The following is a 144179-nucleotide window of genomic DNA, read 5'->3' on the forward strand; positions in this document are numbered from 1 at the left end:
AAGTTTGAAAAACAGGGAAAAACATTTGCAAACCCAGGAATAACTCAGTGAGCCTGACATCCCATTGACTGACCGTAAGAAACATACACACATACATGCTCTACTGAGTCATAAGTAGCTAACATTTCCCCCTCCCTGAAAAAGGCTTATTTATGCATCCCATCACAAATAGCGTAGGATAATATACATATCTCAAAAGTGCAGAACTTGTTCCACTAATTTTATCACATGGCCAAAATGAGTAAAGTGACGTGTACCTTCTCTACGGGCAAATGGGGAAGAAGAGAAAGGTGGGATTGAGCTTCTTCTTCCGAACTCACCAATCCAGTAACAACTTGCCCTCTGATGGGGTTGGAAAGACTTTTTGAGTGTTAGTGTTTTAGGTTGGATTCCCAAGAACTGGAGCCTGAGAAGTCTTTTCATATGTATCATTTAAAGGAGAAAGCTCTCAGGAGAAATTAGTAAGGAAGTAGGGGAATCCATTATATCCAGTATAGGGAAAGATTTGTGTAAGATTTTGGTTTCAGGTAACGTGTAGCAGCTGTATTCTAAGATGAAATCCACTGGGACTTCTGAACTTTAGAAGCTGATTTAATCTCTCAGAGGCTCACTGTTGAATACTGTAAGGAGTTAATAGAACCTGTAAGATTATCAGAGCATCAGCCAAACACCTAAAATATTATTAGAAGAATCTATTGAGCTAGTACCAGATAAGTTATTTCAAGCAAACTGAATGAACTTATTTGTCAGTAAGAACTACATTACCATATTGAAGACCATAGCAGAGACATACAGGAGTCTGAGGGAACAGGAGCAGATGGAGGAATTTTTGGTTTTCGGGTAATCAGAATGCCACTCACTATTTCTAGTTGCCTGAAAGACATGGCTTATTAATAAAAACACAAATAAGAAAACCAATCTGTCAAGAAGTTTTTTCGGCTCTATGTTTTGCCATATTTGCTGGGCCAAAGCTGTATATACACATGGACACATCTCTTAGAAAGTGCTATATAAGATACAGCTGTCTTAGAAAGTATAAATATTTGCAGTCATGGTAGTCCCAGTCCCTGGGACAGTTACTGAAGTAAGGTACTTTCTTTGCTTCCAGAGTATTCAAAATATTTTAATTTCTACTTTGTTCTAGAACTTGTTTCTTACATCACATGTTAGATCAAAGTGGGCTCTGTCAGGACAGCCTGTACCTCAGTGGTAAGAAGGGAAAACCTGAGGAGTTAAGAGTCAAGGCACCACAACACCTGCTTTATCTCTTACTCTGGATTAATTATATCATCTTCATCTTTTATTTTTTTTTATTTTTTATTTATTTATTTTTTAAATTTTATTTTATTTTTTAAATTTTTTTTAAATTTTATTTTTAAACTTTACATAATTGTATTAGTTTTGCCAAATATCAAAATGAATCCACCACAGGTATACATGTGTTCCCCATCCTGAACCCTCCTCCCTCCTCCCTCCCCATACCATCCCTCTGGGGCGTCCCAGTGCACCAGCCCCAAGCATCCAGTATCATGCATCGAACCTGGACTGGCAACTCGTTTCATACATGATATTTTACATGTTTCAATGCCATTCTCCCAAGTCTTCCCACCCTCTCCCTCTCCCACAGAGTCCATAAGACTGTTCTATACATCAGTGTCTCTTTTGCTGTCTCGTACACAGGGTTATTGTTACCATCTTTCTAAATTCCATATATATGCGTTAGTATACTGTATTGGTGTTTTTCTTTCTGGCTTACTTCACTCTGTATAATATTTTTAAACTTTACAATATTGTATTGGTTTTGCCAAATATCAAAATGAATCTGCCACAGGTATACACGTGTTCCCCATCCTGAACCCTCCTCCCTCCTCCCTCCCCGTACCATCCCTCTGGGTTGTCCCAGTGCACCAGACCCAAGCATCCAGTATCGTGCATCGAACCTGGACTGGCAACTCGTTTCATACATGATATTATACATGCTCCAATGCCATTCACCCAAATCATCCCACCCTCTCCCTCTCCCACAGAGTCTAAAAGACTGTTCTATACATCAGTGTCTCTTTTGCTGTCTCGTATACAGGGTTATTGTTACCATCTTTCTAAATTCCATATATATGCGTTAGTATACTGTATTGGTGTTTTTCTTTCTGGCTTACTTCACTCTGTATAATAGGCTCCAGTTTCATCCACCTCATTAGAACTGATTCAAATGTATTCTTTTTAATTATATTTCCCTCTTTTTTTGATGATAAGACATGAGCATTTTTTTTTAATTCAATTCAAGATTTTAGGAGAATATATTTCAAAAGACAGTATGTTCCAAGCAATTTATTGTTTTAGTTTTTTAATTACAATTTTAAGATTGTAACTGCTGCTAAGTCACTTCAGTTGTGTCCGACTCTATGCGACCCCAGTAGATGGCAGCCCACCAGGCTCCCCCGTCCCTGGGATTTTCCAGGCAAGAACACTGGAGTGGGTTGCCATTTCTTTCTCCAAAGATTGTAACTATTTTATATCAAAATTGAGATGATAGCATAATTATTTCACAGTGAAGTATCCTTGTCTTTTTCTTTTGTTTATTAATAAAGCATTCTTAGGGTAAAGAGTCAATGTATTAATTTGGGGATTATTAATATCTTCACAATATTGAGACTTCCAATATTTGAACTAAAACTATTTTAAAATTTATTTAGATTTTATTTATTTCAATAATTTTTATGACTTTAGATTTTAGCATATTTTCAACTTCACAGCAAAACTGAGAGGAAGGTAGAGATTTTCAATTTACCCCCACTCCACTCATACATAGCCTTCTACATTATCAATATCCCCCTCCAAAGTAGTTATATATGTGTTACAACTGATGAACCTACAATGACACGTCATCAACAACCAAATCCACAGTTTACCTTAGGGTTTACTCTTGGCATTGTACATTCTATGGATTCGGACAAATGTAATGACATATATCCATTTTTTAAAATTTGTTTATTTTAATTGGAGGCTAATTACATTACAATACTGTGGTGGTTTTTTGCCATACATTGACATGAATCCGCCACAGGTGTACATGTGTCCCCCCCATCCCGAACCCCCTTCCAACCTCCCCATCCCATCCCTCTGGGTTGTCCCAGTGCACCGGGTTTGAGTGCCCTGTTTCATGCATCAAACTTGGACTGGTCATCTGTTTCGCATATGGTGATATACATGTTTCAGTCCTATTCTCTCAAATCATCCCACCCTTGCCTTCTCCCACAGAGTCCAAAAGTCTGTTCTTTACATCTGTGTCTCTTCTGCTGTCTTGCTTATAGGGTCATTGTTAGCATTTTTCTAAATTCCATATATATGTGTTAATATACAGTATTGGTATTTTTCTTTCTGACCTACTTCACTCTGTATAATAGGCTCCAGTTTTATCCACCTTATTAGAACTGTACAGAGTAATTTCACTGCCCATTGATCGTGGCCCTAGCCCAGCCAATCACTTGTCTTTATACTGTCTCCACAGCTTTGACTTTTCCTGAATGTTATACAGTTGGAATCAAAGAATGTAGTCTTTCCAGTTTGGCTTTGTTCACTTTGTAATATGCATTCACGGTTTCTTCATGTCTTCTCATGTATTTTAGTATTGAATTTTAGTATTGAATAATATCCAATTTATTTTTATTTTTAGTGTTTTTAGTATTGAATATTATTTCATTTTTTGGATGTACCACAATTCATTCATTCAGTCAAGAGGGATATCTTGATTACTTCCAAATTTCAGGAATTATTCATAAAGCTGCTATATCCGTCCATCGTCCATGTGCAGGTTTTTGTGTGGGTATAAGCATTTAACTCCTTTGAGTAAACACCAAGAAGCATGGGTATTTGATTGTGGTAAGAGGATTTTTAGTTTTGTAAGAAATATCAAATTGTCTTCCAAAGTGACATCCCATTTTACATTCCCACCAGCAATGAACAAGAATACCTGGTGTGCCACATTTTAACCAGTACTGGTTTTGTCAGTATTCTAGACTTTGCTAATTCTAAAGGGGGTGCAGTGGTTTCTTAGTTTTAGGTTGCATTTCCCTGATGACATATGATGCATAAAACTTTATTATATGCTTATTTTCTATCCATATATCTTCTTTACAAGGTGTCAAAGTATTTGGCCAATTTTTAAATTCATTTTTTATTGCTGCGATAGAGGGGTTCTTTTTTGATCACACCAATTGACACATAGGGCCTTAGTTTCCCAGTCAGGAATCAAACCTGCATCTCCTGTACTAGAACTGTGGAGTGTTAACTATTGAACCACCACGGAAGTCCTACAGGGCTTCCTTTTATTTTGGATAACAGCACTTTATCTGATGTATCTTTTGCAAATATTTTGTCCCAGTCAGTGACTTGTATTCTCATTCTCTTGACCTTGCTCACAGAGCAGAAATTTTTAATTTCAGTCAAGTCTGGTTTTTCAATTATTTCTCACATTAACCCTATCTTTGATGCATTAAAAGTCATAGCAATATCTAAGGTCTTCTAGATTTTCTCCTGTGCTAACTTCCAGGACTTTTATAGTTTGCAATCTATACTTAGTTCTGTGTCCCATTTTGAGTTATTTTTTTGTGAAGGATATAAGGTCTGGGTTTAGATTCTTTTTTTTCACATGTGGATGTACAGTTGTTCCAGGGCCATTTGTTGAAAGGACTGTATTTGCTCCATCCTATTACCTTTGCTCCTTTGAAAAGATCAATTTCTATAGATATGAAGGTCCATTTCTGGGCCTTTTGTTCTATTACACTGATTAATTTCCCTATTCTTTCACCAGTACCACACTGTCTTGATTGCTGTAGCTTTATACTAAGTCTTGCAGTCAGGTAGTGATGGTTCTCCAACTTTGTTCTTCAGTATTGTGTTTGTTATTCTAGGTCTTTTGCCTTTCTATGCCAACTTGAGAATCATTTTGTCAATATCTACAAAATAACCTTTTGGATTTTTGATTGGAATTGCACTGAATCTTTTTATCAAGTTGGGAAGTACTGACATTTTGATAACATTGAGTCTTTCTATCAGTGAACAAGGAAAGTCACTAAATTTATTTACTTCTTTGACTGTGCTCATGAGTTTTACCATTTTTATCATATAGTTCTTGTACACATTTTGTTAGATTTCTTGTTGCTCTTCAGTTGCTAACTCATGTCTGACTCTTTATGACTCCCATGTATGACTCCCATATATGAGACTGTATGACAGGCTCCTCTGTCCTTCACTGTCTCCAAGAGTCTGCTCAAATTCATGTCCATTGAGTCAATGATGCTATCTAACCATATCATCCTCTGCCTCCCACTTCTCTTTTTGCCTTCAAACATTCCCAGCATCAGAGTCTTTTCCAGTGAGTTGGGTCTTTGCATCATGTGGCCAAAGCATTGGAGCTTCAGTTTCAGTCATTCCAATGAATATTCAGGGTTGATTTCCTTTAGGAATGACTGGTTTGATCTCCTTGCTGTCCAAGGGACTCTCAAGAGTCTTCTCCAGCACCACAATTTGAAAGTATCAATTCTTTGTATCAATTCAGCCTTCTTTATGGTTCAACACTCACATCCATACATGACTACTGGAAAAACCATAGCCTTGACTATATGGACCTTAGTTTGCAACATGATATCTCTGCTTTTTAATATGCAGTCTAGGTTTGTCATAGCTTTTCTTCCAAGGAGCAAGCATCTTTTACTTTCAGGACTATAGTTCACTGTCCACAGTGATTTTGGAGACCAAGAAAAGAAAATCTGTCACTGCTTCCACTTTTTCCAATTTATTTCTCATGAAGTGACGGGACCAGATGCCGTGATCTTAGTTTCTTTAACGCTGAGTTTTAAGCTAACTTTTTCACTTTCCTCTTTCACTCTCATCAAGAGGCTCTTAAGTTCCTTTGCACTTTCTGCCATTAGAATGGTATCATCTGCATATCTAAAGTTTGCATATCTTGATTCCAGTTTGTAATTCATTCAACCTGGCATTTCAAATGATGTACTCTATATATAATCTGAATAAGCAAAGTGACAGTGTACCGCCTTGTCGTACTCCTTTCCCAATTTTGAACCAGTCAGTTGTTCCATGTCTGGTTTTAACTGTTGCTTCTTGACCTGCATACATGTTACTCAGGAGACAGATAAGGTGGTCTGGTACGTCAATCTCCGTAAGAATTTTCCACAGTTTGTGTGATCCACACAGTCAAAGGCTTTAGCATAATCAATGAAGCAGAGATAGATGTATTTCTGGAACTCCCTTGCTTTCTCTATGATCCAATAAATGAGGACAATTTGATCTCTGGTTCCTCTGTCTTTTCTAAACCCATCTTGTACATCTAGACGTTCTCGGTTCATGTACTGCTGAAGGCAAGCTTGAAGGATTTTGAGCATAACTTAACTAGCATGAGAAATGAGTGCAATCATACAATAGTTTGAATATTCTTTGGCACTGCCCCTCTTTGGGATTGGAATGAAAACTAGCCTCTTCCAGTCCTGTGGCCACTGCTAAATTTTACAAATTTGCTGGCATATTGAGTGCAGTACTTAATAGTGTCATTTTTTAGGATTTTAAATAACTCAGCTGGAATTCCATCATCTTTACTAGTTTTCTTCATAGTAATGGACTCATCTCACATGCTAGTAAAGTAATGCTTAAAATTCTCCAAGCCAGGCTTCAGCAATATGTGAACCATGAACTTCCAGATGTTCAAGCTGGTTTTAGAAAAGGCAGAAGTTCCCTGGAGTCAGGGTTTGGACTTAAGCCTCCTACTTCCAGTTATCTGTCTTATTTTTACAGTAGTTTCAAAACTTCTCCTTCTATACAGCACCATTGATAAAACATCTACTTTAAAGATGAAAAGTTGCTCTACTGTGAGGGTCACTCAGAGAGGTTCACAGCGTTACATGGAGAAGAGAAGAGGGAGGAGGGAGTTAGAGGTGACCCAAATGAGATGAGGTGGAATCAATAGTGGAGAGAGTGGGCTAGCCAGTAGTCACTTCCTTATGTACACTCCACAACTGGACCACTCAGAGATGTTCACGGAGTTATACAGAGAAGAGAAGAAGGAGGCAGGAGACAGAGGTGGCCAGAAGGATAAAAGGGGGAAATGAAAAGGAGGGAGACAGATCCAGCCAGTAATCAGTTCCCTAAGTGTTCTCCACCGTCTGGAACACACAGAAATTCACAGAGTTGGGTAGAGTAGAGAGGGGTTAGGGAGGAGATATAGGCGACCTGGTGGAGAAAATGGAGAGTCCAAAGGGAGAGAGAGCAGTCAAGCCAGTAATCTCGCTCCCTAGTGAAAAATGGGTCCTGAAGATTGGGTTCTTAAAGGTACAAAATTGGTAACAAATACATAGAAGCAAAAATTAAAAATCTAGAGTAGAGTTTGGAATTTCAAAAATACAATGTTAATGAAAAGAGGAAGGAAAAGAAAGGGAGAAAAAACGAACAAAGAAAAACAAACAAGGTCGTGAAAATTATAAAGAAACTACAGGTACAAAATTGATAACTAATACCAAAAAGCAAAAATTAAAAATCTAGAGTAGAGTTTGGAATTTCAAAAATACAATGTTAAAAAAAAAGAAGAAGAAAAATAAAGAGAGAAAACAAACCAACCAACAAAAACAATGTCGCAAAAATTATAAAGAAAATACAGGTACAAAATTGATATCAAATACCAAAAAGCATAAATTAAAAATCTTGAGTAGAGTTTGGAATTGCAGATATACGATGTTATATAAAAGAAGAAGAGAAAGAAACAGAGGGGAAAAAAAAGAAAAAAAGTCACAAAAATTATAAAAAAAAAAAACTATATGTACAAAATTGATAACATATACCAAAAGGCTAAAATTAAAAATCTAGAGTAGAGTTTAGAATTTCAAAAATACGATGTTAAAGAAAAGAAGAAGGAAAAGAAAGAGAGAAAAAACGAACAAAGAAAAACAAACAAGGTCACGAAAATTCTAAAGAATCTACAGGTACAAAATTGATAACTAATACCAAAAAGCAAAAACTAAAAATCTAGAGTAGAGTTTGGAATTTCAAAAATACAATGTTAAAAAAAAGAAGAAGAAAAATAAAGAGAGAAAACAAACAAACCAACAAAAACAATGTCGCAAAAATTATAAAGAAAATACAGGTACAAAATTGATATCAAATACCAAAAAGCATAAATTAAAAATCTTGAGTAGAGTTTGGAATTGCAATATACGATGTTATATAAAAGAAGAAGAGAAAGAAACAGAGGAAAAAAAAAGTCACAGAAATTATAAAAAAAACTATAGGTACAAAATTGATAACATATACCAAAAGGCTAAAATTAAAAATCTAGAGTAGAGTTTGGAATTTCAAAAATACAATGTTAAAGAAAAGAAGAAAAAGAAAAAAACCAAAACACGGTCAAAAAATTATAAAATATATATATGAAGTTTGCTGAAGAAGAAAAAAAAATAGGGCCTTTTTTTTTTTTTGCAAAGTAATAGGTTATAAAAGTGAAAATTAAAGGACAATAGAGGACTTAAAATTTTTTTTTAAAAAATTAAAAAAAAAAAAAGAAAGAACGATTGATCGTAAAAATAGTAAAAATATATCTAGGTCTTTCTCTGGTTTTGTTGTGTGTATTATGGGTTCAGTTCATTTTTGGCTAGTTCCTTGGTCTGACTTATATTTCTCAAGATCTATAGGCCCCTTCCTGACTCCAAGGAACATTAATTGATAGGAGCTCATCAAACGCCTCCATACCGACACTGAAACCAAGCACCACACAAGGGCCAACAAGTTCCAGGGCAAGACATACCAAGCAAATTCTCCAGCAACAAAGGAACACAGCCCTGAGCGCCAAGATACACGCTGCCCAAAGTCACCCCAAAACCATAGACATCTCATAACTCATTACTGGACATTTCATTACACTCCAGAGAGAAGAAATACAGCTCCATCCACCAGAACATCGACACAAGCTTCCCTAACCAGGAAACCTTGACAAGCCACCTGTACAAACCCACACACAGCGAGGAAACGCCAGAATAAACAGAACTCCACAAACTGCCAGAATACAGAAAGGACACCCCAAACTCAGCAATTTAAACAAGATGAAGAGACAGAGGAATACCCAGCAGATAAAGGAACGGGATAAATGCCCACCAAACCAAAATAAAGAGGAAGAGATAGGGAATCTACTTGATAAAGAATTCCGAATAATGATAGTGAAATTGATCCAAAATCTTGAAATTACGATGGAATCACAGATAAATAGCCTGGAGGCAAGGATTGAGAAGATGCAAGAAAGGTTTAACAAGGACTTAGAAGAAATAAAAAAGAGTCAATATATAATGAATAATGCAATAAGTGAAATTAAAAACACTCTGGAGGCAACAAATAGTAGAATAACAGAGGCAGAAGATAGGATTAGTGAATTAGAAGATAGAATGGTAGAAATAAATGAATCAGAGAGGATAAAAGAAAAACGAATTAAAAGATATGAGAGCAATCTCAGAGACCTCCAGGACAATATTAAATGCTACAACATTTGAATCATAGGGGTCCCAGAAGGAGAAGACAAAAAGAAAGACCATGAGAAAATACTTGAGGAGATAATAGTTGAAAACTTCCCTAAAATGGGGAAGGAAATAATCACCCAAGTCCAAGAAACCCAGAGAGTCCCAAACAGGATAAACCCAAGGCAAAACACCCCAAGACACATATTAATCAAATTAACAAAGATCAAACACAAAGAACAAATATTAAAAGCAGCAAGGGAAAAACAACAAATAACACACAAGGGAATACCCATAAGGATAACAGCTGATCTTTCAATAGAAACTCTTCAAGCCAGGAGGGAGTGGCAAGACATACTTAAAATGATGAAAGAAAATAACCTACAGCCCAGATTATTGTACCCAGCAAGGATCTCATTCAAGTATGAAGGAGAAATCAAAAGCTTTTCAGACAAGCAAAAGCTGAGAGAATTCTGCACCACCAAACCAGCTCTCCAACAAATACTAAAGGATATTCTCTAGACAGGAAACACAAAAACGGTGTATAAATTCGAACCCAAAACAATAAAGTAAATGGCAACGGGATCATACTTATCAGTAATTACCTTAAACGTAAATGGGTTGAATGCCCCAACCAAAAGACAAAGACTGGCTGAATGGATACAAAAACAAGACCCCTACATATGTTGTCTACGAGACCCACCTCAAAACAGGGGACACATACAGACTGAAAGTGAAGGGCTGGAAAAAGATTTTCCATGCAAATAGGGACCAAAAGAAAGCAGGAGTAGCAATACTCATATCAGATAAAATAGACTTTAAAACAAAGGCTGTGAAAAGAGACAAAGAAGGTCACTACATAATGATCAAAGGATCAATCCAAGAAGAAGATATAACAATTATAAATATATATGCACCCAACACGGGAGCACCGCAGTATGTAAGACAAACACTAACAAGTATGAAAGGAGAAATTAACAATAATGCAATAATAGAGGGAGACTTTAATACCCCACTCACACCTATGGATAGATCAACTAAACAGAAAATTAACAAGGAAACATAAACTTTAAACGATACAATAGACCAGTTAGACCTAATTGATATCTATAGGACATTTCATCCCAAAACAATGAATTTCACCTTCTTCTCAAGCGCACATGGAACCTTCTCCAGGATAGATCACATCCTGGGCCATAAAGCTAGCCTTGGTAAATTCAAAAAAATAGAAATCATTCCAAGCATCTTTTCTGACCAAAATGCAGTAAGATTAGATCTCAATTACAGGAGAAAAACTATTAAAGATTCCAACATATGGAGGCTGAACAACACGCTGCTGAATAACCAACAAATCACAGAAGAAATCAAAAAAGAAATCAAAATTTGCATAGAAATGAATGAAAATGAAAACACAACAACCCAAAACCTGTGGGACACGGTAAAAGCAGTCCTCAGGGGAAAAGTTCATAGCAATACAGGCACACCTCAAGAAACGAGAAAAAAGTCAAATAAATAACCTAACTCTACACCTAAAGCAACTAGAAAAGGAAGAAATGAAGAACCCCAGGGTTAGTAGAAGGAAAGAAACCTTAAAACTTAGAGCAGAAATAAATGCAAAAGAAATAAAAGAGATCATAGCAAAAATCAACAAAACCAAAAGCTGGTTTTTTGAAAGGATAAATAAAATTGACAAACCATTAGCCAGACTCATCAAGAAACAAAGGGAGAAAAATCAAATCAATAAAATTAGAAATGAAAATGGAGAGATCACAACAGACAACACAGAAATACAAAAGATCATAAGAGAGTACTATCAACAATTATATGCCAATAAAATGGACAATGTGGAAGAAATGGACAAATTCTTAGAAAAGTACAACTTTCCAAAACTCGACCAGGAAGAAATAGAAAATCTTAACAGACCCATCACAAGCACGTAAATTGAAACTGTAATCAAAAATCTTCCAGCAAACAAAAGCCCAGGTCCAGATGGCTTCACAGCTGAATTCTACCAAAAATTTAGAGAAGAGCTAACACCTATCCTGCTCAAACTCTTCCAGAAAATTGCAGAGGATGGTAAACTTCCAAACTCATTCTATGAGGCCACCATCACCCTAATACCAAAACCTGACAAAGATCACACACAAAAAGAAAACTACAGGCCAATATCACTGATGAACATAGATGCAAAAGTCCTAAACAAAATTCTAGCAATCAGAATCCAACAACACATTAAAAAGATCATACACCAGGACCAAGTGGGCTTTATCCCAGGGATGCAAGGATTCTTCAATATCTGCAAATCAATCAATGTAATACACCACATTAACAAATTGAAAAATAAAAACCATATGATTAGCTCAATAGATGCAGAGAAAGCCTTTGACAAAATTCAACATCCATTTATGATAAAAACTCTCCAGGAAGCAAGAATAAAAGGAACATACCTCAACATAATAAGAGCTATATATGACAAACCCACAGCAAACATTATCCTCAATGGTGAAAAATTGAAAGCATTTCCTCTAAAGTCAGGAACAAGACAAGGGTGCCCACTTTCACCATTACTATTCAACATAGTTTTGGAAGGTTTGGCCACAGCAATCAGAGCAGAAAAAGAAATAAAAGGAATCCAAATTGGAAAAGAAGAAGTAAAGCTCTCACTATTTGCAGATGACATGATCCTCTACATAGAAAACCCTAAAGACTCCACCAGAAAACTACTAGAACTAATCAATGACTATAGTAAAGTTGCAGGATATAAAATCAACACACAGAAATCCCTTGCATTCCTATACACTAATAATGAGAAAACAGAAAGAGAAATTAAGGAAACAATTCCGTTCACCATTGCAACGGAAAGAATAAAATACTTAGGAATATATCTACCTAAAGAAACTAAAGACCTATATATAGAAAACTATAAAACACTGGTGAAAGAAATCAAAGAGTACACTAATAGATGGAGAAAGATACCATGTTCATGGATCGGAAGAATCAATATAGTGAAAATGAGTATACTACCCAAAGCAATTTATAGATTCAATGCAATCCCTATCAAGCTACCAACAGTATTCTTCACAGAGCTAGAACAAATAATTTCACAATTTGTATGGAAACACAAAAAACCTCGAATAGCCAAAGCGATCTTGAGAAAGAAGAATGGAACTGGAGGAATCAACCTACCAGATTTCAGGCTCTACTACAAAGCCACAGTTATCAAGACAGTATGGTACTGGCACAAAGACAAATATAGATCAATGGAACAAAATATAAAGCCCAGAGATAAATCCACACACATATGGATACCTTATCTTTGACAAAGGAGGCAAGAATATACAATGGCTTAAAGACAATCTCTTTAACAAGTGGTGAACCTCACTTTTGATACCTGTATCAACTACCATTCTTTGTTTGTAAGCAACTAATCCAATAGAAAATATAATTACAGAAAGTACCTGTGAGCCTCATAGACTTACTGGAAGCAGCACTTCAGTGATTGAGAGTATGGACTTGACTCAAACTGCATGGGTTAAGATTCCAGCTCCACCATTTCCTTGCTCTGAATTTCTGGACAGTATATAAACATCCTGAGTCTCATTTCCTCACCAGTAAAGAAAAGCTAACAATAAATGCATCTCCTTAAGTATGATAATAAAAATTAGATAACAGATAATAAAAGTTAGGTGTCCGACTTTTTGCAACCCTATGGACTGTGGCCCACCAGGCTCCTCTGTTCACAGGATTTTCCCAGCAAGGATACTTGAGTGGATTGCCATTTCCTCCTCCAGGAAATCTTCCTGACCCAGGGATAGAACCCATGTCTCCTGTGTATCCTGCATTGCAGGCTGATTCGTTACTGCTGAGCCACCGGGGAAGCTCCACTGAGCAAGAATATTATTAACAGCTTTCTATTGCTGCCATAAAACACATGACCACAAACTCAAATGACACAAATATATTTTATGATAAGCTTTTTAGGTCAGAAATATGGGTGGGCTCAACTGATTTTTTGATGTGGGTCACACAAGGCCAAAATCAAGTCAGCAGGCCTTACCTGGAGGGTTGGAAGAGACACCAGGTTGTTGGCAGAATTCAGTTCATGAATTCCATGGACTGAAGTTCCTATTTCTTTCCTGGTTTTGGCTGGGAGTTGTTTTCAGCTTTAGGAATCACCCACAGTCTCTAGCTCACAGACCCATGCCAGCAATGGTGGTTTGAGTCTTTGTGATATCTGCTGCTGCTGCTGCTGCATCACTTCAGTCGTGTCCGAATCTGTGCGACTCCATAGACGGCAGCCCACCAGGCTCCCCTGTCCCTGGGATTCTCCAGGCAAGAACACTGGAGTGGGTTGCTATTTCCTTCTCCAATGCATGAAAGTGAAAAGTGAAAGTGAATTCGCTCAGTCCTGCCCGACTCCTAGCGACCTCATGGACTGCGGCCCACCAGGCTCCTCTGTCCATGGGATTTTCCAGGCAAAAGTACTGGAGTGGGTTGCCATTGCCTTCTCTGTTGTGCTGTCTATATTACCTTAAAAGACCTATCCTTTCTGCCTCATCATAACTGCCTACAGCTGGAGAAGGTTCTCTGCGTTCAAGGATTCATGTGATTAGGTTGAGCCCACCTGAATAACATATGATACCCAAGGCCTTTTAAGGTCTATAACCTTGTTCATCTGTCCAGTCCTTTTTGCCACATAATGCATTCACAAGCTGCAGGGATTATGAAATCATCTTCGAGGGGCCAGTCTGTCTATCCCAGGTACTTAGTGCACTTTGTGACATGAGTTAATAAATGTAACAAACTGGCTAATATTACCATATCTATTAAAAACATGACCTCAGGAAGGACAAGTGCCAGGGGAACAGGGTTTCACAGTCTCTTTAGGCCCTATAGTCAGATTTTCTTCTGAATGATGGGTGTGTTGTTGTTGTTTGTTCCTTCTCAATATTTGAATTTTCTACAGAAAGATTCTAAGTAACATCACTTGGGTTTTTCTTTCACTCCTTGCCTGAATGCACTGTCAGAAGAAAAGGGTAGAATAGTTGGTCTATCCTGGGTTATAGGATCATCTCACTCTGTAGATGTATAAATTTGAGAAAATCAGTTTTCCAAGGGATGTGGAGTGTAATTATTCAAAGATACATGAAGGAGGAATAACACGAGCAACAAATGTTCACAAAATATGAATATTAAATCAACATTTTAACAAAATAATCCTGTAAAAAAGAGAATTATCTGATTCATTTCTCCTTTGCCAAATAAGACTAAACCTGAATCATCCCAAGAGTTTTCTATCCTTTTCAGAAGCATTTCCAAGGAAATAATTGTTTTATGTTCCCTGTAATATCTGGCAGCCTGGACAATCAAGAAACTCTCCATTGTTTGATCATGTAGCACAGTAGTTCAACTCTTTCACAATCATTTTATGTATACTACAAAAGAGAATCAAAGTATTTTCTAAACACTCTTCCCATAGCTGCCTTCACCTCCTTGTTCTGCAGGCTATAGATGAGAGGATTCAGCATGGGAGTGATCACACTGTACTGCAAGGAGAAGATCATCTCCAGGGCAGAACCTGAGGTTGGCAACAGATAGCTGAGGAAACCTGAGCCATAAAACAAGATCACAGTAGTGAGGTGGGAGGAGCAGGTAGAGAAGGCCTTACTTCTGCCCGAAGTGGAGCTGATGCTTAGGACAGTGGAGACAATGCGGGCATAGGAAGAAGCAATCATCACAAAGGTTCCAAAAAAATGCAAGACAGAAGAGCAGAGCAGGAGCGTGAAATTGGTGGAGGTATCAGAGCAAGACAGAGGGAAGAGAGAAGACAGCTCGCAGCTGAAGTGGGGAATAGTTTGGTCCTCACAGTAGTCTAAATTGACCGCCAGGAGGATGTTGATGAGAGCGTCCACAAAGGCCAGGCCCCAGGAGCTCCACACCAGCCCAACACAGAGCTGGTTGCTCATCACCTGGCCGTAAAGCAGAGGGGAGCTGATGGCTACGTAGCGGTCATAGGCCATCACAGCCAGCAGACAGGCCTCAGTGCCCCCGGTGGTAAACACAAAGAAGGCCTGAGCCAGGCAGCTCTCTACACAGATGGTTTTGCTTTCAGAAAGTAGATTTTCCAGCATCTTGGGGACTGTGACGGATGAATGGCAGAGATCCAGAAAGGAGAGCTGTCTCAAAAAGAAGTACATGGGTGTGTGGAGGTGAAAATCAGCCCTAATCATCAGCAGCATCAAGAAATTTCCCATCAGAGTGAGGAGGTAAATCAGAAGGAACAGCACAAAGAGTACAGCCTGAATATGTGGGTCAACAGATAGTCCAAGGAGAATGAACTCATTGATAGCAGTATGGTTTTTCATTATCATATAGAGAAGTGTTCTTTCTGGAAAACAAAAAAAGAATATCCACATCAAAAGTCCTTTAATGCTTCTCAGTTACCCCAGCACCTAGATCTTACTCTGCATAAATGTTTTCTTCATTACTGTCCCACAATCCATATTCAGATACTTAAAAGCTCACTTCCTGGTCATTATCATACCATAAATGTTTTAAATCAGCCACATTACTATTTTTTTATTAAAATCTTTTTCTGAACTAGAGTACTTTTATATGGCTCATAGTGATACATTTGAAAAGGAAAGTCTACTGACATTAGAGGAGGATGAAGAAAAATTTCAAGAGTGAATTACTTGAGAAACAGAGCATTAAATCTAGGTGAAAAGGACTTAGGTAGAAGCAGGGGCGCTTTGTCTATTCTGTATCTGGGAGGGAAGGTCATAAGTGGAGGAAGTTAAGGGAATTCTTCTTTCTCAAGATAGCTTTGGCTATTCGAGGTTTTTTCGATTGCTTCCGTTTGTTTTCAATAAAGTATAAATGAATTCATTGGTTATACATGTGCATGTCTGTGAGCATGCCCATAGGCACACAAGAAATTATAAAGATAATAATGAAATTAACTGTTCAGTCATGAAGTATAGGTGAAAGTGAAGTTTAAGAAACCATTAGACGGTAGGAGGACAATGTGATAAGGGAATTTAGAGACTGAATATGAAATTATATTGCTTTGGATTTTTCTTGTTTTAAATCTCTCATTTTACTTAGTGGCATCATTTATCATTTAATTTTTTAAAATTTTAATTTATTTATTTTAATTGGAGGCTAATTACTTTACAATATTGCATTGGTTTTGCTATACATCATTTAATTTTAAAATATATTAATACAATTACAGAAAATTTTTTATTTTTTTCGCTTTGTTTTGTTTGTGCATTTGTTTTTTTTTTAATTTAATTTTATTTTTTAACTTTACATATTGTATTGGTTTTGCCATATAAAGATTATCATGCCCAGTGATATTTTAGGTGGGTTTTTGTAGGCAGTGCTATGACTACAATGAGTCATGAGAAGCTGTTTCCCAGTAACAGAACAATGCTCTGGATAGATACACCATTCTCATCCTAAAACCAATATATCCAAAAATATATATAGTCACCACATGTATCTAAGTCATTTTGGCAAGTTTTAAGGTTCCACATGGTTAGTTAAACTCTATTCTCACACTTTAAATAAGACTTGTGCATGTATCCCTTTGATATTCTATATATGGGGGTCATAATATAGAAGTGCTGAGTCTCAATGTAACTATTCAGTACTCTGAACTCAATCTTGAGACCCATCTTGGCCTTTGATGTTCTAATTAAACACTAGCTCACTTAGTTCACCATTTCTGAAGACTCAGAAACCTATCCTTCTGTCCATTCGTTGACTAAATAGCTGAGTTTCCCAGCCCACCTGAGGAACAATACCCACTTACCTGAATTCTCAGTTAGTGGTACACTGGTGTGTACCAGATCCAGTAAGTGATAAAACTGTTTAGCTTGTGAAGTCAACATTGAGAATACTGCTGTGGGGAAGAAATAGAAAATCGTATTGAAAGTTAACACTTATGATGGAAATTCAACACTAATAATGTAAAGTGACAAAATGTGGACCATATCTGGACATCTGTTGACAGTAATTTGGCCTCGGGATAAGGGAGATAATTTCTTAAATTCTTCTTCTTTCACTCTGTGTACAGCAACATTGTGCATGGGGGCTCCCAGTGCTCATTCTGAAATCAACCCAGAGCAAAGCAACTTGGAAGGGAACGCAAGTAAGTGTTCACAGTAGCCAGGGATAAGGCTTTCTCTTCCTCTTGGTTACCAACAAACACAGTTCAACTAACTAGATCCAGAGATTCCATGAATTATAGAAAGAAACTCAACTTTGCCTCAAGGCAATACCTTACACAGAAATTATCACTGTGATAAAAGTTAATGCTAGGGGTTTGATTTCATAGCAAGTTTTTTCTTTCAGGTTATTTTGAGATTCTCAGAGCAATCTTTTAAAAATATAATTAAGGAGTGATGTTTGCAAGATGGTGGGCTGGGAGGTCCCAGTCTTCATCCTCTCCAGAGAAGCACTAATTTAGCAACAATCTATGGATTAAAAATACCTTTATGAAAGATTTAGAGTCAAGTAAGAGACTATAGCACACTGGTGGAACACAGAAATGAGAAAAGACATAATTGAAAGGATAGGAAAAAAGTTTTACGTTACCTATGTCACCCCTTTCACAACTCAGCACAGAAGAGCGTGGAAAAAACCCACCTTTGGTCTGAGTTCTTCTATGGGGGAAAGAGAGAACAAGCACACTAGCAGATGCCAGCAGCAGGTGTACTTGCCATGGACCCCAGCACCAAGCCTGCTCATTAATGGTTCCAGAAACCAGGCCCACCTGCAACCCCCTAGAGCAGGTCTGCCTATGAACCTTGGCATCAGGCCTACCCACCTATAGACCTTAGGACTTGGCAAGCCCATGTGCAACCCTGGCACCAAGCCTGCCTGCTAGTGAACCCCAGCATAAGGCTGGCACACATACCTCACCAGCTCCTGCTCACGGTCCCCACCAACCAGCCCATACAGATCTCAGGCAAAATTAATTGGTAAAGAACTTTCTTTGCTGAAGCCAGACTATAAAGACTCAAAGAAGTGACTCCTCCTTGAAAGGTACATACACTAATGCAAGGTTACAAGGATCAAGAGGAATCAGGCAAACATAACACCAACAAAAGAACAAAAGTAAAACTCCAGTACCTGACCCTTTGTTAGAATTCAAAATAATTCTAAGAATTCAAAATAATTGTCTTAAAGGAACTCAGTGAACTGTAAGAGAACACAGATAACTGAACAAAATCAGGAAAGGAATACATGAGCAAAATAAGAAGTTCAGTAAAGAGACAGAAACTGTAAAAAAGGACCAACCAAATATTTTTGAACTGTAGAATACAATGACTGAACTGCAAATTAAATAAAGACCTTCAACAGCAGACTTGACCAAGTAGAAAAAAGTAATCTGTAAACTTGAATATAAATCAATTTATATTATCCAATCATCTGGGGTTCAGGATGGGGAACACGCGTATACCTGTGGTGGATTCATGTTGATGTATGGCAAAACCAATACAATATTGTAAAGTAATTAACATCCAATTAAAATAAATAAATTTATATAAAAAATAAATTATCCAGTCAGAGGAATAAAAAGAAAAAATAAAAACCAGTGAAAAAAGTCTATGGCACATATGAGACTCCATCAAGAAAATCAATATATACATCAATGGTGTCCCAGAAGGAGAAGAGAAAGAAAAATAGGCAGAAATGTTACTTAAAGAAATACATGTTGAAAACACCCAAATCTGAGGAAGGAAATGGACATCCAGATTCATGATGCACAACAAATTTCAAACAGGTTGAATACAAAGAGGTCTACACAGACACATTATAATCAAATGTCAAAAGTCAAAGAAAGAGAGAATTTTGAAAGCAGCAGGAGAAAATCAACTCATCACATAAAAGGGAATCCTCATAGGACTATCAGGGGGTACTTTTAGCAGAAACTTAGCAGGACAAGAAGACTTACATTCATAGTTTAAAGTACTGAAAGAAAAAAATCTGCTAACCAATAATTCTATACATCTCAAAACTGTCCTTTAAAAATTAGATAAAGACTTTCCCAGACAAATGAAAATAGGAAAAATTCATCTCCACTAGAACTGCCTTACAAGAAGCACTAAAGGAAGTTCTTCAAGTTGAAACAAAGGGATGATAAACATATAAAAGCATATTAAAGTATAAATCTCACTGATAAGGTAAATATATAGACAAATACAGAATACTGTAATATTATAATGGAAAGTAAAATATAAAGTGTTACTTGCTCAGTCAAGGCTGACTCTTTGCAACTCCATGGACTGTAACCCACCGGGCTCCTCTGTCCATAGAATTCTCCAGGCAAGAATACTGGAGTGGGTTGTTATTCCCTTCTTTGGGGGATCTTCCTGATCCAGGGATCAAACCATGGCCTCCTGCATTACGGGTAGATTCTTTACCATATGAGCCACCAGGGAAACCCCTAGTGGTACACAAATTATTTTTAACTTCAGTATAAGATTTTACTTAATTTTATAGTTATATATACTTAATCTTATAAGATCTTAACAGTATAAGATCAAAGCACTAGGAGTAATGTACATGATAACCACTAAATTTTTTAAAAGGATACACAATGTAAAAAGTAAATTCTGACATCAATAACATACATTTTTGGGTGCAAGAAGTAAAAGTTTTTATATGTGATTGAAATTAAATTGTTATCAGCTTTAAATAAATTTTTATAACTAAGAGAAATTTTATGCAAACTTCAAGGCAACCACAAAGAAAAAGACCTAGAGTCAATTTCAAAATGATAAAGAGAAAAGAATCAAAGTATATCATTACCCCAGAAAACCCCACCAAATCTTTGTGGAAGACAGCAAGAAAGAAAGAGGAACAAAAAAGCCACAAAAGTGGCAGAAAACAATTAACACAGCTGCAATAATTAGTCCTTTTGTGTGACTGTGTTCAGTTGTGTCCAACACTTTGTGACCCTGTGGACAGCAGCCCTCCAGGCTCCTCTGTCCATGGAATTTTCCAGGCAAGAATACTGGAGTGGACTGCCATTTCCTACTCCAGGGGATCTTCCCAACCCAAGGATCGAGCCCACATCTCTTGCATCTCCTGCTCTGGCTTCTTTACCACCAGTGCCACCTGGGAAGCCCTTATCTATCAATAATTACTTTAAATGTAAATGGAGTAAATGTTCTAATCAAAAGATGGAGTGTCTGCATGAATTTTTTTAAAAATATGAAACTGTATTTACATGAGATTCACTTTAACTTAAAGGGCACACATAGGCTGAAAGTAAAGGGATCGAAAAAAAGGTTTTCCAAACAAATGGCAATCAAAAGCAAGCAGGAGTGCTATACTTACAATTAAAAACTAGTCTTTAAGAAAAAAACTGTCAAAAGAGGTAAAGAAGGTCATTACATGAAAAAATACATTACATAATGTACCAGAGAGTCATAAAAATTATAAATACATATGCACTAAACATCAGTGTGTGTGTGCACACACACACACATATAAAGCAAAAATTGATAGATCTGAAGGGAATAACAGACAGCAATACAATAACAGTACAATACAATAACAGTACAGGCTTTAGTAGTCCATTTTCAATAATGGATAGACCACCTATACAAAAAATAAATAAGGATATAGACTTAGGAAGCATTACAGGCCAAACAAACCTAACAGATATATACATAATATTTGATACAAAAGTAGTAGTATATGGAACACACATATGGAACATTATGCAAAACAGACCATATATTAGACAATAAAATATGTCTTAACAAATTTGAGAGGACTGAAATCATATCAATTACTTTTCAATCACAATGGTATGAAAGTAGAAATCAATAACAAAAGTAAAATAGGAAAAAAAATACATGGAAATTAAAGAATGCACTCTTGACAATCAAAGAAGAAATTAAAAGAGAAATTGAAAAACATCAATATAAACAAAAACAAAGACATAACATACCAAAGTTTATAGGACATAACAAAAGTGGTACTCAGAAGGAAGTTTATAGTGATAAATAGCAAACCACCTAACTTTACACTTCAAGGAATTAAAAATAAGAACAAACTAAGCCCAATGTTGGGCTTCCCTGGTGGCTCAGATAGTAAACAATCTGCCTGGAACACAGGAGACCTGTATATTTGATCCTTGGGTCGAGAAGATCCCTTGGAGAAGGGAATGGCTACCCACTCCAGTATTCTTGCCTGGAGAATTCCATGGATAGAGGAGCCTGGCAGCCTACAGTCCACGGGGTTGCAAAAAGTCAGATACAACTTAGTGACTGAACAACAATAAGCCCAGTGTTAGCAGAGGAAGGAAATAATAAAAGAGTAGAGCTGAGATAAATGAAATAGAGAATAGAAAACAAGATACAAATCAGCAAAACTAAGAACTTTTTTCTTAAAAATGTAAAATTGACAACCCTTAGCTAGACCAGGCAAGAAAAGAAAGAGAAAATTAAAATAAATAAATAAATAGAATCATAAGTAAAACAGGAGAATTACAACTGACACCAGAGAAATACAGTCATAAGAAGCTATATTAACAATTACATGCCAATGAAGTACATTATCTAGAAGAAATATATAAATTTCCAGAAACATATAACAACCCAGCAAGACTGAATCAGGAAGAAATAGCAAGTCTGAAGTGGGGCCAATAACAAGTTAGGAGATTGCAACAGCAATTCAAAGCCTCCCCACAAAGAAAAGCCCGGGTCAGATGGCTTCATTGGCAAATTCTACCCAATACCAGCTAATTAATTAGAAAAATTAATACTAATCCTTCTTAAATTCTTTCAAATAATAGAAGAGGGAACACTTTAAAATTTATTTTATAAGTCCACTGTTACCCTGATTCCAAAATCAAAAAATGATACTACAAGAGAACTATAGGCCAAGATCCCTGATGAACATGGACATAAATATCCTCAATAAAATATTAGCAAATTGAATTCAACAGTTCATTAAAAGGATTATACATCACAGTCAGGTGGAATTTATTCCTGGGATGCATGGATAGCTCAGTGTATACCAAACAATTAATCTGATATGCTGCATTAATAGAATGAAGGATAAAAACCACATGATAATTTCAACAGATGCAGAAAAAGCACTTGATAAAATTCAACATCATTTATGTTAAAAATTCTCAACAAAGTATCAAGGGAACATGCCTCAATATAATAAAGACCACATATGACAAACCCACAGCTAACATCACACTCAGTGGTAAAAAACTGAAAGCTATCCCTCTACAATCCCATGCAAAGATGCCACTCTTGCCAGTCTTACTTAACACAGCATTAGAAATACTAACTAGAACAGTTAGGGAAGAAAAAGAAATAAAAGGCATCCAAACCAGAAAGGAAGGATTTACATTGTCTCTGTTGTCATGGTTTAGAAGGTAAAGAATCTGCCTGCAATGCAGGAGACCCAGGTTTGATCCCTGGGTTGGATAGATTCCCCTGGAGAAGGTGATAGCCACCCACTTCAGTATTTTTGCCTGGAGAATTCCATGGACAGAGGAGCCTGGCAACCTACAGTCCATGGGGTTGTAGAGTCACACGCAACTGAACAACTAATACTTTTCACTATTGTTAGAAAACACAATGTTACATACAGAAAACCCTGAGTACAACAAAAAACTGTTAGAATTAATAAATGAATTAAATTAGTAAAGTTGTAGGATATGAAATCAATATAGAAAAACATACTGCTATACACTAACAACAAACTAGCTGGAAAAGAAATTGAGAACACAATCCCATTTATAATAGCATTAAAAATAATAAAATACCTAGAAAAAATTTAACCATGGAGATGAAAGACCTTTATGGTGAAAACTATGACTTTGGTGGAAAAAACTGAAGAACACGCAAACAAACAGAAAGACATCACATCTTCACAGATTGGAAGAAATGATATTTTTTAAAAAGTCCATGCTAATCAAAGTGACCTAAGATTCAGTGCAATCCCTTTCAAAATACCAGTGGCATTTTCACAGCAACAGAACAAACAATCCAAAAATCCATATAGAACGATAAATATGCTAAATAGCTGAAGTAATTTTGAGCAAGAACAAAGCTGAATGCATCACACGTCCCCATTTCAAAATATATTACAAAGTTATAATAATAAAAACAGTAAGATACTGGTAGAAAAAAATAAACATATACACCAATAGGACAGAATAGAAAGCCCAGAAGTAAACCCATGCACGCAAAGTCAATTAATCTCCAAAAAGAGTGCCAAGAGTACACAATGGGGAAAAGATAGTCTCTCCAATAAATGGTATTGGGAAAACTAGATATCTATATGAAAAACAATGAAATTGAATCCTTATACACAAAAATTAACTCAAAATGGATTAAAAGCTTAAATGTAACACCTGCAACTATAATACTAGTAGAAGAAAGCCTTGGGGAAATCTTCTTCATATTCATCTTGTCAATGTTTTCCTGAATATGACATTGAAAGCACAGAAAATTACAACAAAAATAGACTAAGAGGGACCATGTCAAACTAAAAGGCTCTGCATGGGAAAGAAAACAATCAACAAAATGAAAAGGCAACCTAAGAATTAGGAGAAAATATTTGTAAACTACCGATCTGTTAAAGGGTTAATATCCAACATATATAGGGAACTTTTCCAACTTATTAGGAAATCATCATCTGATTAAAAACTGACAAAAGCTTTGAAAAGACGTTTTTCTTAAGAAGACATACAAATGACCAATAAGTACATGAAAAGATGCTCAACATCACTACCCATCAGTGAAATGCAAATCAAAAGCACAAAGACATATCACAACACACCAGTCAGGATGGCTATTATAAAAATATAAATAAATAAATAATTGTTGGTGAAGATGTGGAAAAAAGGGGGACCCTGGTTTGTTGTTGATAGGAATGTAAATTGCTAGTCACTTAGGAAAGTAATATAGAAGTTCATCAAAAAAATAAAAATACAACTACCATACAACAGTCATTTGGATATATTTCCAAAGGAACTGACACCGAGATCTTTGAGACATCTGCACTCCCATTTTCACTGCAATGTTATTCACAGTACCCAAAACAATAGCAATCTAATTGTTCATCAACAGATTAATGGATAAAGAAAATGTCATAAATACATAAAAAACATTATTCATCCTTAAAAAAGGAAATCTTGCCATTTGCAACAACATGGATGAATCTGAAGGACTACATGTTAAGTGAAATAAACCAGGAACAGAAGTAAAAATACTACATAATACCACTTATATGAGGAATCTAAAATAGCTAAACTCATAGAAACAGAGAGTAGAATGGGATTGCCAGAGTCTGGGAGGAAGGAGAACAGGTAGGTATTAGTCAAAGGGTCCAAAGTTAATTATACAACATTAATAAGTTCTAAAAGTCTCCTGTATAGCATAGTGTCTACAGTTAATAATGCTGTTGTATACTTAAAAACTAGTTAAAGAGGTTAGATCTTAAATGTTGCTATCACAAACAAAAAAATCACAATAATAATAAAAAGGGTGGGAGGAAACTTTTGATGGCGATGGATATCTATTTATCTTCCAACTCATCAAGTCATACATGTTAAATACATGGAGCATTTTCTTTACCAATCACATCTCAATAAAGTGCTTTTAAAATTATTTTAAAACTTCCATTTTTTTTTACCATGGCAGAAATATCACCATTATTGAGTTTTTAAAAATCTATTTCAAATTTAAAATAAACATCTTTGGGAACATAATGAAACAGGTTTGTTTCTGGATACTAACACCATTATGTGAAGAAATGAGTTGGCTCCTGCCTGAAGAAAAAGTTCCCTAAGAAGAATTCATTTCAGAATTAGACAAAGGGTATCAAGCATAATAAACATTCCATAAGTGTTGTCCAGAATGTAATAGTGAAGATGAATGAATGAATGAATGACACTGCTTTTGGAAGACAAGTCAGTCTATATAACCAAGATTCAGGTTTTTAAATGGTCTGTATTAGCTTGAAGTCCTTTACTTTATTGGGCCTTTCCTAGTGGCTCAGGTGGTAAAGAATCTACCTGCAATACAGGAGACCTGGGTTCAGTCCCTCAGTTCAGTTCAGTCGCTCAGTCACGTCTGACTCTTTGAGACCCCATGGACTGCAGCACACCAGGCCTCTCTGTTCATCACCAACTCCCAGAGTTTACCCAAACTCATGTCCATTGAGTTGGTGATGCCATCCAACCATCTCATCCTCTGTCATCCCCTTCTCCTCCGACCTTCAATCTTTCCCAGCATCAGGGTCTTTTCCAAAGAGTCAACTCTTTGCATGAGGTGGCCAAAGTATTGGAGTTTCCACTTCAACATCAGTCCTTCCAATGAACATTCAGACTGATTTCCTTTAGGATAGACTGGTTGGATCTCCTTGCAGTCCAAGGGACTCTCAAGAGTCTTCTCCAACACCACAGTTCAAAAGCATCAATTCTTTGGCACTCAGCTTTCTTTATAGTCCAACTCTTACATCCGTACATGACTACTGGGAAAACCATAGCCTTGACTAGATGGACCTTTGTTGGCAAAGTAATGTTTCTGCTTTTTAATATGCTGTCTATGTTGGTCATAACTTTTCTTCCAAGGAGTAAGCATCTTTTAATTTCATGGCTGCAGTCACCATCTGCAGTGATTTTGGAGCCCCAAAAAATAAAGTCTGACACTGTTTCCACTGTTTCCCCATCTATTTCCCATGAAGTGATGGGACCAGATGCCATGATCTTATTTTTCTAAATGTTGAGCTTTAAGCCAACTTTTTTACTCTCCTCTTGCACTTTCATCAAGAGGCTCTTTAGTTCTTCACTTTCTGCCATAAGGGTGGTGTCATCTGCATATCTGAGGTTACTGATATTTCTCCCAGCAATCTTGATTCCAGCCTGCAATTCTTCCAGCCCAGCATTTCTCATGATGTACTCTGCATATAAGTTAAATAAGCAGAGTGACAATATACAGCCTTGACATACTCCTTTTCCTATTTGGAACCAGTCTGTTGTTCCATGTCTAGTTCTAACTGTTGCTTCCTGACCTGCATACAGATTTCTCAAGAGGCTGGTCAGGTGGTCTGGTATTTCTATCTCTCTCAGAATTTTCCACAGTTTGTTGTGATCCACACAGTCAAAGGCTTTGGCATAGTCAATAAAGCAGAAATATATGTTTTTCTGGAACTCTCTTGCTTTAGTTTGGGACAATCTCCTGGAGAAGGGAATGGCCTCCCACTCCAATATTCTTGCCTGGAGAACTCTATGGACAGAAGGGCCTGGCAGGCTACATTTCAAGGGATTGCAAAGAATTGGACAAGACTGAGAAAACAACACTTTCACTTTATAAAGGGCACTTGGGAACACGTGTACACCTGTGGCAGATCATGTTGATGTATGGCAAAACCAATACAATATTGTAAAGTAATTAGCTTCTAATTAAAATAAATAAATATAAATTAAAAAATAATAATAAATAAAAAATAAAGGGCACTTGGTATTAGGGGGAAAATATAAAGTGAGAGGCGCCACAGACAACCATCACCTACTTTTATAATGTGTCCTGATTTTGCCTCATGTCCTACTCCTTTGTCAATTAGACACCTCATATGTTCTGTGGTAGATAAAGGAAGTGTTTTGTTAGGTTTTATTCTTCAAATTGTTATTAAACAAACCTGGAAATCCATAGTATTACTACATAAACTAGACTACAATAAAATTACCTAGGATTTATATACAAATCATAATGATTTCCACTGTGCCATCAATTGACAAGATTTTGAACAGTACTCCCCATGAGTGAAAATGAGCTGTGTACATTACACAGAAACTGAGATTATCTTATAGAGTTTCCAGCTGTAGCTCAACAGGAAGAGCAACAGATGACCAAGCTTACTACCTCATACCCACGGTACCCTATAAGAGTCATATCTGAGAAGCATGGACCACACTGTGAGGCTGCCCATAAAGTAATACAGAAAGATCTATGCCATCACAGTTCTTTAGAGCTGAAACACTATCCTAGAGGACAAGGAAGTATGACTATGTTTCAAAAGGCTACTAATCTCATCCATTAAAACAGGAATCCAATGTTAGATGTTATTGAATTATTGTTAATCATCTCAGGTATGTCAATGGGATTGCAGTTATGTAGGAGAACATTCTTATTCTTAGGAGATGGAAGCTTAAGTATTCAGGAGTGAAGTGTTATGGTGTCACAAGTTACTTTCAAATGATTCAGCAGAACAAATTATATACATACATACATAGAGATGACAGATAAAGTACATGTAGTAAGATGTAATATGCTAGCAATTTGTGTATCCAGGTGAAAGTTATATTATCATATTACTCTTTCAACTTTCCTAAATGCCAAAAATTTTCAAAATTACAAATGCTTTTTTAAATTCTTGAATAAAAGCTCCCACAAATTTAACAGCTAAGTTTTACTTAAACAGATTTTTCTATGATGGAAGATCACACTTAAAACTAAATAATATTTCATAGAATTCCTGAATAAAAGTCCCCACACACTTAGTGGCTAAGTTTTACTTAAACAGATTTTCTACAATGGAAGATCAAGCTTAAATCCAAATAATATTTCATCAGATACAATAATGTATAGAAAACTGTTACAATGTATTTCCCTTGGTTACCAGGCCATTCTATTTGCAGTGTAAATCTGAGATAAAACATTGTTCTTGGTTAAAACACAATCCCTCTATACCTACCAAACACATTACAAATAAATTATGGATTCACAAACATAATTAAAACAACTGTTTTGTGCTTCTCTTTTTGTTTTTGTTAAGTGAAAATTTTGAGTTCTCACTTCTGTAAGAAACAAGAGTAAACAATATATACTTTTCCAACATATATAAAATTCACATTAGGTAAAGTGACCAAAATAGAAAAGCAACTGAGGAATTACACTACATATCCCTACAACTGAAACAACGGAGATCTAACATTACAGTAATGTGATATAAACTGGTTAGGGGAAAATCCAACCAGTTATTTACCCTGCTTATGTCAGCCAAGTATCTGGACCAGTTGCTTTAATATTTAGGTGTAATGAGTATCCAGACTGTGGTGCTGTATATGAATACAGAGTGGCAAGATTTTTCACTTATAAAACAAAACCTATCAAATATGTTTCTTGTTGCAATGTATGCATTTCTTAAAGATATTTTTATAGTGTTAGCTTTTAAGGAAATACTGACAACTCATAAAATCACATAGAATAAATCTATAACATCTGATATAAACTCTGTGATTTATTTTTTAATTGCCAAAAAATGTAACTCTCTAGAATTTAGGGTAGAGAGGAAAATTTAATTTAAAAATATTAGAGCTATGTGCTTGGTGTCCTAACCTGCTCACATGGTAATCTCAGTGACCTCAGGACTTGATAAAATACAGGCTTTATGCCCAAAGGAAGGGAGAAGCTGCACAGGCATGACATGTCTCCCTGGAGGCACACATATGTAAGGCCCTATCTTACCCTGCTATTTTCTACATAAGTGAGCTTTGAGAAAATATTTCATTTTTTAATTTTAAGGTACCCATATGCATATGGATATACTAATATTCACTTTGTAGTGTTGTAGGAATTTGATTTGATAATTTACATATAGCAAGAACTTTAACAAATTCAGTTTTCAATTTATTCTAAATGCTCAGTATTCCAAAGGAAAAGAAAAGAGATACATCTGAGAAGGTGACTATAAGGTCTTAAGTAACAGATTATAAGCTAGTCATCCTGGAGGAGGCAGCATTACAGGGACTGTAAAAAAAAAAAAAATAGAGTTTAGATGAGAGGAATCAGACATAAAATAAGTATCTTAGAAAACCATAAATAGAGGGAAGGATAGAGGAGAAGGAGTAGAAAGTAGTAGGTCAGGGAGTTGGTCATAAGCAACAAAAACATCAGAGAACTTAGGGAGAATGGTATTATGTTCTTGACTTGTATTCTGGACCTCAGAATTATTAACAGTAAGTAACATATCCTATTTCAGGTGATTCCCATTAGGAGAGGATGTATCACAACTTCTCAACTCTGTGAAGAAGTAGTCTTCAATCTAGAAAGTTGGATAAAAAAAAAGAAGTATGTTTACCCAGGCTCCAAAAGACCTGTAGATAAATCTTCAGAACTTTTTTCCAAATTCTGCTTGAGAATCATCTTGAAACATTCAAATTTTTGAGCAACTTCTTTCATCTTTCTTAATCCTGATCACACAATCATCTGTCCACTTAATTTCCTCTATAACTAATGTTTTTTGCTGTTAACATTATCCAAATGAAGTATAACCCATTAGAGGAAAGCAGGCAGGTTTAGACAGCCAAGGATTTGGAGAGTTAAATGGAGAGTGAGAGGAAGCTAGATAATTTTAGGCACTCCCTTGAGTAGCTCAAAAGTTTGGCTTTGGACTCATTAACTAAAAAGAACTCTTTAGAGCAACAGGGGACTTTATTATGTACTTTTTTTATGTACCATCTTTGGAAATTCTGAGTTGAAGCAATCACTTTGAACTATTAAATGACAAATACTGCTATTCTGATGAGAGTTCCAGGGGAACAGGGAAGGAGAAGAATTAGTTCCCTGCTTAGGAAGCCAGGATTTTCCCACAGGCCAAGTATAACATGGATAAACTCTCTGGGGTTTACCACAGAAGCTGAGAAATAACTGCATTTATCCCTCGTGATCATCTTCCCATGTGTATGTGCTACAGTTTGTAAATACAAGCAAGTTGAGAATCAGGATAGTCAAATGAGTAAAAGCAAGACAAACTTGCTTTTCATTAGTGTTTCATCATACAAGAAATTATGAAACAATCTCATGCCATATGATTAGACACTATACTCTCTAACCTAGATGTAATGATTTAGCAGGTATGCTCAGAGGCACTTTGTATACATATATGGGATCCATATTTATGATCCAGCTTGTTTTCATCATTTAATTGTACACTTTAGGGATCTTTTCACCCATACACACAATATCCAGCTTATTCTTTTTTATCCTGGCATGATATTCATAATTCAGATCTACCATAATTTTTTAACCATTCTCTTTTAATAAGAGTTACGAAGGAGTTATTCAAGCTGATTCCAAATTAGATATACTAGTATTATAATGAGCATTATTGCACATATTTCTTGGGTATGTATGCTAGCTATTTTGTAGTCTATAACATTATATTCTAATTGCAGTATCAATATCAGAGAGAAAAATTACTTAAAATCTGGTTTGATAGTTTATATAGTCTACCTCTCAGTTATATCAATTTACTAGTTGTGCGTCTGTCTCACCTCAATGTGAGGTATGGGCTCACCAAGACCCCAAATCAATGCTAATTTCATTTTTCTAACATGAAAGGAGGAATGTGAAAATACATAAGCTTAGAGCTCTGTCTGTGAAGTCATTTAGCCTCTCAAAGGAGACCTTCTCATCTTTGGACAAGAATAGGAAGTTGTGTAATGTCTATGGTTACAGCACAAAATTACTTAGAGAAAGCATGCAATCTAAAGCCAGTACATTTAAATCAGCACACTGACAGGAAAAATGTCAGAAAAATTTTTGTATTTTTGTAATAATAATTCATCTTTACAAAAAGAGTTGGTATAGATCAATGCAAATTGCAAAGGAAATTTCCAATGCGAATCAAACATTTTTTATTTGACACACTATTCCACTCAAACAAATCGCTATGTTAAAGTACAAAAAGAATCTGCCATTTACTTGAAATCTGACCTGCATTTAATGAATATTTCATGATTTGTCCATTCTTTACCATTCTTTTAATAAGTATTTGAATTATTCTAGTTTGTGGCTGGTATAAAGCTATAGATATTATTATAAAAATCTTTTATGTAGACATATGTACTCATTTTCCTTGTATGTTACTTGGATAGAATTGCTGGGCAATAGCATACCTATATATTTAGTTTTATTAGAAACTGGCAAACTGTTTTCCAAAGTGGTTGTAAAATTTTGCATGCTCAGCACCAGTATATGAGGGTTTCAGCTGCTTCACATTCTTGCAATATTTTGATCTGTTACTCTTTTTTAGTCTTTTTAAATTTTAGTAAATCAAATGCATGTGAAGTAGAAAATCATTGGGGTTTAATGGTGTTTGAAGTAAGGGATACTGAATAATATCCACTGAACTGAAAAGGAACTTTGAAACCATAAAATGAAGCAGTCAATTCCATAAACTGCAGTTATGAAGTTTATTGTGGGTAACTTACACAAAGGAAGTATTGGGCAGACAACAATCCAGAGCTATTCACAGCTATACTAGACAACCCAAAATGGGTATAAGGTGACTTAAAGGGACCAAAGCCAAAAATAGATTCTGACTACTAAGGGAGAAGCAAATACACACCTATGGAAACAGGGTTTTTTCCTCCCCCTGGGGGGGTCACATGATCATTATTCCTCATGGGCCATTAAACATCTGCATCAGCAAAAAAGCATTCTTCCAGTTTTCACATAAGATAAAGGTAAGGGCAAAAGTTCAGAGGAAAAGAACCAAGATGGTCAAGCAGCAGGACATGGAACTCACCACCCTCCACAAACACATCAAAAATACATCTACATGTGGACCAGTTTTCACTGAAAACTAACTGAAACTGGCAGGAAGACTTGTACAACCAAGGCTATAAGAAAGATCTGCAGAGAATCAGGTAGGAAGAGAAGAGAAGCCGTCAAGTTGATATGTGTTCCCCTATGAGGGGACTCAGGAAACGGGAGACTACTGTTTCAGACAGGCTGAAACCCGCATTGAGGAGGAAGTTGTTGGAACGTATTGGACACTCCCATCCTGGAGCCTGACACAGGGAAGATGAGTCCCCTTGGCTGGCTGGAGGGCTGGTGGGAGTAACTGGAAGGTCCTGGGAAACCTGGATTCCCTTTGTAAGGAGTCTCCATTTGTAAGGTACTGGCATAATCCTGAAGCAGGGTTGAGACAGTGGCTTGCAGACTGCTAGAGTGGCTGCCCAGTTTCCCATGATTGCCTGAATGCCCCGCTGCCTGAGTCAAGCAAATGCTCCAGACATTCCTTACTTTATGTCAGAGTTCCACACTGGAGCAGGGGCTGCTATGACTGAGAAAAGAGCTCAGCCATGAGGGGCAGAATTGACTCACAACCCCACTCTAGTGTTGTGGTCAGAAAATACACTTGATATGATTTCAGTTTTCTTAAAATACTGAGGTTTGTTTGTGGCATAGCACGTGATCTGTCTTAAACAATGTTCCATATGCACTTGAAAAAATGTTTATTATGCTGCTTTTGGATGGAATGTTATATATATACATGTATGTCTATTAAGTTCATAGGGTATAATGTATAATCTAAGGCCACCATTTCCTTATTGATTTTCTATCCAGATGATCTATCTAATGATGTAAATGGGGTGTTAATGAGTTTTAGCGAACTCCAGGTGATAGTTAGAAGCAGGGAAGCCTGGTGTGCTGCAGTCCATGGGGTCGCAAACAGTCATATGATTATGTGACTGAACAACAACAAAGGCAAGTGATTGAGCAATTAAGTTTTTGTACATAATTCTTATTTAAATTTTTTTCATGCCAAATTCCTAATATAACTATTTCTAAAAAAATATATATATATATATGTTTCTATCTAAATATTTCTTTTCATTAGGTTAATGAACTGCTAATTTTCATATGTGCTCTGAAATACACATAAAATTTGTTTCCTTGATTATAAGTATAATATATATTCATTTCTGCAATCTAGAAGAGAGTATAGGAAAGAAAATAAAAATAAGCCTATGTCCTACTATCCAGAGATAATTATTAACTCTGATATATTTCCCAGACTTTTTATCTATATACACATATGTCTGTACTTATTCATTGATAAATTCCTTCACTCATTATCTATTTTTATAAAGATAGGATCATATGAAATTTCACATTCTGCTTTTTTTTTTAACTTCACATTCTGTGCTCTCCCCCAGATCATTTAAATGTTCCTTGAAAACATAATTTTCATGGCTATTTAATACTTCATCATACTTTTGCCCTCACTAGATTGCTAATATCCTCAAAAGGTGAATTAACAAAATAAGTATACAAGTAAATATACAAGTTATAATTTATGTTACAAGAATTCTAAACATAATCACAAATAAACTGTTGGTTACCTTTCAAAAAAAAAAAAAGTCCCCTTCTATTCTTGTTTTACTGTCAATTTCTCTCCTATTGTTTTATGCATTTAGTTGGTCCTATGTTTACAAATTTCATACCTCTTTTTAGATTAATCCCTTTATCATTACACAATATTCTTCTTTGTCTCTTACAACAGTCTTTATCTTAAAGTCCATTTTATCTGATGTGAGTTTTCTTTTCATTTCCATTTGCTACCCTGGTTTTCTTTTCATTTCCATTTGCATGAAATACCTCTTTCCACACTCTCAGTTTTAGTCTCAGTGTGTCTTTATATCCGAAATGAGTGTCTTAATGGCAGCATATACATGGGTTTTTTTTTAATCCATTAAACCACTCTATTTTTTCACATGATTGATGGAATTTAATACACAAAACTTAAAACTTTTGTACCACAAAGTAAAGAGAAACTCATATCAAAAGGATAAACATCCCATTGGAAAAATTATTCACCACCTTTAATAACAAAGGGAAATCGATTCATATATAAATATGGAACATATTATATGGAACAATTGTTATTGCTTAGTCACTAAGTTGTGTCTGACTCTTTTTGAAACCCCATGGACTACAGCCCACCAGGCTCCCCTGTTCATGGGATTTCCCAAGCAAGAATACTGGAATGGGTTGCCATTTCCTTTTCCAGGGGATATTCCTGATCCAGGGATCCAACCTGTGTCTCCTGCATTGCAGGTGGATTCTTTACCACTGAACCACCAGGGAATGCTCCATTAAACCAATAATCTCAACCACTCCATGTCTTTTGATTGAAGAAATTATTCCATTTCCATTTAAAGTAATTATTGGTAAATATGTTCTTACTGCCATTTTGGTAATTGTTTCTTGTTTTCATAGTTCTTTTTTGTTCCTTATTCTTTTGCTCTCTTCTTTTGTGTGTTTATGGCTATATTTAGTACTATGATGGATTCCTTTCTCTTTTTTGTGTGTCTGTCTAGTATAGGATTGTATGGGATTGTGGTACCCTAGTTTCACGTACAACAGCCTATTTATATATGTGATTATTTTAGATCAATGATCTCTTAAGTTCAAATGCATTGTAACCTTGCTACATTTTTATTCTCCCACCATTTTAATGTTTAATTCTCCCACCATGTTTAATGTTTTGTCATCAACTTTTCATTTTGTATATCTGTTATCTACTTATAGATGATTTTATCTTTTAAATATCCCAAAAGTGTTTCTTCTACTACCTTTACTGTTCTTTTGCCTTTGCCAGTGAGGCTTTTCCTTTTTATAATTTTCATACTCCTACTTTGGCATTTTCTTTTCTTAAAGAAGTCCCTTTAATGTTTCTTATAAAGCCAGTCTAGTGGTGCTGAACTGTTTTAGTTTTTGCTCATCTGTAAAACTATCCCTCCTTCAAAGTTGAATGATAACCTTGCTATATAGTGTGTTCTTAGTTGTAGGTTGTTTGTTTGTTTCATACTTTGGACATATTTTGCCACTTCTGGCTTGCAAACTTTCTGTTAGAAAGTCAGCTGACAACATTATGGGAGTTCCCTTGTATGTTACTAGTTGCTTTTCTCTAGCTGCTTTTAAGATTCTCTATCTTTAACGTTTACCATTTTAATATGTGTTGGTATGGACCTCTTTGGGTTCATCTTGGTTGGGCCTCTCTGTGCTTCCTAGACTTGGATATCTCTTTCCTTTCCCAGGTTAGGGAAGTTTTCAGATATTGTTGTTGTTGTTCAGTTGCTAAGTCACATCTGACTCTATGTGACCCCATAAACTGAAGCATGCAAGGCTTCCCTGTCCTTCACTATTTCCCTGGGCTTGCTCAAACTCATGTCCATTGAGTTGGCGATGCCATCCAAACATCTCATCCTCTGTCATCCCCTTCTACTCTTGCCCTCAATCTTTCCTAGCATCAGGGTCTTTTTCAGTGAGTCAGCTCTTCACATCAGGTGGCCAAAGTATTGGAACTTCAGCTTCAGCATCAGTTCTTTCAATGAATATTCAGGGTTGATTTTCTTTAGGAGTGACTGGTTTCAATCTCCTTCCTGTCCAAGGGACTCTCAAGAGTCTTCTCCAGCACCACGATTCAAAAGCATCAATTCTTTGGCACTCAGCCTTCTTTATGGTCCAACTCTCATATCCAGTACACGACTACTGGAGAAACCACAGCTTTGACTCTTTGGACCTTTGTCAGCAAAGTGATGTCTCTGCTTTATAATATGCTGTCTAGGTTTGTCATAGTTTTTCTTCCAAGGAGCAAGTATCTTTTAATTTTGTGGCTGCATTCACCATCTGCAATGATTTTGCAGCCCAAGAAAATGAAATCTGTTTCTACTTTCCCCCATCAATTTGCATGAAGTGATAGGACCAGATGCCATGATCTTAGTTTCTGAATGCTGGATTTTAAGCCAGCTTTTTCACTCTCCTCTTTTACTTTTATCAAGAGGCTCTTTAGTTCCTCTTCACTTTCTGCTGATAATGTGTTATCATCTGCATATCTGAGGTTGTGATATTTCTCCCAGCAATCTTGATTCCAGCTTGTGCTTCATCCAGACCCACATTTTGCATGATGTACTCTGCATATAACTTAAATAAGCAGCTATTATTTCTTCAAATTGTAATTTTTTCTCTCTCTTCTCTTTCAGGGACTCCTATGAGTGCTTAATTGGAGAAGGTGATGGCACCCCACTCCAGTACTCTTGCCTGGAAAATCCCATGGACGGAGGAGCCTGGTAGGCTGCAGTCCATGGGGTCGCGAAGAGTCGGACACCACTGAGTGACTTTACTTTCACTTTTCACTTTTCACTTTCATGCATTGGAGAAGGAAATGGCAACCCACTCCAGTGTTCTTGCCTGGAGAATCCCAGGGACAGGGTAGCCTGGTCGGCTGCCGTCTATGGGGTTGCACAGAGTCGGACACGACTGAAGTGACTTAGCAGCAGCAGCAGCAGCATGAGTGCTTAATATTGCTACAGAGGTTTCTTAAACTATCCTAATATTTTAAAATTCTTTTTTCTATTCAGTTTGGATGATGTCCACTACTCGGTCTCTCCTCCATTCCTCTCTGTCATCTAATCTACTGTTGATTCTTTGCAGCGCATTTTTTATTCCAGTTACTGTGTTCTTCAGTTCTGTTTGGTTCTCCTTTGTATTTTCTAACTCTTTGTTGAAATTCTGTTTATCCATTCTTCTCCTGAGTTTGGTAAGCATCTTTATGATAACTACCATGAACTGTTTATCAGATAGAGTGCTTATCTCCACTTCATTTAGTTCTTTTCTGAGGTTGTGTCTTGTTCTATAAGTTGGAACATATTCATCTGTCTCCTCATTTTCCTCAGTTCTCTGTGTTTATGTGTTAGGTCAGCTAAGTTTCCCAATCTTGAAGAAGTAGCCTAATGGAGAAAACATCCTATGGGCACATCTGGCTGTTCCCTTCTGGTCACCAGATCTATATGTTCTAGGTGTATCCCCATATGGTCTACATGCACCCTTCTCCTGTAATGGGGCCAATTATATGCCATGCACTGCTGACCTCTAGTTAGCCTGGCTGTGAGGCCATGTATCATGTTGTAGCAGTAGGCCTGCTGGATGGTGAGGAAGGCTTCCCACATGGTAGGCTGCACAGCCTGGGGAGAATGCAGGACTGATGCCAGCTTTTTGGTGGGTGGGGCTGGTCTCCAGTAGGTATTAGCAGACTCAAATGAAGATTCAAAAATGGTGCTTGCTAATCTCAGTGTTATTGCATTAGAATGAGCTCCCAAAATGCTTCAGCCAGTGTCTCTGTCCCGAGGGGGAGTCTGAGTTTCTGAGTTTCCCCCTTCCTCTCCAAGAGGTTCTTCAAGATCAGCAAGTGGGTCTGACTCAGTCTCCCTTCAAACTACAACCTCTGCACTGGAACTCAGAGCCTATGAGCCCTTTAAGCATAGAATCTCTGCCTCCTACCATCTTTTGGATCTCCTGAATGTAAGACTCACTGGTTTTCAAGGCCAGACATTCAGGCGTGGTCATCTTCTAAGTGTAGGACCTCTGGGCTAGGGAGAGTGACGTGGGCCTTGGACCCTTTTGCTGCTTGGAGGGGACCTCTACAATTGTGATAGTCCTCCCATTTGTGGGTTTCTGACCTAGGGATGTGGATCCTGACTATACCACACCCCATCCTTCCTTCCCATATCATTATGGTTCCATCTTTATATCTTTAATTGTGGAAACTTTTTCAGCTAGCCTTCAGAGTGTTCTCACTGATAGTTGCTCTGTAACTAGGTGTAATTTTGATGTGTCCATGAGAGGAGTTTTAGTTTCCCTACTCTTCCATCCTGGCCACCTGTCTTACTTTTCTTAAATGTATCTTTTTATGAACAGAAATTTTTTGCAGTAGTATAGTAGTACTTGTACTTTTTGTTTCCTGTTGAGAAAAATACATTTGAATCAGTTCTAATGAGGTGGATGAAACTGGAGCCGATTATACAGACTGAAGTAAGCCAGAAAGAAAAACACCAAAATAGTATACTAACGCATATATATGGAATTTAGAAAGATGGTAACAATAACCCTGTATGCGAGACAGCAAAAGAGACACAGATGTATAGAACAGTCTTATGGACTCTGTGGGAGAGGGAGATTGTGGGATGATTTGGGAGAATGACATTGAAACATGTATAATATCATATAAGAAACGAATCGCCAGTCCAGGTTCAATGCAGGATACAGGATGCTTGGGGCTGGTGCACTGGGATGACCCGGAGGGATGGTATGGGGAGGGAGGTGGGAGGGGGGTTCAGGACGGGGAACACGTGTACACCCGTGGCAGATTCATGTTGACATATGGCAAAACCAATACAATATTGTAATTAGCCTCTAATTAAATAAATTTAAATTAAAAAAAGAAAAACATCTTTGCCCATCCTAAGATCATGAATATATTCTCCTAGGTTTTCTTCTAGAAGGTTTATTGTTTCACTAATCACCAATAGTATGAAACATCTCAAACCAAACTTCTGTATAGTGTGAGATAGGTCATACCATATAAGATATTCAATCATCGATTTAGTATTTTCTTTTCAATTATCCACATATATTTCCATATATATATATGAGTCGATTTTTGTTATAGTTATTAATTTGTAAATTACTATGCCAATACCACACTGTCTTAATGACTATTATTTTATAATAATTCTTGAAATCTGTCAAAGTAATATAAAGTTCTTCTAGAAGATTGTCTGGTTTGTTGGGGACATTTAAATTTCAAATGAATTTGGGGACATTTGCCAATTTCTATAAAAATCATACTGTGATTTTGATTAGGTTGTGTTGGATATACAAAACAATTTGGGAGAATTAACATCTTAGTAATATTGTTTTCCAAACTATAATTAAAACATATCTCTAAATTTCTTTTCTTTTTTAAAATAAATTTATTTATTTTAATTGGAGGCTAATTACTTTACAATATTGTATTGGTTTTGCCATACGTCAACATGAATCCGCCACGAGTGTACATGTGTTCCCCATCCTGAACTCCCCTCCCACCTCCCTCCCCATACCATCCCTCCGGGTCATCCCAGTGCACCAGCCCCGAGCATCTTGTATCATGCATCGAACCTGGACTGGCGATTCGTTTCTTATATGATATTATACATGTTTCAATGCCATTCTCCCAAATCATCCCACAATCTCCCTCTCCCACAGAATCCATAAGACTGTTCTATATATCTGTGTCTCTTTTGCTGTCTCGCATACAGGGTTATTGTTACCATCTTTCTAAATTCCATATATATGGGTTAGTATACTGTATTGGTGTTTTTCTTTCTGGCTTACTTCACTCTGTATAATAGGCTCCAGTTTCATCCACCTCATTAGAATTGATTAAAATGTATTCTTTTTAATGGCTGACTAATACTCCATTGTGTATATGTACCACAGCTTTCCTATCAATTCATCTGCTGATGGACATCTAGGTTGCTTCCATGCCCTGGCTATTATAAACAGTGCTGCAATGAACATTGGGGTATACATGTCTCTTTCAATTCAGGTTTCCTTGGTGTGTATGCCCAGCAGTGGGTTGGCTGGGTCATATGGCAGTTCTATTTCAAGTTTTTTTTTTTAATATAATATTATATATTTCCAGTTTTTTAAGGAATCTCCACACTGTTCTCCATTGGCTGTACTAGTTTACATTCCCACCAACAGTATAAGAGAGTTCCCTTTTCTCCACACCCTCTCCAGCATTTATTGCTTGTAGACTTTTGGATAGCAGACATTCTGACCGGCATGAAACGGTACCTCACTGTGGTTTTGATTTGCATTTCTCTGATAATAAATGATGGTGAGCATCTTTTCATGTGTTTGTTAGCTATCTGTATGTCTTGTTTGGAGAAATGTCTATTTAGTTCTTTGGCCCATTTTTTGATTGGGTTGTTTATTTTTCTGGAATTGAGCTGCAGGAGTTGCTTGTATATTTTTGAGATTAGTTGCTTGTCAGTTGCTTCATTTGCTATATTTTCTCCCATTCTGAAGGCTGTCTGTTCACCTTGCTTATAGTTTCTTTTGTTCTGCTGCTGCTGCTGCTGCTAAATCGCTTCAGTCCTCTCTGACTCTATGCGACCCCAAAGACGGCAGCCCACCAGGCTCCCCCATCCATGGGATTTTCCAGGCAAGAGTACTGGAGTGGGGTGCCATTGCCTTCTCCGCCTTTGTTGTGCAGAAGCTTTTAAGTTTAATTAGGTCCCATTTGTTTATTTTTGCTTTTATTTCCAATATCCTGGGAGATGGGTCATAGAGGATCCTCGTGTGATGTATGTCGGACAGTGTTTTGCCTATGTTCTCCTCTAGGAGTTTTATAGTTTCTGGTCTTACGTTTAGATCTATAATCCATTTTGAGTTTATTTTTGTGTATGGTGTTAGAAAGTGTTCTAGTTTCATTCTTTAATAAGTGGTTGACCAGTTTTCCCAGCACCACTTGTTAAAGAAATTGTCTTTAATCCATTGTATATTCTTGCCTCCTTTGTCAAAGATAAGGTGTCCATAGGTGCATGGATTTATCTCTGGGCTTTCTATTTTGTTCCATTGATCTATATTTCTGTCTTTGTGCCAGTACCATACTGTCTTGATAACTGTGGCTTTGTAGTAGAGCCTGAAGTCAGGCAGGTTGATTCCTCCAGTTCCATTCTTCTTTCTCAAGATTGCTTTGGCTATTCGAGGTTTTTTGTATTTCCATACAAATTGTGAAATTATTTGTTCTAGCTCTGTGAAAAATACCGTTGGTAGCTTGATAGGGATTGCATTGAATCTATAGATTGCTTTGGGTAGTATACTCATTTTCACTATATTGATTCTTCCAATCCATGAACATGGTATATTTCTCCATCTATTAATGTACTCTTTGATTTCTTTCACCAGTGTTTTATAGTTTCCTATATATAGGTCTTTAGTTTCTTTCGGTAGATATATTCCTAAGTATTTTATTCTATTCTTTGCAATGGTGAATGGAATTGTTTCCTTAATTTCTCTTTCTGTTTTCTCATTATTAGTGTATAGGAATGCAAGGGATTTCTGTGTGTTGATTTTATATCCTGCAACTTTACTATATTCATTGATTAGTTCTAGTAATTTTCTGGTGGAGTCTTTAGGGTTTTCTGTGTAGAGGATCATGTCATCTGCAAAGAGTGAGAGTTTTACTTCTTCTTTTCCAATTTGGATTCCTTTTATTTCTTTTTCTGCTCTGATTGCTGTGGCCAAAACTTCCAAAACTATGTTGAATAGTAGTGGTGAAAGTGGGCACCCTTGTCTTGTTCCTGACTTTAGGGGAAATGCTTTCAATTTTTCACCATTGAGGATAATGTTTGCTGTGGGTTTGTCATATATAGCTCTTATTATGTTGAGGTATGTTCCTTCTATTCCTACTTTCTGGAGAGTTTTTATCATACATGGATGTTGAATTTTGTCAAAGGCTTTGTCTGCATCTATTGAGATTATCATATGGCTTTTTTTTTCAATTTGTTAATGTGATATTAACATTGATTGATTTGCAGATATTGAAGAATCCTTGCGTCCCTGGGATAAAGCCCATTTGGTCATGGTATATGATCTTTTTAATGTGTTGTTGGATTCTGATTGCTAGAATTTTCTTAAGGATTTTTGCATCTATGTTCATCAGTGATACTGGCCTGTAGTTTTCTTTTTTTGTGGGATCTTTGTCAGGTTTTGGTATTAGGGTGATGATGGCCTCATAGAATGAGTTTGGAAGTTTACCTTCCTCTGCAATTTTCTGGAAGAGTTTGAGCAGGATAGGTGTTAACTCTTCTCTAAATTTTTGGTAGAATTCAGCTGTGAAGCCGTCTGGACCTGGGCTTTTGTTTGCTGGAAGATTTCTGATTACAGTTTCAATTTCCATGCTTGTGATGGGTCTGTTAAGATTTTCTATTTCTTCCTGGTTCAGTTTTGGAAAGTTGTACTTTTCTAAGAATTTGTCCATTTCTTCCATGTTGTCCATTTTATTGGCATATAATTGCTGATAGTAGTCTCTTATGATCCTTTGTATTTCTGTGTTGTCTGTTGTGATCTCTCCATTTTCATTTCTAATTTTATTGATTTGACTTTTCTCCCTTTGTTTCTTGATGAGTCTGGCTAATGGTTTGTCAATTTTATTTATCCTTTCAAAGAACCAGCTTTTGGCTTTGTTGATTTTTGCTATGGTCTCTTTTATTTCTTTTGTATTTATTTCTGCCCTAATTTTTAAAGTTTCTTTCCTCTACTGACCCTGGGGTTCTTCATTTCTTCCTTTTCTAGTTGCTTTAGGTGTAGAGTTAGGTTATTTATTTGACTTTTTTCTTGTTTCTTGAGGTATGCCTGTATTGATATGAACCTTCCCCTGAGGACTGCTTTTACAGTGTCCCACAGGTTTTGGGTTGTTGTGTTTTCATTTTCATTCGTTTCTATGCAAATTTTTATTTCTTTTTTTATTTGTTCTGGATTTGTTGGTTATTCAACAGTGTGTTGGTCAGCCTCCATATGTTGGAGTTTTTAATAGTTTTTCTCCTGTAATTGAGATCTAATCTTACTGCATTGTGGTCAGAAAAGATGCTTGGAATGATTTCAATTTTTTTGAATTTACCAAGGCTAGCTTTATGGCCCAGGATGTGATCTATCCTGGAGAAGGTTCCGTGTGCACTTGAGAAAAAGGTGAAATTCATTGTTTTGGAGTGAAATGTCCTATAGATATCGATTAGGTCTAACTGGTCTATTGTATCATTTAAAGTTTGTGTTTCCTTGTTATTTTCTGTTTAGTTGACCTATCCATAGGTGTAAGTGGGGTATTAAAGTCTCCCACTATTATTGTGTTATTGTTAATTTCCCCTTTCACACTTGTTAGCATTTGTCTTACATATTGCGGTGCTCCTATGTTGGGTGTATATATATTTATAATTGTTATATCTTCTTCTTGAATTGATCCTTTGATCATTATGTAGTTTCCTTCTTTGTCTCTTTTCACAGCCTTTGTTTTAAAGTCTATTTTATCTGATATGAGTATTGCTACTCCTGCTTTCTTTTGGTCTCTATTTGCATGGAAAATCTTTCAGTCTGTATGTGTCCCTTGTTTTGAGGTGGGTTCTCTTGTATACAACATATATAGGGGTCTTGTTTTTGTATCCATTCAGCCAGTCTTTGTCTTTTGATTGGGGCATTCAACCCATTTACGTTTAAGGTAATTATTGATGAGTACGATCCTGTTACTTTATTGTTTTGGGTTTGAGTTTATACACCGTTTTTGTGTTTCCTGTCTAGAGAAGATCCTTTAGCATTTGTTGGAGAGCTGGTTTGGTGGTGCTGAATTCTCTCAGCTTTTGTTTGTCTGTAAAGCTTTTGATTTCTCCTTCATATTTGAATGAGATCCTTACTGGGTACAGTAATCTGGGCTGTAGGTTATTTTCTTTCATCACTTTAAGTATGTCTTGCCATTCCCTCCTGGCCTGAAGAGTTTCTATTGAAAGATCAGCTGTTATCCTTGTGGGAATCCCCGTGTGTGTTGTTTGTTGTTTTTCCCTTGCTGCTTTTAATATTTGTTCTTTGTGTTTGATCTTTGTTAAGTTGATTAATATGTGTCTTGGTCTGTTTCACCTTGGGTTTATCCTGTTTGGGACTCTCTGGATTTCTTGGACTTGGGTGATTATTTCCTTCCCCATTTTAGGGAAGTTTTCAACTATTATCTCCTCAAGTATTTTCTCATGGTCTTTCTTTTTGTCTTCTTCTGGGACTCCTATGATCTGAATGGTGAGGTGTTTAACATTGTCCCAGAGGTCTCTGAGATTGTCCTCATTTCTTTTAATTCGATTTTCTTTTTACCTCTCTGATTCATTTATTTCTACCATTCTACCTCACGAATCCTATCTTCTGCCTCCATTATTCTACTATTTTTTCCCTCCAGAGTGTTTTTGATCTCATTTATTGCATTATTCATTATATATTGACTCTTTTTTATTTTTTCTAGGTCCTTGTTAAACCTTTCTTGCATCTTCTCAATCCTTGTCTCCAGGCTATTTATCTGTGATTCCATTTTGTTTTCAAGATTTTGGATCATTTTCACTATAATTATTTGGAATTCTTTATCAGGTAGATTCCCTCCCTCTTGCTCTTTTGTTTGGTTTGGTGGGCATTTACCCTGTTCCTTTACCTGCTGGGTATTCCTTTGTCTCTTCATCTTGTTTATGTTGCTGCATTTGGGGTGGCCTTTCTGTATTCTGGCAGTTTGTGGAGTTCTCTTTATTGTGGAGTTTCCTCACAGTGGGTGGGGTTGTACGTGTGGCTTGTCAAGGTTTCCTGGTTAGGGAAGCTTGTGTCAGTGTTCTGGTGGGTGGAGCTGGATTTCTTCTCTCTGGAGTGCAATGAAGTGTCCAGTAATAAGTTATGAGATGTCAATGGGTTTGGAGTGACTTTGGACAGCCTGTATATGAAGCTCAGGGCTGTGTTCCTGTTTTGCTGGAGAATTTGCATGGTATGTCTTGCTTTGGAACTTGTTGGCCCTTGAGTGGTGCCTGGTTTCAGTGTAGGTATGGAGGCGTTTGATGAGCTCCTGTTGATTAATGTTCCCTGGAGTCAGGAATTCTCTTGTGTTCTCAGGATTTGGACTTAAGCCTCCTGCTTCTGGTTTTCAGTCTTATTTTTACAGTAGCCTTAAGACTTCTCCATCTCCTTTCAAAAACAATGGCCTGCTTTTCTGGGTGCCTGATATCCTCTGCTGGCATTCAGAAGTTGTTTTGTGGAATTTACTCAGCGTTTAAATGTTCTTTTGATGAATTTGTGGGGGAGAAAGTGGTCTCCCCATCCTATTCCTCTGCCGTCTTAGGACTGCCCTCTCTCTATATTTATTTTCCTCTTCTTTAATTTTTCCCATTAAGTAGTAGTTTTCAGTATTAAAGTATTAATCTTCAACTTATTCCTACATATTTAATCTCTTTGATGATAATAAATGGTGCCATTAAAATATTTTTATTTAATAACTGTTCTTGACTGTATATAGAACACAAATGCTTTTAAAATCTGAGATACAACCCACATGCCATAAAATTCACTATTTTTAACTGAACAATTTAGTAGAGGCTTTTTAGTATATTAACAAAGTCATGCTACTATCACCACTAATTCCAGAATATTTTCATCATCCAAAAAGAAAACTCATGCCAATCAGAAATCACTTCTTTCCACCTCTCTCCCCCAACCCTGGAAATCACTAATGTACTTTCTATATCTGTCAATTTGCCTATTTTGGACATTTGATATAAATGAAATAATAAAATATGAGGTCTTTCATACCTTACTTATTTAACTTAGCATAATGTTTTTGTTGCTGTAGCATAAATCAGTACTTCATTCCTTTTTATGACTAAATAATATATATGTGTGATTATATCATATTTTGTTTATCTGATTATCAGTTGATGTATAGTAAATTCTTTTCCAATTCGGGGCTATAATGAATATGCTTCTGTGAACATTTATATACAAACTTCTGTGTTAAATGTACTTTGGATTGATCTCATTGATCATTTTTTAAGTTTTTGTTAAAATTTTCTGTTAACCTCCTCTAGTGAATTTTTCACTTCAGATATAATACTTTTCAACTCTAGAATTTCTATTTGGTTGCTTTTATAAATAATTTATATTTTTATTGATATTCTCTATTTGGCAAAACACTGTTCTCACTCTTTCCTTTAGTTGTAGTTTCATTTAGTCCTTTGAACATACTTAAAATAGATTATTAAAAGTTTTTGTCTAATAAACCTGGGATACTTCAGGGACAGTTACTACTGACTGCTTTTTTCCCCTATGTATGGGCCATACTTTATTCTTAGCAAGTTTTTAAATGTTTTGTTGAAGCTAGACCTTAAAGTAACATAACGTGGCATAATGTGAAGATGGTCCTTCTTTACCCGGTCATTGTTGTGTGTTTGTTTAGAGACTTTATTGAACTAACTCTTAAAGGCTGTATTCTTTGTTGACTGTGGTCACTGAAGTCTGTGCTTGGTTATCTTAGTGGTCAGCACATGACTGAAGAGAGGTTTCTTTACATGCATAGAAATAATGTCTTTCAAGTCTTTGCTGAGGTGCTCCGTGTACATGTTGAGGCATATCTTCAACAGGTTTGCCTGGAAGTTTATAATTTATAACTATAAATCATAACTCCACCTTATCTTTTACTTTCTGCTTGCACAGACCCTCAAGATAGGTCAAGTGTGAGAGCTTAGTCTTCCTATGTCTTTTCTCAGTGTGTAAACAGTGTTTGGCATACACAGTCCTACAGATGAATATGGACTTTTAGATTCTCAGGATACATGAGAAATTTTCAAAACAACCTAGCTTGTCCCATTCCATAGGTGGCCTTTTCATTTTGCTGATGGTTTTCTTTGTTGTGCAAAAGCTTTTAAGCTTGGTTGGGTGCCATATATTTTTGCTTCTACTTCTTTTCCCTCAGCAGACAGATTTAGGGAAATATTGCTATGATTTATGTCAGAGAATGTTTTGCCTATCTTCTATGAATTTTACAATGTCATATCCTAGGTTCAGATCTTTAAACAATTTTTAGTTTACTTTTGAGGAAAATGAAAGTCACTCAGTCATGTCAGACTCTTTGAGACCCCATGGACTATAGAGTCCATGGAATTCTGCAGGCCAGAATACTGGAGTGGGTAGCCTATCCCTTCTCTAGCTGACCTTCCTGACCCAGGAATCAAACCAGGGTCCCCTGCATTGCAGGTGGATTCTTTACCAATTGATCTATCAAAACATCACCTCAAATGGTGTGAGGGGATATTCTAATTTCATTGATTTACCTGTAGCTGTCCAGCATTCCCAGCCCACTTTTTGAAGATTGTCTTTTCTCCATTGTATATTCTTGCCTCCTTTGCCACAGATTAACTGATGTAGGTGCATGTGTAGTACAATGTTAAATAGAAGTGATGGTAGTGATAATCCTAGCCTTGTTTCTGATCTTAGGAATAACGGTTTCAATATGTCACAATAAAGTATGACATGAGCTGTAAGTTTGTTGTAGATACATTTCATGAGATAACCCTACTTTTTATGGCTCTTTTGCTGGGAGATTCACCGTGAAAACGGCTGCTAAACTTTATCAAATTACTTTTCAGGCTTTAAGAGATAATTTTCTTTTTTAATATGTAAAAAAGTAAATTCTTTTTATCTTGTAATAGCTTCAACTTAACAATTTCTAATAAAACAAGATTTCCTATAAACTATTCACCCTCCTCCTAATATTAAAATCCTATATAACCATAATAAATTTTTAAAACTAGTAAGTCTACATTAGAAATATATTATTACTTATATAACAGACTTCATTCAGATTTCATCAGTTGTTTCCACTTATGTTCTTATTTTCTGCTTCTTAATCCTATCCTGAAAACTACATTGCATTTTTCCCTAAATTAATAATCTTCCCCAGCTTTACTGAAGCAAGATTGACAAAAAGTTTTTTATATATTTAAGGTATATAATGTGATGCTTCAGTATGCATACATTGAGAAATGATTACATCAATATACCATTGATATAAGTGGGGGTTAAAGTCCTCTACTACTATTGTGTTGCTGTCAATTTCTCCCTTTATGTCTGTTAATATTTGCTTTATGTATTTAGGTGTTCCTGTGTTGGGAGCTGAAGAATTGATGCTTTTGAACCGTGGTGTTGGAGAAGACTCTTGAAAGTCCCTTAGACAGCAAGGAGATCAGACCAGTCAATCCTAAAGGAAATCAGTCCTGAATATTCATTAAAAGGACTGATGCAGAAGCTGAAGCTCCAATACTTGGCCACCTGATGCAAAGAAGTAGACTCATTTGAAAAGACTCTGATGCTGGGAAAGATTGAAGGCAGAAGGAGAAGGTGATGACAGAGGATGAGAGGGTTCGATGGCATCACAAACTTGATGGGCATGAATTTTGGCAAGTTCTGGGATTTGGTGATGGACAGGGAAGCCTGAAGTGCTGCAGTCCATGGGGTCACAGAGTCGGACATGACTGAGTGACTGAACTGAACTGATGTTGGGTACATACATATTTACATTTGTTATATCCTATATTTATCCCTTGATCATTATGTAGTGTCCTTCATTGTCTCATGTAACAGTCTTTATTTTAAAGTATATTTTGTCTGATACATGTATTGCTACTTTGGCTTTCTTTTGATTTCCATTTACATGGAATACATTTTTCTATTCCTTCACTTTAAGTCTTTCTTAGTCTTTAGATATGAAGTGAGTCTCTTCTAGGTGGCATATATACATGTCTTATTTTTGTATCCATTAAACCACTCTGTCTTTTAACTGGAGTATTTATTGTATTTAAAGTAATTATATTGAAGAATCCTTGCATCCCTGGGATAAAGCCCATTTGGTCATGATGTATGATCTTTTTAATATGTTGTTGGATTCTGTTTGCTAGAATTTTGTTAAGGAGTTTTGCATCTATGTTCATCACTACAGATGGCTAACAAACACATGAAAAGATGCTCACCATCACTCATTATCAGAGAAATGCAAATCAAAACCACAATGAGGTACCATTTCATGCCAGTCAGAATGGCTGCTATTCAAAAAGTCTACAAGAAATAAATGCTGGAGCGGGTGTGGAGAAAAGGGAACCCTCTTACACTGTTGGTGGGAATGCAAACTAGTACAGCCACTATGGAGAACAGTGTGGAGATTCCTTAAAAAACTGGAAATAGAACTGCCATACGACCCAGCAATCCCACTGCCGGGCACACACTGAGGAAACCAGAATTGAAAGAGACACGTGTACCCCAATGTTCATCACGGCACTGTTTACAATAGCCAGGACATGGAAACAACCTAGATGTCCATCAGGAGATGAATGGATAAGAAAGCTGTGTGCCGGGGACCAGCCCCGGCTGATCCAGGGTATTCGAAGGAGAGACGGCTAGGCGAGGGTCAGGGAATAACTGCTTAATTACACTTTAATTAAGGATACAAAGAGTAATAGAATAAGGATAGCTCAGTGAGGAAATTCAGTGGAGAAAAGCGGCTGAAATAAGGATAGCTCAGTAGGAAAATTCAGTGGAGAAAAGCGGCTGAAATAAGGATAGCTCAGTAGGAAAATTCAGTGGAGAAAAGAAGCTGAGTGGCTTGGTTTACGCGGAAAATCAATATAACCCGTGACACCAGGTTAGCTCTGACCACGGAGGCCACAGGCGCCCTCTCGAATAGCGGAAGGTGCCCCACCTTAGACACCTTCTCGAGTGGGTCTTAGAAGCCCAGGCAAATAAATGGTCGCAGAGGACATCCACGCTCCAGATGGACGCTCAGCTGGAATTTGGGAGAGATAGTGACATGGGGAGACCAAGTTTCAGTGAACAAGGCCCGCACTTTATTTTCCAAAGTAGTTTTTATACCTTAAGGTATGCATAGAGGATAATGGGGGAAGGGGTAGAGTCATGCAGCAAGCCAGGCTTTCTTCCTGCAAACTTATCATATGCAAAAGTTCAGGTGATTGACATCATCTTCTGGCCTGGAGGCCTGTTAACATTTTAAGAAACTTATCTTTCTCTAAAGGTGATTATTCCAAAGTCAGGCGCCAGCCTTCCAAAAAGCATTGGACAAAGCGGCATTTTACATTTCTATACACCCATTATATCAATCAATACACTGCCAAAGACACAGTAGGTAAGGAGTATGGAGACTTAGCAGCAAACATTGGCCCAACAAGTGAAAAACCCTTCACCAATACATTTTCTAATCAATCTTTTAACTACTCAAAGGAATCTGTGTTTAGGCAGTTTAGAACATCTCCTGCCTCTCACAGTTGGGAGGCTCTGAACAATCACATGTGGCCGGAAAAACCTATTCAGGCAGGCTAGAGGATTTCCAAAGGAGTTTGTAGGTTGAAACACTGTCACACCCAGGAATTATTAACTGGAGCTGTAAGCTAACTCTTTTTTTTCAGAGAGAGGTAGTGGGGGACAGCCCCCCGTAAAGTCAGAGGTGTAGGTGAAAGCACAAAGCAGAAAGTAGGCAGACTCTGGTTTTGGGGGTAGATGCTCGAGAATTTCAAGGGGGACTCCTGAGGCTCGATCCCGCCTTTGCGTATGCCGAGCCTCCTTCCTCATGACCTTTGTCATGGGCGGAGTGCCTCACGCTGGCTCCCGGCAGTGATAGAATTCCAGTTGAGCTATTACAGATCCTCACTCAATATGCAATATGCCGGCTCCCAGCAGCTGTGGTACATATACACAATGGAGTATTACTCAGCCATTAAAAATAATACATTTGAATCAGTTCTAATGAGGTGGATGAAACTGGAATCTATTATATAGAGTGAAGTAAGCCAGAAAGAAAAACACCAATACAGTATACTAATGCATATATATGGAATTTAGAAAGATGGTAATGATAACCCTGTATGCGAGACAGCAGAAGAGACACAGATGTATAGAACAGTCTTTTGGACTCTGGGAGAGGGCGAGGGTGGGATGGTTTGGGGGAATGACATTGAAACATGTATAATATCATATAAGAAATGAATCGCCAGTCCAGGTTCAATGCATGATACAGGGTGCTCGGGGCTGGGGCACTGGGATGACCCAGAGGGATGGTATGGGGAGGGAGGTGGGAGGGGAGTTCAGGATGGGGAACACGTGTACACCCGTGGTGGATTCATGTTGATGTATGGCAAAACCAATACAATATTGTAAAGTAATTAGCCTCCAATTAAAATAAATAAATAAATGTATATTAAAAAATAAAGTAATTATAGATATGTATATTTTTGTTGCTCTTTTTTATTGTTTGGAGGTTGTTTTGTGGGTCTGTTTTGGTTTTTTTTTTTTCTTATGATTTGATGACTGCATTTGATTCTGTTTTCTTTTGTGTGTCTGAATCTAGTATAGCTTTTTGGTTTGTGGTTACCATGAGGGATAAGTGTATACACACACACACACACACACACATATATATATATATTTTAAGTTGTTGATCTTTTACTTTCAAATGCATTAAAAACCCTGTGTGTATACTCTCTTACCCTCATCACTACTATTTTGATATCATATTTTATATTTCAGTTCAGTTCAGTTCAGTTCGCTCAGTCGTGTCCAACTCTTTGCGACCCCATGAATTGCAGCACGCCAGGCCTCCCTGTCCATCACCAACTCCTGGAGTTCACTCAAACTCACGTCCATTGAGTCGGTGATGCCATCCAGCCATCTCATCCTCTATCGTTCCCTTTTCCTCCTGCCCCCAATCCCTTCCAGCATCAGAGTCTTTTCCAATGAGTCAACTCTGCACATGAGGTGGCCAAAGTACTGGAGTTTTGGCTTTAGCATCAGTCCTTCCAAAGAACACCCAGGACTGATCTCCTTTAGAATGGACTGGTTGGATCTCCTTGCAGTCCAAGGGACTCTCAAGAGTCTTCTCCAACACCACAGTTCAAAAGCATCAATTCTTCGGTGCTCAGCTTTCCTTACAGTCCAACTCTCACATCCATACATGACGACTGGAAAAACCATAGCCTTGACTAGACAGACCTTTGTTGGCAAAGTAATGTCTCTGCTTTTGACTATGCTATCTAGGTTGGTCATAACTTTCCTTCCAAGGACAAGCGTCTTTTAATTTCATGGCTGCAGTCACCATCTGCAGTGATTTTGGAGCCCCCCAAAATAAAGTCTGACACTGTTTCCCCCTCTATTTCCCATAAAGTAGTGGGACCAGATGCCATGTTCTTCATTTTCTGAATGTTGAGCTTTAAGCCAACTTTTTCACTCTCCACTTTCACTTTCACCAAGAGGCTTTTTAGTTCCTCTTCACTTTCTGCCATAAGGGGGTGTCATCTGCATATCTGAGGTTATTGATATTTCTCCTGGCAATCTTGATTCCAGCTTGTGCTTCTTCCAGCCCAGCGTTCTCATGATAGGGTATCCATTAACTGCTTATTCTGGATATAGATGATTCTACTACTTTAAAAAAATTTTTTTTTAAGTTTTTTAACCTTCCTACTAGTTTTATGTATGAAATGATTTCCTATCTTTACTCTATGCTTGCCTTTACCAATGTTCTTTACCTTTACTATATGTTTGCCTTTACTGAAGAGCTTTCCCATTTCATAATTTTAATGTTTTTAAGTTTGGCCTTTTTATTTTCACCTTTATCTTTATTTGTAAGCCCAGTTTGGTGAAACTGTACTGTTTTAGCTTTGCTACTCAGTAAAGCTTTAGATCTCTCCATCAAATCTGAATGAGGGCCTTACAGTGTAGAGCATTCTTAGTTATACATTTTTCCCTTTTATCACTTTAAATAAATCATTCCACTCCTTTCTGGTCTGTAGAGTTTCTGCTCAAAATTCAGCTCATAGCCTCATGTGGATTCCCTTGTGTATTATTTGTTGCTATCCCATTGCTGCTTTTAATATTCTCTCTGTATCTTTACTTTTGTCATTTTAATACTGTGTCTTGGGGTTTTCTTCTTTGGTTTATCCCTGCATAGGACTCATTGGGCTTCTTGGATTTGGTTGTTTCCTTTCCCAAGTTAGGGAAGTTCTTAGCTATTATGTCTTCAAATATGTTCTCAGCCCATTTCTTTCTGTCTTCACATTCCGGGACTCATTTGATGTGAATGATAATATACTTGATATCATATCAGAGGTCTCTTAATCAGTCTCCATTGCTTTTCATTCTTTTGTTTTTCATTTTTTTCTGACAGCATCATTGATTTCCACTATTCTGTCTTACTACTGATTGATCCATTTCTCTGTATCATTCAGCCTACCATTGATTCTTTCTTGTGTACTTCTCATTTCAGTTATTGGATTCTTTATTTTTCAGTTATTGGACTCTTCATCTCTGGTTTTTCTTTATATTTTCTAATTCTTTGTTAAAAACATCAAACTTACCACTCTGAGCATCCATTCTTCTCCCAGGCTCTTTGATCATCTTTATGATCGCTACCCTGAATCCTTTCTTGGGTAAATTGCCTATCCTTATTTCATTTAGTCCTTTTCCTGGGGTTTTATCTTTTTTCTTTGTTTGAAACTGTCACTTCATTTTGCCCAAGTTGCTATTTGTATTTTTGTGTATCTGGTATTTTGGTTGCATTTCCAAACTCTGGAAAAGCGGCTTTTGTAGGAGACATCCTATGCATGCAGTAGGGTGCTAGCCTCTCCTCATCCAAGCTATATACCTTACAGTTCCCCGCTACGAGTGCTGAATGGGTCCTTCTGTTGTGGTAGGCTGACTATGTGGGAGGTCTCGTAGGCTTGACTGGTCTCTGGTTTGGTTGTTTTCTAGGCCCTGTCTTGTGTGGAGGTTGCCAGTAACTGGTTGGTAGGACTAGTTGGTCCTACCAGTTGGTAGGACTAGTCATGAGGTGGGTGACTGTCAATCCCACTAATCCCAGCTGGGGCTAGTGCTGGTTTACTGGTGGATGAAGTCAGGGTCAAGAAGACTTCATGCTGTTGCTCAGCCACTGGTGGGTGAAGCCAGGTCCTAAGATTAGTACGAGCCTATGGGCTGTACTCCAAATACCTTTATGAATTTTAAGATGCTTTTCTCAGATCCAATATTGGAATAATCAGGAAATTACTTTATTGTTAACTAACAAGATATCCTGGTATAGTAAGATAACTCTTCATCACCTTCTGTCTTTGGTCACTAGCAATGGAGATATTTTCTAAAGGTCCTTTTCGTAGCTGCTTTCACCTCATTGTTCTTCAGGCTATAGATAAGGGGATTCATTAAGGGAGTGATCACACTGTACTGTACAGAGAAGATCAACTCCTGTGGAGAGCCCAAGGTTGGCACTATATAGCGAAGGAAAGCTGAACAATAAAATAGGAGCACTGCAGTGAGGTGGGAAGAGCAGGTGGAGAAGGCCTTGCTTCTATATGAAGAGGAGCGGATATTTAGGATGGTAGAAACAATGAGAGTGTAAGACAGTATGATTAGGAAACAGGTTCCCAGCCCATGCAGGAGACTAGAGCAGAGCAGAATAGTGAAACTGGTGGAGACATCAGAGCAGGAAAGGGGAAAGAGAGAGGGCAGCTCACAGCTGTAGTAGGGGATAAACTGATCCCTACAGAAGTCAAAATCCATAGCTAGAAGGATGTTGATGAATGCGTCCAGAAAACCCAGGCTCCAGGAACCTAACACCAGACCTTTACAGAGCTGGTTGCTCATCTTCTGGCCATAGAGCAGAGGGTGGCAGATGGCAGCGTAGCGATCATAGGCCATAACTGAGAGCAGACAGGCTTCAGTGCCCCCCAAGTCAAACACAAAGAAGACTTGAGCTAGACAGGCCTCCACAGAGACTGTTTTCTTCTGAGACAGAAGAATTTCCAGCATCTTGGGTACTGTGGCAGAAGAGAAGCAAAAATCCAGGAAAGAAAGGTGACTCAGGAAGAAGTACATGGGAGTGTGGAGGTGAGAATCGGTTCTGATCACCAGCATCATTGTCAGGTTCCCCAGCAGAGTCAGGAGGTAAATTGCTAGGAAGAACACAAAGGATAATGCCTGGACATGGGGGTCTGCAGACAGTCCAAGGAGAATGAACTCAGTGATAGTGCTGTGGTTCCCCAAGGCCATTTAGAGAAATCTAGTCTAGAAATAAAAAAAGGAACAGGGGATGTTTTCAGCAAAACGACAGAGTATGGAGTGCCAAGCTCTTCTACAGAAACAACAAAACCAAGCAGAAGCTGTCAGGACTAACTTTGTTTGTACTCTGGGAAACAATCAAAGGTGCACAGCAACCAAGTAAACACTGAACCAAGAAAAGGGCAACTTAAAAATAGGAGGAAAGCTTTGTGGCATTTTTATTTACCCTTGCCTAACTCCTAGGTCCAGTGGCCAGCCTGAAGATGGCCTAGAGTGGAACCATGGTCTGAGGTCTGGAGGGAGCCATACCTCACTCACAAATTAGTGTATTTTAACTTGCCTGAGAACTACCTGAAGGACCTATTCAAGGTGCTCTGTCTCTGTTTCACATGAAATCACACAGGGTTCAAACGTGGCCCATACTACTTGAAAACGTTGTAAGAGTAATGAGAAATCTGTAGCTGCCTGGGGCAAAAGATTATGATTAAAACATACAACAGACCATCAACAGACTGAGAAGAAAATCTAGAAAGAGAGTTTCTTTGGGAAATTAAATTAGAGCATTCAAAACTGGCTGTGTATACTAGGGAATTTTAAAAGCCATATGCATGTCCAGTAGCACTCTTGTTCAGAGAAGACCAGAGTCGATCTTATGCTTTCACCTCTGGCTGATCCCTAGTTTCACTGCAAGTGGGAGAGAAGTCTAAGAATTGTTAACAATCTATCTGGGAAAATACTAAATGAGTACTTCAGCATGGAGTGAATCTGCAAAGACTAGAGGAGGGTGGTGTTTTAAAATTTTTACCTTTTAGCATTCAAAAAAATATCTGGCAAAGTACCAGTTGAACACAAGCTAGAGGAAAAGATACTTCATTGAGCACACACAACACTGAACTGCTTTTGCAAAAACAAATTGGGAAATTTATTGAACAATAGTTGACTACAAACTTCAGATATAAAAAATAGAAAAGAGTAAAAATCTAATTTTCAGGGTTATAATATTATGATATTAAAATGTCCAGTTTTCAACAAAAAATCATGATGCACACAAAAGAAATATGAAATTATGGGCCATAAAAGAAAACTTAAATTGACAGAAACTGTCCCTAAGGCACCTAAGACTTTAGACTTACTGGACAAAACTCCCCTCATCCTCAGTATTACTGAGATGTATTTGACAGAATATATGTAACTTTAAGGTGTACAACATGTTTCTTTCACACACACACATATAAGTGTGTGTATGTATATATATACATACACACACATATGTTGCAAAGTGATTACCACAATAACATCAGTTAACAGATCCCCTCATGAAATTACCTTTTCTTTGTGTGTGGTGATAAAACTTAAGACCTACTATCCTAACATTCAAGTATACAATACAGTGTTGTTAATTATAACCACCATGCTGTACATTAAATCCTTTGAATTTACTTATCTTATAAGTTTGCATCCTTTGATCAAAATCAACCCATTTCCCCAACCCTTAAGCCCCTGCTAAGTACCATCTACTTTTTATTTCTATGAGTTAAGCTTTTATGATTCCACATATAAGTAAGATCATTCAGGGTCTTTCTCCTTCTCATTCATTTCATTTAACATACTGCCTTCTAAGTCCAACTATGTCAAATATGGATTTCTTCTTTTTGATGACTGAGTAATAGTTCGTTATATATTTCTTTAATTATTTGCCCATCAATAGACACTAAGTTTGCTGCAATATCTTGGCTATTGTGAATAATGTTGTAATAAACTTGGAGGAACAGCTGTCTCTTAAGGTGATTCAGTTATACATACACATTTATATATTCTTTTTCAAATAATTTTCCCATCTACATTATTACACAATATTGAGCAACATCCCCAGTGCTAACAGTAGGTCCTTGTTCATCATCTAGTTTAAATATAGCAGTGGGTACATGTCAGTCCCAAACTCCCAATCTACCCCTCCCCTCAACCCTTTCCCCCTGGTAACTATGTTTGTTCTCTAAGTCTGAGAGTCTGTTCCTGTTTTGTAAACAAGTTCACCTGCGTGATTTTTTGTTTTTTAGATTCTGCATGTAAGTGATACCATGTATTTGTGTTTCTTTGTCTGACTTACCTCAAGGATTATGATAATCTCTAGGTCCATCCAAGTTGCTGAAAATGGCATTATTTAATCCCCTTTTAGGCTGATTAATATTCCAGTGTATATACAAACCATATTTTCTTTATCCCCTCATCTGTCAATGGACATTTAGGTTGCTTCCAAGTCTCAGCTATTGGAAACAGCACTGCAATGAACATTAGGGTGTAGGTATCCTTTCAAACCATGTTTTTCTTTGGATATATGCCAAGGAGTGGGCTCACTGGATCATATGGTAGTTCTATTTTTAGTTTCTTAAAGAATCTATATAGTGGCTGTATCAATTTATATTCCCACCAACAGTGTAGGAGGGTTCCCTTTTCTCCAATCTCTCCAGCATTTATTGTTTGTAGATTTTTTGATGATGGCCATTTTGACTGGTTTGAGATGACATCTCATTGTAGTTTTGATTTGCATTTCTTTAATAACTAGTGATATTGAATATATTTTCATGCATTTATTGGCCATCTGATGTCTTCTTTGGAGAAAGGTACTATGGTACTTTGCAAGGTACTGTACTATTAGATTACAAATATTTTATTTTTTGTGTTAATTTTTATGTATTATTTGTGCAAAAATATTATAAACCTATTATAGTATAGTACTATATAGCCAATTGTGTTAGTTGGATACCTAGGCTAACTTTGTTGGACTTATGAACACACTCTTGAAATGGAACTTATTCTTAAATAGGGGACTTAATCATAAAGATGCTGAACAAACTTGGGAGAAGAATGAATAACCACAGTGAGAAGTTTAACAGAGTTGGAAAATATAAAGAGGAACCAAACAGAACCAAAGAATATAATAACTAAAATAAAAAACACACTAGAAACAATCAACAGTAGTTTAGATGAAACAGAGAAATGAACAAGCAAACTATAAGACAGAGTAGTAGAAATCATGTAAGAATAAGAGAAAAAAGAGAGATGAATTTAAAAATTACAGTTTAGGAGACATCAAGCATACTTACATTCACATCATAGGGATTCCAGAAGAACAGAGAGACAAAGGGGCAGAGAAGTTATTTTGAAGTGATAATAACTGAAAATGTTCCTAACCTGGGAAAGAAAACAGACATTTAGGTCCAGAAAGCATAGAATTCAGGAAAAAAGGCAAGTACATCCATTAATGGCACTTTTATTCAACATAGTACTAGAAGTCCTAGCCACAACAATCAGAGAGGAAAAAGAAATAAAAGATACCCAATTGGAAAAGAAGACATAAAACTGTCACAGTTTGCAGATGACATGGTGGTGCTCAGTTGCTCAGTTGTGTCTGACTCTTTGCAACCCCATGGACTGTAGCCCATCAGGCTCCTCTGCCTATGGAATTTTTTCAGGCAAGAATATTGGAGCAGGTTTCCATTTCCTACTCCAGGAGATCTTCCCAACTCAGACACGTCTCTTGCATCTCCTGCATAGGCAGGCAGATTCTTTACCATTGTGCCACCCTGGGAAGCCTCTCAGAAAATCCTAAAAATGTTACCAGAAAACTGTAAGATCTCATCAATGAATGCAGTAAAGTTGCAGGATACAAAATTAATGCACAAAAATCACTTCCATTCCTATATACTAAAAACAAAATATATCAGAAAGAGAAATTAAGTCCCATTTACCACTGCATCAACAATGAAAAATACCTAGGAATAAATCTACCTAAGGAGACAAAAGACCTATACTCTGAAAACTGTAAGATGCTCATAAAAGAAACTGAAGATAATACAAACAGATGGAAAAATATGTCATGTTCTTGGATTAGAAGAATCAATATTGTCTAAATAAATCTACAGATTCAGTACAATCCCTATCAAATTACCTATTAAATCACCAGTGGCAAGAATAGATAATGGAGAAAGGACAGCCTCCTCAACAATCCAGGAAATCCAGACAGTTACATGTAAAAGAATGAAATTAGAACATTCTCCAACACCATACACAAAAATAAACTCAAAATGGATCAGAAACCTAAATGTAAGGCCAGACACTAAAATTCTTAGAGTAAAACAGAGGCAGAACACTCTTTGATATAAATCACAGTAATATCACCTCATAGAGTAATGAAAATAAAAACAAAAATAAACAAATGAAACCTAATTAAAATTAAAGGCTTCTGCACAGCAAAGAACACCATAAACAAAACAAAAAGACAACCCCAGAATAGAATAAAATATTTTCAAATGAAGAAATATCAACAAGAGTTTAATTTCCAAAATAAATAAACATCTCATGTAGCTCGTGTCAGAAAATCAATCCAGTCAAAAAATGGACAAAAGATCTAAATATATGTTTTTCCAAAAAAGAAATATAGACAGTTAAAAAGCACATGAAAAGATCCTCAATATCACTAATCATTAGAGAAATGCAAATCAAACTACAATTGAGATGTCACCTCACACTGATCACAATGGCTATCATCAAAAAATCTATACAAACAATACGTGTTGGACAGGGTATGAAGAAAAGAAAACTCTTCTACACTTGGTGGAAATGTGAACTGGTACAGCAACTATCGAAAACAACATGGAAGTTCCTTAAAAACTAAAAATAGTTATCATATAATCCAACAATCCTAGCCCTGGGCATAAATACCTGGAGAAAACCATAATTCAAAAAGATATATGTACCACAATGTTCACTGCAGCATTATTTACAATAGCCAGGACATAGAGGCAACCTAAATGTCCATCAGCAGAAGAATGAATAAAGAAGATGTAGTACATATATACAATGAAATATTACTCAGCCATAAAAGAATAAAATAAGGCCATTTTCATCAACATAGATGGACCCAGAGATTGTCATATTAAGTGAAGAACAGTAGACAAAGACAAATATAATATGATGGCATTTATATGTGGATTTTTTTAAAAGCATACAAATGAATTTATTTTCAAAATAGAAATAAAAATCAGATGTAGAAAACAAACATAGCTACCAGGGTTTTGTGGAGGGGATAAATTGGGAGATGAGGATCAATGTACACTACTATACATAATATAGATAACTAATAAGGGCCTACTGTGTAGCACAGAGAGCTCTACTCAATATTCTATAATGACATTATGGGAAAAGAATCTAAAAATCATGAATACATGTATATATATAACTGATTCACTTTGCTGTACACCTAAACTTAACATGACAATGTAAATCAACTTAGAAAACAATGAGTAAATTCCTAGAAACATACATTCTACCAGTACTGAATCATGAAGAAATTAAAAATATTAACTGACCAATTACAAGTATTGAAATTGAATCAGAAAAAAAATTCACACAAACTAAAGTCCAGAACCAATTAGCTTTACTGGTGAATTCTACCAAATATTTAAAGAAGAGTTAATGCCTATTCTCTACAAACTATTTTTTTAAAAAAAACAAAACAAACAAAACAGATGAAGAGGAAAAAATACTTTTGAACTTATTCTATATTAGCAACCCCTGATGCCAAAATCAGAGAAAGACACCAGAAAAAAAAAGAAAATTACAGATAAATGTCACTGATGGACATAAATGGAAAAATCCTCAACAAAATAATAGCAAACTGAATTCAACAGTACATTAAAAGGACCATGGTCAAGTGGGATTTATCCCAGGAATGCAAGGATGATTCAATATTCTATATATAAAATCATGTCATTTGTAATGAATCATTCTTCCTTTCCTTTCTAATTTGGATGCCTTTTACATCATTTTATGGCCTGAATTCTCTAACCAGAGAATTTTCTTCTAGTTTTATTGAGATATAGTTGACAAGCACTGCATAAGTTTAGGGTATAATAATTTGACTTACATACATCATGAAATGATTCCAATAATAAGTTTAGTTAGCATCCATTATCTCATATACATACCAACGTTAAAAGAGAAAAAATATTTTTCCTTTTGATGATGATTATTAGAATTTACACTTTTAACAAGTTTCAACTATACCATATAACAGTCAATTATATTAATCTTGTTGTACATTATATCCCTAATATTTACTGATCCTATATCTAGAAGCTTATGCCTTCATCCAACTCCCTATGCCCCAATCTCCACCTCTGGGAACCATAAATCTGATTTCTTTTTCTATGAGTTTGTTTGTTTATTTGATTATTTGTTTTTGAATCATAATTGACTTATAATACTGTTAGTTCCTGGTGTACAACATGGTTCAATTTTTTTATACATTACCAAAATGATCACAACAAATCTAGTTACCCTCTGTCACCATACAAAGTAATTACATTGTTATTGACAACATTCTCAGTGCTGTACATTTAATTCCTATGACTCATTTATTTTTTTTGTTGTTGACTTCCCAATTTTATTATATTTAAAAAAATTTTATTGGAGTATTGTCAATCTGTTGTGTTAGTTTCAGGTATACAGCAAAGTGACTCAGTGATACATTATATATATATTCACTCTTTTCCCCCCTTTAGGTCATTACAGTGTATTGGATAGAGGTCCCTGTGCTATATATACAGTAGATCCTTATTATCTATTATATATATATATATATATATATATATATATATAGAGAGAGAGAGAGAGAGAGAGAGTGTATATGTCAACCCCAATCTCCCAATTCATCCCCCACTTACCCCCTGGTAAGCATAAGTTTGCTTTCTCCACACACACACACACACACACACAGAGGAATACTATTCAGCCATTAAAAGGATGAAATCTTGCTATTTGTAACAACATGGATGGATCTAGAGAGTATTAGGCAAAATTCAGTAAGTCAGATAAAGACAAATATTTAATGATTAATTTATGTGGAATCTATAAAACAAAGCAAATGAAAAAGCATAACAAAACAGAATCATAGATACACCTTTTGTTAAAAAGTGACTGCCAGAGGGGAGGAGCCTCCCTATTGTAACTCTTATTTCTGCCTTGTAAATAAGTTCATTTGTACATTTTTCTTAGATTTCATATATAAGCAATATCATATTATATTTGTGACTCATTTATTTTTAACTAGAAGTTTGTACTTCTTAATATTCCTCAACTATTTCACTTATCCCCAATCCCCTCCCCTCTGGCAATCACCTTTTTCTTCTCTGTATCTATGATTCTGTTTTGTTATGTTTGTTCATTTGCTTTGTTTTATAGATTCCACATAAATTAAATTATAAAATATTTGTCTTTATCTGACTTATTGAATTTAGCATAATAGTCTCCAGATCCATACATGTTGTTGCAAATGGCAAGAATTCATCCTTTTAATGGCTTAATAGTATTCCACTGTCTGTATATGTTGAGCTTCCCCGGTGGCTCAGAGGTAAAGCATCTGCCTGCGATGCGGAAGACCCACGTTCGATCCCTGGGTCGGGAAGATCCCCTGGAGAAGGAAATGGCAACCCACTCCAGTATTCTTGCCTGGAGAATCCCATGAACAGAGGAGCCTGGTGGCCTACAGTCCATGGGGTCGCAAAGAGTTGGACACGACTGAGCGACTACACTCTTAGTATGTATATGTGTGTGTGTACATATTTATATATGTGCAACATATTCTTTATCCATTCACCTATAAACAGTCACAGGCTTCTTCCATATCTTGGCTATTATAAATAAAACTGCAAAGACATGAGTTTACATATAGAAAATCACAAAGAATACAAGAAAATTACTGGAGCTAATAAAAACTTTCAACAAAGTTGCAGGGCATAAAAGCAAACAGAAAAATTAATTGTGTTTCAATAAGCCACAAATGAACAATTGAAAAAGAAATTGGGAAATATTTTTTTTTAACAAAAGGATCCAAAAGGATAAAACATGTAGCCATAAACTTAAGGAAGTGAAAGGGTTGAACACTGAAAACACAAAACATTGCTGAAAGAAGTTAAAGAAGATCTAAATAAATGGAAAGATTCCATGTTCATAGGTTGGAAGACTTGGCATTATTAAGATGTCAATAATACCCAATCAGTCTACAGATTCAATGCAATTCCTATCAAAATGTCAATGACCTTTTCTTTTTGCAGAAATGGAAAATATGACCATCAAATTCATATGGAGCTGCAAAGAGCCCTGAATAACCAAAAATTCTTGAAAAAATTAACATAATTAGAGTACTTATACTTCTTGATTTCAAAATTTACTACAAAGCTTTAGTTATCAGACCATTGGGTTAGTGGCATAAAAATAAACTTATAGACCAATGGAACAGATTGGAGAGGCCCCCAAAACACCCCAAATCTGTTGCAAATTCACATTGGTACCAAGCCCATTCAATAAAGGAAGAAGAGTTTCTACAACAAATGGTGCTGAGTCAAGTGGATACACACATGCAAAAGAATGAAACTGATCACTATCCTCAAACCATATTCAAATATTAAATCAAGATGGATCAATAACCATAAAACTCTTAAAGTAAAATATAAGAATAACCTTTCATGATCTTGGACTAGGTAATGGCTAGTCCAAGATGTGTTACCAAAAGCATAAGTGACTGAAGAAAAACAAAGTTGACCTCATCAAAATTAAAAACTCGTATGCACCACAGCAAAGGAAACCATAAACATTGTAAAAGGAAAACCCTCAGAATGGGAGAAAATAACAGCAAATAAAATAACTAATAAAGGATTAACTACCAAAATATACAAGCAGCTCATGCAACTCAGTACTAGGAAAACAAACAACCCAATCAAAAAGTGGTAGACGACCTAAACAGACATTTCTCAAAAAAAGGCATACAGATGGCTAATAAACACATGAAAAGATGTTCAACATCGCTCGATATTAGAGAAACGCAAATCAAAAAGCACCTCACACAAGTCAGAATAGCAATCATGAAAAAATCTACAAACAATAAATACTGAAGAGGGTGTGTAGAAAAGGGAATTCTCTTGTATTGTTGGTAGGCATGTAAATTGATATAGCCCCTACAGAAGACAGTATGGAGATGTCTTTGAAAATTAGAAATATAACTACCGTATGATCCAACAATCTCACTACTGGGCATATACCCTGAGGAAATCAAAATTGAAAAAGTCACATGTACCTCAATGTGCACTGCAGCCCTATTTACAATAGCTAGGACATGGAAGCAATCTAGATGTCCATTAGTAGCTGAATGGATAAAGAAGCTATGGTACATATACTCAATGGAATATTGCTGCTGCTGCTGCTAAGTCGCTTCAGTCGTGTCCGACTCTCAGTCATAAAAAGGAACATATTTGAGTCAGTTCTAACGAGCTGGATGAACCTAGAGCCTATTATACAGAGTGAAGTAAGTCAGAAAGAGAAAAAATAATCATAATGTATATATATATGGAATCTAGAAAGATGGTAGTGAGGAATCTATTTGCGGGGCAGCAATTGGGATTGGAAGAAAAGTTATGACCAGCCTAGAAAGCATATTAAAAAAGCAAAGACATTACTTTGCCAACAAAGGTCTGTCTAGTGAAAGCTTTGGTTTTTCCAGTAGTCATGTATGGATGCAAGAGTTGGACTATAAAGAAAGCTGAGCACCCAAGAATTAATGCTTTTGAACTGTGGTATTGGAGAAGACTCTTGAGAGTTCCTTGGATAACAAGGAGATCTAACCAGTCCATCCTAAAGGAAATCAGTCCTGAATATTCACTAATTGGAAGGACTGATGCTAAAGCTGAAGCACCAATACTTTGGCCACCTGTTGTGAAGAACTGACTCATTGGAAAAGACCCTGATGCTGGGAATGATTGAAGGCGGGAGGAGAAGGGGACGACAGAGGATGAGATGGTTGGATGGCATCACCGACTCAATGGACATGAGTTTGAGTAAGCTCAGGGAGTTGGTGATGGACAGGGAAGCCTGGCGTGCTGCAGTCCATGGGGTCATAAAGAGTCAGACACGACTGAGCTACTGAACTGAACTGATCAGGATTCCCTCACAGCTCAGTTGGTAAAGAATCTACCTGCAATGCAGGAGACTTGGGTTCAATTCCTGGGTTGGGATGATCCCTGGAGAAGGAAATAGCAACCCACTCTGGTATTCTTATCTGGGAAATCCTATGGACACAGGACCTGGCAGGCTACAGCCCATGGGGTTGCAAGAGTTGGACATGACTTAGCAACTGGACCACCACCACTATAATGGAGACACAGATATACAGAAGAGATTATGGACACAGAGGGGAAAGAAGAGGGTGGGATGAATGGAGAGAGTAGCTTGGAAACACATACACTATCATATGTAAAACAGATAACCTGTGGGAATTTCCTGTATGACTCAGAGAGCTCAAACCAGTGCTCTGTGACAACCTAGAGGGGTGGAATGGGGTGGGAGGGAGAGCCCAGAAAGAGTGGAAATATGTAGGCCTGAGGCGGATTCATGTTGATGTATAGCAGAAATCAACACAATATGGTAAAGCAATTATCCTTCAATTAACACTAAGTAAATTTAAAAAAATTGTGTGCATCAAAGAATACTATTAACAAAATGAAGAGACAATCTACAGAATATTTGCAAATCATATATCTGCTAAGAAACCGGCGTTCAGAAAGAACGCTTACAGTTTGACAACAAAATACAAATACTATATTAGAAAAGGGGCAAGGTTCTATATATTCTTCCAAAGAGATATGCAAATTGCCAATAAGCACATGAAAAGATACTCAGCATCTTAAGTCATTTGGGAAATGCTAATGGTCAGCAAAAGAGTCCAAAATGCAGTACTTGGATGTAATCTCAAAAACGATAGGAAGATCTCTGTTCGTTTCCAAGGCAAACCATTCAATATCACAGTAATCCAAGTCTATGTCCCAACCAGTAACGCTAAAGAAGCTGAAGTTGAATGGGTCTATGAAGACCTACAAGACCTTTTAGGACTAACACCCAAAAAAGATATCCTGTTCATTATAGGGGACTGAAATGCAAAAGTAGGAAGTCAAGAAACACCTGGAGTAACAGGCAAATTTGGCATTGGAGTATGGAATGAAGCAGGGCAAAGGATAATAGAGTTCTGCCAAGAGAACTCACTGGTCATAGCAAACACCCTCTTCTCACAACACAAGAGAAGACTCTACACATGGACATCACCAGATGGTCAACACTGAAATCAGACTGATTATATTCTTTGCAGCCAAAGATGGAGAAGCTCTATACAGTCAGCAAAAACAAGACCAGGAGCTGACTGTGGCTCAGACCATGAACTCCTTATTGCCAAATTCAGACTCAAATTGAAGAAAGTAGGGAAAACCACTAGACCATTCAGGTATGACCTAAATCAAATCCCTTATGATTATACAGTGGAAGTGAGAAATAGCTTTAAGGGACTAGATCTGATATATAGAGTGCCTGACGAACTATGGATGGAGGTTCATGACACTGAACAGGAGATAGGGATTAAGACTATCCCCATGGAAAAGAAATGCAAAAAAGCAAAATGGCTGTCTAGGGAGGCCTTAAAATAGCTGTGAAAAGAAGAGAAGTGAAAAGCAAAGGAGAAAAGGAAAGATATAAGCATCTGAATGCAGAGTTGCAAAGACTATCAAGGAGAGATAAGAAAGCCGTCTTCAGTGATCAATGCAAAGAAATAGAGGAAAACAACAGAATGGGAAAGACCAGAGATTGTTCAAGAATATTAGAGATATCAAGGGAACATTTCATGCAAAGGTGGGCTCAATAAAGGACAGATATGGTATGGACCTAACAGAAGGAGAAGATATTAAGAACAGGTGGCAAGAATACACAGAAGAACTGTACAAAAAAATTCTTCAAGACCCAAATAATCACGATGGTGTGATCACTCACCTAGAGCCAGACATCCTGGAATGTGAAGTCAAGTGGGCCTTAGAAAGCATCACTACGAACAAAGCTAGTGGAGGTGATGGAATTCCAGTTAAGCTATTTCAAATCCTGAAAGATGATGCTGTGAAAGTGCTGCATTCAATATGCCAGCAAATTTGGAAAAGTCAGCAGTGGCCACAGGACTGGAAAAGGTCAGTTTTCATTCCAATCCCAAAGAAAGGCAATGCCGAAGAATGCTCAAACTACCACACCACTGCACTCATCTCATACGCTAGTAAACAAATGCTCAAAATTCTCCAAGCCAGGCTTCAGCAATATGTGAACCATGAACTTCCAGATATTCAAGCTGGTTTTAGAAAAGGCAGAGGAACCAGAGATCAAATTGCCAAACATCCGATGGATCATCAAAAAGGCAAGAGTCCCAGAAAAATATCTATTTCTGCTTTATTGACTATGCCAAAGCCTTTGACTGTGTGGATCACAATAAACTGTGGAAAATTCTGAAAGAGATGGGAATACCAGACCACCCCACCTGCCTCTTGAGAAATTTGTATGCAGGTCAGGAAGCAACAGTTAGAACTGGACATGGAACAACAGACTGGTTCCAAATAGGAAAAGGAGTTTGTCAAGGCTGTATATTGTCACCCTGCTTATTTAACTTATATGCAGAGTACATCATGAGAAACGCTGGGTTGGAAGAAGCACAAGCTGGAACCAAGATTGCCGGGAGAATGTAGATAACACCACCCTTATGGCAGAAAGGGAAGAAGAACTAAAGAGTCTCTTAATTAAGTGAAAAAGGAGAGTGGAAAAGTTGGCTTAAAGCTCAACATTCAGACAACTAAGATCATGACATCTGGTCCCATCACTTCATGGGAAGTACATGGGTAAACAGTGGAAACAGTGTCAGACTTTATTTTTGGGGGCTCCAAAATCACTGTAGATGATGATTGCAGCCATGAAATTAAAAGACACTTACTCCTTGGAAGGAAAGTTAAGACCAACATGCTGCTGCTGCTGCTGCTAAGTCACTTCAGTTGTGTCCAACTCTGTGCGACCCATAGACAGCAGCCCAACCAGGCTTCCATATCTCTGGGATTCTCAAGGCAAGAACACTGGAGTGAGTTGCCATTTCCTTCTTCAATACATGAAAGCGAAGAGTGAAAGTGAAGTTGCTCAGTTGTGTCTGACTCTTAGTGACCCCATGGACTGTAGCCCACCAGGCTCCTCCATCCATAGGATTTTCCAGGCAAGAGTACTGGAGTGGGGTGCCATTGCCTTCTCCGTATGACCAACCTAGATAGCATTAAAAGCAGAGGCATTACTTTGCCAACAAAGTTCCGTTTAGTCAAGGCTATGGTTTTTCCAGTGCTCATGTATGAGTGTGAGAGCTGGACTGTGAAGAAAGCTGAGTGCCAAAGAACTGATGCTTTTGAACTGTGGTGTTGGAGAAGACTCCTGAGAGTCCCCTGGACTGCAAGGAGATCCCTCCAGTCCATTCTAAAGGTGATGAGTCCTGGGTGTTCTTTGGAAGGACTGATGCTAAAGCTGAGACTCCAATACTTGGGCCACCTGATGCGAAGAGTTGACTCATTGGAAAAGACTCTGATGCTGGGAGGGATTGGGGACAGGAGGAGAAGGGGATGACAGAGAATGAGATGGTTAGATGGCATCACTGACTCAATGGACATGAGTTTGAGTGAACTCCGGGAGTTAGTGATAGACAGGGAGGCCTGGCGTGCTGCAATTTACAGGGTCGCAAAGAGTCAGACACAACTGAGTGACTGAACTGAACTGAACTGAATAAAAAACCATAAAACTACATTCACATACTAGGTATTAAAAAAACTCAGAAAATAACAAGTTTTAGCAAAGATATGGAGAAATTGGAATCCACGTACATTACTGACAGGAGTGCAAAATGATTCAGCATCTGTGGAAATTAGAGCGAAAATCTTTCTTCAGTTATATAAAAGGAATTAAGCATGATACATGCTACAATGTGGGTGAAACTCCAAAACATGCTAAGTGAAAGAAGACACAAAAAAAGCCACATATTATATGTTTTTGTTTATATGAAATATAAGAGCAGGTAAATCCTTAGGGGCAGACATAGACTGATGGTTGCCAGGGGCTAGAATCCTGAGCAGTTAGGAAGAAGCTACTTAGAGGTATCAGGTTTGACTTGGAGTGATGAAAATGTTTTGAAACTAGACAAAAGTGGCTGTTGAACAACACTGTGATTATACTAAATGCTATCACGTTATTCACTTTTAAAAGGTTAATTTTATGTTATGTGAACTTTGCCTCAGTAAATCAACTTTTAATGTGCAAAACACCCTGAAGACTCTATTGACCACTCATAATTAATACAGGGGAGGACGCTTCATTCTAACTAGCTTAGGTTTCATATATGCCCTTATTTGTTCTTTAGAATCCTTTCTTCCTGTGTTAATACTCTACTGCAGTCCTTAGATCAGATCAGATCAGTCTCTCAATCCTGTCCGACTCTTTGCAACCCCATGAATCGCAGCACGCCAGGCCTCCCTGTCCACCACCAACTCCCGGAGTTCACTCAGACTCACGTCCATCGAGTCAGTGATGCCATCCAGCCATCTCATCCTCTGTCGTCCCCTTCTCCTCCTGCCCCCAATGCCTCCCAGCATCAGAGGCTTTTCCAATGAGTCAGCTCTTTGCATCAGGTGGCCAAAGTACTGAAGTTTCAGCTTTAGCATCATTTCTTCCAAAAAAATCCCAGGGCTGATCTTCAGAATGGACTGGTTGGATCTCCTTGCAGTCCAAAGGACTCTCAAGAGTCTTCTCCAACACCACAGTTCAAAAGCAACAATTCTTCGGCACTCAGCCTTCTTCACAGTCCAACTCTCACATCCATACATGACCACAGGAAAAACCATAGCCTTGACTAGGCGAACCTTTGTTGGCAAAGTAATGTCTCTGCTTTTCAATATGCTATCTAGGTTGGTCATAACTTTCCTTCCAAGGAGTAAGTGTCTTTTAATTTCATGGCTGCAGTCACCATCTGCAGTGATTTTGGAGCCCAGAAAATAAAGTCTGACACTGTTTCCCCATCTATTTCCCATGAAGTGATGGGACCGGATGCCATGATCTTAGTTTTCTGAATGTTGAGCTTTAAGCCAACTTTTCCACTCTCCTCTTTCACATTCATCAAGTGGCTCTTTAATTCTTCTTCCCTTTCTGCCATAAGGGTGGTGTCATCTGCATATCTGAGGTTATTGATATTTCTCCCGGCAATCTTGGTTCCAGCTTGTGCTTCTTCCAGCCCAGCATTTCTCATGATGTACTCTGCATATAAATTAAATAAGCAAGGTGACAATATACAGCCTTGACAAACTCCTTTTCCTATTTGGAACCAGTCTGTTGTTCCATGTCCAGTTCTAACTGTTGCTTCCTGACCTGCATATAGGTTTCTCAAGAGGCAGGTGGGTGGTCTGGTATTCCCATCTCTTTCAGAATTTTCCACAGTTTATTGTGATCCACATAGTCAAAGGCTTTGGCATAGTCAATAAAGCAGAAATAGATGTTTTTCTGGAGCTCTCTTGCTTTTTCGATGATCCATCGGATGTTTGGCAATTTGATCTCTGGTTCCTCTGCCTTTTTTAAAACCAGCTTAAACATCAGGAAGTTCACCGTTCACGCATTGCTGAAGCTTGGCTTGGAGAATTTTGAGCATTACTTTACTAGGGTGTGAGATGAGTGAAATTCTGCAGTAGTTTGAGCATTCTTTGGCATTGCCTTTCTTTGGGATTGGAATGAAAACTGAACTTTTCCAGTCCTGTGGTCACTGCTGAGTTTTCCAAATTTTCTGGCATATTGAATGCAGCACTTTCACAGCATCATTTTTCAGGATTTGAAATAGCTCAACTGGAATTCCATCACCTCCATTAGTTTTGTTCGTAGTGATGCTTCCCCAGTCCCACTTGACTTCACATTCCAGGATGTCTGGCTCTAGATGAGTGATCACACCATTGTGGTTATCTGGGTCTTGAAGATCTTTTTTGTACAGTTCTTCTGTGTATTCTTGCCACCTGTTCTTAATATCTTCTGCTTCTGTTAGGTCCCTACCATTTCTGTCCTTTATTGAGGCCATCTGTGCATGAAATGTTCCCTTGGTATCTCTAATTTTCTTGAAGAGATCTCTAGTCTTTCCCATTCTGTTGTTTTCCTCTATTTCTTTGCATTGATCACTGAGAAAGGCTTTCTTATCTCCCCTTGCTATTCTTTGGAACTCTGCATTCAGATAGGTATATCTTTTCTTTTCCTCTATGCTTTTCACTTTTCTTTTCTTAACAGCTATTTGTAAGCCCGCACCAGATAGCCATTTTGCTTTTTTGCATTTCTTTTTCTTGGGGATGGTCTTAATACCTGTCTCCTGTACAATGTCATGAACCTCCATCCATAGTTCGTCAGGCACTCTATATATCAGATCTAGTCCCTTAAATCTATTTCTCACTTCCACTGTATAATCATAAGGGATTTGATTTAGGTCATACCTGAATGGTCTAGTGGTTTTCCCTACTTTCTTCAATTTGAGTCTGAATTTGGCAATAAGGAGTTCATGGTCTGAGCCACAGTCAGCTCCTGGTCTTGTTTTTGCTGACTGTATAGAGCTTCTCCATCTTTGGCTGCAAAGAATATAATCAGTCTGATTTCAGTGTTGACCATCTGGTGATGTCCATGTGTAGAGTCTTCTCTTGTGTTGTGAGAAGAGGGTGTTTGCTATGACCAGTGCGTTCTCTTGGCAGAACTCTATTAGCCTTTGCCCTGCTTCATTCTGTACTCCAAGGCCAAATTTGCCTGTCATGCCATGAGTTTCTTGACTTCCTACTTTTGCATTCCAGTCCCCCATAATGAAAAGGACATCTTTTTTGGGTGTTAATTCTAGAAGGTCTTGTAGGCCTTCATAGAACCATTCAACCTCAGCTTCTTCAGCATTACTGGTTGGGGCATAGACTTGGATTACCGTGATATTGAATAGTTTGCCTTGGAATTGAATAGAGATCATTCTGTTGTTTTTGAGATTGCATCCAAGTACTGCATTTCAGACTCTTTTGTTGACTATGTTGGCTACTCCATTTCTTCTAAGGGATTCCTGCCCACAGTAGTAGATATAATGGTCATCTGAGTTAAATTCACCCATTTCAATCCATCTTAGTTTGCTGATTTCTAGAATGTCAATGTTCACTCTTGCCATCTGTTTAACCACTTCCAATTTGCCTTGATTCATGGACCTGACATTCCAGGTTCCTATGCAATATTGCTCTTTACAGCATTGAAACTTGCTTCTATCACCAGTCCCATCCACAACTGAGTGTTGTTTTTACTTTGTTTTCATCCCTTCATTCTTTCTGGTGTTATTTTTCCACTGATCTCCTGTAGCATATTGGGCACCTATCGAGTGCCCAATCTTTCTTTCAGTGTCCTATCTTTTTGCCTTTTCATAGTGTTCATGGGGTTCTCAAGGCAAGAATACTGGTTTGCCATTCCCTTCTCCAGTGGACCACATTCTGTCAGACCTCTCCACCATTACCCGTCCATTTGGGTGGCCCCACACAGCATGGCTTAGTTTCATTGAGTTAGACAAGGCTGTGGTCCATGTGATCAGATTGGCTAGTTGTCTGTGATTGTGGTTTCAGTCTGTCTACCCTCTTATGCCCTCTCTCAGTGCCTACCATCTTACTTTTTCTCTATAGTTGGATGTAATTTATTAGATCACATTAAATAACTCTTCCCTGTATACCATCACATGAACGACTCTCTTGATCTGGTAGTTAGTGCGTGTGTTATTGTGTTTCTTTCTTTTTCCCTCCAATGACATTAAGATGTTTTAAGACAGTGACTTGAAACAGTGACTGTACTGTATACTATTACAACTCTGAAGAATTGGGTATGGACCTTAATTATGCACCTACCAATGCCTATCTTCCCTGGCTTGGTTACACCATATAGTTTTCTGATCAGTCCTCTTAGGGTATAAGTCTGCTCTATATTCTCAAGCTTTGCCCTTATACCAAGTCTGACTTTGGTATTGCCCAAAGGATTTGCAACAAGTTAAATCCTATAGAGTAATCACCTTCTCAGTCTTTGTTCTTTTTGGTCATTTCTCCACTATTAATATTGAATATTCATATATCTTCCTTGATAATGGGACCTTAATAGATTCAGTTTATATCTCAGGTCTTCCCACTAGGCTAATATGCAGCACAGATGGCTCAAATCTACTCAAATTTAACAATGAAAGGAAACAGCATGCTGGAACAAAATAAATTTTGAGTCCCTTTATCTCTGCATCTGTCAAATCCTGTTGGAAACAATCAACCCCACTGGTAGTTATACTAGCAAACCCAAAACAAAATAGTAAAAGAAGTTGAGGCCACTATCAGCAAGAATATGAACTTTTCTGTGTCTGAAATTTTTTATGTGAGTTAGGCAGATAATTGATTCAATTATTCCACAGCTTTCTTTAAGCATCATTGTGCTTACTTACCCTTCCAGAGAGATCACAGTGCCTCCAATTCACACTGAAGCTTTGGTAAGACCAGATCCAGCATAGCAGAAGAGATGTATTCATCTTTACAAGGAGAAAAGAAAGATCAATGTAAAAGTTAGTCAGAAAGTTGTTCCTAATGGGAAGTGAGTTTATCAGGTTGTAAAAATGACAATATGAGCACACTTCTGCCCAGTTACACTTCATAGATCAGCAGGGTGCTGAATTTGGGGGGCTATTTTAATATTCATTCTGTTGTTCTAACATATATTCCACTAGAATGAGTATGTATTTAAATGTGGGATAGCACTTAGAGTCAGGCTCAACAGTAACACCTCTAGAACCAATGAAAAACGTTGATGATAGTGCTAATAAGGTGAGTAAGATGTTAGACACTACCCCAAGCACTTTACATATATTAACCTACTTATATCTTTTGACTTTTTGAAAAATAGATGAAGAGCTGAAGCAGAAGGTAGTTAGGCAAATTGCCCAAAGCCACAAAGGTTTCAAGTGATGGAGCTGGAATTTGAGCTCAGTACCCTGGCACGTGCCTTACTGCACCCTTTCCAAAAAGACAGATAGATGGGAAATATTCCTTGAGAATGAGATTATATCAAAAGATTCCTAAAAGTTCGCTAGTGCATATATATTTAAAGTAAAAGTGATAGCTAATTATCACAATCCCAGTGATAGTGCTGGGATTGATGGCTTAATGAAAAGGGGAACCGAGAGGTTCAGTGTTTTCTCTATTCACTGAGCATGAGAGACCACAAGATATGACCCCAGACAGGGTAGTTTGGATAGTCAGAGGTAGGATAAATCCCATGGGTATCTGGGAGGCCCTGGAACTAGAAAGAGGGATGAAAGTAGGCAAGTATTGAACAATTTAACATCACTGAATTTTATTTTTTTCTTAAATTTTTTCTTGATTTCTGCTTCTCTTCTCCATGCTTTGGCATCTATATAAATTTGATTAATCTTGAAGATAGAGTTAAAAAAAAAAAAGTGAACCCTTTAGGTACATGTGGTTAGGCCCTTGAAAGGACCAAAACTCTACCATCTACTTTCCTACATTCCCCCTATTCCTGCACTAAAATTAGCCTAGCTTCTGTACCCTGCTTTCAGTGGACTCTGGGAGTTTAGGCTAATACAAAGCTTGAACCCTAAGTACATGAAATCCCCATTCCCACTGCCCAACACAAGTCACCTTGAACAGACAGTGTTTCCCAAGTAACTGTTCAGAGATGTGAACACATAGATCTCACAACCTAAAATATATGAAAGTCTAAATCTGGTTCATTGTCCAGGCATAGAAAGTCTATGAAAAAACCCAGGGTGAAAAGAAGACCCAGGGTGATCTCAGAGAGCAAGAAAGAGGTCACTGAGAAGAAGGAAAGAAGTAATCAGAAGAGAGGAAGTGGGGGAGGAAGGGAGAGAAAGAGAGAAAAACTTCAGAGAATCATGGATGAAATTACTGAGCTCTGGGCTTTTTATGGCTCAGACTTCCTGTTGCACTTATCTTTCCTGAGGCTGAGCGGTCTCTGTATCCATAGGAACCAATATTTTTATAATCCAGTTGCAGGAACTTCAGATGATTTATTTTTATTGCTAACTCACAGTAAGAGCCTCACAAATGACAACCCCTGAAGCTCCAGGACATGCATCCTATCAGCTTTGCACTGGTCCTGCTTTTTTCCCACCAGCCACTAGGACATTTAAACCCTCAACAAAAGGTACGAGGAGTTTCTCTCTGATGGTCTTAAGCCCAACCACTTGGGCATCTCCTTATTTATTTTACTCTCTGATTCTAAATACTATGCTAGGAAAACCCATGATGTGAGTGATTCCCACATATAAACCTTTAGAAGGGCATGTATAGATTAAGCAGTCAGTAATTGGCTGGCTGAGCCTGACAGCCCAGGAGACAGAAACACTGATGTCTTTTATTCTCTGGGGTCACTGCTTGAAACTCAACTTTAGACTTACTAAAACATACTGAAACTTTTAAAAGACTCAGTGGATTCTATTTAGTGTAGGCTTTTGTAACTTTTGTGCTGAAGCCTTGGCTTTGATGAAAAGTCTCTGTTGTCTGTCTAGTGGGGTTTGAAAGGAGGCAAGATGGGTCACAACATATTTCATGTACCTACTCTCAGTATATGACATTTGGGAGTGACATGGGAAGCTGTGCATTGATCTTTAACTGACCTTCAGGTTTTTTCCTTTGTCCTCATGATTTGAATTCCTAAACATTTCTCAGAAGGATATGTTAGTGATATTTGAGTCAATGATCAGAGAGGTTTTCAGGGAAACATCTGAATGCAGATTGTGAGAGCCAAGGAGGGAAAAACTGATTTTGAGAACTGAATGATCAACAGTGACAAGTCCGAAGTTTCATCCTGAGAGAACAGAACTGAAAAATACCTGTTAGATTTTGGAACTGGCTCTGAATATTGTCTGTCAGTAAGGAAGAGCAGGAGTATTAGCTTGAGGAAGATTTAGATGTGAACTAATGCTTAGAAACTGGTATGTTTTCAAATTTTGCAAGATAATGAAACCAAGGTGATTATAAAATAAGTCAATATTTATCATTAATATCCAAATAGCCAGGTATTGTTCTATATGTACAACAACTCTATGAAGTAGTGTTAATGAACCAAACACGGGTCCATTTACCCACGTACAGTAGCACCAATTTACCGACATTGGGTTGTGGTGAAAGAAAGTGCAGGGTTTACTGCAGGTGCCTAACAAGGAGTCTGGGCAGCTAATGTTCAAAGACTTAAACTACCTGATGACTTTCAAAGAAAAGTTTTCAAAGATGGGGAGAGGATTGGAGAGTGTGAGATCAGCTCATGAGCATTATTCTGATTGGCTAGTGGTGAGGTAATTGGGAGTCAACATCATCAACCTTCTGGTTCCAACCACTGTGGTGTCCATGTGAACAGCATAAAGTTAACTTTTTCCACCTGGTGGGGGTTTTAATATATATAAAACAGCTTAAAGTATATGGCACAAAATATTATCTACAGCCCTTAAGGAGGAACTAAAGATGCTTAACTTTTGTTTAATGGCTAAACTACTATTATTCTGTCTTGCTTGACTGTTTTCCTTTGTTTCTGCATTTTCTTGCTTCTTTAAATTTATTCTTTGGAACTCAGGCAAGGCATAGGAGGCTAAATATTCTCTATCAACAAGAGGCAGGTGGTGGACGTGGGGTGGGGTGGTGGTGGGGGTCTGTCCCAAGAAGGCCCCATATGGTCCTGCTGTCTTAACAGATGAGGAAAGGAGGCAGAGAAGTGTGAAATATCTAATCCAAGTTGACACAATTATTAAGTGGAGAAGGTGGGATTAAAATTCACAGCAAAGGCTTCAAATTCTGACTTTTGTCACCATTCTACTGGTCTTAAATGGAGAAGTTGAACCGAAGGTCTGTAACAGGAATGTTTGTAGGCTGAAGAGGAGCTAGATATACAAAAGGAAGAGAAGGATGAATAATAAAGCAAAGTCTGTGCTCTGATAGAAGACTGTGACCCTTCTCTGGAGGATGACTCTGGGAAAGCAGATAGGACACATTCCACATCATTTATTATTCTGATTTCCCACTGCAATAAACAGCTAAATAAGTTTTTTGTCATATATGAGTATTTGAATGTGTGTTTCTGCGTACATTTGGAAAAATATTGGGATTATGCCGTTCTTTACTAAATATTGGCTGAATCAAATATATTTTGATACCTGAATTAGTGTTAAAGTTGCATTGTGATTTAAATGTGTTGTTTGGTACATGTTACTTTTTGCTCTTGTTGTTGTTCAGTTGCTCAGTCATGTTCAACTCTTTCTGACCCTATGGACTGTGGCACGCCAGGCTTCCCTGTCCATCACCATCTCCCTGAGCTTGCTCAAACTCATGTCCATTGAGTTGGTAGTGTCATCCAACCATCTCATCCTGTCATCCCCTTCTCCTGCCTTCAATCTTTCTAGCAACAGGGAATTTTCTAATGAGCTGGCTCTTCGCATCAGATGGTCAAAGTATTGGAGCTTCAGCATCAGTCCCTTCCAATGAATACTCAAGATTGATTTTCTTTGGAATTGACTGGTTTGATCTCCTTGCAGTCCAAGGGACTTTCAAGAGTCTTCTCCAACACCACAGTTCAAAAGCATCAATTCTTCGGTGCTCAGCCTTCTTTATGGTCCAACTCTCACATCCATACATGACTACTGGAGAAACCAAAGCTTTGACTAGATGGACCTTTGTCGACAAAGTAATGTCTCTGCTTTTTAATATTCTGTCTAGGTTTGTCATAGCTTTTCTTCCAAGAAGCAAGCATCTTAAGTCCATAGCTGCAGTCACCATCTCCAGTGATTTTGGAGCCCAAGAAAATAAAGCCTGTCACTGTTTCCATTGTTTCCCCATCTATTTGCCATGAAGTGATGGGACAAGATGCCATGATCTTCTTTATTTGAATGTTGAGTTTTAAGCCAGCATTTTCACTCTCCTCTTTCACTTTCATCAAGAGGCTTTTTAGTTCCTCTTCACTTTCTGCCATAAGGGTGGTGTCATATGCATATCTGAGGTTATTGGTATTTCTCCCAGTAATCTGAATTCCATTTTGTGCTTCATCCAGCCCAGCATTTTGCATGATGTGCTCTGCACATAAGTTAAGCAAGCAGGGTGACAATATACATCCTATCATATTTCTTTCCCAATTGAACCAGTCTGTTGCTCCATGTTTGCTTCTAACTGTTGCTTCTTGACCTGCATACAGGTTTCTCAGGAGGCAGGTAAGGTGTTACCATACTCTGGTATTACCATCTGGTGTTAATACTTTGGTATTATCATCTCTTTAAGAATTTTTCACAATTTGTTGTGATCCACATAGTAAAAGCTTTAGCATAGTCAATGAAGCAGAAGTAGCTATTTTTCTGGAATTCTCTTGCTTTTTCTATGATTCAATGTATGTCCCATTACTTCATGGCATATAGAAGGAGTAAAAGTGGAAGAAGTAACAGATTTTCTTTTCTTGGGCTCCAAAATCACTGCAGACAGTGACTGCAACCATGAAATTAAGACACTTGCTCCATGAAAAGGAAAGCCATGACAAATCTAGGCAGTGTATTAAAAAGTAAAGACATCACTTTGCCAACAAAGATCCATAGAGTCAAAGCTATGGTTTTTCTAGTAGTCATGTATGGATGTGAAACTTGGACCATAAACAAGGCTGGATGCAGAAGAATTGATGCTTTTGAATTGTGGTGCTGGAGAAGACTCCTGAGAGTTCCTTGGACTGCAAGGAGATCAAGCCAGTCAATTCTAAAGGAAATCAACCCTGAATAGTCACTGGAAGGACTGAGGCTGAAGCTGAATCTCCAATACTTTGGCCACCTGATGCAAAGTGCTGACTCATTGAAAAAGTCCCTGATGCTGGGAAACATTGAAGCTTTAAGGAGAAGGGGCAGCAGAGGATAAGATGGATAGATAGCATCACTGACTCAATGGACATGAATTTGAGCAAACTCAAGGAGATAGTGGAGGACAGAGGAGTGTGTCATGCCATCCATGTGGATGCAAAGAGTTGGACATAATTCAGCAACTGAACAACAGCAACAAATTGATGGTACCACTGATGCAAAGTCAGAGACACACAAAATAGTGTATATGTGTATGTGCGTGCATGTGTGTGTGTATTATATAAGAAATGCATGAGAGGAACACAAAGTAAGACAGAGAAGAATATACAAAAGAGGCTCAACTCTACCTGTAAAGTTTTGTTTCTCAAATTAAAAACTGTGATCTGAGGCAAAACAACAACAAACAAAAGGGTAGGGAAGTATAAATTTCCCTGAGCAAAGAATAAAGACTGCCGGAGAAAATGAACTTGCTAGAGCTACCAACCTTCATACCTCCTGTGTCAGCAACAAGGCTACCCATATGTGCAATAGATAAACAGTTCTTCTCAACAGTGTGTGTAGTTCAGTTCAGTTCATTTCAGTCGCTCAGTTGTGTCTGACTTTCTGACCCCGTGGACTGCAGCACTCCAGACCATCCTGTCCATCACCAACCCCCGGAGTTTACTCAAACTCATGTCCATTGAGTCAGTGATGCCATCCAACCATCTCATCCTCTGTGGTCCCCTTCTCCTCCTGCCTTCAACCTTTCCCAGCATCAGGGTCTTTTCAAATGAGTCAGTTCTTCGCATCAGGTGGCCAAAGTATTGGAGTTTCAACTTCAACATGAGTCCTTCCAATGAATATTCAGGACTGATTTCCTTTAGGATGGACTGGTTGGATCTCCTTGCAGCCCAAGGGACTCTCAAGAGTCTTCTCCAACACCACAGTTCAAAAGCATCAATTCTTTGGTGCCCAGCTTTCTTTATAGTCCAACTCTCACATCCATACATGACTATTGGAAAAACCATAGCCTTGATTAGACGGACATTTGTTGGCAAAGTCCATCTGCAGTGATTTTGGAGCCCCCACCCAAATAAATTCTGTCACTGTTTCCACTGTTTCCCCATCTATTTGCTGCATGAAGTGATGGAACCAGATGCCATGATCTTAGTTTTCTGAATGTTGAGCTTTAAGCCAACTTTTTCACTCTTCTCTTTCACTTTCATCAAGAGGCTCTTTAGTTCTTCTTTACTTTCTGTCATAAGGGTGGTGTCATCTGCATATCTGAGGTTATTGATATTTCTCCCGGCAATCTTGATTCCAGCTTGTGCTTCATCCAGCCCAGCGTTTCTCATGATGTACTCTGCATGTAAGTTAAATAAGCCCTTTGTACAGCACATTTCACAAAGGTACCCCTTATTTCCAAAGCTTAATATTCATCAAGTAATGTAAAATTCAAAGCAAGATATCTTTTTCTTTTTTAAATCCACTTATAGGAAAAATTTTTAGCTAAACGATTCAGTCAATATTATGAGATAAGTCAGATATTTTTAAAACTGTTCACTGGGGCAGAATTTATTCTCATAAAGAATTACATTTTAGAGATGTGGGTGGATTTTAAATTTTCCATTGCAAGAAGAATATCTCACATTACTGAGGTCCTCTAGTTTATTTCTCCTTACTTAGAATTTGGAGAAATGAAATAAATATTTCTTTAGTTAAAAAAATTAATTTTCCATTGCCTCTCTTAAGTAATGGAAGTCACCCATTCTCATGTACATTAATTATTATATATGGATATGCATCATATAAAATACCTTTTTACATTTCTGTCATTACAAGAGTCACATCAAAAAATTCTTAACATGTACTAAATGCTAGCCAGGTATACATTTTTTGTTGTTGTTGACAATTCATTTCTGGAGATAATGATGACTCTGGAAAAGGTGTGTTGGTATAAGTCTCGTCTTCACACTAGACCTTTTTAGCACCATAGTGTAGGTTGAGCGTTCACACACTACTCTCATAAGATAACCACACAAATATTCTGGGTCTTTTTTCAGTTGCTTTAATCATTTATCATCAAATTGTTTATTTTAAAAAATGCAGCCCATGTAAACACAGGAAAAAATATGGGAAAATGTTGTACACAGTACAACTCACAGGGAATTCACCCATGAGATATCTAGTTCCTAAGTATCAAGTGGGAAAATTCTTCCAGCTCTGCCTTCTTTCTTAAAAGCAAGAGACCTTCAGGAGTATTCTTCCAAGGATTAACTATATTGTATTAATTCAGTAGATCCCAAAGTTTCACATGCTAAAAAAAATTTATCTCATTTAACTAAATGAGATAAAATCTGACTTCAGGCTGTATGTACTAAGAGAACAGATGCCATTGGCCAAATATCTATTAGAACCCCAGGCTTCACTGGCCAACACGCTAACATTCTAAACATAGATACAATTCTAAAAGACTAGATCTCAAAATTATTTATTTCCAGATAACTCCCGTACTGCATTTAGATATACCATGAGAAATAAATGAAGAGATGTTTCAGTGCCAGAGTCTAGAATCAAGTGAGAAATTCTGCACTTCTATCATTGAGTATTTCTACTGTGTGGGAGTGTCCCAAGGATAAAGGCAATGAAGATTTTCCTGAGTACATAAAGAGTTTGGCTCTATTTTCTTGCCTATTTGTAGCTTTCTACTGGGGAAAAAAAATGTATGCTGTATTTATAACTCCTTAGAAGATCTGGTTCTCTTATGTGTGAAGAATTACTGACTTCAGCCAAGTTCATCAGAGACAAGAGAGACAAAGAAATAGATGTTTTGTACCAGAAAAAGCAAGCAATTCAGTAGGTCAGATATGATCTCTCTGTGCTTTCTCTTGCCAATTTCTCTTTTCATCAGTGCTCTATTCCCCTGAGGGGGGAATCCTGTACTCAGTCACTCAAAATACCATTTTTCTTCCCTGGGTAATAATGCTCATTGAATAGACAGTCTCTGCCTACAAACTGCCTGGCCTGGGGTCCTAGAAGATTATAGAAAGCTAAATCCCTCAGGCTCAAGCTTGCTTTCCAAGGAAAAGAGGGGAGAACAACTTCATACCCCAGTCTATGTACCACCCACCATCCAGTGTACAGTCCCTGTCCACAGAAGAACAAAATGTACAGCTTTGCCTGATTGCTGGGTATAGCCTGTGACCTCACTTGATGAGGGAGCCCAGACATCGTCTCTGTCCAATCACAGATCAGTCTCCAGCCCCATCCAAAGAAAACATGGCCAGCCACACATATCAAAAATTGATTTTAAGCAAATATCTGTATCAGGAAACAAAGATGGTCATTTTATAATTATAGATGGGTCATTAATCAAGAGGATACAAAAATTGCAAACCTAGATATATAAAGCAAATGCTAACAGCCCTGAGGGGAGAAAAGAAAAAAAGTACATTAATGGCAGGAGACCACAATATCCCACTTTCAGCAAAGGATAAATCATCCAGACAGAAAACAGTAATAAAACTACTCTTTAAATGAAATGAACTTAACAGACATATACAAACATCCCATTCAACAATAGAAGCACATACATTCTTCTCAATTGCACGTGTAACATTCTCTAGAATAGTTTATATGTTAGGTCACAATATGAGCCTCAGCAAATTTAGAGGACTGAAATCATAGCAACATAGTATGAAACTAGAATCAATGAGAGGAGAAAAAAAATGGAAAAATCCACAATATATGAAGATCAAATGGCACTTTCTTGAAAAAACAATGAGTCAAAGAGAAATTAAAAGGGAAATTAAAAAATATCTTGAGGAAAACAAAAATGTACACACAACATACCAAAACTGTGTAGTGCAGCAAAAGTAGTTCTAAAAGGGAAGTTTATAGTAATAAACACCTAGATTAAGAAAATAGAAAGATCTCAATAAACAATTTAGCTTTACATCTCAAGTCACTAGAAAAGGAAAAGACTAAGCCTAAAGTTAGCAGAAGGAAGGAAATAAAAATTAGAAAAGAAATAAATAAACAACAACAACAAAAAGAATAAAAAGATATTAGAAAAGATCAATGAAACTATGAACTGGCTATTTGAAAGATAAAATTGAGAAAACATTAGCTTGACTAAGGAAAAAATAGAAGACTTAAATAAGTAAAATTAGAAATGAAAAAGATGTTATAAGTGATGCCACAGAAATACATACATAATCACAATATTATGAACTGTATGATGCCAACAAATAGGATAACCTAGAAAAAATTAATAAATTCCTACCAAGAACCTACCAAAAATCAATCATGAAGAAATAGAAAATATGAACAGACCAATGAGTAAGGATTGAATCAGTAAGCAAAAACCTGCCAATACAGAAAAACCCATGAACAGTTGATTTCACTGGTGAATTCTACCAAACAATCACCACCAATCCTTCTTCTCAAACTTCTCCCAAAAATTGAAGCAGAGGAAACACTCCCAAACTCATGGATTACAGAATTAAACACAAAACCTGAAACCAGAGGACGGAAGATCAACTTGGGAGAGTAGAGAATGGGGAGCTCACCTCCACCCACACACATCAACAGTACATCTAAATGTGGAGCGATTCTCCTTGAAAACAAACTGGGAGGCTGGCATAAAGACTCATATACAACCAAGACTATAAGAAAGATCCACTTGGAATTGGGTAGGAAGGGAAGAGAAGCAATCAGGTTATGACCAGCACCCTTGGGAGGGGATGCAGAAGAGGAAGGGAATTGCAGGTAAATCTTCCATGGGAAGTGAGCAGTGTACACCACATATTGGGTGTCCCAGTCCCAGGGTCTGACAGTAGAAAAATAAATTCCCTTACCTGGTTTGAAAACCAATGAAACTGACAGCAGGGTTTTAGGAAACCTAGACTCTGCTTGTGAAGAGCACACACACACATTTGCTTACTCCTGAAACAAGGTAAAGGAAGCAAACTGAAACTTTCCAAGACTATGTCTGGCTTCCTGTGACTTAACTGCTGCATGCCCAAGCCTGAGCCAAACGCCTGCTCCGGCCCCTCTTGCCCTTCGGCACAGCTTCACACTAAGGTGAGGGCTGTCATGGCTTAGGGAGGTATGTGACTTTGAGGGATGGAACTGCTCAGATCTGGGAAAACATCTAAACAGGGTGAGGATGGCCATTGCTGCAGCCTAGGGAGGCAGCAGGTCAGAAGCAGCCTAAGACTGACTGGTGCTGAGAACATCAAACTGTTGTCTGTACGCCAACTCATGATATAAGCACCCATATCAGTCAGCCCCTCTTGCTCCAGCACTGCTCCTCTCTGGGGCAAGGGCACCAGTGCTGTGTGGGAGGACAACACACACTTAGAGGGAATGGAGTCAGTTGGACATGAGGAACAGGGCTTCTGCTCCAGCAATTTGGGACCCACTCCCATCCCAAATAGGGTGGTGTTTGCCACTGAGCAGAGGAGAGATCCTGGTTCATATCTGGCTCTGGCTTTAGATCCTCCATCTGCAGATGTACCTGCTACCAAAGAAATAGCTGCCAGCACAGCCTGGAGCAAGACATGGCATGTGCTCATGTCAGAACCAGCTCTCCAACCAAAGCCACACTATATAGTAGTAGTGATAGCTGCTCACTCATGTCTGACTCTTGGAGACTCCGTGGACTGTAGCCCACCAGGCTCCTCTGTCCATGGAATTCTCCAGGCAAGAATACTGGAGTGGGTTGACATTCCCTTCTCCAGGGATTTTTCTGAACCAGGGATGGAACCCAAGTCTCCTGCATTGCAAGCAAATTCTTTACCATCTGAACTACCAGGGAAGTCCTGCACACTATGTAAGAAGTTTCCACAACAGTGACAAAACAAGACTAGAATAAGTAACTCTTTCACCTAATTTCACAGAGTCAGAGAAAGTTAAGCAAAATGAGAAGACAGAATAATTTATTTCAAATGAAAGAACAAGAGAAAACCCTGGAAAAAACAATTAACAGAAATAAACAACTTACCAGCAAAAGAGCTCAAAACATTAGTATGAAAAATATTAATTGAATTAGGGAAAACAATAGATGAACACTGATGTATTTCTGCTTTATTGACTATGCCAAAGCCTTTGACTGTGTGGATCACAATAAACTGTGGGAAATTCTGAAAGAGATGGGAGTACCAGACCATCTGACCAGCCTCTTGAGAAATCTGTATGCAGGTCAGGAAGCAACAGTTAGAACTGGACATGGAACAACAAACTGGTTCCAAATAGGAAAAGGAGTACATCAAGGCTGTATATTGTCACCCTGCTTATTTAACTTATATGCAGAGTACATTATGAGAAACGCTGGACTGGAAGAAACCCAAGATGGAATCAAGATTGCCAGGAGAAATATCAATAACCTCAGATATGCAGATGACACCACCCTTATGGCAGAAAGTGAAGAGGAACTCAAAAGCCTCTTGATGAAAGTGAAAGTGGAGAGTGAAAAAATTGGCTTAAAGCTCAACATTCAGAAAACGAAGATCATGGCATCCGGTCCCATCACTTCGTGGGAAATAGATGGGGAAACAGTGGAAACAGTGTCAGACTTTATTTTTAGGGGCTCCAAAATCACTGCAGATGGTGACTGCAGCCATGAAATTAAAAGATGCTCACTCCTTGGAAAGAAAGTTATGTCCAACCTAGATAGCATATTCAAAAGCAGAGACATTACTTTGCCAACAAAGGTCCATCTAGTCAAGGCTATGGTTTTTCCTGTGGTCGTGTATGGATGTGAGAGTTGGGCTGTGAAGAAGGCTGAGCGCCGAAGAATTGATGCTTTTGAAGTGTGGTGTTGGAGAAGACTCTTGAGAGTCCCTTGGACTGCAAGGAGATCCAACCAGTCCATTCTAAAGGAGATCAACCCTGGGTGTTCTTTGGAAGGAATGATGCTAAAGCTGAAACTCCAGTACTTTGGCCACCTCATGCAAAGGGTTGACTCATTGGAAAAGATTCTGATGCTGGGAGGGATTAGGGGCAGGAGGAGAAGGGGACGACAGAGGATGAGATGGCTGGATGGCATCACTGACTCGATGGACATGAGTCTGGGTGAACTCCGGGAGTTGGTGATGGACAGGGAGACCTGGTGTGCTGCAATTCATGGGGTCACAAAGAGTCAGACACGACTGAGTGACTGAACTGAACTGAACTGAACTGAGAAAATGTAAAAAAGAACCAGTCAGAACTGAAGAATACAACTGAAATCTAAAACACACCAAAAGAAATTAACAGCAGACTAGGTGATACAGAAGAATGCATTGAGTGATCTGGAAGATAGACTAATGGAAATCACCCAAAAGAACAACGATAGAAAAACAATTTTTTAAAAAGTGAGAGCAGGTTAAGGGACATTTGGGACAATATCAAGGGTATAAACATTCACATTATAGGGGTCCCAAAAGAAGTGAGAGAGGAAAAAGTGCCAAAAATATATTTGAAGAAATTATGACTAAAATCTTTCAAACCTGAAAAAGAAACAAATAGCTAGATATCTGGATACAAGAAACAAAAAGGTTCCCAAACAAAATCACATCAAGACATATCATAATTAAAATGACAAAAATTAAAGAGATAACTTTAAATGTAGAAAGAGAAAAAGAGTCATATACAAGGGAACCCCCATAAGTCTATCAGCTGATTTCTGTGCAGAAAATTTGCAGGGCAAAAGGCAGCAGCATGACATAGTCAAAACATTGAAAGGTAAAACTACAACCTAGGATACTCTACTCAGGACAATAATTATTCATAATTGAAAGGGACATACAGAATTTCTCACACAGGCAAAAACTAAAGAAGTTCATAAATCATAAACCTAACCGTGGTGTTGGAGAAGACTCTTGAGAGTCCCTTGGACTGCAAGGAGATCCAACCAGTCCATTCTGAAGGAGATCAGCCCTGGGACTTCTTTGGAAGGAATGATGCTAAAGCTGAAACTCCAGTACTTTGGCCACCTCATGCGAAGAGTTGACTCATTGGAAAAGACTCTGATGCTGGAAGGGATTGGGGGCAAGAGAAGAAGGGGACGACAGAGGATGAGATGGCTGGATGGCATCACTGACTCGATGGACATGAGTCTGAGTGAACTCCGGGAGTTGGTGATGGACAGGGAGGCCTGGCATGCTGTGATTCATGGGGTCGCAAAGAGTTGGACACGACTGAGTGACTGAACTGAACTGAACTGAACTGAAAGGAAATGTTAAAGAGTTTTCTTTTAATTGAAAAAGAAAAGGCATTACTACTATGTAAGAAATTGAAGGCAGAGGGAAATCTCACTGGTAAAGGCATACACACACACACACGGCTATGGATCAACCACCTAAATAAGCTAATACAAAGATTAAAAACAAAAATTGTAAAATCAACTAAAATACAATAAACTGTTAAGGAATAAGCATGAAGATGTAAAATATGACCTCAAAAACAAGGAGAACAGAAGTGAAACTGTGTATCTTTCAGAATGTGCTTAAAGTTGAGCTACTATCAGTTTAAAACAAGTAGAAATAGTTATAGGTCAATAAATACATGAATCTCATTGTAAGCACAAATCAAAACTCTACAAAAGATAGACAAAAACTAGACAGAAAGAAACACAAGCATACCACTAAAAAATCATCAAACTACAAGTCAAGAGGATAAAAGAATAGAAAGAACTACAAAACAACCAGAAAACAAGTGACAAAATGGCTATAAGCACATAAATATTAACAATTACTTTTATTTTTTTTAATTTTATTTTATTTTTAAACTTTACATAATTGTATTAGTTTTGCCAAACATCAAAATGAATCCGCCACAGGTATACATGTGTTCCCCACCCTGAACCCTCCTCCCTCCTCCCTCCCCATACCATCCTTCTGAGTCATCCCAGTGCACCAGCCCCAAGCATCCAGTATCGTGTATCGAACCTGGACTGGCAACTTGTTTCATACATGATATTTTACATGTTTCAATGCCATTCTCCCAAATCTTCCCACGCTCTCCCTCTCCCACAGAGTCCATAAGACTGTTCTATACATCAGTGTCTCTTTTGCTGTCTCGTACACAGGGTTATTGTTACCATCTTTCTAAATTCCATATATATGCGTTAGTATACTGTATTGGTGTTTTTCTTTCTGGCTTACTTCACTCTGAAAGCTATGGTACATATACACAATGGAGTATTACTCAGCCATTAAAAAGAATACATTTGAATCAGTTCTAATGAGGTGGATGAAACTGGAGCCTATTAACAATTACTTTTAAATGCCATTAAATATCAATGTCTCAATAAAAAACCAAAGGGTGGCTGATTGGATAAAAAATGAATCTACTTGCTGCCTACTGGAGACTCAATTCAGAGCTAAACACACAGAGACCAAAAACGAGGGTTGAAAAAAGACTCCATGCAAATGGAAATGACAAGAAAGTTGGGGTAGCAATACTCTTAGCAGACAAAATAGACTTTAAAAGTATTTTAAAAGACATTTTAAAATGTACAATAAAACACAAAGAAGGTCACTGTATAATGATAAAGGAATTAACACAGCAAGAGTGTATAATATTCATTAACATATATGTACCTATTACAGGAGCACCTAGATATATAAAGCAAACTACTAGCAGACATATAGGTAAAAATTGACAATAATGCAATAATAGTAGGGACTTTGACAGATCACTAATACCAATGGACAGATCGTCCAAACAGTAAGAAAATAGTGATCTTAAATGACACATTAGACTAATTGGACTGAATCGATATCTACAGGCCATATCATCCAAAACAGCAGAATACACATTCTTTTCAAGTGGCCCTGGAAGTGAACCAGGATATATCATATGCTAGGCCACAAAATAAGTCTAAACAAATTATAGAGGATAGAAATTACATCAAATAACTTTTCCAACCTCAATGGTATGAAGCTAGAAATCAATTACAGAAAGAATAATGGGAAAAATACAAATAGGTGCAGACCAAACTAAGGCCAAACTACACGCAGCTAAAAACCAATGGGTCAATGAAAGATTAAATAAGAAATCAGAACATATCTTGAAAACAAATAAATAAAAACATAACTTTTCAAAATCTATGAGATGTAGCAAAAGAAGTTCTAGGAGGGTAGTTCATAGCAATAAGGCCTACCTCAAGAAACAAGAAGAAATACAAACAATCTAATCTACCATCCAAAGGAATTAGGAACACAAAAACAAAGCCCAAAGTCAACAGAAGGAAGGAAATAACAAAGATCAGAGAGGAAATAAATAAAATTGAGACAAAAAGAAAAGAAAAAGAAAATACCAACGAAACCAAGATCTGGCTCTTTTAAATGATAGCAAAATTGGTAAACCTGTAATGAGGCTCATTAAGAAAAATATAAAGGACCCAAATGAAAAAGCAGAAACTACAAATCATATCACAGAAATACAATCATAAGAGAATACTATGAACAGTTATATGCCAACCAACTGGACAACTGAGTAGTAATGAACATATAATCTTCCAAGACTAAATCAGAAAGGAATAGATAATCTGAAAAGACTGATTATTAGTATTAGTTTGCAATTTAATCAGTAATCAAAAAAAACTCTCACCAAACAAAAGTCCAGGACCAGAGAGCTTCAAAGGGGGAATTCTACCAAACATAAATGTTGAAGCTGATGTTGAAGCCCCAATACTTTGGCCACCTGATGCGAAGAGCTGACTCTTTTGAAAAGATCCTGATGCTGGAAAGATTGAGGGCAGGAGGAGAAGGGGACGACAGAAGATGAGATGGCTGGATGGCATCACCGACTCAATGGACATGGGTTTGGGTGGACTCTGGGAGTTGGTGATGGACAGGGAGGCCTGGTGTGCTATGGCCCATGGGGTCACAAAGAGTTGGACATGACTGAGCAACTAAACTGAACTAATCCCTACCCTTCTCAAAATATTCAAAAAAACTGAACAGGAGAGAATAATCTCAAAATCATTTTATGACACCACCATTGCTCTGATACAAAACCAGTAAAATACAAAAAAAAAAAAAAGAAAGAAAGAAAATTATTCAGGCAAATATCTCTGATGAATATATATGCAAGAATCTTCAACAAAATATTATCAAACTGAATTCAACAATATATATATAAAAAGGATCACACACCATGATCAAGGGATTTATTTCAGTAGTGCAAGGATGGTTCAACATTCACAAGTCAATAAATGTGATACACCACATTAACAAAAATGATAAAAGTCACATGATCACCTCAATAGATACAGAAAAAGCACTTGGCAAAATTTAATATTCATTCATGAATGAGATGATGAATATTCATTTATTTCATTTAAAAAGTTAGTATAGAGGTAACATATTTCAATATAATAAAGGTTATTTATTACAAACTCATAGCTAACATCATATTCAACAGTGAAAAGCTAAAAACTATTTGTTTAAAATCAAGAAAATGACAAGGATACCCACTCTTGCCACTTCTATTTAACATAGTCTAGGAAGTTCTAGCCATAGCAATTAGATAAGAAAAAGAAATAAAAAGCATCTAAACTGGAAGGGAAGAAGTAAAACTATCACTATTTGCAGATGACAACTATATGTAGAAAACCCTAAAATCTCCAGGAAAAAAATATTAGAACTAATTAACAAATTCAGTAAAATTGCAGGATACAAGGTTAACATAGAGAAATCTATTGCTTTTATATTCAAGAATAATGAACTACCAGAAAGAGAAAGCAAGAAAACAGTCTCATTTATAATCACAAAAAAGAATAAAACTTAACCAAAGGAGTAAAAGACCTATGCCCTGAAAACTGTGGACACTGATGAAGGAAATTTAAAATGATACATCCCATGTCCACAGGTATCCTATCTTCATGGACTAGAAGAATTAATATTCTTAAAATGTCCATACAGTACTGGCATATAAACAGGGACATAGATCGATGGAACAGGACAGAGATCTCAGAAATAAATCCATTCACATATGATCAATTGATCTATGACAAAGGTCACAAAAATATACAACAGGGACGGGAATGATATTGGGTAAACTGGACAGCTACATGTAAAAGAATGAAATTAGAATACTTTCTTATACCACATACAAAATTAAACTCAAAAAGGATTAAAAACTTAAAAGGCAAAATTGGAAACCATAAAACTTCTAAAAGATAACACAGACAGTATACTCTTTGACATAAATCTTAGCAATATTTTCTTTTCATCTGTCTCCTGAGGCAAGGGAAATAAAATTTAAAAATAAATAAGTGGGATAAAATTAAGACTTAAAAGCTTTTGCATAGCAAAGGAAACCATCAACAAAGTGAAAATGGGAGATGATATTTGAATTGGAGAGGGAGAGGATATTTGCAAACAATATGTCTAATAAAGCAACTCAATACCAAAAAGACAAAAAAACCTGAATAAAAAAAATTGACAGAAGACCTGAATAAAAATTTTTCCAAAAAGACACATAAGGCCAATAGGCACATGAAAAGATGTTCAATATTGCTAATCTAATCATCAGGTAAAGGCAAAACAAAATCACAATGAGATATCTTCTCACACCTATAGAATGGCTATTGTAAATTGACAACAAATAATAAGTGCTAGTGAGGATGTGGAGAAAAGGGAACTCTAGTTCAGTATTGATGGGAATGCAAATTGGTGCAGCCAATATGGAAAACAGTAAGGAGTTTCTTCAAAAAACTAAAAAAATGAACTGAAACAGGCCTGGGACCTGGGACACTTAACTACAGTGCAGCAGTGCTTGCACCTGGACCAAAATATCCTCAAGTAACACAATACAAAGAAATATAAGGGACTAAAAATAACTGCATGCATGTGCAGTTAGGGCAAATTAAGGACAAGATACAAAAAGACCAAACAGAGGAAAAAACACAGCTGCCATTTCTGATGGGCTTCCCTGATAGCTCAGTTGGTAAAGGATCCCCTTGCAATGTGGGAGATCTGGGTTCAATCCCTTGATTGGGAATATCCCCTGGAGAAGGAAAAGGCTATCCATTCCAGTATTCTGGCCTGGAGAATTCCACGGACTGTACAGTCCATGGGTCACAAAGAAATGGACACGACTGAGTGACTTTCATTCACTCACTCACAGCCACTTCTGAAGATCCAGGAGCAAAAAAAGGGTGTTGGGGAGCAAAGGCAGTATACTACACATACCCTCAGCATACACCACCACCAAAGGGGAAGGCAAAGCACCCTACCACACCAGCCCAACCCCTGGACTCACCCTTATCCTCGCTCCTTATAAGCAACCAGCTTGCCCACCCTGGGAGTAAGCAAGGGGACCCATTACCTGTTTTTGCTTCTCCTGCTATAGCAGGAGCCCTAACAAAACCTTGACTGAATTTCTTGACTAACCTCTTATCAATTTCTACTGATTGGGGAAGGACAAGAATCCTGGTCTGTATCAGAAGTAACGTATGATCTAATTATTCCATCCCTGTTATTTATCTGAAGAAAACAGAAACACCAATTTGAAAAGATACATGAACTCAACTGTTCACAGCACTAATTACAATAGCCAAAATATGGAAGCAACCTAAGTGTGTCCATCAACAAATGAATTGATAAAGAAGATGGTATGTATGTATGTGTGTCTATATATATGCTGCTAAGTCGCTTCAGTTGTGTCCGACTCTGTGAGACCCCATAGACGGCAGCCCACCAGGCTCCTCCATCCCTGGGATTCTCCAGGCAAGAACACTGGAGTGGGTTGCCATTTCCTTCTCCAATGCATTATATCTATATATATAGATACATATATATATAGATAGATACATATATATATAATGGAATAAATATTAAATAAAATTATATTAAATACACAAAATTCCACTATATATCATACAATGGAATTCATTATATACATATGTATATTATATAATACATATACACATATATGGGGCTTCCCTGGTGGCTCAGAGGTTAAAGCGTCTGCCTCCAATGTGGGAGCCTTGGGTTCGATCCCTGGGTCGGGAAGATCCCCTGGAGAAGGAAATGGTAACCCACTCCAGTATTCTTGCCTGGAGAATCCCTTGGACAGAGGAGCCTGGCAGGCTACAGTCCACGGGGTGGCAAAGAGTCGGACACGACCGAGCGACTTCACTTCACTTCACTTCATACACATATATGCTGTGCTTAGTCTTTCAGTCATGTCCAACACTTTGAAACCCATGGACTGTAGCCCACAAGTCTCCTCTGTCCATAAGATTTCCCAGAAAAAGAATGCTGAATTGAGTTGCCATGCCCTCTTCCAGGGGATCTTCCTGACCCAGGGATCGAACCAGCATCTCCTGTTTGGCAGGTGAATTCTCTTACCACTGAGCCACCTGGGAAGTCCATAAACTGGAATACTCAGCCATGAAAAAGAAGGAAATATTGGGTGGGGGCGGGGGAAGCCTCTCCAGGAGCAGCCACAGCCAATCCACGATTGGTCCCAGCGCCCACGTCCTGCATCCCACAGGCAGCAGCCAAGGCTGCCAGAAGGGCCCTGGCTTCCAGGGGTGCCACACATGGGAGGCAACCCAGCTTCCCCACCACCAAAACCTCCCGAGGTTGGAGCAGGGTTTCCTCAGCTTCACCCTCTGATCCTCTTCAGAGGCAGACTGAGGTGACTCCGGGCCCTACTCTCAGGCGCCCAGAGGGATCTGGGTGGTGTCCAGCAAGCCAAAAGTTAACAGCGGGGGACCAGCAGATTTCAGAGCTGTGTGACTGGCCATCTGCGTGCTGTGCAACTAACTTATGTGGACCAGCTACAGGTTAGATGATGTTACAGATTACACAGCTGGCCCACTTGCAGAGAGGTGAATGTTCTGCATCTGCCAGCAGACACTGTGCATATGGTCACGTCAATATTAAAGATCCAACTAAAAAAAGCAATTCAATTCATATTTTTTGTTTGACAGTAATTTCATCTCTGTTCTCCATCTAAATAAAGTTTTAAATAAATAAAACCTTAATTCAGGAAAAAAAAAGAAGAAATTTTGCCTTTGAAACAACATAGATGGATCTGGAGGGTATTATATTTAGTGAAGTCATAAGGCTCTCCCAATGGTTCTAGTGGTAAAGAACCCATCTGCCAATGCAGGAGACGTAAGACACACGGGTCCAATCCCTGGGTCAGGAAGATCCCCTGGAGGAGGGTATGGTGAACCGCTCCTGTATTCTTGCCTGAAGAATCCCATAGATAGAGGAGCCTGTTAGGCTACAGTCCATAGAGTCACACAGAGTCAGATACAACTGAAGCAACTGAGCACACACGCACATAAGGAGAAAGAAAAGTATTGTATGCTTTCACTGAAGTGTGGGATTTGAAAAATAAAACAAATGATGAATATAACAAAACAGAAACAGACTCACAGAGAACAAATTAGTGGCTACCAGTGGGTAGGAGGCCACAGTAGGGTCAAGACAGGGGAAACAGATTAATAGGTACAAAGTACTAGTATAAAATAAATAAGATATAAGGATGTAATATATAACACAGGGAATATAATCAATAATTTATATTAACTATAAATGGAATACAATCTATAAAAATATCAATTATGTTGTACACTTGAAACTAATATGATATGGTAAATCATCTGTACTTCAAAAAAGATGATATATGAAATAATATCATAAGGTAGAATTTAAAAGGGGTAATAGCTACATATATGGAGAATTTTTAAAAGTTAATAAGAAACATATTAGGACTTTATGCCAATGACATGATAAAGTTAGATGAAATGAACAAATTCCTATGAAAAATATAATTTACCTCAACAGATTAGGGATGAAATAGAAATCCTGCAGAGATTATAGTTTTTAGAGAAATTATTACAGTAATTAGGAATCTTTCTATCATGAAAACCTCAGGACTACAATGTTCATATAGGTGAATCCTATCATGAGTCCTATCAAATTTCAAAAAATTAATCTTGATCTTATATAACTCTATCAAAGAATAACAAAAGGACAATTACTGAATTTATTCTATGAGACCAGCCTACCAGGCTCCTCCATCCATGGGATTTTCCAGGCAAGAGAACTGGAGTGGGGTGCCATTGCCTTCTCCAATATTTTAAACCAGTCAATCCTAAAGGAAATCAGTCCTGAATATTCATTGGAAGGATTGATGGTGAAGCTGAAATCCCAATACTTTGGCCACCTGATGTGAAGAACTGACTCATTGTAAAAGACCCTGATGCTGGGAAAGACTGAGGGCAGGAGAAGGGGATGACAGAGGATGAGATGGTTGGATGGCATCACTGACTCGATGAACATGAGTTTGAGCAAGCTCCAGGAGTTAGTGATGGACAGGAAAGACTGGTGTGGTGCAGTTCACGGGGTCACAGACTTGGACAAGACTGAGCAACTGAACTGAAAAATAAAATACCAAAGGAAGTTTATAGGCCTCTTTTACTCCTAAACACAAAATTCAAGGTGACAAATAACTTCTCAGAAGACAGTCAGGATAAGGGAGAAAAAACGAAGGTGGATATAATTACTAATAAGTTTTAGTTTAGGTTAGAAGGTGGGTCATGAGTTTGTAATACCTTTATAAACAAACGAACATCTTAACAAAAAGTAAATACATGAAATAAAGTAGTATATATGTGTACCAATTATGATAATGCATTGTGAACAAGGAATTGAGAATAACTCGATTCTATGCTTCTGATGTCCTAAATTAGGAAAAATTTAAGAGACAGGAAGGAAAAGAGAAGAGAAACAAAAGGAACACTAAGGGAGAAAGAAGGGGAAACTCTAGCTAGTGAGGGTGAAGTTTACAGTTGGAGGCAGTGGTCTGATTGCTAAGGAGAAGGTGGTGGAGAAGAAAGAGAAGCAGAAGGAGAAAAAGAGGAGGAGGAGGAGGAAGAAGAGGAGGAGGAGGAAGAAGAAGAGAAGGAGGAGGAGGAAAGAAGAAGAACGAGGAAGAGGGGGAGGAGAAGGAGACACAGCAGCCACGCCCTGACTCCGGCGTGAGCAGAGCAGCGCTTTTCAGCTGCCCTAGCACCGTCTGCAATTCCTCTCCTAGCTGGTTGTGGCACTGAGGCCGCCAGCAGACAGCAGTCGGTGTTAGAATCACCAGTTTCTTCTCTATGATCAACTTGTTTTTGCCTCAGGAAACCTCTACCTAGGATCCTCCCTACTTCTTTTCTAAACATCATCCTTTTCCCCAGAACAAGATTCACCAGACTTAACGTTATGAGCCACCAGTAAAACCTAGGAGGGGAGATAGCAGGGCTGTTGTAGTACCCTAGAATGAATGACATTCTCTACCATTTGTCACACACCAGGTAATTCTTCACAGAGCCTCTAAGCTCCTCTTCAGTCAGAGCTCATCTTAAACCCACCTTCTATTCATCCCTTCATGAGTCTCAAATCCATGTCTTTCTTCCTTTCTGAGACCCTGGCTTTCTACTTTGTAGCAAAGCTTTACCCCTAGCTTCATAACTAAGGGAATCCACAGAAGAATTTAGGACATAAACAGTTTTTCTTACACTGAGCATATTGTATCAGAATATGGACGTGAGTTTGAGTAGGCTCTGGGAGTCGGTGATGGACAGGGAAGCCTGGCATGCTGCAGTCCATGGGGTCGCAAAGAGTCAGACAGGAGTCAGACAGTTCAACTAGACTGCAGCATATTATTACAGTTTCACAAACAACAGAACAATGTATCTTTATGTCTGTAACCAAGTTACCTGGAATTGGAATAGTTATCGAATGAATTTTTTTCTGACTCTGAGAAAGAATACATAAATCAAAGCAAGAACATACTTTACTGTTTTGGGGGTACATTTCCAAGAAAGGAGACTTTACATGGTAACTTTTCAAGCCTAGCATTAGGAGCAAACCAAGTTTTCTTAATGTTTATTGGTAACTTCTTACAGTAATCCTAAATTGCCCACTGAAACTCTGAATCAGCTGTGAATTCTTTGGCTTCCACATGATATGAAATAGTTTGATGTTGGTATTGCCCACAGACCTCAAAATAACAAGTCCTATTGATGCTGGAACGGGCCATGAATAAGTCTTTGCTCTTTGGGGCTTTCTTCACTCGTGCTGTATGATATTTAGTTATTTTCCCATATTCCAAGCACTTCTCAGATATCAGATCCATGTTACCTCTTAGTTGTGTCCAGAGGGTAAAGTGTGGTCTTGACTAGTGGCCCAAGTTAATTCAGACTCTTCAGTGAGGAGGAAAAATCAAATGGAAAAATCATGCTTTTCTCATCTCGGTGCTTGTCAAATCCTATTGAAATAAAGTCTCTTTGACTTTTGCATCAGTCAATTCAATTCTATTGAAAAATTTCTAAGTATTTTCAATTTGCTGCATAATTTTGAGCTGATAATTCTTTAAATTCTACCACATTTATATTCAATATAGATTCAGCCTACACAGTCCATAAGCAAGGTACGTAGAAACCCATATTGTGAGATTCCAGATTTTCTCATTCCAATTCCCAACTCTTCTGGTGACAAAGTAAGGACAAAGCTCATTTTAACTGAATAGTAAAAGACAAACACAAATTCCAAATTCTGCTCACGTATGTTGGAAGAGCTCACTCCTCCTTCCACCACCTACATGGTGGATTCAGTCCACAATGTATGAACGACTACATTTGAAATTCAGAAAAGAGGACAGTGTCTCTGCTTACAGAAAGAAGAGTGGAAGATCCAAATGGGAGCCCAGGGCTTTCTACTTAATATGATACTTATTTTGCCAGTTTTCCAGGGATAGCTCTCTTTGAGTACCCTCAGAGGTCACTTATTGGTATCTGGTCTATGTGTTTTAAGATTTTTATCTTAATAAGAAGTGGAGCAGGAGGTTGATATTTTGAGTCATTTTAAGAAAAACATTTAAGAAAAAGAATCAGATGGCTTAGGGCAAGAATTCCACTATTGGGAACTCATACTTCTTAAAATAAATTGTGTCTAAACTTAAAATTCAAACCGCTCCAGGAGATACAGTGCATTATTTTATTTATAAATTATTAAATCCTTGCGTTCTGATAATCTTATCCTAATATTTACAAAGATATAGGTAGCTGAGGACGAATCTACATCTAACAGAAAATTTTAGTACTCTGAATGAATGTCTAGAAAGGTGGAGTAACGAGGATACAGGGAAAGACAAGCCTAGTGCTGAGAGGCTGCACTTGTCTTCCCCTGGCATCCTGGGGGGCACCAGGAATGGGGAGAAACAGTGTTTGTTTCCTTTCTACTCTGGGCTTCCCTAGTGGCTCAGATGGTAAAGAATCCACCTGCAATGTGGGAGACCTGGGTTCAATCCCTGCGTTTGGAAGATCCCCTGGAGAAGGGAATGGCTATCCACTCCAGTAGAATTGCCTGGAGAATTCCATGGACAGAGGAGCCTGGCAGGCTACAGTCCATGGGTCATAAACAAGTCAGACACAGCTGAGCAATTTTCACTTTCTACTTTGTTGTATGTCCCCAGTATCTCTCTAGAATAGGAACCTCTAAGCTGCTGGTTTCAGCTTCTTTTATCCCTGCAATTTCCAATCAATGCAAATTTTGTAGCAAGAATGCATGAAATCAACAAACCAATTTTAAATAATACTCTGGAAGCAGAGAGCAGCATTATTGAGTAGATAGTAAGAGAAGCTAAAGACAAAACCCTCAGCGGAGGAAAATTCCTTAAAGCCCTGATCTAATTGGTGCTGAGAGTTTAGAGCTCAGCTCCAGTACAAGGAAATAGTGATGAGAGGGCAGAGATGAGAAGAGTAGCCTTAGGGAGCCAGGAGTAGAAGGCCAGATGAGAAGAGACAAACATAACTGGAAGTTTCCAATGGGGTACAGATCATTACAGAAATCATGGAGGACATTACTGAGCTCTTGACACTTCCTGTAACAGAAGACAGTTTTTTCTCTGGTTCTTCCCATAGGGTAAGTAGTCATTTGTAGTCAGGCACTCTTTTCTACATGTAATAACAAATATTCTAGAGCCCAACTGTTGAACCAGTGGACATTTTTTTTTCTTAGTTGCAGGTCTCAAAGATGACAGAAAAACTGACTGTCTCATGAAGGAGTTTCAAATAAACCACACCATTAGGTCTTTCTAACTAACTAACCACAGTGGAAAAGATTCTTAGATTCTTACAAGGGGTATCTAAGAAACTCCTCTCATCTGATCAAGATGAAATCGCATGGGCATCTTTTCCTTTAGCTGCCTTTGTGATTCTAAATACTAGGTTGAAGTATCAGTGAAACAAGTAATTTCCCAATATAATCCATCAGAAGGGCAATCGTAAATTGGCCAGCTGAGTTTGGTGGCTCAGGAGACAGATGGGTGCATTTCCTGAATTACCTGAAGTCATCACCAAACACCAAACTTTAATTAAATAGAAGAGTTGGAATTTATAAGAACCATATCACGTTCTCTCTGGTAACCTGTGTTCAGAGCTTTAGTCAAGGGCTTCAGGTGCAGTTCTAGAGGCCTTACTGCAGTTTTCCCTAGACCTGTTAGGAATCAGATGCTTCATCTAGGAAGTCATACAGAAACCATGCAGGCACCCACAGCTTACTTATTTTCCTCCATCAGTATAAGTTGGGAAGTAAAGTATAAACATCTGGGTTACAAATTGTGATGATCAAAGGAGTCAATCAATAGACCAAATGTTTTACATGACATAATTTTTGCCCACTTTAGATTGATAAAGCTATAAGGCTTCAACCCATTTGTGGTGTGGCAGTCTCTGGTATAATGAAAATTATACCAATGAACACCTTATTACTAGTAGCATAAGATTGTCATTGCTTAATACCCTCAACAATACTTAGTTGTTTTAGTCTTTTAAATTTTTGCCAATACGTGAATATGTATATGATTTTAATTAGAATTTTAATTTGCATTTCCCTGATTACTGAAAGTTGAGCGTATTTTTATTTTATTAACATTTTATTTTATCAAGGTAAGAACACTTAACACGAGATCTGCCTTCTGAACAATTTTTAAGTGCACATACATTATTCTTGACTAGAAGTACAATGCTGTACAGCAGATCTCTTGAGCTCATTCATCTTGCTTAATTGAAACTTTATGCCTATTGATTATAATTACCCATTTCCCTCATTCTCCATCCTACAGAAACCACCACTCCACTCTCTGATTCTATGAGTTCAACCATTTTTAATACTTCATATAAGTCAAATCATACAGTATTTGTCTTTTTGTGACTAGCTAATTTCATACAGCTTAATGCTCTTAAGATTCATCCATGTTGTTGCATATTGCATAATTTCTTTCTTTCCAAAGGCTAAATAGTAATCCATTGTTCATATATATATATATATATCACATCTTCTTTATCCATTCATCCACTAATGACCATTTAAGTTATTTCCATATCTTGGCTATTACAAAGAGTGCACCAGTGAACACAAGACTGCTAATATTCTTTGACATCTTGATAACAACATTTTTTATAAATACCCAAAAGTACAATAGTTTGATAGTATTGTAGTCCTACTTTTAATTTTTTGAGGATCCTCCACAATGTTTTCCACACTGGACACACCATTTTGTATTTCCACCAGCAGCGTGCAGGGGTTCTCCACAACATTCCCAATACTTGTCATCGTTTGTTTTTTTTTTTGATAATAGCCATTCTGCAGGTGAGAATATATCACACAGTGGTTTTGATTTGCATTTTCCTGATTAGTAAGACTAGGCACCTATTGGCCATTTGTGGATAAACCATACGCTAGGCCATAAACAAATGTCAATAAATTCAAAGAGATTGAATCATACAAAGTATCTTCTCTTACCATGGTGGAATGAAGCTATAAATCACATGCTCAGTCGTGTCTGACTCTGTGACCCCATAAACTGTAGCCTGTCAAGCTCTTCTGTCTGTGGAATTTTCCAGGCAAGAAATATGGGATGCTATAAAAGCAGTGATCAGAAGGAAATATACTACGAGGAAGTAAATAACTACAAGGAAGTGAGAGAGGCTGGGGCCTGGGGCCGGGGCCCTTTGCTGCAGTGCTTTCACCTGGACAAACATCTTGAGCAACAAAATACTCCTTGTATTTTGTATTGATGTAAACTACCAGAGCCTAAAAATAACTGCCTGCATGCACAGTTGGGACAAATTATGAACAACAAGACAGAAAAAAAAAACAAAAACCCAGCTGCCACTTCTGAAGAGCCGGGAGCAAAAGTAGTGTATTGCACACGCCCTCAGCACACAATGGGCAAAACACCTAAGACACCCCTCCAGAGGAACACACTCCTACTCTCACCCCATATAAGGAACCAGCTTGCTCCCCCTCAGCGAGCAAGCAAACAAGGGAACCTATTGTTTGTTTTTGCTCTCCCCTGCTGAAGCAGGGACTCCAATAAAGCCTTGCCTGAATTTCTTATCTGGCCTCTAATCAATTTCTATTGATTAAGGAGGCCAAGAAACTTGGCTGGTAACAAAAGGAAAAAAAGTTCTAAAACAAATACTGTAACTTTTCACCTTAAGGAATTAGTAATAGAAGAGCCAACTAAAGTCTAGGCAACCAAAATTAAAAATGAGAAATAGTAGAGATTCAAAGAAACCATTAGTTAGCTCTTTGAAAAACATGAACAAAAATGACAAATCTTGAGCTACAATGAGCGTGAAAAGAAGGAAACTCAACAAAATTAGATGGAAAAGTGGAGACATCCCTAACCCTAACCCTATCGTAAGACAATACTATGAAAAACTGTATACCAACAACTAGACAGCTTACATAAAATAGAGAATTCCCTCAAAGCACACAAACTACCAAAACCTACTCAAAAAGAAATAGACAAACTGAACAGAGCTATAACAAGCAAAAGGGTTATATCAGTACTCAAAAGTCTCACCTAAAAATATCTCTGGGCCAACTAGCTTCACTGGTGAATTTGGAAAAAAAAAAAGTTTAAAAAATAGTTAATACCAATCATTCTCAAATTTTTAAAGAAAATAAATAAAAGGGAGACAAACACTTCCTAATTTATTTGATGGGAACACCATCATCCCAATACTAAAGCCAGACTAAGACAGCACAAGAAAGAAAACTTCCAACACTCTCATGATTAAACCACTCCCCACAAATTGCAACATAATGAAGTCTATATCTGAAAACTCCACAGCTAACATCATACTAAGGCTGAAAGGCTGAAATTTTTCCTTTTAAGATGAAAAAATAAACAAACAAACAAGGATGCCAGCTTTCATCATATCATCAACATAGCACTGGAATTAAATATTTTCGACTTTTGAATACGTTTTCCTCTATTAATGACTGAAGTCACTGACTCTAGTCTTTCATGTGTATTAGTAAATAAGTATGTTCATTTAAAATATGTTATGACAATTTTCCTTACCACAACAGAGGTGAACAGTGTTCTCTCTTTTAAAACAAAAGTTTCACACTACCTGAGCAGATGATCATTTTGCTTTAACAATTTTTTCCAAAGATGAGGCTGCCTCTGCTAGCCCAGTTCATTGACTTGAAGAAGGAATCGGTGATTGCCCTCCTTTCTCCAGTGTGTTTTGCAACTGTTGTGTGAAATAGGAGTTCACAAACATGTCAGATGCAAATGGGATGCAGCCAATGACTTTTTAAGTAGTTTAATCACCATAATGTTCAAACCAAAGATGTTTAAAGACACAGTTCATGTGCATATGGGAAATAAAGATAACTGGTGAAATATATCTCACTATGTGCATGAACGCTAAGTCTCTTCAGTTGTGTCCGACTCTTTGCGACCCCATGGACTGTAACCTGCCAGGCTCCTCTGTCCATAGGATTCTCCAGGCAAGAATACTGGAGTGGGTTGCTATGCACTCCTCCAGGGGATCTTCCCAGACCCAGGGATGGAACCTATGTCTCTTATGTCTCCTGCATTGGTAGGTGGGTTCTTTACCTCTAGCACCACCTGGGAAGCCCATCTTACTACACACATCCCTAGATAATTTCCAAATGGAGAAACCCTTCTAAAAACAAAACAAAACAAAACAAAAAAAAACAAATAAATAGGAAAATATTACCCCTCATGCCTGTTTTAAAGTCCACTAGACCCCAGGGCTTATACTTAGAGCTTCAACTCTAAGGTTACAGATCCTTTATCTGTGAGAATGCCCTAGGACTTGTACAAACCTCAGCTCCTCAAGATAATGAGTTTCAAGTCTGGCTTCAGACTGTGATCTCAAGGACAGTGCTCTCCTGAGCTTTTGAGCTTCATCAGCCAAATTACTGGCTTCCTTTCTGCTAGATTATATCTGAACCTCATCTGCTTCATTAATATTCTTTGTCTAGTACATAAAACCACAAGGCAGCTAAACAAAAAGAAGACTCTCTCACTGAGGTTAGGATGACATAAGAGAAATCTCTCTTGTGCTCCTTTCAGAATCTCAGTGTTTCACTTAATAAGTGAGGGCAGCAGAACCAAGACAGATTTCAGATGATGTGTCCTTAAGCTTCTCCATCTGCAATGGTCTACTTTCCTTCCACCATTTTAATTTGCTAAAAATGAGTATCTGTGCTTTTTATAGTTAGGCTATTTTTTAAAAGTTGGTTTCATGCATATAGAGATCCCAGGACAAAAAATGACTTCTTATATTATGGTAAGACCAAAACCAAAAAATGACTTTTCTGCCAGAAGTCAGACCTCTATTATTTCTCTACAGGATCCCTTCATCCTCATGTGGGGCTACTAAATTCTGATTACATCATCTCTTTAGCCTTCCATGCCTGGCTCTTTCAGTCAACTCCTTTTACCTTTAGTTCTCTCATCACTTTTTTACTTATACTAGAAACTGAGTTCTGGATACTTACTGCTTTATGGATCTTCAACTGCTCTAATAATCTACTAATCTTTCTAAAAAGTGTATACACTAATGATAAAATCTGCATTGATCTGGGAAGCTGAGACCAAAACTTAGGAGTTTCCTAGTCAAGGGAGGAGTGAGTTAACTCTGGTAAACATAATTATTGGTAGTAAAAGAGAAGGGGAAAAAGCATATTTCAGAAAATTTCTAAAGAAGGTATTAAGATATATAGAGTTTGTTTTCCACACACACAGACCACAAGCTTTGTGGCCATTGTCTTCATTTCAGTTATTTCAGATGAGGTTCAGATATCCAGAGTTTTTAATTCTAACTGACCTGTATTAGTTACTTAGACCATTTCTGCCTTCTAACATTAGACTTTAATCAATTTACCTATCAGTCCCATATATGCAATTAACTAATATTTTCTGTGTGATTATAGATAGAATAGATCAACTGTGAGATATTTCTCTGTGGACTGTCCTTAGTTATCTATGTCCATGGAAATTACATAAGATCATTGTATCTAAAGGAGTTAATTTATAATTTCATTACATGTGCTTTGTCCTCAGAATTGATTTAATTTAAACCTCGGGCACATGGCAATTTAACTGGAATGATTCCACAGTGGTATAAATTGAGATATAAATCACATGATGAAAGGTGATGATTATTCAGAATACTCTTACAATGATCCAGAATGCCATCTCCTGCTCTATTTCTCTTTCAGATGATGTCTGACAGATATAAACAAGTTAGAAAAAAGTGACCTGTTTGACAAGCACTCAAACGCTGGAAAATTTCACACTTTAATAAGAGGATCTCATGGGGATCCACTTTCTCATCTGTTGTCCTCTATCTAAGCATTCAAATTTCCCCTCTTTTCCTTTTACTGAATTTATAAATAGGTACTGACTTCAATGTGCATTGAAGCAACAGTATTTCCTCTTGCAAGATAAGTGAGAAGAATTAGTGCTTTCCTGTCACTGCAATATAGAAAGGACGACTTCTCTTCACTTGGCTCCGTCAGAGGATCTGTGCTGGGGGCCAGGATTAGATGTTTATAGAATCTCACAACTTGGGCTGCCACCTGTCTTGCTGATTGCTTGTGTGGGCGCTTAGTGTGGGAAAGAGTTTTTCAAATGTTGGATATCCAGCTCATGGCTTCTTCAGCATCCTTTGGATATGAGTTTACTCCAGGCTGAGAACTCAGAAACAAAAATGAGATAATGCCCAGGTCTATGTTGACAGGTAAATATGGAAAAATTACAGCAAATATATAGCCCAAAACAGACAGTAAAGTCCAAATGCAGAGAAAATTCTTTGCTAATGAAGAATCCAAATAAACTATTTTATTTCAACAGAATTTCACAAACTTATACACATAAGAGAAAATGACTTTTTAAAATAATTTGGGTTCTATTTTCCTCCATTTCCCCAACATTTCCCAGTCTTTCTCATGCTTGCTTATTTTCTAAAATTGAAATTCAAGCTAGGGATGTTTCATAAGAACATACACACATGATATGTTTTGTTTGTTTCACCTTTCCATTCTCTCTACATTCAACAAATAATGATATGACCCCTTACAAGTTTCTCATTCTCCCATGGATTCTGGATTTTAGATAGCATACCTGATTGATTGCAGACCTATACTCCAGGAACAGGGAACATAAATGAACAAAAAAGACTTACTATTCACCTCCTGCTAAAAGAGCCAGGTAGATATTCAAGAAAGGCACAGAAATGTTTAAGAGAGTAAAAGATGAAATAACAGACAAGATGGGGTGTAGCAGGTGTGCACAAAATGAATGTCAACAGGGTATAGAAAGCACAGATTTTATAGCTCCATAGACCTGGGATGGATATAAAACTTACGAACTCATTTACTCTCTCAAAACTAGCATGTTGCTATAACACTTTCACCTTCAATTTCCTTGTTATAAAATTTGGGATAATGCAGTCCTCATCATTTTGTTAGGATCTTCAAATAGAGAAATACTAAATATTTTAATAGTATCTAGAACATAAATGACAACAAATAAATTATAAGTATTATTATTTTCCATAATCTGGGCAGCCTAGAAGGAAGTAATCAAGAGAGGTGTAATGGAGGAGGTAAAAACTAAGATGAAGTTTGAAGAGTAGGTAGCTTTGAGTCTGAATTTGAGGGCTAGAAATTTCAGAAGAGCATCAGCTGAAGTCAAGACAGAGAAAATGAGAGTAATGAGAGCATTGGGAAAATTACAGCCTGATTAAACCAGTGCCCTGATTCTCCAGCTTAGATGCACATTGAAACTACTCAGGGAACACAAACTATCCAACACCAGGACCCAAACAAGACCAAATGAAACAGAATATCTGCCATGTGATGTTATTACTAAGATTGGTTAATGTTTGGTGCCAACCAGGGAAGTTTATCTTTATTCTGGAGTGGCAGTAAAATCAGCACTATAGATTAGTAGAATAAGTTGTGGATATACAGTCATGTGGAGCTTCCCTGGTGGCTCAGAGGTAAAGAATCTACCTGCCAATGCAGAAAATGCAGGTTTGATCCTTGGGTTGGGAAGATCCCCTGAAGAAGAAAATGGCCACCCACTCCGGTAATCTTGCCTGGAAAATCCCATAGACAGAAGAGCCTGGTGGGAGACAGTCCACAGGGTCGCAAAGAGTTGGAGACGACTTACTGACTCAACAACAACACAGGGTGGTGTGGAAGGGATACAAATCCTGGCTGTTCCAGTGAAGATCTGAACAAGTTTAGTAAGGGTCTACTATCCAGAATAAATAAAAATTATTACAAGTCAGTAACAAAAAGACCAAAAAAAAAAAATCTATATTTTTAAAGGGCAAAAGAACTGGAAATAGACATTTTTCTAAAGCAGGGGTCCTGAACCTCCAGGATCTAATGCCTGATGATATGACGTGGAGCTAATAATAGAAATAAAGTACACAATAAATGCAATGCATTTGAATCATCTCCAAACCATCCCTCATTACTCCAGTCCATGGGAAAAACATGTCTTCTATAAACCTGGTCCCTGGTGCCAAAAAGATTGGGAACCACTGCTCTAAAGAACATATATAAATGGCCAATATGAACAAAAGACACAATATCATTAACCATTAGGATAATGCAAGTGAAAACCACAATAAGATTCTACTTCATACTTATTAGGATGACTATCTTTTAAAAAGGACAAAATACTGTTTGTGAGGATATGGAGAAAATGGAACCTTCATATGCTGCTGGTGGGAAGGTAAAATGGCACAGTAGCTGTGGAAAAGAGTTTGGTAGTTCCTCTAAGAATTGAACATAGGATTACCATGTGACCCAGCAACTCCATTCCTTTGTTATTCTCAAAAGAATTTAAAACAGGAACTTATATAAATACTTCTACATTACAAATAGCTGTGAAAAGAAGAGAAGTGAAAAGCAAAGGAGAAAAGGAAAGATATAAACATCTGAAAGTAGAGTTCCAAAGAATAGCAAGAAGAGATAAGAAAGCTGTCTTCAGCGATCAATGCAAAGAAATAGAGGAAAACAACAGAATGGGAAAGACTAGAGATCTCTTCAAGAAAATCAGAGATACCAAAGGAACATTTCACGCAAAGATGGGTTTGATAAAGGACAGAAATGGTATGGACCTAACAGAAGCAGAAGATATTAAGAAGAGATGGCAAGAATACACAGAAGAACTGTACAAAAAAGATCTTCACGACCCAGATAATCACGATGGTGTGATCACTGACATCCTGGAATGTGAAGTCAAGTGGGCCTTAGAAAGCATCACTATGAACAAAGCTAGTGGAGGTGATGGAATTCCAGTTGAGCTATTCCAAATCCTAAAAGATGATGCTGTGAAAGTGCTGCACTCAATATGCCAGCAAATTTGGAAAACTCAGCAGTGGCCACAGGACAGGAAAAGCTCAGTTTTCATTCCAATTCCAAAGAAAGGCAATGCCAAAGAATGCTCAAACTACTGCACAATTGCACTCATCTCACACGCTAGTAAAGTAATGCTCAAAATTCTCCAAGCCAGGCTTCAGCAATATGTGAACCGTGAACTTCCTGATGTTCAAGCTGGTTTTAGAAAAGGCAGAGGAACCAGAGATCAAATTGCCAACATCCGCTGGATCATGGAAAAAGCAAGAGAGTTCCAGAAAAACATCTATTTCTGCTTTATTGACTATGCCAAATCCTTTGACTGTGCGGACCACAATAAACTGTGGAAAATTCTTCAAGAGATGGGAATACCAGACCACCTGATCTGCCTCTTGAGAAATATGTATGCAGGTCAGGAAGCAACAGTTAGAACTGGACATGGAACACCAGACTGGTTCCAAATAGGAAAAGGAGTACGTCAAGGCTGTATATTGTCACCCTGTTTATTTAACTTCTATGCAGGGTACATCATGAGAAACACTGGACTGGAAGAAACACAAGCTGGAATCAAGATTGCCGGGAGAAATATCAATAACCTCAGATATGCAGATGACACCACCCTTATGGCAGAAAGTGAAGAGGAACTAAAAAGCCTCTTGACAAAAATGAAAGTGGAGAGTGAAAAAGTTGGCTTAAAGCTCAACATTCAGGAAACGAAGATCATGGCATCTGGTCCCATCACTTCATGGGAAATAGATGGGGAAACAGTGGAAACAGTGTCAGACTTTATTTTTGGGGGCTCCAAAATCACTGCAGATGGTGACTGCAGCCATGAAATTAAAAGATGCTTGCTCCTTGGAAGGAAAGTTATGACCAACCTAGATAGCATATTCAAAAGCAGAGACATTACTTTGCCAACAAAGGTTCATGTAGTCAAGGCTATGGTTTTTCCTGTGGTCATGTATGGATGTGAGAGTTGAACTGTGAAGAAGGCTGAGTGCCAAAGAATTGATGCTTTTGAACTGTGGTGTTGGAGAAGACTCTTGAGAGTCCCTTGGACTGCAAGGAGATCCAACCAGTTCATTCTGAAGGAGATCAGCCCTGGGATTTCTTTGGAAGGAATGATGCTAAAGCTGAAACTCCAGTACTTTGGCCACCTGATGCGAAGAGTTGACTCATTGGAAAAGACTGATTCTGGGAGGGATTGGGAGCAAGAGGAGAAGGGGACGACAGAGGATGAGATGGCTGGATGGCATCACTGACTCGATGGACGTGAGTCTGAGTGAACTCCGGGCGTTGGTGATGGACAGGGAGGCCTGGCGTGCTGCGATTCATGGGGTCGCAAAGAGTCGGACACAACTGAGTGACTGATCTGATCTCATCTGATATCAATTTCATAGCATCACTACAGGGACAAAAATGTGATGAGTGGAAAAATTTATTTGGTATAACCATTCAATGGGGTAATACCAAGATGTGAAAAGAAAATAAAGTACTAATACATACTACAGTGTGAATGAACCCCAAAACCATTATGCCAAGTGAAACAAGTCAGACCCAAAAGGCAACATACACTATGATTCCATTTATATGAAATATGCAGGATCAGTAAATTTAAACAGAAAGTCTATGACTGAGGGGGAGGAGAAAATGAAGAGTTACTACTTAACATGTACAGGTGTTATTTTGTATTTTTTGTGGTGATAAAAATGTTATCAGATACATGACTTGCAAATAATTTTCTCATTCTGCACATTGTTTTTTTACATTAGTGATACTGCCATTTAAGGCACAAATGTCTATTTTGGCGCAAATGTCTAATGTATCATCCTTCTGTTGCTTGTTGTCATTTCTAAAATCTATTTCAAATTCAAGGTTATAATGATTTATCTCTATTTTCTTATAGTGTTGGCTCATATTCAGGTGTTTAATACATTTTGAGCTAATTTTTTTAAAAAAAGGTTTGAGGTAAGGGTCCAATTTCATTCTTCTGAATGTGGATATCAAGTTGTCCCAGCAACATCTATAGAGAAAACTACCCTTTCCTCACTGAATAATTTTAGCACTCTTGTGAAAAATCAATTGGCCAAAGATGAATGGGTTTACTTACGGATTCTCAGTTCTATTCCACTGGTCGATATGTCTTTTTAGGTCAGTGCCTCACTGTTTTGATTACTGCAGCATTGGAGCAAGTTTGGAAATCAGGAAGAGTGTCCTCCAACTTTGTTCAATTGTTTTGAACATTGACTAGTTTTGACTATTCTAGGCCACTTGCAAGTCACTATGGTTTGGGGATGGACTTTTCCAATTCTGCACAAAGACCATTGGAATTTTGGTAGAAATTTGATTAAATCTGTAGATAACTTTGGGTAGTACTGACATCTCAACAGTGTTAAATATTCTAATCCATGAACACAACATATCTTTCCATTTATTTAGGTGTTCTCTAATTTTCTTCAACATGTTTTAGAGCTTTCAGTGTATATATAGCTTGTACCTCCTTGTATTTTATTCTTTCAAATGCCCCTATAAATGGATTTGTTTTCTCAGTTTTCTTTTCAGACTGTTCATTGCTGACTTTGTCTCATAAATGATTTTTTGCATGTTGATGTACCCTACAGCTCTGTCAAATTGATTTATTAGGTGGAGTAATTTTTTGTGTGTGGGTTCTTGGGATATTTTTGTGTGTAAGATCATGTCATCTATGGTGTATTTAGGCTTTTCTATATATAAGATTATATTACCTCCAAATAGGGACAATTTAACTTTCTTTCCAGTTTGAATGTGTTTTATCTCTCTTTCTTGCCTAACTGCTGACTAAAACTTCAAGCCAAATGTTGAATAGCAGTGGTGAAAGTGGACATACTTGTCTTATTTCTGATTTAGGGAAAAAAGTTTTCATCTTTCACCATTGAGTATGATGTTCAGTTCAGTTCAGTTGCTCAGTTGTGTCCGACTCTTTGCGACCCCATGAATCACAGCACGCCAGGCCTCCCTGTCCATCACCAACTCCCGGAGTTCACTCAAACTCATGTCCATCGAGCTGGTGATGCCATCCAGCCATCTCATCCTTTGTCGTCCCCTTCTCCTCCTGCCCCCAATCCCTCCCAGCATCAGAGTCTTTTCCAATGAGTCAACTCTTTGCATCAGGTGGCCAAAGTATTGGAGTTTCAGCTTTAGCATCAGTCCTTCCAATGAACACCCAGGACTGATCTCCTTTAGAATGGACTGGTTGGATCTCCTTGCAGTCCAGGGGACTTGCAAGAGTCTTCTCCAACACCACAGTTCAAAAGCATCAATTCTTCGGTGCTCAGCTTTCCTTACAGTCCAACTCTCACATCCATACATGACCACTGGAAAAACCATAGCCTTGACTAGATGGACATTTGTTGGCAAAGTAATGTCTCTGCTTTTCAGTATACTATCTAGGTTGGTCATAACTTTCCTTCCAAGGAGTAAGCGTCTTTTAATTTCATGGCTGCAGTCACCATTAGCTATGGTTTATTTACAGATATCTTTTATCATATTAAGGAATTCTCTTCTTTTTCTAGGTATCCTTCAATGCTTAGCCAAACTACTGACAATTCTGCCTTAACCTTCACTTCCTGCTTGCACAAAATGAAGAGATCAGCCAGAAGTGCAAGCCTGGTGTACACTGAGATTTTTCTGTGCATGTATTCAGCCCTGGGAATGTGTATTGAACTCTACATGAATAATAATGACTACCATCATTTGGATTAATTTCCAATATCATTTTCTAGTACTTTCTATTTATCCTTCTTCATTCACACTTTTGACCTTAACTGAAACATCCTTCTGCACTCATAACCTTATTCCTGTCCTATATTTCCTCATACTAAATATTATTTTTTCTAAAACTTCTTTCTGGAAATATAATAGATAATTTTCATGGTAAATTACATATGTTGTTACCTATAGGATGCACTGAATTTCCCTTTACAAGAAATTTACTGACTGCATTCCCATGTAGCAGTGGGTAACAAACTGCCTATTCATCCTCCTCTCTGGCCATGCTCCTCTACTTCAGGATGGTATATCTCACTGGGCTGGCTCACCTCTTGCCTGCAGGCACTTCTTCCCCAATTCATTGTCATTCCTAAACCTGAGATGTACAGACTTATTCTCTGAATCTTGCACTGTTGGTTTGACACCAGATGATTTTATTTCATGTCACTCAGTGAGCTTCACGTATATGAATTGGAAAAGCTATCAGCACCACCAAGAAATATGGAGGCAATTATCATAACTCTCCTCTTCCTCCTTCCCTTATTCAGATATCTTATCATTCTTTTGGTAACTCATTATTTGAATTGTACTGAGTACTGATTTCAAGAATTATTTATTGAGTTCTTAATGTGCAAGACACCACATGAAGCATGCACAGGTCAGAGGATTCTATATGCCTTTGTTGAAATAACATGGAATTTAAAATTGTAAAAAATATCCTTTTCTTGTTGTTCCCTTGCTTAGTTGCATCTGACTCTTTATAACCCCATGGACTGCAGTACATCAGGCTTCCCTGCCCTTCACTGTCTCCCAGAGTTTGCTCAAACTCATGACTATTGAGTTGATGGTAAATCTAGCCAACAAAATCATCAATTTACTACTATTTTGGAACCCTATAACATAGACTTTCACACAGATGATTTTAGGATACTCAAAGGAACAAATCAATGACACAGTTTAAATATTAAAAAGAATTTCTGAAAAAATAAAGGTAAAAATGAAATAAGATCAAACAGCTAATGAAATAAATTACTAGATCTCTTTACAAGTATTCTCATTAAACTTAAAACTGTAATGGATTGAATAATCTCTATACTACACGGGTTACAAATGAATGGGTGATTTTGAAGATAGTATTACAAAATTCTCTCAGAATGCAACATAGCAAAATAAGACATAAAAAAGGAAGAGCACTTAAGAGACAAAAATACGTTGAGAAATTGCATATATTATATAGCCCTACTGAGACTATCCAAAAGCTCCAAAAGGGAAATGAATGATAGAGAATACTTTAATAAAGAACCAGAGAATTCTCTGTAAAGATGTATCTTATTTATGGAAAGTGTATTAACACTAAGCAGGATAAATAAATATAAATCAATGGTAAAGCATATTGTAGTGAAACTGATGAGTATCAAAGGGTATTTAAAGCATTGTAGCCCTTTAGAAGTGCAGTTCAGGAGCTTCAGCTACATTCACATAGTTGTGCAACTGTCATCGCCATCCACTTTCCCAGACTGAAGCCCCAAACATTAAACAGTAACTCCCAACCCTCCCTTTTCTCAGCCCCTGACAACCAACACAATGCATTCTGTCCCTATGAATCTGACTATTCTATACACCCCATGTAGCCAGAATTATACAATAATTGTTTTGTAGTGATTAGCTTGTTTAGCTTATTAGCATTATGTCCTCAAGGTCCACCCGAGTTACTGCACATGTCAGGATTTCCTTCATTTTTAAAACTGAAAAATTTTCCATTTTATACATATGCACATTTTGCTTATTAATAAATGGACAAACAATCAGGTTGCTTCTAACTTTTGACTATATTGAATAGCACTGCTATGAGTAGTGAAGGCAATGGCACCCCACTCCAGTACTCTTGCCTGGAAAATCCCATGGATGGAGAAGCCTGGAAGGCTGCAGTCCATGGGGTCGCTGAGGGTCAGACACGACTGAGCGACTTCACTTTCACGCATTAGAGAAGGAAATGGCAACCCACTCCAGTGTTCTTGCCTGGAGAATCCCAGGGACGGGGTGCCTGGTGGGCTGCTGTCTATGGGGTCGCACAGAGTCGGACACGACTGAAGCGACTTAGCAGCAGCAGCAGCAGCAGTGCTGAGTCACTCAGTCGTGTCCGACTCTTTGAAGTCCCATGGTAGTCCTCCAGGCTCCTCTGGCCATGGAATTTTCTAGACAAGAATAGTGGGTTGTCATTTCCTACTCTAGGGGATCTTTCTGACCCAGGAATTGAACCCGCACCTCTTGCATCTCCTTCATTGGCAGGTGAATTCTTCACAACTGGCACGACCCCAGGAAGCCCCGCTGCTGTGAACATGAGAGTAAAAATAATATGTTCAAGGCCCTGCTTTCAATTCTTTTGAGCATATAGACAGAACTGCGGGATCATATGACAACTCTATGTTTAATTTTTTTTGAGGACCTGCCATCCATATACTGTTTTCCATAGTGCTGCAGTATTTTACATTTCCACCAGCCATGCATAAGGGTTCCAATTTCTCCACATCCTTGACAAAACTTTTTTCTGATTTTTAATAATAGCCATTCTAATGATCTGAAGTAGTATCATCAAAGATATTTTTAAATATTAAAAGCTTTTAGAGAGAATAGAAATATTACTGACAAGGAAATAAACTGATGGAAGACTTTTTATATTAAGAATGACGTAAAATAAAGTAGAGCAACATCAAATTAAAAAGTCTGCACAGCAAAGGAAATCATTAACAAAATGAAAAGTTAACCTAATGAATGAGAGAAATTATTTGCAAATCATATATCTGATAAAGGGTTAATATCAAAAATATATAAAGAACTCATACAAGTCAATAGCAAAAAAAAATCATTAAACTGGGCAAAAGATCTGAATAGACATTTTCCTAAAGAAGACATACAAATAAAAATTGGTACATGAAAAGGTGCTCAGCATCACAAATCATCAGGGAAATGCAAATCAAAATCACAATAAGATATCACTTCACACATGTAATAATGTCTAATATCAAAAGACAATAAAAAATTTATTGGCAAGAACATGGAGAAAAGGAAATTCTTGTGTAGTGTTGTTGGGAATGTAAATTGGTATAGCCATTATGGAAAAAAAAAGTATAGAGTGCCTCAAAAAACCTAAACTAGGAAAACAGTATGACCCAGCAATTCCATTTCTGGGTATCCACCAAAAAAAAAAAAAAACACTAAAACACTGACTGGAAAAGAATGTATGCACCCTCCATGTTCACTGCAGCATGATTTACTATAGCTAAGATAGGAAAATAAATTAAATGTCCGTCAATGAATGAACGGACCAAGAAGCTGTGGTAGATGTATACAATGGCATACTATTCAGCCATAAAAAATGAATGAGATCTTGCCATCTGTGACAACATGGATGGGCCCTGAAGATATTATGCTTAAGTGAAATAAGTCAGACAGAGAAGGCAAATACTATAGGAACCCACTTATATGTGGAATCTAAAAAACAAAAAAAATCACCAAGCTCAGAGATACAAAGAACAGTAATGGCTGCCATAGTCAGGAAATGGGGAGTGGGCAAAATGAGAAGGAGGTCAAAAGGTACAAACTTCCAACTATAAACTAAGTAAGTCATGGGGATATACTATATAACATGATGTCTACAGTTAATAACACAGTATTGCATATTTGAAAGTTGCTAAGAGAGGGAGGATGGGGAGGGAGGAGGGAGGAGGGTTCAGGATGGGGAACACAGGTATACCTGTGGCGGATTCATTTCGATATTTGGCAAAACTAATACAATATTGTAAAGTTTAAAAATAAAATAAAATTAAAAAGAAAAAATTTGTCACTACTTACGTGAGGGATGTTAACTAGACTTAAGTGGTGATCATTTTTCTTTTTTTGGCCATGCTGCACAGCATGTAAGATCTTAGCTCCCCAACCAGGGATTAAACCCATGCCTTCTACAGAGGAAGCACTGGACCTCCAGGGAATCCCCTGTGGTGATCATTTTTCAATACATACAAATCTCAAATCATTATGTTATATACCTGGAACTAATATGGTATCTGTCAATTATACCTCAATTAAAAACAACTTCTGGAAAAAACATAGGAGAAAATCTCTTGTGACCTTGTGTTAGGCAAAAATTTTTTAGGACAGAAAAAGAAGGAAGTACAACAGAAAATATATGATTTAAATCTCATCAAAATTTAAAAATTTGCACCTAGCACCTCATCTCTGCCCCAGGGGCACTGGCATCATCTTGGCACCTGTGCATAAGAAGCTCCTGCTGATGGCCGGGACTGATCACCCACTGCTGCACCTCTGCAAGGGGTCACCCCACCAATCTGGGCAACTTTGCCATGGCTACTTTTGATGCCATTTTCAAGGTATACAATTATCTCACCCCTGATCTATGGAAAGAGACACAGATCACCAAGTCTCTGTATCAGTAATTCACTGATCTTCTTGTAAAGACCCACCCCAGAGTTTCCATGCAGAGAACCCAGGCTCCAGCTGTAGCCACCACAGTTTTATATGAGAAAAAATAAAGTGAATGAAGCTGGTTCTTAAAAGACAATACAGGGGGGTGATCCCAAGACAGGGGATGAATAGGATGGGGAGACCACTTTCTCCCCAACAAACACATCAAAAGATCATCTGTATGTGGAGCAACTCTCACAGAATGACTTCTGAACACTGGCAGAGGACCCCAGATGCCCAGAAAGGCAAACCAGTCTTCTCAGAATGAGGCAAGGCAAAAGATAAAGATGAAAAGGGAGACAAAGGATTTCAGGGCAGGGACCAGGGACCATCCTGGGGAGGGAGTCGTGAAGGAGAAGTTTCCATACAGTAGGAAACCCTCTCACAGGCGGGGTCAGTAAGGAGCTTAGGAACCTCAGATGGAGTACATCATGCAAAAGACTGGGCTGGATGAAGCAGATACTGGAATCAAGATTTCCAGGAGAAATATCAGCAACCTCAGATATGCAGATGACACCACCCTAAGAGCAGAAAGCAAAGAGGAACTAAAGAGCCTCTTGATGAAAGTGAAAGAGGAGAGTGAAAAAGCTGGTTTAAAACTCAACATTCAAAAAATGAAGATCATGGCATCCAGTCCCATCACTTCATGAAAAAGAGATGGAGAAACAATGGAAACAGTGACAGACTTTATTTTCCTGGGCTTCAAGATTACTGCAGATGGTGACTTCAGCCATGAAATTAAAAGACACTTGCTCCTTGAAATAAAAGGTATGACAAACCTGAACAGCATACTAAAAAGCAGAGATATTACTTTGCCAACAAAGATCTGTAGAGTAAAAGCTATGGTTTTTCCAATGGTCATGTATGGTTGTTAGAGTTGGACCATAAAGAAGGCTGAGCACCAAAGAATTGATACTCTTAAACTGTGGTGTTAGAGAAGACTGTTGAGAGTCCCTTGGACTATAAGGAGATCAAACACTTGCAAGGAGACTGCAGCATGCCAGGCTTCCCTGTCCTTCACCATCTCCCAGAGCTTGCTCAAACTCATATCCATTAAGTTGGCGATGCCATTGAACCATCTCGTCCTTTGTTGTCCCTTTTTCCTCCTGCCTTCCATCTTTCTCAGCATGAGGGTCTTTTCTATGGGAAAGATGCCATAGAAAAAGAAAATTACAGGCCGATATCACAGATAAGCACAGATGCAAAAATCCTCAACAAAATTCTAGCAAACAGAATTCAACAACATATTAAAAAAATCATATATCATGATCAAGTGGGCTTTATCCAGGGATTCAAGGATTCTTCAATTTCTACAAATCAATCAGTGTGATATACCATATTAGCAAATGAAAGAGAAAAACCATATGATTATTTCAATAGATGCAGAGAAAGGCTTTGACAAACTCAACACTCATTTATGATGGGAAAAACCTCTCCAGTAAGGATAGAATGAATTTACCTCAACATAATAAAAGCAATACACCACAAGCCCACAGCAAACATTATCCTCAATGGTGAATAATTGAAAGCATTTCCTCTAAAATCAGGAATAAGACAAGGCTGCCCACTCTCCCCCACTACTATTCAACATAGTTTTGGAAGTCCTAGCCACAGCAATCATAAGAGAAAAAGAACCAAAAGGAATTCAGTTTGGAAAAAAAGAACTAAAACTCTCGGTGTTTGTAGATGACATGATCCTTTACAAAGAAAACCCTAAAGATGCCACCAGAAAACTGCTAAAGCTAATCAATGAATATAGTAAAGTCACAGGATAAAAAATTAATATGCAGAAATCCCTTGCATCTCTACACAGTAATAATGAAAAAACAGAAACAAAAATTAAAGAAACAATCCCATTCATCACTGGAACAAAAAGAATAAAGTATCTAGGAATAAATTTACCTAAAGAGACAAAAGATCTACATACAGAAAACCATAAAAACACTTATGAAAGAAATCAAAGATGACATTAAAAATAGATGGAAAAATATACCATGTTCTTGGATTGGAAGAATCAATATAGTGAAAATGTCTATACTATCCAAAGTGATCTATAGATTCAGTGCAATCCCTATCAAATTACAAGCAGTATTTTTCACAGAACTAGAACAAATAATTTCACAATTTGTATGGCAACACAAAAGACCCTGAATAGCCAAAGCAATCTTGAGAAAGAAGAATGAAACTGGAGGAATCAACCTTCCTGACTTCAGAGTATACTACAAAGCTAAAGTCATCAAGATAGTATGGTGCTGGCACAAAAACAGAAATATAGATCAATGGAACAAAACCGAAAGTCCAGAGATAAATCCACGTAGCTATGGACATCTTATCTGTGACAACAGAGGCAAAAGTATACAGTGGAGAAGATAGTATTAGCAACAAGTGGTGCTGGGAAAACTGGTCAACTACATGTAAAAGAATGAAATTAGAACACTTTCTAACACCATACACAAAAATAAATTTAAAATGGATTAAAGACCTAAATATAAGACCAGAAACTATAAAACTCTTAAGAGGAAAACACAGGAAGAAAACTCAATGACATAAATCACAGCAAGATCCTCTATGACCCACCTCCCAAAGTAATGGAAACACAAACAAAAATAAACAAGTGGAACCTAATTAAACTTAAAAGCTTTTGCATAATGAGGGAAACTATAAGCAAGATGAAAGGCAGCTCTCAGAATGGGAGAAAATAATAGCAAAGGAAGCAAATGACAAAGAATTAATCTCCAGAACATACAAGCAGCTCATGCAGCTCAATAACGAAAAAAAAAAACAACCCAATCAAAGAGTGGGCAGAGACCTAAACAGACATGTCTCCAAAGAAGACATACAGATGGCTAATAAATACATTAAAAGATGCCCAAAATCAAAATCAGTCATTATTAGAGAAATGCAAATCAAAGCCACAATGAGGTATCATCTCACATGGGTCAGAATGGTCATCATCAAAAAGTATACAAACTTATAAATAATAAAAATAAATGCTGGAGAGGGTGTGAAGAAAATGAAACCCTCTTACACTGTTGGTGGGAATGCAAACTGATACAACCACTATGGAGAACAGTATGGAGATTCCTTTAAAAACTACAAATAAAACCACCATAAGACCTAGCAATCCCACTACTGGGCATATACTCTGAGGAAACCAGTACTGAAAAAGACACATGTACCTCAATGTTCATTGCAGCATCGTATCTGCAATAGCTAGGACATGGAAGCAACCTAGATGTCCATCAGCAGATGAAAGGATAAGGAAGTTGTGGTACATATACACAATGGAATATGACTCAACTATAAAAAGGAACACATTCTAGTCAGTTCTAATGAGGTGGATGAACATAGAACCTATTATACAGAGTGAAGTAAGTCAGAAAGAGAAAGATAAATACCATATATTCACACATGCATATGGAAACTTGAAAGATGGTACCAATGATCATACATGCAGGGCAGCAAAGGAGACACAGACATAAAGAACAGGCTTTTGAACTCAGTGGGAAAGAAGTTGTTGTTCAGTCACTTGGTCATGTCTGACTCTTTGCAACCCTCCAGCAGGCCTCCCTGTCCTTCACCATCTCCTGGAGCTTGCTCAAACTCATGTCTCTCGAATCGGTGATGCCATCCAACCATCTCATCCTCTGTCGTCCCCTTCTCTTTCCACCTTCAATCTTTCCCAGCATCAGGGTCTTTTCTAATGAGTCAGCTCTTCACACCAGGTGGCCAAAGCAGTGGAGCTTCAGCATCAGTCCTTCCGATGAATATTCAGGGTTGATTTCCTTTATGATTGACGGGTTTGATCTCCTTGCAATCCAGGGGACTCTCAAGAGTCTTCTCCAACACCACAGTTCAAAACCATCGATTCTTTGGTGCTCAGCTTTCCTCACAGTCCAACTCTCACATCCACACATAACTACTAGAAAAATCATAGCTTTGACTATATGGATCTTTGTTGGCAAAGTAATGTCTCTGCTTTTTAACATGTTGTCTAGGTTTGTCAACCTAACTTTCCTTCCAAGGAACAAGCGTCTTCTAATTTATTGACCATGGTTATGGTCCACAGTGATTTTGGAGCCCACAAAAGAAAATCTGTCACCGTTTCCATTGTTTCCCATTTATTTTCCATAAAGTGATGGGACCAGAGGCCATGATCTTACTTTTTCGAATGTTGAGGTTTAAGGGGCTTTCCTGGTAGCTCAGAAGTAAAGAATCTGCTTGCAATGCAGGAGACACAGGCTCAAGACCTCCTGGAGAGGTCAGCCTTCTTTATGGTGCTCAGCTTTCTTTATAGTCCAACTCTCATATCCATATATGACTACTGGAAAAAACCATAGCTTTGACTACATGTACCTTTGTTGGCAAAGGAATGTCTTTGCTTTTTAATATGCTTTTTAAATTTGTGATAGCTGTCCTTCTAAGGAACTAGCATCTTTAATTTCTGGACTGTCCATAGCGATTTTGGAGGTCAAGAAAAGAAAATCTGTCACTGTTTTCACTTTTCCCCCATATATTTGCCATGAAGGGATGGGACCAGATGCCATGATGTTAGTTTTTTGTGAATGTTGTTTTAAGCCAAGTTTTTTACTCTTCTCTTTTACCTTTATCAAGAAACTCTTTATTTCCTCTTCACTTTCTGCCATTAGGGTGGTATCATCTGCATATTTGAAGTTGTTGATATTTCTTCCAATCTTGAGTCTAACTTGAGATTCATCTAGCCGGGCACTTCCCATAATGTACTCTGCATAGACGTTAAATAAGCAGGATGACAATATACAGCCTTGATGTTCTCCTTTCCCGATTTGGAACCAGTCCATTGTTCCACTCTCAGTTCTAACTGTTGTTTCTTGACCTGCATACAGGTTTCTCGGGAGACAGGTAAGATGGTCTGGTATTCCCATCTCTTTAAGAAATTTCCACAGTTCTTTGTGATCCACACAGACAAAGGCTTTAGCATAGTCAATGAAGCAGAAGTAGATGTTTCTCTGGAATTCCCATGGTTTCTCTATGATCCAGCTAATGGTGGCAATTTGATTTCCGGGTTTGCCTTTTCTAAACCCAGTTTGTATTTCAGGAAATTCTCAATTCACATACTGCTGAAGCCTAGCTTGAAGGATTTTGAGCATTACCCTGCTAGCATGTGAAATGAGTGCAACTGTACAGTAGTTAGAACATTCTTTGGCACTGCCCTTCTTTGGGATTGGAATGAAAACTGAACTTTTCCAGTCCCGTGGCCACTGCTGGGCTTTCCAAATTTGCTGGCATATTGAGTGCAGCACTTTCACAGCATCATCTTTTAGGATTTGAAATAGCTCAGCTGGAATTCCATCACCTCCACTAACTTTGTTTGGAGTAATGCTTCTTAAGGCGCAGTTGATTTCACACTCCAGGATGCCTGGCTCTAGGTGAGTGACCACACCATTGTGGTTATCTGGGTCATGAAGACCTTTTTTGTATAGTTATTCTGTGTATTCTTGCCACCTCTTCTTAGTATCTTGTGCTTCTATTAGGTCCTTACAGATTCTGTCCTTTATCATGCCCATCCTTGCATGAAATGTTCCCAATTTACTCAAAGAGATATCTAGTCTTTCCTATTCTTTTTCCTCTATTTCTTTGCACTGTTCACTTAAGAAGACTTTCTTACTTCCCTGTGCTATTCTCTGGACCTCTGCATTCAGTTGGGTATATTTCTCCCTTTCTTCCTTGCCTTTCACTTTTCTTTTCTCAGGTGTTTGTAAAGCCTCCTCAGTTTGCCTTCTTGTATATCTTTTTCTTTAGGATGGTTTTGGTCACCACCTCCTATACAGTGTTATGAGGTTGGGGCTGTGTCCCTGCCGTGTCAGTTGCTTGGTCCAAGATATACCAGTACAGTTGCCTACAGGCTGTTAGGCAGGGGTAGGGCTGGGTCCTGAGGCTAATAAGCTAGAGAGAGGATTCCGAAATGGCACTTGTCAGCAGCAGTGTCCACAATGGTAGAAGGAGTTCCCAAAAACCGATGCTGCCTGTCTTTCCAGAAGATTCTCCAAGATCAGCAGGTAGGTCTGACCCAGACTCCTTTCAAATTATTCCTTCTGCCCTGGGTACCAGAACATGTGAGATTTTGCATGTTTCCTTTAAGAGTAGAGCTTCTATTTCACACAGCCCTCTGGGACTCCCCAAGCAAGCCCCATTGCCCTTCAAAGCCAAATGTTCTGGGAGCTTATCTTCCTGGCACAGGACCCACAGGTTGGCAAGCCTAAAGTGGAGTTCAGATCCCTCAATCCTTGGTGAGAATCTGTGCAATTGTAGTCCTTCTCCCTTTCATGGGTCACCCACTCGTATGGTACTCGACTATATAATAAGTCCACCTGTCTAACCTGTCTCATCATGGTTTCTTCTTTATGTCTTTAGTTGTCAAAGATCTTTTCTGGTAGGTCCCCAGCACTTTTCATTGACAGTTGTTCTGTAAATAGTTGTAATTTTGCAGGAGACATAGAAGATGTAGGTTAAATCCCTGGGTCGGAAAGATCCCCTGGAGGAGAGGATGACAACCCACCCCAGTTTTCTTGCCTGAAGAATCCCATGGACAGAGGAGCCTGGTGCACTACAGTCCATAGCGTCACAAAAAGTCATACACAACAGAAATAACTTAGCATGCACACACACAAAGTCTTAGCCTATATCATATTCTATATGCCTGAGAGGCCTCATTTAACTTTTTTGTAAAGTAGGTCTTCTGGCAATAAATTAATGTTTTGCTTGCCGAGAGAGCCTTTATTTATTCTTTCATTTTGAAGACTATTTTTTCTGAGTTGATAATTCTCTATTGACCATTTCTTTCAGCAGCACTTTAAAGATTTCATTCCATTGTCTTTTTGTTTGCATGGTTTTAATGGGAATTCTGCTGTCATTCTTATATGTGTATCTCTGTAGGCAGTGTATGTTTTTTCTGTCTAGCACAAATTCCTGCCCTTTCCCCATGGGTAGTACTCCTCCTCCTCCCCTACCCTTTTTCCTCTTTCCAAGGTGTGAAGAAATTTTATCAGCACCCTCAAGCTAAAGGTTCTGATTATATAGTGCATGCCGATTAAGGCTTTTGTTCCATAAGGGAAATAGAAGAGATGGGATTAAGTGGAGTTTCTCTAAAGGCTGCTGTTCCCTACTCCATCCAGAACCACAGGGAGGCTCTGTTAGGGTATTCTGTTTCTTCACACATTTCTCAAAAGAAAAACCTGCAAGAAAGTGTGAACCGCTCGTATCTGTGGTCTCAGGGGCCCCATCTTATATTCTCACACTAGTCTATACTCTGTCTTTAGGAATTCATTAAAAATGTGTTTATTCTTCATACCAGCTTCTATGGCTTTTAGTGATATCTATTCTAGTTAAGCCTAGATCCTGGAGCCATGTTGTTGCCTGTCTCTCTCTAGATTTCAAATTAGCCATTTGCCCTGGAACCTGAAGTTGCTTATGGGTTCAAGAACTGCGGTGCTAATCTGCAGTATGTATAGCAATTTTATTGTTGCAATGATAACAGTGCTGCTCCTTCCAGTTATCAACATCTCTAAGACGAAATTGGAAGTCTTCTCTTCATTCATCATTTCATTGTCTAATCTGAATTTGTCTTTCCTTGAAATACTTGACAAGTCATTTATTTAAATTGAAGTACAGCTGGATTACAGTATAAATTTTAAGTGTACAACATGAAAATGTTAGTCGCTTAGTCATGTCCAACTCTTTGAGACCCTATGGACTGCAGCCCGCCAGGCTTCTTTGTCCATGGGATTCTCCAGGCAATAATACTGGAGGGAGTTGCCATTTCCTTCTCCAAGGAATCTTCCTGAACGTGGTATCGAACCTGCATCTCCTGATTAACAGGTAGATTCTCTACCACTGAGATACCTGGGAAGGCTACACATAGTGATTCACAATTTTTAAAGGTTATACTCAATTTACACTTATTATAAAATACTAATTATATTCCCTGTGCTGTACAATACACACTTGTAGCTCATTCATTTTATATATAGTAGTTTGTACTTCCTAATTCCCTGTCTTGCCCCTCCTTCTTTCCCTCTTCCCAGGGGTAACCACTGCTGCTAAGCTGCTAAGTCACTTCAGTCGTGTCCAACTCTGTGCGACCCCATGGACTGCAGCCTACCAGGCTCCCCCGTCCATGGGATTTTCCAGGCAAGAGTACTGGAGTGGGGTGCCATTGCCTTCTCGGAGGGGTAACCACTAGTTTGTTCTTATGAGTCATATTTTCTTAAACTATGGAGAATTTGTTACAATTATGTCTTCAGACTTTATATCTTCATGTTTTATTTCCTTGATCCCCTTGCTGCTGCTGCTAAGTCGCTTCAGTCATGTCCAACTCTGTGCGACCCCATAGACGGCAGCCCACCAGGCCCAGCCATCCCTGGGATTCTCCAGGCAAGCACACTGGAGTGGGTTGCCATTTCCTCCTCCAATGCATGAAAGTGAAAAGTGAAAGTGAAGTCGCTCAATCGTGTCTGACTCTTAGCGACCCCATGGACTGCAGCCTACCAGGCTCCTCTGTCCATGGCAGAAGGAGCATTTTCATTTCCTCCGTCCATTTTCTAGGCAAGAGTACTGGAGTGGGTTGCCATTGCCTTCTCCTTGATCCCCTTAAGTCCTTCTATTAGAATGCTGGCGCCTCTTAGCTCATTTATATCTTTAATATCTTGTGTCTGTGTGCTTCACTATGTATGAGTTTCTCAGTATGACTGTCCATCTTTGACAACATTGAGATATTCTAATAATTAAATAAAGTCTAGGGTTTATTTCATATAGTAACATTTTCATTTTAGTGGCCATTTTTTCCGAAATACTAAAGCAATATTTTTATATCTTTGTGATCTTGTTTTTTTTTTTTTTTCCCTGCCATGTTACCTGTTTGTTGTAAATGGAAATTATGCCTTCATTTAATCCTTCTGAATGTCTTTAACTATATCTATTTAAAAGATTTTGTCATTCTAGGTCATAATTTGAATTTTCATTCAGTTATTCCTCTTCTGATTACTAAATTTTTTTGGTCTGTCTTTCCTCATATGTTTTGAAATTATGGCTCACAGACTCATTTGAATTGGGTTCTTTCTTGTTTGCTTTGTTTTTTCCTCTTTCTGCTCCTCTGTGCTCATATCTCTGTCTGGAAATTGCCTTCATGTGGGCCTTGTGATTTCTTCCCCAGAGTGTTCAGCAAAGTGCTGCCTCAATACTAGGGAAAATTAAACATGACTAAAGACTGCTCTGGTCTTGCCTAATGAAGCTTTAAAACAAAAAGTAACCTAATTTTTTAGGTTAACCTAGTAACCTGAAAGTAACCTAATTGCTCCCCAAATAAAGCTCAAGAATACTTTCAGGAATTCAAAAAGATTTCAAGCTTCTAACAGGGTAAAATTCATATTATATGGTTACAATAAAAAAATTCCCAGGCATGTAAATAAGCAGAAAAGAATCCATAGTGAGTGGGAAAATCAATAAATTGAAACTACTGCAGAAATAACAGAATTAGACTATTAGGATGATAGACAGAGTTGAAAGGGAAGGATCATAGAGCAACATAAGGAAATATTTAGGGGTGACAATTTGTCCATTATACTCATTGTGCTTGTCATAGGTGTATACATATGTTAAAGCTTATCAAACTGTATACTTTACATATGTATAGCTATTGTATATAAACTTGACTCAAAAATTCTGTTAAAAATTTAAACTGTGTGAGATTTAAACTCTGACCCTGAAATTTCATTTCCAGAAATCAGTCCTAAAGCAATACTTACCTGTATTCACAGAGGTAAAAGGTCAATGCACATTCCTGTTTGTAATAATAATAATTAAAAACAACCTAAAAATACCAGAAGCAAAGTAGAATTACTGTATATTTATATATTATACACTTATTTAAAAGAATGTGCCCAATCTATATGTGGATGAAAACATTTTCATAAAAATTAGTAATAGTAAATAAAGAAATTTGAGGGGTCACTTTTTCTTGCAGATAGCAGACTGCTGCTAAGTCGCTTCAGTCGTGTCCTACTCTGTGCGACCCCATAGACAGCAGGCCACCGGGCTCCCCCATCCCTGGGATCCTCCAGGCAAGAACACTGGAGTGGGTTGCCATTTCCTTCTTCAATGCATGAAAGCAAAAAGTGAAAGTGAAGTCGCTCAGTCGTGTCTGACCCTCAGCGACCCCGTGGACTGCAGCCTACCAGGCTCCCCCGTCCATGGGATTTTCCAGGCAAGAGTACTGGAGTGGGGTGCCATTGCCTTCTGGACACCCTCAATGACTGTTGAAACTGGAAAAGTTAAATCAGTGGACATAGTATTTTTTAAAATTACCATTTTAAATACATTTCTGGAACTTGGAAAAAGAGGATTTTGCAAAGTCAAATGCCAAATGAAAGCTGGAATATAATGATGTGAGTGCCAAATCTGACTTTTACCCCAAGGGTTTCTGTTGAACTCCTGATGCTCCACTTTACAGATTACCTTTAACCTACAGCCTATCCTTGGTGGGGATTTTAGTTTAGAATTATATATAAACTGGGACTATTGGTTCTGACTAGAATGGAAAATTTTATGGTCATAACATCAAAGAGGATTTCTAAATTCCAGCTTCTTTATGTGATTCTGAACATATCAAGTGGGGAATTTAATTTTAAAGTTCCGGGTTGGCTGTGCTCTGGGACAAGTGATAGAGATGGGTGCAAATTTACTTGAGGGATACAATTTCAAGTTTCAAAGTATTTCCACTGATAAAAATTCTAAGAAAAATGAACCACAGATACTAAAAAGAAAATCAAACACATAGAGGCAAATCTCACCATGAATGAGAAACAAGATCAAAATCAAGAATCAGAAATGCCAGATATTTGATACTGGGATTTTTAGTTACCAAAAATAAAATAGCTTATTTATATACATTTTTAGAAATAAGGGAAGTTTGCAATGTAAACTTATATCGAGGAATAAGACTTACTGAGCACAATGAAGTCATTTGAGAAAAAAAAAAAACAAATTGTTTTTACAATTTCTACATTTCTATGTCATAAACACATGAACACACACATATAATTGAAGTCCAAAATTTCAAGGATGAATTAAACAAGTGACTAAATACAGTTTTAGAGAGAACTGATAAATTGTATTATTAAATCAAAGAAGTTAATCAGTTTGCAGTTCTAAGAACAAATAGATTAAAAATACTAGAAAGAGGATAAGAGATAAGAATGATAGAATATATAATACATGTTTAATCAGAATTGCAAAAGTCCACAGATGATGAAGAAGAGGTAAAATATCTTCCAGGAGTTCCAATAAATACAAAGCAGATTAATAAAAAATGAATATAAATCTAGCCACATGATAGTGAAACTACTATGAATACCAAATGTATGGAGTATAGAAAAGCAACTGTAAGTGATCAATTATCTACCTGGGAATGACAATGAAATTGGGCTTGTCTTCATGACAACCAGAAGAAAGCCAGAAGATAGTGAGCCGAGAGAAACTATATATGTAGAATTCTATACTCAGGGCAACTGTCTTTCAAGTAGGCATTAAACAAAAGCAATTTCTGACAAACAAAACAACAGAGAACCTAAAACCAATAGCTTCTTACTAAAAGTCTTATCTAAAAAGTGTGCATAGAGTAATAGGGAACTAATCCGAGGTGAAATGTCCGAGATGCAGGAAGCAGTGGCAGGAATGACCACCAATGACCATTGTGAGTTAGGGCTGTTGCTACATAATAGAAATAACAGAGAAAATGTGTGGCACTCAGGAGATCATCTGGGATGTATCTTGTAGTTACAGGTGTAGTTACACCTTGTAACTACAGATGTAGTTACAGGTGCCACATCCTATAAAGGACAGAAATTTAAGTCTCATATGCCTCAGCGAAGAAGTCCTGGTTCACCTAGCAGAATGTGAGCTGATGTTGAAAGGAAGCTCTAACGGGTCTCAGGGAAGGGAGCTGAGGAATAGAAGTTACAGTCTAGAGACTAATCATAGCAGCAACAACTGTTAAGTCCCACTAGCCTTGTTTTTGTAGGTTGTGGCAGACACAGAGATAAACTGCCAAGATTCTGCTTTAGTAAGACCTGCTGCCCAGGTGGCACTAGTGGTAAAGAACCTGCCTGCTAATGCAGGGTTCAATCCCTGGTCGGGAAGATCCCCTGGAGGAGGGCAGTGACAACCCACTCCAGTATTCTTGCCTGGAGAATTCCCTGGACCGAGGAACCTGGCAGGCTATAGTCATGGGGTTGCAAAGAGTCAGACACGACTGAGGCGAGAGCACAAATGCACGTTGCCCAGACACACGGCGTGCAGTTAGCAGACAGCTTCCAGCTGTTAGCTCCTTCAGTGTCTGCCTCAGGTGTAGGAAGTGACCTTGCCAAGGTTGTGCCCTTCTAAGGACAGACTATACCACTGATTAAGTGAGACAGTCATATCAGGCCTGGCTGTTCTGGCCTGATGTGGGACAACTCTGATGGTCTAGACTCACTCAAGGGCTTCCTCTGGATTGTCCACAGCTTTGTCAGGCCTGCATCAGAGTTTAACTCCACAGGAAGTCGCCAGGCCTTATACTACTTTTCTTCCAAGGAGCAAGCGTCTTTTAATTTCATGGCTGTAGTCACCATCTGCAGTGATTTTAAAGCCTAAGAAAATAAAGTCTGTCACTGTTTCCATTGTTTCCCCCATCTATTTGCCATGAAGTGATGGGACCAGGAGAAGGAGAGGGTGGGATGATTTGAGAGAATGGCATTGAAACATATGTATTACAATATGTAAAATAGATAATCAGTGTGAGTTTGATGTAGGAAGCAGGGCACCCAAAGCCAGTACTCTGTGACAACCAGAGGGATAGGTTGTGGAGGGGGTAGGGAGGGGGTTCAGGATGGAGGGGACAGTATGGTTGATTCATACTGATACATCGCAAAAATCATCACAATATTGTAATTATCCTCCAATTAAAAAAAAACAAATTTTTTAAAAGACAATAAAAATAATTTTTAAAAACCCACAGACTGGAAGAAAAGATAAAATATAGATCTGACAAGGACTAGTCCCCAAGATATATTAAAAACTCCTGGTAATGGTGGTTGTTTAACGCTAAGTCATGTCTGACTCTTTGTGACCCTATGGACTTAGTTCACCAGCCTCTGTCCATGGGATTTCCCAGGCAAGAATATTGTCATTGCCTCCTTCAGGGCATCTTCCCAACCCAGGTAATCAAAGCCAAGTCTTTCGCTTTGGAGGCTCATTCTTTACCCCTGAGCCACCTGGGAAGCCCATTAAAAACTCCTCAGTTCAGTTCAGTCGCTCAGGCGTGTCCAACTCTTTGCAACCCCATGAATCACAGCATGCCAGGCCTCCCTGTCCATCACCATCTCCCGGAGTTCACTCAAACTCTTGTCCATCGAGTCGGTGATGTCATCCAGCCATCTCATCCTCTGTTGTCCTCTTTTCTTCCTGCCCCCAATCCCTCCCAGCATCAGAGTCTTTTCCAATGAGTCAACTCTTTGCATGAGGTGGCCAAAGAACTGGAGTTTCAGCTTTAGCATCAGTCCTTCCAAAGAACACCCAGGGCTGATCTCTTTTAGAATGGTCTGGTTGGATCTCCTTGCAGTCCAAGGGACTCTCAAGAGTCTTCTCCAACACCACAGTTCAAAAGCATCAATTCTTCAGCACTCAGCTTTCTTCACAGTCCAACTCTCACATCCATACATGACCACTGGAAAAACCATAGCCTTGACTAGATGAACCTTTGTTGGCAAAGTAAAGTCTCTGTTTTTCAATATGCTATCTAGGTTGGTCATAACTTTCCTACCAAAGAGTAAGCATCTTTTAATTACATGGCTGCAATCACCATCTGCAGTGATTTTGGAGCCCCCCAAAATAAAGTCTGACACTGTTTCCACTGTTTCCCAATCTATTTCCCATGAAGTGATGGGAACAGATGCTATGATCTTCATTTTCTGAATGTTGAGCTTTAAGCCAACTTTTTCACTCTCCACTTTCACTTTCATCAAGAGGCTTTTTAGTTCCTCTTCACTTTCTGCCATAAGGGTGGTGTCATCTGCATACCTGAGGTTACTGATATTTCTCCCAGCAATCTTGATTCCAGCTTGTGCCTCTTCCAGCCCAGCATTTCTCATGATGTACTCTGCATAGAAGTTAAATAAGCAGGGTGACAATATACAGCCTTGACGTACTCCTTTTCCTATTTGGAACCAGTCTGTTGTTCCATGTCCAGTTCTAACTGTTGCTTCCTGACCTGCATATAGGTTTCTCAAGAGGCAGGTCAGGTGGTCTGGTATTCCCATCTCTTTCAGAATTTTCCACAGTAAAAAATTTCCACAGTAAAAAACTCCTACTACTTAATAAAAAATATAATTTAAAATGAGCAAAAAGTCTTGATCAAACACTTCATATAAGAAAATACATTAATGCCTACTAAATATTTAAAACATTCAACATCATTAACCATCAGGGAAATGCCAACTAAAATCACATGGATGCATGCACACTAAGTTGCTTCAGCCATGTCCTACTCTTTGCAACCCTATGGACCGTAGCCTCCAGGCTCCTCTGTCCATGGGATTCTCTAGGCAAGAATACTGGAGTGGGTTGCCATGCCCTTTTCCAAGAGATCTTCCCAAACCAGGGACTGAACCCACGTGTCTTACATCTACCTGTATTGGCACGCAGGTGGTTTACCACCAGCGCCACCAGGAAAGCCCCCAAATCATGTGGATATTTCACCAGAAACCAACCAAAAAAAAAGCTTAAATTAGAAAGGCTGACTACACCAAAGGTTGGTGAGATGTGGAGCAAACAGAACTCTCAAACACTGTTGGTAGATCTGTCAAATGATATAACCCTTTTGGAAAAAATGTGACAATTTTTTATAAAACATGCCTACTATGACCCAATAATTCCAATACTAAATATTCCCAGGATAAATAAAAATATTTGTGCAAAACAGTTTTTACAAGAATGTTTATAGTAGCTTTATTACTAATAGTCCCAAACTGGAAACAACCCAACAGAATGGATAAGCAAGTGGAATGTATTCGTACAATGGTATATTAATATATTACTCAATAATAAAAAGAAAATAAATTACTGATACATGAACAACATGGATGGATCTCAAAAACACGCTGAATGAAATAATCTTGACACAAAATCTTGCATACCATTTGTTTCCATTTATGCAGTGTTTTACGAAGCAGAACAGTGGTTAACAAGTGGAAAAGTGGGGACAAGAATGACTGGAAAGGAATATGAGGTAGTTTGCTAGGGGTTTGGTAATACTCTATGTTTGAACAGGGATTTGGATTACACAGCAGTTTGACTTTATCAAAATTCACCGAATGACACTTACTATTTCAGCACATAGAATTACCTCAAAAGAAAAAGAAAAGGTACAGTCAAATTCTGAACTCTAGTTAATGATATGCATGCTAAAGCATTTAGGGTGAAGTATACTGATGTCTTTTTTTGAAATGCATTAATGGATTGATGGATCTATAGATAAGCCATGTATGTATACTAAAAAGTTAACAGTAAAATTCAGGTGTGCTTATATAGTGAAAGTGAGTGAAAGTCGCTCAGTTGTGTCCAACTCTTTGCGACCCCATGGACTATACAGTCCTTGGAATTCTCTAGGCCAGAATACTGAAGTGGATAGCCTTTCCCTTCTCCAGGGGATCTTCCCAACCCAGGGATCGAACCCACGTCTCCCACACTGCAGGCAGATTCTTTACCAGATGAGCCACAAGGGAAGCCCAAGAATACTGAAGTGGGTAGCCTATCCCTTCTTCAGCAGATTTTCCCAACCCAGAAATCAAACCGGGGTCTCCTGCATTGCAGGCAGATTCTTTACCAACTGAGCTGTCAGGGAAGCCCGTGATTATATACATGTTGATCATAAAATTCTTTCAATTTTGTTGTAAAGAAATTTATTTCTAAATTAAATGAATGCTGCAAAACATTTGAAAACTGTTATAGTAAGCAGCAAAATACCAATAAAGTTAAAAACATTAAATGAATAACAGACAAAAATTAAAAATCAATAAAATTGATTCATGAATAAATAAAAAAATACATGACTAATTATTAAAAGAAATAAACTGGCAATCAAAATTTTTCCTCCACAACAACAAAAAGACAAGAAATCTTTAAAAATTTTAAGATGAGTTTTATAAAACCTTCAAGGAAGTGATAAGCCTTTTTATGCAAGTATTTTAAGAAAATAAAAAGATGACAAGATCAAATGTCCAAAACAGGCAAATCTATAAAGACAAAAAGTAGATTAGTGACTGCCTAGGGCCAGGGTTGGGGATTAGGAATGGAGAGTGACAGCCATGGGTATGGGGTTTATTTTAGGGTGATGAAAACATTTTGAAGTTGGGTTATATAGTAATGGTTGCACAATTCCATGAATATGCTAGAAATCACTGAATTGTACACTTTGAATAGGCGAACTTTGTGATGTGTGAAATAGCTCAATAATGTTGTTGAAAAAAACAGACCACATGACTGCAACAAAAAACTTACACTATCTCACTTATGAACATCAATAGGAAATTCCTAAGTCAAACAGTGGCAAAAGTTAATTCAAATTTTATTACTCTACTTAAAGTGAAAGTGAAGTCACTCAGTCATGCTCGACTCTTTGTGACCCCGTGGACTGTAGGCCACCAGGCTCCTCCATCCATGGGATTTCCCAGGCAAGAATACTGGAGTGGGTTGCCATTTCCTTCTCCAGGGTATCTTCCCGACCCAGGGATTGAACCCAGACCTCCCGCATTGCAGGCAGATGCTTTAACCTCTGAGCCACCAGGGAAGGTGATTTCAGGAATGAAACAATTCTTCAACACCAGAACACCTAGCAATACAATTTATTATTAAAAACCTAAACAGTAAAAGCCATAAGATTATTTCAATAAATTTACTTTTTTATTTGACATGTATTTATTGCAAGCTTATTATGTAACAGATAAAACATATTCGTAAGCAAAAGGGAAAAAGTCCTGGTTCTCAATAGAAAAAGCACTTGATAAAACCTGACACCAATTCTTAGCAAAATACTGTTAGAAGAGATCTCCTATAATAAGTTAAAGGTATTGATCAGAAACAGAATAATGATTCTTAATGCTGAAATATTAGAAGCTTTCTTACTGATCCCAATAGAAAGATGTTTGTAGCAGACCTCTACTACACTAACTTTAAAAATGAAATATATAAAAACTGCATGGAAAAAGAAAAAAATTGCTTTCCCTTATGTATGACAAAATAATTAAAATGTAATTTTAAAAATCCAATAATATGTATAAATGAGCCATTAGAACTAGGAAGATAGTTTACTGAGATACAAGTTCAACAAGGTACAAGATTTATATACAAATACCACAGCATTCCTATACATTAGAAATAACCAAGTAAGTGAATTGTTGATTCACAATAGAAACAGTGGAAGGTATCTGATAATGTATCTAACAAAATTTGTGTATGACCTTTAGTAAAATAATTTTCACCAATGCCAACAGGAGATCAACCTCGGTGGGTGAAAATTTTGTTGAACCTGTGTATAATCACCACTTTGCAGCCAGAGTCACACTTTTTGTGAGTCCACAGACCAGAACTAGACTCACCAAGAAGGAAGAGACTGGCACACATACACTAGGTTATTCTACTCATAGAATTATTTCAAACCACTTTGGTAGTGGGGTCCCTCTGGTGAGAATTCATCCTAGATATATTCTATTTCTCTGCTCATGACTTGAACATGCCAACATATTTACCGTGCAACAAATACATTTGAAACTTTTTTAATATTCTTGAAAAAGTAGTGAAGATGCCAGAAGATGTCACTGCTGTCTTTTGAGTTTATATTCTCTGCTCCTGGGGAGTACAATGTGAATGGGAGGATTATAACTGATAGTTTGTAAATAATTAAAAAACTAAACAGTAATTTCAGAAAGAAGCAATAATTGATTTTTGACATGATAATTTTAATCCATATGCCTCTCCTCAGTCTTCTCACTAGCATTCTAATTGTGTTCCTGATCCAAAGGGCTTTTGCTGAAATTCTTTTGGTTTCTCCTTGGGGTTTGTCACAGGCCCTATACAGCACTTGTCTGCCACCGACTTCCTTACATCCTGCCTTTTCTTTTTTTTCTTTTTTTTTTTTTTACTGACAAAGTATTCAATCTTTTATTAAAGTTTCACACTTTAAAGTTGTGATGTTCAATACGGTAACTACTAGCCACATATGGTAAATGAACATTTGAAATGTGGCTAGTATGAACTGAGATGTGCTTTAAAATGAAAAATATATAACAGATTTTAAATTCTTAGCATGAAAATATAAAATTTCATTAATAATTTTTGTATTAATTTTGAAATAGCATTTTGATGGGAGTGTCTAATAAAATATATTATTAAAATTAATTCCACTTTTCCTTAATGTAGCCACCATAAAATTTAAAATTACATCTGGCTTGCATTCCATTTCTATTGAACACTCCTAGGAGCCTAAACCAGTTCCTATCAGCTCACTGCTGTTCAGAGAAATCCATTCTTTGTTATCAGGCATCTCGGAAAAGCCTTTCCACTTCAGTAGATATTCATTCCACTTGCCCCTTAACCACACGTCTGTCTAGCACCTTCTCCACAACATACTCCTCCTCATCTTCTGAAGAAGAACTGTCAGCTGTCCGCTTGGTTTTCTTTCCCATGTCTCACACTGATTCACCTGAAGGACTAAGGCCACCGGCTTCCCGGGATCGAGACCGACCACTCACGCTAACGTCTCCCCTGTTTTTCTGTGGTGAGACCACAAGCCACTGCCGCTGCCGCCTTCTGCGCAACGCCAAACGCCCGCCAAAACGGATCCTTCCCTGCGCCTCACATCCTGCCTTTTGTGCAGCATTACTAGGGCTCAGGGGCAGAGCTATTTGTCCAGCAGTGTGTACAAGCCAGGGCTCCCTCGGTGGCTCAGCGGCAAAGAATCGCCTGCAACGCAGGAGACGCAGGAGCTGCAGGATCAATCCCTGGGTCGGAAAGATTCCCTGGAGGAGGGCACAGCAACCCACTCCACTATTCTTGCCTGCAGAGTCCCATGGACAGAGGAGCCTCGCAGGCCACAGTCCATAGGGTCGCAAAGAGTCAGACACGACTGAAGCGACTGAGCATACACACACACGTGTACGAACCAGGAAATCTTTTGTCGCGGGGCTCCCACAAAGCTGGAGATGGTTGGGCATTAGGTAAATGATCTGAAGCAGGATAAACAAATGTGTCACTTGTAATCTCTATTGGAACATGTAGATTCAATAAAATAAACAGTTTCAAATATCTTAAGAGGGTGAGTGATCTGGCATTGACCATGTGCTCATTCCTGTACCAGCCACTGTGTCAAAAAGGATGAGCAAGTAATGAGAAGAGATGGGGAAGATTTGGGGACACTGTGATTAACAATCCCTATGAGACTTTAGTTGGAGTTTAGTTACTGGAAAAATGGTAAAGAATGCCTAAGCAGGTAATAACAATATCTACCATACTGTGTGTAATAAATCAAATATTTTTGTAAGAAGAATTGCAAGATAAAAGGTTCATCTAGCCACCTTCCTCTAACTAGGATGAAACTGGTATCATTCCATAAAACGCCTTCACCTTTTCTTAAGTATTTTCAAGAAAAAAATGTATGGCATCTTACAGATCCTTATATCAGAGAATTCTCCTAAATATCCAGGCATTATTTATTGCAATTCTACCCAAGTTCTTCATCATTTTGATTTTTTTAATCTATGATTTGAAACACTAGAAACATCTTCTCAGCATTCTTCTCACAGCTGCCTTCACCTCCTTGTTCTTCAGGCTGTAGATGAGAGGATTCAACATGGGAGTGACCACACTATACTGCAAGGAGAAGATCAGCTCTTGAATGGATCCTGAATTTGGCATGAGATAGCGGAGTAAGCCTGAGCCATAAAAGAAGATCACTGCAGTGAGGTGGGAGGAACAGGTGGAGAAGGCCTTACTTCTGCCTTTGGTGGAGCTGATGCTCAGGATGGTGAACAAAATGTGAACATAGGAGAAAAATATCAAGAGGAAATTTCCAAAGAAATGCAGGAGGCTGGAGCAGAGCAGGGCAGTAAAGCTTGCAGACACACCGGAGCAAGACAAAGGGTAAAGAGAGGGCAGCTCACAGCTGAAGTGGTGGATACTTTGAGCCTCACAGAAGTCTAAGTTGAGAGCTACAAGGATATTGATGAGAGCATCCAGAAAAGCCAAGCCCCATGAGCCCCCCACCAGCCCCATACACAGCTGTTTGTTCATCACCTGGCCATAGAGCAGAGGAGAAGTGATGGCAACATAGCGGTCATAGGCCATGACAGCAAGTAGGCAGGATTCTGTGCCTCCAGTGGCAAACACAAAGAAGACCTGAGCCATGCAGCCTTCTACTGAGATGGTTTTCTTCTCAGACAGGAGGTTCTCCAATAGCTTGGGTACAGTTACAGAAGAATGGCAGACATCCAGAAAGGACAACTGTCCCAGGAAAAAGTACATGGGGATGTGAAGCTGGGAATCCACCCTGATCACCAGCAGCAGCATCAGGTTCCCCATCAGGGTCAGGATGTAAATAACAAAGAACAGCACAAAGAGCAGAGCTTGGACTTGGGGGTCAGCAGACAGCCCGAGGAGAATAAACTCAGAGACAACACTGTGGTTTCTCATTGCCTTCGATATTTTCTTGGGAATGCAAGAAAAAATTCAGGTGAAATCTCTTCTGATGTCTAACAAATATCCAAGTGTTTTAACCCTCTCCATTCACAAAGCTTTATGCCTACTCAAAAATGTAAGTTCTGAAATGATAAACTTCCTCAAGTCTCTAAGTTTACCAAAACCTGTAATAATTTTTTCTGTGGGATCCCAAAATGTGAAAAGCGAAGTTTCTCAGTCGTGTCTGACTCTTTTCAACCCCATAGACAGTATCCTAAGGGTTTATCCATCTACGGGATTTTCCAGGCAAGAGTACCGGAGTGGGTTGCCATTTCCTTCTCCAGGGGATCTTCCCAACTCAGGAATCGAACCCGGGTCTCCCACATTGCAGGCAGACGCTTTACGCTCTGAGCCACCAGGGAAGCCAATCCTAGATCAACTTGGGTTGTGGGATTCCCAACCCTATATCAACTCCCTCTCCACTTTTATTGTTCTTTCTTTAATGTCTTAAGAGTTTACTTGCTATTGTTTTATTATTAAAGTTACTTGATGATGTTTGTGAACTGTTGATAATAAACTAGTAAAGAGGGAGAAATTACAGGAGGAATAAGAGAAAATTGCAGAAATGGTGTCTTTCAGAGCAGCTGGGTCTCAGAGCAGAAGCAGAGTATGGCCAAAGGCAGGAGAGGTTTTACTTCACCAAACATGCATGAAGTAAGTATATTTTGTTTTAAAAAGGAAACTGCCATAAAAAAAAAAAAAGGCTTTTATTTTTCACTAACTATTTAAATAGGGTCAATAATGGAAAGTGAAGAGGGGTAGTGGCTGGAGATTTGCAGAGTGAGGAGAAAGGGAATTAATTAAAGAGAAAGGGGCACAGCAATATCCCAGATATTATAAAGGTGATCATAAACTGCTGACCAATATGGGAACATACTCTGCTCATAATCTCCAGGCTCAGCTTGTGTAATCTATTCAGGTGCATCTCTTGTCTGTGCCTTCATGCCATTTGTAAATAAAGAGTACCCTCTAACTTTCTAAGATTGGCCTTCTCTTTCTCTACTCTGAACTAACGACTAAAATTACAACCCAAGACTCAGGATAACCCTTCAACACTATTGACTCCACCATCTCAACCTTTCCTGTCCTGCTCAATATCTTGTGTTCACAGTGAAAGATCCACCACTCAGTTTCTCAAAGGAATTATGATTTCTCTACCATGTTTATCCAAACACCCGGAATCAGAGCTATTCTTAAAAATCAAGTTCACATTATCTGTATTTCTCACCTAGTTGAGCAACAACTAGCACAGAATTAAACAAAAACTTTTTTTTCGAATCCAGTGATCCAGAAGATGACTAAGTCTGAAGGTCAGTGTGAATTTTCAGTGTTATGATGGAGTCTGAAAACTCCTGTTGCATACAGACCTCTTCCTTGATTTCTAAAAGATGAAAATAAAAAGGGTAAGTTGTATATATTATTTATAAAAACCTCAAACCTTCCTCTCATGTGGGGATTATAATAATTTTACAGTATTAACACTTTTTTTTTCTTTTACTCGCTACTGTAGCTCTAGCTATAGCAATCTGGATTCATCTTGAAAACATTGCATCATTGGCAGAAGACATTGGAAAATCAAGTCATGAAATACAGAGAACTACCCATTATATTTTGGAGGGCAGCAAAAAGGAAGGTCCCCTCCATTTTGGTGCCCTCCATTTTACTCATCTCTAAATGGAATCTTATTTACTAGCAATAGAAATTCCTTAAACTTTGGGGAAACTTATTTTCCTATAAATAAAAGCAAAAGAGTAAAAATCTTGCGTAGGGCATTTTTATGAAGGACAAACCTAGAAACTGCTCTATCAGGGGCCATACCTCCTCACAGATAGAGGTGTAGTGAGTTAGTTACTTCTGGTCACAGAAGTAAATAAAATCACTTATTTTGTTTACCTGGTGCTACAAATTCACTGTCCTTGATGCTTCATTTATTCAGAATTGATGCTTCAGATTCCAAATTGAGAATGTAAATAGCTCTGAGAATGGTACCACTATAAGTTTTCATTTGTTATCACAATTAGATGCAGTTAGCTGACTAGATCACTTCCAAAGAAAGACAGTCGGAGAAGAGTTCATTTTAGAATGAGACGTACAGAAGTACCCAGCATTGGCCCAAAGGAGTTGCTCAAAAACGTTTTTACAAATGGGCTTCCTCAAAACCACAGTGAGGTACCATCTCACACTGGTCAAAATAGCTGTCATCAAAAAGTCTACAAGCCATAAATGCTGGAGAGGGTGTGGAGAAAAGGGAACCCTCTTACACTGCTGGTGGGAATGCAAACTTGTACAGCCGCTATGGAGAATGGTGTGAAGATTCCTTTAAAAACTGGAAATAGAACTGCCATATGACCCAGCAATCCCAGGGCTGGGCATACACACTGAGGAAACCAGAATTGAAAGAGACATGTGTATCCCAACGTTCATCGCAGCACTGTTTATAACAGCCAAGACATGGAAGCAACCTAGATGTCCATCAGCAGACAAAGGGATAATGAAGTTATGGTACATATACATAATGCAATATTACTCAGCCATAAAAAGAACACATTTGAGTCAGTTCTAATGAGGTGGATGAAACTGGAGTCTATTATACACAGTGAAGTAAGTCAGAATGAGAAACACCAATACAGTATATTAACACATATATATGGAATTTAGAAAGACAGTAACGATGATACTATATGCAAGGCAGCAAAAGAGGCACAGATATAAAGAACTGACTTTTGGACTCTGTAGGAGAAGGCGAGGTTGGGATAATTTGGGAGAATAGCATTGAAACATGTAAATTACCATATGTAAGACAGATGACCAGTGCAAATTCAATGCACGAGGCAGGGCACTCAAAGCCAGTGCTCTGGGACAACCCAGAGTGGGGCGGGAGGTGGGCAGGGGGCTTTCAGGATGGAGGGACACATGTGCACCCATGGGTGATTCATGTCGATGTATGGCAATAACCACCACAATATTGTAAAGAAATTCTCCTCCAATTAAAATTAATTAATTAAAAAAAAGAAACTCATCACTTACCATAGCCAAGCTAAATTCCAGCTATAGACAAAATAGCCTACTTATACAGGCTAATGGATAAAGACCACTAATACATGCCCTCTTAAGAATAAAAAGACTCTAACAATGTATTTTTGATCTGTTTCAAAGTAAACTAAATAAAACAGAATTGAACGATTAAAAAAAAAATGGTCTTCTCTGGTGGCTCAGATGGTATAGAGTCTGCCTCCAATGCAAGAGACTTAACAATTAAAGTAAATGCACAAATGAGTGAATGAGTAAGTAAACAGAGGAAAATCAGAAAGAGAATAATCTAGGGCTTTACTACTTGTAGAGATCAGATCTGATTAGGCACAAGTAAAGGACTGAGACATCCTGCACTTGCATGAAACCAGATAAGGAAGGACACTGGAGAAAAGTCCTGCCAGCTGGAGACATTTGCCCCAATATAAAGTTTTGTGCCTTGAACTTTCACATACCTACAAGTATATAATTACTGGGAATACCTGTAATTAAAGATAGAATTAGTTTCTGGACCCTATACATTTGGAGTGCTTGGAGAGGGTTATTTTTGAGTCATGAGGTGCCCGAAATCTATCATTTTCCTGATCCCCTCTCACCTCTCATAGACTGCTCTTAGGCATTCACCTCCTCAAACTTTTAGGTTTCTGGTAGAACGTGGGCTTTCAGCACCAGAAACAAGGAGTATAGTAAGATTTATGGAAAGTCGTGTTGTAATTGTCTCATATGTGAAATGAAAGCTAAAAATAATCACCTTGGAATGTTGTCAGGACCTAATTTACTAACTGCAGTGTGGTACTGAAGACAACTGAGGTGATGAAGAATCACTGGATCCTCCTTTCTTCACCTCTAACCTGAGTGTTTAACTTTCCAAAAAGGAGGACAAGAAGTAATTACAAGGAACAAACCAACATTCTATGTAACAGAAATTAGTGCCAGGTTGGAGAGACTAGGGGATGGGGGCACTACTTCAGCCCAGGGGAGCAAAGGCAAGATGAGAGACCTGCAGGAGAAAGGAGGGGCCTGACAAGGGGACGGAGAGAGTTGGCGGAACCGAGTGGAAATGGCTCCTACACAGTGAACAAAGAGCAGGAAGAAGCATCAGAAAACGGAAAACATTACCGAGTTTCTCTGTTCCTGGTGCATATTACAGCCTGTTTTTCTGAGCTGGTTGGCCTGCCTCTGAGCTCAGGAGAAATTCAAAAGAGAGAAAATGCACCACAATTGTTCCATCATGTAAACTGACATTAATTTTTCTATTAGATGTTCTGGGCATAAAAAGAGATGTATAAGCTCAGCCCTTAAAAGCTCCTGCAAATAAAGATGTCAGAAAACTCTTCTAAACTCTAATAGCATTTTTCTCTTATCCCTTAAATGACTCCATAAAATGACAGAGAAAACTTCAAATTTGAGAACTTCAAATTCCTTATAAGTAATAAAGCAACCTCTTTCATACTTCCCATAGCATAACTGCACAACCGTTTCCTTCCATATCTCTATTACCATTGACATACTGCTAAGAGCATCATCCTAACGAAGGATGCTCAGGTCTACCATTCAGAAGGGCTTGTGTGTTCAGGTGACCAATGGGATGACAAGGTGTAACCTAAAAGCCCAGGAGGCACTAGGTCCATTCTGATTGCTGGGAAGCTCAGTCTGAAGCATACTGTGGACTCATTAGCTAAAAAGGGTTACTGAATGATCCCTCTGGGAATAACCATTGGAGATAAGAGACTCATAGTTTATCTTTGAATAATTTTGCTAATGTCATCATGTATTTATCATGATACACATTAAAGACATAATTATTATATATGGCATTATTAGTATGTGATCAATGGTAATTAAAATTTACCTATGTTTGACTCTTTTTTGCTCGTTTTTTTCCATATCTAGAAAGCTTAATAGCTGAAACTAGATTTCAGTGGACAGTTTAATAAAAAGTAGACAAAGCTGAAGAAATATCAGTAACTCAGAAGACAGGCCAGAAGGAAAACTGGAACTTCGATCTGTGAACATTTTCTTTCTCCTTGAAGAACTCCTTTTAATTTTCCCTTTTGTACAAGCCTTCTCATGGTGTATTTATTTCACCTTCATTCTAAGGGATGTTTTACTGGGCATAGAATCCTAATGCTGAGAAGGCAATAGCACCCTACTCCAGTACTCTTGCCTAGAAAATCCCATGGATGGAGGAGCTTGGTAGGCTGCAGTCCATGGGGTCGCTAAGAGTTGGACACGACTGAGCGACTTCGCTTTCACTTTTTAGTTTCACACATTGGAGAAGGAAATGGACACCCACTCCAGTGTTCTTGTCTGGAGAATCCCAGGGACGGAGGAGCCTGGTGGGCTGCCGTCTATGGGGTCGCACAGAGTCGGACACGACTGAAGTGACTTAGCAGCAGCAGAATCCTAATGAGGGAAGGTCTTTTTTTTTTTTTAACCCAGTATTTTGAAGATATTACCTCATTGCTTTCTGTCTTCTTGTTAGTCTAATATTTTAGACTTGTCGTTCCTTCTTGCCACTTTCAATATTTTCAGTAATTTTATTATTTTATTATGATGGGTCGAAGTGTGACTTTCTTTTATCATACTTGGGATTTACTTATAGGATTCCTAGGATTTAGAGTTGATATATTTTTCGGTTTGGAATATTTTCATTCTTTACCTTACATATTGCCCTATTTTCTTCTCTCTCTCTCTCTCAGTCACACAGTCGCGTCTGCCTCTTTGTGACTTTTTGGACTGTAGCCCACTGGGCTCTTCTGTCCATGGGATTCTCCAGGCAAGAATACTGGAGTAGGTTGCCATTTCCTTCTCCAGGGGATCTTCCTGGATCAGGGATTGAACCCACATCTCCTTTGTCTCCTGTATTGCAGGCAGATTCTTTATCCACTGAGCCACTGGGGAAGCCTATTCTCTTAGGTATCACCTAATTCTCTTCTTTAGAACTGCATGTAAATGTGTATTATCCTTCTCTTTCTATGCATTATTTATCTCATATGTTTTTTCTTTATTCTTTCTGTGCCTTACTGTATATATTTTCTTCTTACCTGTCCTATAAATTATTAGGATACTCCTCAACACTGTCTAATTTCCTTTAAACTTATCCATTAAGATCTCATATAGCCATTGACTTTTTCATTTCCAGCATTTTCACTTAGATTTTGTTTATAGTTTCCAGGAATAATATGCAAAATTCTCAATCTTGTCTTTAATCTTCATAAATGTTTTATTTTAAAGTTGTGTATCTGGATCTGTTTCCACTGGTATATTATGAAAAATTTGAAAATAACTTAAGGCTCTGAATTATATTTCTTCCTCCAGAGAATATTTTTACTTGCTTCTGTCAGACAGCCACATCAGAGATTCTGGATAACTGTCCTTTAATTTGGGGACTGAAATGAAGCTGGGCTCCAGCCTGGGCTCCAAGGCTACAAAACTAGCCTGCTTACCATCCACCTTAACTTCAGGGTGTTGCCCTTCAAGGTCCAACCCACCCCTTGGTGGTCCCTGAATTCCATTTCCCCCACTAACTTTAGGAAACTGTCAAAATAACTTTTTACATTTTCAACCACCTCTTTAAGATGCCCTTACAGGGAAAACACACTCCCAGAATGCAAAGCTTGCTTCTCTGGGTTTTCTTCTTCTTCGGGATGATAGCACCATAACTTTTCACTGTCTCCTGAGCTTTCAAATGTCTTCAGAGAAGATCTTAAAATTATGCTGTTCAGCTTTGTAAACCTTTTAAATATGTGTACTGGTCCAAGTTATCTAGTTCAGATCAGATCAGATCAGTCGCTCAGTCGTGTCCGACTCTTTGCGACCCCATGAATCGCAGCACACCAGGCCTCCCTGTCCATCACCAACTCCCAGAGTTCACTGAGACTCACGTCCATCAAGTCAGTGATGCCATCCAGCCATCTCATCCTCTGTCATCCCCTTCTCCTCTTGCCCCCAATCCCTCCCAACATCAGATTCTTTTCCAATGAGTCAACTCTTCGCATGAGGTGGCCAAAGTACTGGAGTTGCAGTCCAAGGGACTCTGAAGAGTCTTCTCCAACACCACAGTTCAAAAGCATCAATTCTTCAGCACTCAGCCTTCTTCACAGTCCAACTCATCCATACATGACCACAGGAAAAACCATAGCCTTGACTAGATGAACCTTTGTTGGCAAAGTAATGTCTCTGCTTTTCAATATGCTTTCTAGGTTGGTCATAACTTTCCTTCCAAGGAGTAAGTGTCTTTTAATTTCATGGCTGCAGTCACCATCTACAGTGATTTTGGAGCCCCGAAAAATAAAGTCTGATACTGTTTCCACTGTTTCCCCGTCTATTTCCCATGAAGTGATGGGACCAGATGCCATGATCTTCGTTTTCTGAATGTTGAGCTTAAGCCAACTTTTTCACTCTCCACTCACTCTCCACTTTCACTTTCATCAAGAGGCTTTTGAGTTCCTCTTCACTTTCTGCCATAAGGGTGGTGTCATCTGCATATCTGAGGTTATTGATATTTCTCCCAGCAATCTTGATTCCAGCTTGTGCTTCTTCCAGTCCAGCGTTTCTCATGATGTACTCTGCATATAAGTTAAATAAACAGGGTGACAATATACAGCCTTGACGTACTCCTTTTCCTATTTGGAACCAGCCTGTTGTTCCATGTCCAGTTCTAACTGTTGCTTCCTGACCTGCATACAAATTTCTCAAGAGGCAGATCAGGTGGTCTGGTATTCCCATCTCTTTCAGAATTTTCCATAGTTTATTGTGATCCACACAGTCAAAGGCTTTGGCATAGTCAATAAAGCAGAAATAGATGCTTTTCTGGAACTCTCTTGCTTTTTCC

General features: G+C 38.0%; 3 protein-coding genes across 3 annotated transcripts; all 3 read right to left on the bottom strand.

Annotated features, from left to right (window-relative positions):
• Positions 1–14941: 14941 nt before the first annotated feature.
• LOC129650297 (olfactory receptor 8S1-like) lies at positions 14942–102533 on the bottom strand. The gene is made up of 4 exons (XM_055578646.1): positions 102004–102533; positions 73182–73265; positions 17326–17415; positions 14942–15894 (listed from the first exon to the last, which is right to left on the bottom strand). Exons 3-4 carry the CDS (start codon positions 17402–17404, stop codon positions 14942–14944), a joined length of 1032 nt encoding a protein of 343 aa, XP_055434621.1. The 5' UTR covers positions 17405–17415; positions 73182–73265; positions 102004–102533.
• Positions 53855–54784, bottom strand: LOC129653000 (olfactory receptor 8S1-like). Its single transcript, XM_055582205.1, has one exon. It carries the CDS (start codon positions 54782–54784, stop codon positions 53855–53857), a length of 930 nt encoding a protein of 309 aa, XP_055438180.1.
• Positions 102534–135349: 32816 nt separating the features above from the next.
• Positions 135350–136267, bottom strand: LOC129641688 (olfactory receptor 8S1-like). The gene has a single exon (XM_055566318.1). The coding sequence runs from the start codon at positions 136265–136267 to the stop codon at positions 135350–135352; it is 918 nt and encodes a 305-aa protein (XP_055422293.1).
• Positions 136268–144179: the final 7912 nt, after the last annotated feature.

The sequence above is a fragment of the Bubalus kerabau genome, chromosome 1 (assembly GCF_029407905.1).
Source record: "Bubalus kerabau isolate K-KA32 ecotype Philippines breed swamp buffalo chromosome 1, PCC_UOA_SB_1v2, whole genome shotgun sequence".
Classification (NCBI taxonomy): domain Eukaryota; kingdom Metazoa; phylum Chordata; class Mammalia; order Artiodactyla; family Bovidae; genus Bubalus; species Bubalus kerabau.

Excerpts from the sequence above, each read along its gene's own strand:
- LOC129650297 (XM_055578646.1), bottom strand. The coding sequence starts at position 17,404 with ATGTTGACTTCACAAGCTAAACAGTTTTATCACTTACTGGATCTGGTA. Across the intron at positions 15,895-17,325 it reads ACCACTAACTGAGAATTCAG|AAAGAACACTTCTCTATATG; the intron begins GTAAGTGGGTAT and ends TTTGTTTTCCAG.
- LOC129653000 (XM_055582205.1), bottom strand. The coding sequence starts at position 54,784 with ATGGCCTTGGGGAACCACAGCACTATCACTGAGTTCATTCTCCTTGGA.
- LOC129641688 (XM_055566318.1), bottom strand. The coding sequence starts at position 136,267 with ATGAGAAACCACAGTGTTGTCTCTGAGTTTATTCTCCTCGGGCTGTCT.